Raw genomic sequence first — 144,179 nt, 5'->3', positions numbered from 1 at the left:
GATTTTATTAAATATTGTTCATTGTTTGAATTATTTTAATCCTTTTAGTCACAATTTAGGAGATAAAAATCTTAATCTAATTAAAAATGTTATTCTCACACAAATTAAAATACGGTAAAAATCTTAAATAAACTTATTAATTTTAATAAAATAAAATAAAGTTTTTGTACAGAATTCATAAATTTATCCATTCAATTTTAGAGTCTTGTTTGCATCTCCAACTATAATTCATTTTAAATTTTTTTAATAATTTCTTTAAAAAAAAATTATTTTATTAATCGCAAGCTATGTCCACCTTGAAGATCACATCGGTAGTGATTTTGAAACCTTAAATCTCAAATCTCACACAATTTACACAATTTGATAATTAAGATAGAGATTCAATTATATAATCATGTAATTTAAAGGAACTTTGTTGTAGGGGTCCAAGAGTTGAGTTATATGTTTTTAGGACTATTGAATGATGAATTAGTCTTGAAAGAAATTTAAGTGGATTTGGGGGGGACGAGTTCATTTTAACACTTTCTATGTATTTATTGCTACTTTGTATGTTTAAAGGGTGTCTAGGTGTAACTAGGACATGTTTGTAGCTTGGAGGGAAGGGCGTGTATATGTTCTAATTGGTTTTAGATTATCTTGAGGCTTAATTATGCACTTTAAAAGAACTTTATTATTGGTTTTGTAGGGGTCCGAGAATTGAGTTATTTGCTTTTAGGACTATTGAATAATGAGTTTAGTCTTGAAAGAAATTTAGGTGGATTTAGGGGGGAGGGGTTCAATTTGACGCTTTCTATGTATTTGTTGCTATTTTGAAGGTTTAAAGGGTGTTTAGGTGAAACTAGGATACGTCGTAGCTTGGGGGAAGGGGGGTTACCTGTGCACTCTTTAGAAACTATGAGTTATATGCTTTTAGGACTATTAAATTACTTATTTAGCCTCAAAAGGTGTTTAATGGATTTATGACACATTCATAGAGTGGGGGAGGGGTTCACATCTTAATTATAACCATTTTAATCACTTTTTAGATAGTAAAATGGTTGTTTGTGGTGTTCATGTTTTAATTATAAACATTGACGACATGTTCGTAGCTTGGGAGTGGGGTGATTCCTCATAACTATTTTAAACATTTTGTTTAAGTCTTCGTACGATTGTTAAGATCTTTTTCTGCATTTTTCTTTTTTGATTTTTAGGTTTTATTTGAGGTTGTTGTAGCTTTTAATATAATTACTGCAACCTTTGTTTTTTGAAAAATCAATTGTGGAATGAAGTAACATAGTGTTTGGTAAATTTTATTTTTAAATTAGAAAAACTAGTTACAATGTTAGGTAAATTAATACAAAATTGGTAATTTAATTATATGGATAGAAATGGATTTATTATTTTAATTATTTCACATTAATAGTTAATTTATAATTTATTATAATATATTTTTTAAAAAATGTATATGATTCGAATTTCAACTAATTTTGTTTCAAAATTATTTGATAAAAGTTTTAAAAAAATAATTGTTATAAAAAAGAACCAATTAAAATTTGAAAATGTTGCCAATAGCTCAACTGAGTTTGTACTACCGACCTCGAGATCAGATGTTCGATTCCTCCACCTCACACTTTAATTACAATACCTTTGCAAAAAAAGAATGAAAATGTATATGTAAAAAGAAAATTAATATGGAAGAATATTATTATAATATATTTATTCAAATGGTTGAGAAATTAGCAGATCTTTAGAAATGTTGAATTTAAAAGCTACTACTATCCGCTTTCAAGGCGGTTAAGATTTTCTTAAATCACTTCTTACAATTCCAGACCCAATTCAAATGGAGCCTAAGAGGTTTTTCCTATTTTAGGTTGTACGTGTAAATTTTCAAAGATCGTTTTTTGAAGATTGCTAGAAGATTTTGAGATGATTACTTGGTTTGGTTTAGCATGTCACTTATTTGGACTTTGGGTATTTTGGTTTAGGGAATGCTAAACTTTTTTTTGTGCATGGGATTTGTAAGAAGCTAGAAGTGCTCAAATTTAATTGTATAATTTTTTTTTTGTTTGTAGAATCTTTTGCTTGTGTAACAACCCAAATTTTAAGACAATTTTTAATTCGATTATATTAAATTATTTCGGTGTTATTTTGAATTTTAAGGATAAAATTGAATTGTTGGGTTAAGACGATTCAATTTAATATAAGGGATAAGTAGCTAAAAATTTTGGATTGAATACAATTTTTAGTTCAAGTTGTGAAATTGAATTAAAGTTGAGAGATTTAGAAGTTTTTTTTTATAATTTGTTAATTTTACAAAATAATTGTTTTAAATTTGAAAAGGAGAACGGAAAGGAATTTAAATTTCATATATATATATATATATGCGCATTGGAATTAAAGAAAGAAAGAAAAAAAGAAAATTAAAAAGAGAAATTCTTTCCTTTCCTTTTCCTTTTCAAGTTTAAAACAATTATCTTGTAAAATTAATTTAGATTAGTTTTTCTTCTCCAAATTGTAAACAACTTCTAAATCTCTCAAATTTAACTCAATTTCACAAACTGAACTAAAAATTGAATTAAATCCAAAATTTTCAAATACTTATCCCTTATATTAAATTGAATCGTCTTAACCCAACAATTCAATTTTATACTTAAAACTCAAAATAACACCCAAATAATTTAAGATAATTAAATTAAAAATTGTATCAAAATTTGGGTTATTACAATTGTTGAATGAGAAATTTTGGACCAATCACAAATCGTTACGTCATTCACTAAATTAATGACGAAATTCCAAATCATCAAGTTTGGACACAATTTGGGACCAATGAGGAGTTGACATGTGGCTCAAATTGAAGTTGAAGACAAATTTTGATGGCATCTAAGAAGATCATCAAGCCCAAAGGTCGATCATTCAAGAAGATCAACAAGCTCAAAGACCGATCATCCAAGAAGATTAGCAAGCCCAAAAGTCGATCATCCAAAAGGTCAACAAGCCCAAAGGCCGATCATCCAAGAGGTCAACAAGCTCAAAGGCCGATCATCCAAGAAGATCAACAAACCCAAAGGCCGATCATCCAAGAAGATCAACAAACCCAAAGGCCGATCATCCAAGAAGATCAATAAGCCCAAAAGTCGATTATCTAAGAAGGTCAACAAGCCCAAAGGTCGATCATCCAAGAAGATCAATAAGCCCAAAGGTCGATCATCCAAGAGGATCAACAAGTCCAAAGGCCGATCCTTAAAGAAGGTCATCAAACTCAAAGGTCGATCATCCAAGAAGATCAACAAGCCCAAAGGACCGATCATCCAAGAAAATCAACTAGCTCAAAGATTATAGTTTATTTTGAAAGCTTCAAAGGATTATATATTTAAGATTGTACTTGTTATACTGAAATTGATACAAATGTGAAGTTCAAATCTACGAAACAAGTTTCTCTGGAAACCTCGTGCGAACAAATTGGCACGTCCAGTGGGACATCTCTACCTCTCATCTCTCTTGTCATCCAAGTCAACAAATTAACAAATGGCACCAAGTAAAGTTACATCCAAAGCTACTGCTGCAAGCGACTTCTACATGGGCCTATCACCCGCAATCACTCAAAGAAGAATTTGCATGAGCAAAAACAAGACTTTGAATTTGGGAACAACTGATGGAATTTCCTAAAGGTGAGATCGCCATTAAAGAAAATCTCTTGTTTGACAACTCTTTTGTTGCTTCTGATAGATCAGAGAAAGAATCACACTTTGATATAGTGTCTGTCATGATGGCTGATGTAACGGCTGAGTCAGCCGAGATGGAGAGGAAGATAAATTTCCTAATGAAAGTTGTAGAGGAGCATGATCATGAAATCACAGCCTTAAGAAAACAAATGCAGGCTCGTGAAGTTGTTAAGTTGAGTCAAACTCCTGCTATTAAAGCCAATAACAAAGGGAAGACCGTGTTACAGGAAAACCAATCACAACAATCAACTTCTGTTACCTCCTTATCGGTCCAATAACTGTAGGATATGATCACCAGTTCCATCAAAGCTCAGTATGTAGGCCCATCTCAGACTTCTTTTATGTACTTCAAGCCGTACACTAAGAGAATCGACAACCTACGAATGTCTGCTGAGTACCAACCTCCAAAGTTCCAGCAGTTTAATGAAAGGACAATTCGAAACAACATATTGAAGAAAATCTAAACATAGAGATCCAGTGAGTGGAAGCGAATCATTCCAAATCTCATTGAGAAAGAACACAACAATTACAGTCTAAACGGAAACGATTATGCATATACTATAAATTACAACATGCTTCTTATAAATGATGAACAAGGGATAGAGTATATAAACCTTTGAAGAACACTTTCTTCAAGTATCACTCGATCAACCTCCAACGCGTCCACAGAAGTACTTAAACACACCGATCAGTACAGCCAACAGGACGAACTGAAGAATCCTCGATCACTATCGAGTTCAACTCGATCCTCAAACCTCGAATGGAACTAGAACACCACCACAAGAGTTACCTTGGTATTCTCGATGTGAGAATCCAGGAGTTGTGGGTTCTATGTGACTTTGGATAGAGGAATGAAGGAGGTAGACGATCAAGTAAATGAGAGATGTATGAATTCTATCGCATAGACTAGATATTCGATTGTTTAGTAAGAAGAATACTATTGTATAGACTTTCCTACTCGATCGTGTAGCAACGAGTAAGCGAGTAACTATCGTATAGCAAACTCGGTACTCGATCCTGTATACTTTCTATGCTATCGTTTAGTAAAACGCTTCTACTCGATAGGCTTTTTGTGAGATCTATCTAAATGAATTATCATCTGATTTTTAGAAAACCATTTTCCTTTTATCTCACAGTTACTATAACCGTTTTAAAAACCTCCCACTCAATTCGATTTTTAAAGAAAAAGGATCATTATCATATAACTAATGTATTATAAATAAATATGATAACCAACTTATCATATTATATCTATAACATATAGTTTTAATATTTCATCATATGAAACATATAAACCACAGTTATTTTTCTATGTTATGATATTTAATATAAATCATATTTATATTAATTCCTCCATTTAATGTATCTAATATATCATATCAATTATATCACATATAATTGAATTAATTTAGTTATATCACATATAATCAAATTTTCTCTTATTACTTTGAACACTTCAAACTAACCCAAAGTCTTATTCTCAACTTGAATCCATTGAGCTACCAAGGAGATCTTATGAACCTGTAGCTTGAAGCTCCAATGGTACGTGAATAACTGACTAAACTCTTTAATCACGAGATCCACCATCCATTAACTGTTGGTTGCTCTACTAAAGACCGATAGTTGCAGTCTTCGCACTACAGATATATTTTTGTGTCCATTGGATATAACCAATCAACAGTGCGATGACCCTTCACAAATCGCTCGTAAGTATAGTTGGACCAATTTACCGTTTTGCCCCTATAGTTACATCTAACTCCTTAAGTACCACTGATTCCTCTAATGAACAATACGTCATAGTTCTACTATGACTGAGTCATCTCTTCCCAAGAAAGGGTGTGACCATTATGTTCATGACCTGGAATTAGCCCTTAAGGGAGCAATTTATCTACTTACCCCTACTTCGGAGAATGAGTGAATTTCGTCTTGTGTAGCTGAGTTCCCAGCTCCCTAATCAGATGAATCCCCAAAATGGTAGGCTTCTTGAGTTGGCAATCTGGCCACTTTCACCCATACAAATCAAAGGACCGCCCTCATGAGCAGGAGTTTCTAACTCACTTAGGATTAAGGTCATGTCGCCTATGGTCATCCTAGTGAAATGTAAGTCTCAATTATCAATGGCGTTATATAAAGAGACTAATCATTTTGTAGTTTGGTCTTATACAAACTCTTTGTATAGGATACCCCTGTTCGCATGTCTCCACATGAATGGTCAGGATCAGACCATTTGTAGCATTTTACAACACTTGTAACATCTACAAAGTGGGCCGTATCCATAGTGTCACCAGGATAAGGTATCCTTCCTTTATCCTTATACTACAGACCATTTAGGTTATTACTTAAGGCATGATCCACTTGTATGTCTCCATATACATACTTAAGTTACATAAAATAATCTCGGATCTTAGTTTATTAGATTGAGTAAATGCTTAAAAAATAATACTTATTTTATTAATAACAATATGTTTACAAAGTGTTTACAAACTACGAGACTACCAGGAGAATTAGGACACCAATCCCAATATATATTGCTCAATTCATCAAAACCTGTGAAAATGTAGGAACCAAAGGAGACCTGTTAGTCAAGCAGTTCATTCGTACCTTGAAAGGAAATACTTTCGATTAGTATACTAATCTAGAGTCGGAAGCGATTGACAGTTAGGAACAGATGGAAAGAGACTTCCTCAACCGTTTTTATGACACTAGGCATATCGTCAACATGATGGAGCTGACAAGTACCAAGCAACAAAAGGAAGAGCTGGTCATCGGCTACATCAAATGATGGAGAGCTCCAAATTTGGATTGCAAAGATAAGCTCACAGAGTTTTTTGCAGTGGAGATGTACACCCTGCACTGGGAGCTTCTTTATATCCTACAAGGGATAAAACCTCGTACGTTTGATGAGTTGGGTACACGCGCTCATGACATGGAGCTGAGCATCGCCAACAAGAGAACTAAAGATTTTCTAGCCCCTGAAGGGAGAAAGCACGAGAATGAAACCTAGGGCACTGAAAAGATCGTGGATAGTGCCACTAAAGAATTTATGGTCATTCATGCAACCCCAATGAAATTTTCCTCTAAAGGAAAACAAATAAAATTTGAAAGAAACCATAATGAGGGTGAGAAGCATCACCCAACTCTTAAAAAAAGACAGAAGAAGCTTTATCCATTTCCTGACTCTGATGTTGCAAACAAGTTGGAGCAACTGCTAGAGAAGAAACTTATTCAGCTGCCGGAATGCAAGCGACCAGAACAAGCAGAAAAAGTAGATGATCCTAACTACTGCAAGTATCATCGGGTTGTTAGCCACCTAATGGAAAAGTGCTTCATGTTGAAGGAGCTAATTCATGAAAAGAAGATTGAGCTAGATTTGAATGAAGTAGCTCAAACAAATTACGCTACAGTAATGACGACTTCAAGTATTCCAACATCATCTGCGTCTTATAATCATAGAGAAAGCATGATCAAGTTTGGAACCTTTGAGTCTATAATTGTTCGGTTCCAACAAGAGATTCAAATGATAGACTCCCAGAAGAAAGATGAGCCTGTTGAAGATAACGACAAATGGTGGATCCTCGTGACTCATCGAAAGAGAAGAAAACCAAATTCCACCCAAAAAGAATTGCGCTCCTATCAAAGCTATAAAAGAAGGAACAAGACTCATAAAAAAAAAGGCAAAAAAAAAAAAAAAAAAGGCATGGAAGCCTAATCCTGGTAAGGAAGAAGACGAAGACCTCAACTTCAACTGTGACTTCGACAGAATTCTTCTTAAGGAACTTCCTCGATAATCGTCCAGAGAAAGTATCAGAAGTTATTGCATGTCACACTATTAGCATAACGGAAGTAAAAAACAATCATATAACTACTGAAGAAGTTGACGATTCAAGAAAAATAAAGCGAAGAATTTCTATCTTCGATTGTATCAAGTTTTCATATATTCGATCTTCGGTCTTCCAAATATTGAGTATGGCCACGATAGAAGAAGGAAACTAATGTCCAATGTCTACCTTCACTCGAACATTCGCCTTCTAAAGGTTAAGTATCTCCACATTAAAGAAAGATCGACCTTAAACATTTGCTTTTGATTATTTCAAGATGCCACGCGATCAACATAAAAGGAAGATGAAAACCTTGAAGGCAAGACCATTTTGTGAAGAAAACAACGATGAGAAGATTCACAGTCATGTCTCTTCGTGCATGAAGAGGAAGTTATTTGTTGATATAAGTGTAGAAGGTTCCTTGATGGTAAAGCCAAACTTATCATATTGACGAATCCTTCAAATGAAGAGGATGATCAAAGCCATGATGAAATAAGAGCTTCTGAAATTTAAATGTAGAAGCTCCTCATTGCAATAGCCTAAAGAGCATGTTGCTTCTAGCCCGCATGAGATTAAAAGGTGAATAGTTAAAAAAAAATTGAACTACGTTGTGACTTTATCCTTGTCATTGTAAAGGGTACGTAGGTAACTTGAAGGAAACTTTAAATTCAGTCCAGACAAAAAGAAAACAAGGTATATATATATATATATATATATATATATATATATATCCCTCCTCAACTTCATAACTTGATCCCTTTCTTTAATGGTACGTAGGCAACTTAAAGAAATTTAAGTTCAATCCATCAAGAAGTGGCACAATCACCCTATATGTGACGATACAAAAAATAAATGATGTTTTTCATCTCTACTGAGTAGCAACACAACAAATGGAAGATGTTCATCTCTATTGAAAGCATCACAACATATTGAAGATGTTCATCCCTATTGAGGGTAATACATCAAATTGAAGATGTTCATCCCTACTAGGGGTAACACAACAAATTGAAGATGCATGTTGTCTACATGATACTACACATATTGGATGTGTACAATAAGGTTATGCTAGAAAATTCAATCATCTTTTCGCTCACTTAAACAAAGAAGTAATGTTGGGCGTTGCTTATTTCAAGTTTGAAGCATCACTCATCTATAGTTCGACTCTTTATCTTCAGTTGTAGATGTTCTTCAAAACCAAGTTCAAAAGTTTTGCCGATGCTTCTTTAAATTTTGGTTCGGAGGCTTTACCGATGCTTCTTAAAAGTCAAGTTTGAAGGATTTGTCAATGCTTCATCAAATTTAAAGCTCAGAGGCTTTGCCGGTGCCCCTCAATCTTCAAGCTCGGACACTTCGTCAATGCTTCCCCATCTTAAAGTTTAGAGGTTTTGTCGATTTTTCTCCATATTCAAGTTCAGAGGCTTCATCGATGACCCTCCATCTTCAAGTTTAGAGGCTTTATTGATGCTTCTTCATCTTCAAGTTTAGAGGCTTCGTCGGTGCTTCTCTATCTTCAAGTTCAGAGGCTTTTCGATACTCCTCCATCTTCAATTCAAAGACTTTGTTGATGCTCCCCCATCTTTAAGTTTAGAGGCTCCATCAATGCTTCTCCATCTTCAAGTTTAGAGGCTTCGTCGATGCTCTTCCATCTTCAAGTTCAGATATTTCATTGATGCTCTATCTTCATGCTCAAGTTTGGAGGTTTTGCAATGTCATCTTCATGCTTGAAGTCGCAAATTCAAGCTTAATGCGGAAGATTCCTCGATGCTTCATCAAACTAAAATATAGAGGATTTACTGATGCTTCATCAAACTCAAGTACGGAGGATTCGTTGATACTTCAAGCTCAAGTGCAGAGGATTTGTCAATACTTCGTAAGCTCAGATGTCGAAGATTCATCGATGCTTTGTCAAAACTCAAATGTGAAGGATTCACTGATGCTTTGTCAAACTCAACTGCGGAGGATTTGTCGATGCTTTGTCAAGCTCAAGTGCGAATGTTAGTCGATGTTTCTCCATATTCAAGTTCAAAGGCTCCATCGATGTTCCTCCATTTTCAAGTTTAAAGGTTTCATCGATGCTCCTCCATCTTCAAGTTTAGAGGTTTCATCGATGCTCCTCCATCTATAACTTCAGAGGCTTCGTTGATGCTCTTCCATCTTCAAGTTTGGAGGTTTCACCATTTCCTCTTCAAAGTCAGGTTTGGATGCTTCGCTCATTCTTCAAAATATTGGTTCAACTTTCTTCCTTCTCCAAATTTTTGGTGCAACTTTGCTTCCTCCCCAAAAAATGTTGGTGAGGTTTCGTTCCTTCTCCAAAATGTTGTGTAGCTTTCTTCCCTCCCCAAAATATGGGTGTAGCTTCGTTCCCTCTAAAAAAATGTTGGTATGGCTCTGCCTCATATGCGAAATAAAGTTTGGTCCGCTTGGCTTTGCCTCATACGTGAGAAGAACTCTAGTCCATCTGGCTTTGCCTTATATGCGATCTGGTACACCCGACTCCACTCAAAAGCTTGATGGCATATTCTCCCCATCTTCAAAGCTTGATGGCATATCCATCTCATCTTCAAAACTTGATAGTATATTTGCCTTATCTTCAAATTCGGATTAAGAAATGATGTAATATAGTTTTTTAGACCTTTCCGAGGTCATCCCTATCTTGATCAAATAGGGATTATTATACCTTTCTGGGTTCATCCCTATGTTGATCAAGAAGTGATGTAATAAGGTTGTTTAGACCTTTCTGGGGTCATCACTATGTTGATCAAATAGGGTTGTTAGACCTTTCTGAGGTCATCCCTATATTGATTAAGAAGTGACGATGTAATAGGGTTGTTTAGATCTTTTCGGGGTCATCCCTATGTTGATCAAATAGGATTGTTAGACCTTTTTGGGGTCATCCCTATGTTGATCAAGAAGTGATGTAATAGGGTTATTTAGACCTTTTTGGGGTCATCCTTATGTTGATCAAATAGGGTTGTTAGACCTTTATGAGGTCATCCTTATATTGATTAAGAAGTGACGATGTAATAGGGTTGTTTAGACCTTTTCGGGGTCATCCCTAGACATTTTTAGGGTCATCCCTATGTTGATCAAGAAGTGATGTAATAGGGTTGTTTAGACCTTTTTGGGGTCATCCCTATGTTGATCAAATAGGATTGTTAGACCTTTCTGAGGTCATCCCTATATTGATTAAGAAGTGACGATGTAATAGGTTTTTTAGACATTTTCGGGGTTATTCCTATGTTGATCAAATAGGATTGTTAGACCTTTTTGGGGTCATCCCTATGTTGATCAAGAAGTGATGTAATAGTGTTGTTTGGACCTTTCCAGGGTCATCCCTATGTTGATCAAATAGGGTTGCTAGACCTTTCTGGGGTCATCTCTATGTTGATCAAGAGGTGGCGATATAATAGGATAGACCTTTCCGGGGCTATCCCCATGTTGAACAAATGAGGGTTGTTAGACCTTTCCGGGGTCATCTCCATGTTGATTGAGAAACAACGATATAATAGGGTAGATCTTTCCAGAGTCATCCCTATGTGGATAAAATGAGGTTAGACTTTTCTGGGATCATCCCATGTTGACCGAGATATGATAGGGCAGACCTTTCCAGGGTCATCCCTTTGTTGATCAAATAGAGATTGTTAGACCTTTCTGGGGTTATCCCCATGTTGATCGAGATAAAATAGGGCAGACCTTTCCGAGGTCATCCTTATGTTGATCAAATGAGGGTTGTTAGACCTTTCCAAGGTCATCCCCATGTTAATCAGAAGTGGAGATATAATGAGGTAGACCTTTTCGGGGTCATCCATATATGGATCAAATGGGGATTGTTAGACCTTTCCGGGGTTATACCCATGTTGACCGAGATATGATAGGGCAGACCTTTTTGGGATCATCCCTATGTTGATCAAATGGAGATTATTAGATCTTTCTGGGGTCATCCCTATGTTGATTGATGATGGGTAGAAATGGACGTCATTATAGGCCTTTTATTTAGAATTATGAGGACTGTTAAGTAGAATATGTGGCAATTATGTTAGGAATTCATGAGAAAACAAGTTTGCGTTGATCGACATTAAGAATCTCGACGAACCCACTATTATGCATTATTATGCGTTCAATTGTTTATTTTGTAGCAACCGCAGAAAGCGATCGCATGCACGGAAGCCATGCTATCGCAAAGACGACCGCATACGAGGATCTCTCCATCGCGGAGGCGAATGCATACATTTGATGCATGGATGTTGCGGCCAGTAACCGTATGCGTCCATCACATAGAAGTTGCGGCCATCAAGCGAATGTGGTCACACAGAAGTTGCGACTACAGAGAATAACCATAACAGAAGGGCGATCGCAAGGTTGGTGGAATGCAAACATGAATGAATATCTCAGAAGTATCAAAAGGTGATGTTGACATTTCACCTACCACGTCGTTAGTAGCAGAGATTTAGAAAAGGACCATTGCGCCGCGAGTGTCAGATTCAGAGCAGGTCCATAAATGCTGTCGGTGATCAAGCTCTATAAATTGAAGTCGTTGAGCACAATTTCAAATGATCTAAGGTTTTCCGCCTAAGGTTCTCTACCTTAGGGCTGATCCTTGTGATTTAGACCAAAGCGTGAGAAGATAGCTTAAGAGTTTTTCATCCCCTTCAATCATTCCGAGTGACGACCGAAGCCTTCGCCAGAGTTAAAGCTCGAGAGAGTCTACTCTACCACCCATCCATGGCACCACTGGTAGCCTTGACACACATCTGCTGGAAGCAAGACATTGTTTCCAGCTGGCTACATTGTTTCCAGCTGGCCTTCCATTTCTCTTCTTTCCTTGTATTGTATTATATTTTGGCTTAAGGAATTAATACATTTTGTGATCAATGCATTTCTATATTTTCCTTCAATTCCATCTCCATTTTCATTTACTTAGTATCCTTTACTTTCCTTGCATCACTAAGTGAGATTGCTGGAGTATCGCATATTTAATCATGTGGCATCGGGATATGAAGCATATAGCAAACCATCGGGAGGTGTGCGTTGCATGAGTGTTGTGAGAAAACCTTATTTGTTTAATGTGAAGCTGTAGCAACACTTGTCTATAAGCGGACGCAATGCTTGTCTATGAGTAAAATCAGCAACAACCAACTGCCCGGGAGGGTAAGTAGTTGGTCACATTAAGCAATGTAAGTAAGTGTTCACTAGAGATAGGAATAATCTTACGTCAGTCAGGTTTATGCGATTTCCTTGTCTTATGAGCGCATCATTCATCATTTAGGCATACTTGGGAGAGTAGTCTAAAAACCAAATCTAAGTCCCAGGAGAGCGGATTGGATCGCATAAGCAAGAATGAGGAACTTAAGAATAAGCTTCGTTTGCTACTACACAACGTATGCACCCTTTATGTAGGATATGGTGGTATGCGGTCATCTCCCTTATGTGTGAGAGCATGTGAGCGGGCATATGGAGGCTTAGAAATAGCTTCTCGACACTATCGCATATACATCGCATGCGTCTACGTCGAGTGTGTATAGCATGATCGCATGGCTTGCGTTGGCTGGGGTTACCCTTGCGGTCACGCTTAGTGTTACAGTGAAGACATCCTCATTTTTTCATCTATTTTTCCATGCATTTTACTACGCGTTAACAGTTTCCGCGTCTCTACCTCTCAGTCATACTTCCACCGCTTAATCTGTTAGTTAGGAGTAGAAGTAGTGCTTAGCTCTTCAACCTCAAATTCTTTTATTTCTTCATCACATACATATCTCCGCATACCATTTAGCTACAAGTCCCTGAGTTCGACCTTGGATCACCCGAGAAACTTGCGTTCTCGTTATACTTGGTGAGAGTGCAAGAAACCTTGTGACAGGAACGCATGGTCATTGCATAAGAGATTTAACGCATACATTCTATTCCAACGTATTACCACCGACACATGAGAACAAACGCATAACCTAAGACATGCATCGCGCATAATTGTGTGCCAAATTTACGTCACCATTGATCAAATAGGGATTGTTAGACCTTTTTAGGGTCATCCCCATGTTTATCGAGATATAATAAGGTAGACCTTTCTGAGGTCTTCCCCATATTGATCAACTTGTTGGGTTTTATGTCCTAAAACTCGTGGTTTGTAAACAATAAACTTATTCTGTTATCAATAAAAAATGTTATTGAGGCTTTTTCAATAAAGTTGTTATTGAATGTATGAATTCCCATTTCGTTTTAGAAAGAACCTAAATCCAATATACTAAGATTCATGGCTATTACATGAATACTTGGACTTTAGGTAGTGATATAAAAGTGGATCAAGTTCGAGTAAATAATCTAAACGGTCTATAGTATATGGATAAGGTTGGGTACCTTATTCTGGGGACACTATCGGATACGACCCACTTTGTATTTAGTACAAATAGTGTGATCCTGAATCGTTCATGTGGAGACATGCAATTGGAGGTTTCATGTTCAAAGAGATTGTATAAGACTGGACCAAGAAATAAATCACTGTTACTTTATAACATTATTTATTGTTTAAGATTGACTATTTCAAAGCGATGACCTAGATAACTTGACCTTAATCCTGACCTAACTATGAACTCCTGTTTATTCAGGATTATCCTTAGATTTGCATGGGTGAGGATTGACTCAATAAGCCTCCCATTTCAAGAGTAAGACTAGATAGATAGTTGGAGACATAGGGTACAAGATGGAATTCACTCTTACCCACTTTTAAGGATAGTAGAGAGGTTGTTCCCTTAAGTGTTGACTCTGGGTCTTAAACAAAGGGGCTCACCCTCTCATTGGCCCGAGAGGGACTCAGTTTAGTGATCCAATCACAAACCAATTATTCATTAGAGGATCAGTGGGACTTAAGGAGCAAGATATAATCTTGGGGGTAAAATAGCTTTTTACCCAACCGTTATTACGAACAACCTGTGAAGGGTTGACTTACTAATTATGGTTATATCGAGTGGAAAGAAATATATCTACAATGAGGGGAATACAACTATTAGGTTTTAATGGAGTGACCCAATAATTAACGAATGTTGGTTAAATGGGTTAAAGAGTTTAGCTGGTTAATCTCGAATCATTGGAGCCCATGATTTATAGGTCAATGAGGCCCCCCTATTAGTTCATATCGTACTAAACCTTAGAACAATGTGACGAACGAATTTGAAGTGTTCGAATTTGGTTTTTGGAGCAAAGCGTTAAATATATACGATATCTTTAACCTAATGTTTAAATTATGAATTAAACATAAAAGAGAGAAAATAGAAGATATTTAAATAAAATTTAAATATCAAGATTATAAATAGGGATTCATATTGATTGGGAGTAGTGTTGGATTTAATATTAAATTAAATTAATTAAAATTTTTAATTAATTATTTAGTATTAATTTAATTTTAAAATTAATTATTAAAATTAATTTTGAAATTAAATGGTATTAGTTAAAATTGCATCAAAAGTCAACACTGTTGACTAGATAAAAAATGCAATGGTCAAAATATTGACTTTTGACTATGAAAGTCAAAGTAAAAAAAATTTGACTTTGGACTTTGAAAGTTAAACTTTGACCTTTGACCAAGTTAGTGGAAAGATCCAATAATTTTGAGTGAAAAATTCCAACATTTGCATTGCTAAGTGTTGTTTTCAATTGAAGACACTTGCCCCACTAATCCCACCTTGTGTTAATGGATATTTTAATGTCAAATTCTCACCAAACTCAAAGTTGCATGTTTTGCATGATATAACCTATAAAAAGAAGAGTTTTATGAATATTAGCTCTCTTAGCCAAGTGGACTTTTATGAGATTATTTGATAATCATAACCTATTTCCTCTCAAATCCTTAACCTTTTCACATTACAAGAAAAAAGAAGCTCCCCCGACACGTAAATTCGTCGTCAAGAGTTTGGTCGTCGGGAGATAGGGTCTCTCCTAACGACGTAAGGGACCATCGGGAGATAGGACCTATCTCCCGACGCGGTAAGGGACCGTCGAGAGATAAGTCTTATCTCCCGACGACTGTCGATAGCCGTCAGGAGATCAGATCTGGTATATACCCAGATCAGGAAACCTCTCTTCTTCCCCCATTAACCCCAATATGAAAAACAAACCCTAGCCAATGACACTCCCTCTTGATCCGCTCGTGTGCCGTTTGCGTGCCGTCCGCCGTTCACGTGCCTTTGCAAGCTCCCGCTTCCTTTGCCGTTCGCCGTTTGGTTCAGATCTTCAGTGTCTTTTTTATCGCTGTTCGTCATTTGCTTCGATTCAGATCTTCGTTCGCCTTCCGATGTCCTTTCGATCGACTTTCAGTTCAAATCTCCGTTTGTTGTTCGATTTAGATCGCCATTCGCCATTCGCTCTGATCTGTTCACCGCTCCGGTGTCCTTCACAAGCTTTCAATAGGTTCGCCCACATCCCTTTTATTTCCTTTCTCTTATTTTGCGAATTCAAGTCATTGTTTCATTTCCCATCACTTTGAAATCTGATTACTCTTGCTTTGATTTATTGTCATTAAGCATCTATCTCTCTTGTTTTTATTTAAATTAAATCTAATGTTTCTAGCATAGGATTTTTTTCCTTTCTTATTGCCCTAATTGAGATTGACCCATTTCATTACATTACAATTTTTGCAATTTGGTGGATTGAGATGTTATTGTGAATTGTAGATTGTGGATGTTACAATTTCTGCAATTTGGTGGATTGAATTTTTTTTTTCCTTTTAATTCTTAAGATTAGGGATTTAGTGACTTTTTTGATTAAAACTAATTAAAAATATATTTCAAATTTACCATGATGTTTGTGTATATGACTAAAACTTCTATTGAAAATTCTATGAACATTAATTATCACTCTTCTTAAAAGTTTTCTCATGGTCTCTAATGATGAGCATGGATAGGAAATTGGTTTTAGAAGTTGATGATTTTCTTGAGTTTTCTTTCTGAAGCCTAAAATTTTCTTGAGTTCTAATAATTATATAAAGCAATTCAGTCTGGCTAACTTGATCAACTATTCAAGGCAGTACTTGTGAAAGACTTTTTTATTCTTTCTTATAGGATATGACAATAGTTTGTTCATTTGTTAAGAGAGTTTAAAGGGATTCTTCTTAAAGGATAAACATGAAGAGGTGGATATTCAAACTGATAACGAGAGGAGTAACTGACGTATATTATTTAGTTTGTGAGATGTTCGACACGTGTATAGGCAAAACGATACATCACATAGTGTTCATCTCTGTTAATTCAACTAATTTAACAAAGAAAAATTCAACTCTATACCCCTAAAAACACTTTGGTTTTCAAACCAAATCAATAACATTAGGGGCAAAAAAAAAGGGCTCCTTTTACTTATTACTTAATTTTGGGCTTAGTTTAGTCTTTAGTCCTTTACAACTAGTACATCACAAAAATTCAAAATTGAAAAGGTTAAGTCCCGTTTAATAACAATTGTACTTAAGAAAGATGTAAATCATGGTAAGAAATATGGAAGAAATATGCTTTTGAAAAATGAAAATATACAATCACATTCCTAAATGCTCATTATTTTTTTAATACAAATTATACTCCACGGATGTTGTGTATACACAAGTCAAATCACCTATTAGAGATTATTTAAAATTTTAAATTCTCCAAACAAACTTGGAATTATTTATTAAATTAATCAAAATTCATGCTTAATAAAGACTTTGTACTTTGTCCTCTAATACAGATTATTGTTTTGAATTATAAGTTGGTCAGAAAAATGAAAAACAAAGGAATAAGTTATCAATGGAGTATAGAGAGGAGTATCAAAGGAATAAGTTATCAATGGAGTATAGAGAGGAGTATCCCAGTTTTTGGATATGGCGAAGTTTCATGTTAATGATTCCGAACAAATAAGATGTCCATGCAAGAATTGTATGAATTCAATTTGGGAAAAATTAGATATCGTGGAACGACATCTATTAATATATGGAATATCCTCCTCATACTGTGAATGGATATATCATGGAGAGGTTGAAGTAGATATATAGAGGGTAATGTTGTCGAAGAAAATGAGATGTTAAATTTTATAAACGATCTACAAGTTCCAATTGAAAACGAAGATGCAAATGAAGAAGGGATTGAGAATGAAATGTCCTCTAATGGTCAAGAAAGAGATACCACAAATTTATTCGAGGATTTAATGACCGAAGACATAATGAACTATACCCTGGTTGTTCGCAATTTTCGTCCTTGAACTTTTTAGTGAAGTTGATGAATATTAAAGTTCTCAACGGCTAGAGTAACAAATCGTTTGACATATGGTTGGAATTATTAAAAGCAGCATTTCCAACTGGCACCGCTATATCTACTTCCTTTTATGAAGCTAAGCGAAAATTGCATGATTTAGACATAGGTTATGAGTGATTGTGTATTGTATTAGAAAGAATTTGCAGATTTGCAATAATGCCCCATTTATGGTGAATCTCGGTACAAAGTTAATGATAGCAAGGGTAAAAAAAATACCACATAAGATATTGCATCATAACGATTGTTTACATCAAAAGAAGGTACTTTTGACGTGAGATGACATAAAGATAAGTAAGTTGAAACGGAGGATGTATTGGGGCATCCAACTGATGCGGGTGGAAACATTTTGATCGTGAATTTTCTCATTTCCCTTTAAATCCCCAAAATGTTCGTTTGGGATTAGCTTCAGATGGGTTCAATCCTTTTGGAAATACGAGTACTTCTTATAGTATGTGACCTGTGGTGATAATCCATTATAACTTGCTCCCTTGAAAATGCATGAAGGAAATAAACTTCATCATGTCTTTGCTCATACCTGGTCCAAAATCTCCTGGAAAGGAAATTGGTGTTTACTTGCGGTCGTTGATTGAAGAGTTGAAAGAGTTATGGACAATTGGTACTGATGAGTTTTTTCAACTATATGCCACCTTATTATGGACTATTAATGACTTACGGTGACCTATCAAGGAGAACAAATTAACAAAATTAAAATCAAAACCAAAATGTAAAGAAGAAGAAAATAAAGAAAAGATACATGTTGCATACTTGATGCAAATAGAATGCTTATTTAGTTATTTATAGAACAAATTTAGACTTGAAATCTTAATTTGATTTGATTTGATTTTTATTTTTAATTTTTAGATAACCTAATTTTTTTTCTTTTAAATTTAGAAACAAAACGTGAAAACCCAAATTTGCTAGATTTTTTTATAAAAAAGATCAAATAAAACCAAAATTTGAAACCAAATCCACGTGAAGAATTCATTTAGCTATTTATAGAACAAATTTAGATTTGTTTTTAAAATTTTTTTAATTTTTATATAACATGATTTCTTCCATTAAATTTAGAAAAAATGTAAAAACCCAAATTTGATTAAAAAAAAGACCAAATAAAACCCAACTTTGAAACTAAATCTACAAAGGAAGGTTTAATTTAGCTATTTATACAACAAATTTAGATTTCAAATCTTAACTTGATTGGATTTTTAAAAATTTTTAATTCTTAAATTAAATCAAATAAAACCCAAAATTGAAATCAAATGATAAAATAAAATATTTAAAATAAGATTTAATTGTTAAATTACCCAAGATAACTTTATAACCATCATCTAAAAGGGCAAAAGGGAAAAACGAATGTTTCTCCCCCATATCCCATTTTAGATAGTATAGATGATTATCTCAAGATACATTTGAAGAGTGATGACATATGCATATATAAAAAGTCTAAAATTATGTATTATCAACTTTGTAATAGTTATAAATTCATATTTATGCATCATATTTAATAAAGTCGCATTTTAATTTTTTTTATTGAAATTATATTTTTAAATTTGTAAAACGCGTACAATGCACGTAATTTCAAAATTAAAATGAGGCTAATATGAAACTCCTAATCTTGGTAATAAAATGGTGTTAAAAAAAACATAGGTGAAAATGTCCAAGTAGACTTTAAGAAATGGTAAATGTGGTTATATACTATTTCCACAATTAAAATGGCTCTTGGATGTAAATACTTTCAACTTTACCATTGTCTATCTAATATCAAATCACAATCACCTCTTATTCCATTTGTATCATATTTTTATCATTGAATATTATTTTCTAAACTATGGAACCATTGAAATTTATTTTCTAAAGCAACTACTTTGAAAGGCTAAATTCGAGACAACCGTATTTTGTAATAAAGAAAGAAACACACTTAGACCACCCTCTTAGCCTAGGAAAGGGCGTGATTGCAACAGTTATCAACCTTTTTGTTGACACTTACTGCCTAATAATTGTTGTGGAATAACTCTGATACCAATATATATAACTCATATACAGCGGAATGTCTTTATGCCAAACATTTATTAATTCAGAAGCATAACATGTTTAGAGTCATTACAACATTAGATTCATAAGTCCCAAAGCCCAAAACCCTAGTCCCTATATGAACAACTATAACTTATGTACAATATTTACAATAACCACCTAACAGCCGGGTTACAATATCTTTATCCTTTTTAGTGGCAGAGCAGATGCAGAGCTTATATTCTGAGGATTTGACCGCTACCTGGGGGAGGGGGGAAGGAAAACATTTGAAAACGGGGTGAGCTTGCTAACCCAGTGAGTGACTTAAAAAAGATAATTGATTCTCATGCAAAAATCTCAATAAAGAGTTTAACTGAAACATAAGCTTCTACAGTACCTTGTACTATAGTATAAACATTTTCCAAGCATAAAGCATATAAAGATGTTTTAATCATCTGTGGGTAAAAACAATCCCAACACCAACTGCTAGTCAAGAGAGAACCCTTTTGCTCAATCTCTAACTCTAACTACCTACGTGCACGTGGCCATACTAAGTACCATCATACCTTAGGTACTTTTGCTCAGATACTTTCTCAAATGTCCTTCAGTATCGAGCTATTAAGATACCTTTTCAAACGTACTTCAGTATCCGGTTGGTTTGATACCTTCACAAACGTCCTTCAGTACCAATAAATACCTTCTCAAATGTCCTTCAGTATTTAGTTGGGCGGATACATTCTCAAATGTCCTTCGGTATCACGTTTTAAGTAAAACTAATCATAAATGACTTTCTCTTTAAAGCATGTAAAGTATAACACATATAAAAACTTGTCTTTAAAGACACTAATGCATGTTGGGTATATTTAACACATATAAATAGCTTTTCAACAAACTTCTCACACATGCATGCGTTTAAAATATAACTCATGGTTGCTTGGAAATCACTTTGCAAAACTAGCTGGCATGAGAATAATATTCTTTAAAACATGATTTCTATAAAACATTATAATTCAAATATTTTAGTCAAAATTTTTTAGTCACTCACCTCGATCGCTTAGAAACTTTTCACTCTAGTAGTTCCTTTTCTACCTCGGGCTTCCTTTTTCACCCCTAGAATTCAGATTCAATTTACAGCTCAGATTACTCATATTTCTAGACCTTATTTTGCGATGCTTTCTTCTACAAACATATTCAAAATTGAATTCGAGCTTAGAAATCCTTGTGGTTTGGCCGGAATCTCAAAATCTCCAAGACTGGCCCAAGCTTATTCGACAACCTGAACCTTTTTTCTTCTTTCCAGTTTCCAGCCCGATCCCTTCGAGATTTTTCTTCGGCAGCCCTACCCTGAAAACTAGACTTCTAGAGCTTTCAGGTGGCTTTGGAATCACTCCAAATGTACGAGTAAATTGAGAGAAATTTTCGTCCTAAGTTGATAATGCTTTCCAGACTTCACTTTCCGATGCGTCCTCTTTGAAATTCTATGACCAACGCATGGATTTGGCTTCAATGTAAGGTTTGCTCAACTCTCCCACTCTTTTTATTGTATTTTGAATTGTGATCTGAAAATGAAGTCTTCTGGCCCTAGTTATAGGCATCCAAACTTTCTCCAAAGTCGACACCACTTACTTGGCTGCATGTCCAAGTGTTTCTCCCTCACACTACCAACACATCTTTTTTATCAGCGCAATCTAAGTGTCTTTCTCCCATGTAGCCAACGCATGAGCTTCCAATCTGATGAAACCACCTCAAATTCTTAAGGCTTGAGGCTTTCTCCTAAAAAGACACGTGGTTTGATGACATTTTCTAGGTGATCTCATCCTTTATATGCGTCCAACTCTTAGATGTTCAACGCATAGTCCATACTCAATGTATAGCCTATAATCAACGCATAGCAAGCCAATTCACTACCATCGCAATCCAACTTAGCCATTGCAATCCAACTTAGCCATCGCAAGAGCTAGCCATCACCAACGCATAGGGTGACCGCCCATCCTCGACGCATGGCTCACTAGGTAGCATCGCACGACTTGCTTGGCATGGGCGCATGGTGCTGGCCACCGACGCATGGGCATGCTGCATAGGCTGGCCAGTCGACGCATGGGCGTGCTGCATAGGCTGGCTATCGCTCGCTTGCTCGACCGCATGGGTGTGCTTGGCCGCATAGCAGGGGCGCTGGCCGAGGCTGCTCGACGCATTGGGCAGGGGCGTCTGGTCGAGGTTGTTCGACGCATTGGGCAGGGGCGTCTGGCCGAGGCTGCTCGACGCATGGGCTGCCTTCCAACGCATCACCTCCATCTTTCTTCCTTCAGCCGCATGCCATCACCAACAACCCTTCCAATGCATTAACACACCCTTCCAATGCATTGGTCCCTTCCAACGCATCTCACACAAAATTCTATACTTACCCAAATTTCCAAATTTTTCCCCCAAAAGTCAAACTTCCAAATTTCTTCATTTCTTCTAATTTTTCACCCTTTTCTCTACCATTCCACACTAGTTTCCACATTAACCTACTCACCTCACTGGTCTCAGTAGGGAACATACTCAAGTAAAGAAATTAGGATTCGGGGTTCACAGACATAAGGCTCATCAACGTTTTGGTCAAAGTCATAAGATGTGATCGCAGTATCAAACCTAATGTTCGAAGATCGAGATGTCTGTTTTAACCCATAAATGGACCGATTCAATTTGCAAACTTTTTGCTCTACCTTGGGCTACAAATCCCTCGGGACGATCGCATAGTTTTGCTAGATGATTGCTTGCCCAAAGTAAACGATCGTGTAGAGTCTGTAGACAAAAAATGGAGCTAAGCGATCGCATAGGCAAGAGGCAAGAGGGTCGGACTTGATCTCACATATAAGGTGGTGCTAGACATACCAAACTTGATCTTGCATATGAGGCAGAGCCAGCGAACCAGGCTTGAAGCAAAGCAAAGTTGCACCAACAATTTGGAGGCGGAAGGAAGCTGCACCAATATTTTGAAGCGGGTATGAATCGCGTAACTGATCGTTGATACGATGTGATCAACCCTTAATCGCATACCCCATCGTCTAACCGATGCTATCAACAACGATCGCATACTCATCGTCTGCACGATGCGATTAACACTTGATCGTCTCCTTCCTTGAAGAACCACAACGCTTGCTCTGATCTTCTTCACGAATGACTCAAAACTCAAATAGACTTGTCAGATTGTGCTATAACCCTCCCACTGCGTCGAGGAACTCTCAGCGATTAAGAAGGACGAGACTGACTTGAAGTGCTAGTCCCTTCATTAACTCTTAATGAAGGACTAGCATCATCATTAACAACTCTTGTTGATTCTTCAGTAGCTTCATTTAATACTAATTTGTTTCGTGGTTTATGATTTCTCATGTGGTTTTCATCTAAGAATGTAGTGTTTTTCAATACAAACACTTTGCTTTCTTGTGGATTGAAGAATAGACCACCTCACATTTCCTTAGGGTAAGCAACAAATTGGCATAATCTTGAACGAGGTTCCAATTTCTTAGGATTTGTCACTAGCACATATGTTGGACAACCCCAAATCCTAAAATAGTATCTACTAGGTTTACACTCCTTTCATAAATCGACCCGATGGACTTACAGATCATGGGCTCCAACGATCTAAGACTAACCGGTCTTTAACCTAGTTAATCAACATTTGTTAACTAACAGGACTGCCCATTATAGCCTGTAGTTGTACTCCTCTCATTATAGATATATTTTGTGTCCATTTCATATAACCGTCATCAGTAAGTTGATCCTTCATAGGTTGTTCGTAACCTCAACTAGGTCAATTATCGTTTTACCCTTGAGTTACATCTTTTCTCCTTAAGTACCACTGTCCTTTTAATGAACAATTGATTTACGATCTTAATCACTAAATCCATCCCTTTTAAGCCAGAAAGAGGATGGGCCCTCTTGTTCAAGATCTGGGAGTGGAGACTGCAAGCATATGAGAACGCCAAAATCTACAAGGAGCGAACAAAGCATTGACATGATCAACGCATTCATCTTGTACCTGATCAACATTTGATCGATGTATAATGCCTGAGACAAGGCTAACCTCTTGTTCTTACGATCGCAAATGATCTGGATCCCTAGAACATACTACCCTCACCCAAATCTTTAATTTTGAACTGGGTGGCTAGCCACTTCTTAATGTTAATAAGAAACCTTACATCATTTCCAATGAGTAGGATATCATCTACATACAGTACCAGGAAAGCTACTGAGTTACTGATGTTCTTCTTGTAAACACAAGGTTCATTAACGTTCTGATCAAAGCCAAACGAATCATCCATTCTTTCCCAATGGTTCTCTTCAGGGGGAGAATACGAGTGAAGAAACCAATTGGGGTCCGAGTTTTTCTGTCTTGCCTGAACCCGAACCCATCATTGACATCAGTACCAATGAATCTATTCTATCAACCAAACAAGTCTCATGGATCACATACTATAGAAGGAATCTTAGGAAGGAAATGGCGCCACCTGTTATTTCTCCGGCTCTAGTCCATGAGTTATAACGGAGAACAATTCCAGGTATTAATAGTTCTATCCTTGATTATTAACAATTGATGGTAGCTCCAATACAGTCCAAGTAATTAGTTCAAAGTTCTCCAAGCATAAGTGGACTAGAGGATTTTCTTCATCTTTATCTTCTATTACTGCCATCACTTCAAAAATTTTGACTTCCTGGATGGTTCGTGCCAGCAAACTTGAAGGATTCAAAAGATGGGGAAGATTCATTTGGCTTCGAGGCTCACAACGCTCAAAATTTGCCATTCAACCTTTCTTTCCCCGTTTTCGTATTCTGATCATTTCCTCCAAATGAGTGGTTAACTTACGTGAGCATGTAGCTTTTCTTTGTTATGAATTTTAAACGTCTAACGTAATTTTATAACAACTTACAAAATTTTTAGACATGCTAAATATTCATAACACACATCAAAGGCATTCAATATTTAATATAACAATTATATCTAAAAAAAATAAATAAATAAAAAAAACCCTAACATGCATACTGTATGTTATAATATTTTATAACATACTTTCAATGCATGTAACATGCTTCCTATGGTGGGATTTTAAATCTACATGGCACCTGTTGACAGACTAAACATTTGTTGACATAGTCAGCTATCTCCCTTTTCATATTGGGTCACTAGTAATACCGCTTCACATCTTGGTACATTTTGGTACTACCTGGGTGCATCGAGAATGGAGAGTTGTGAGCTTATGTAAATGAAAGATTTAAACAAAGGCAATCATCCCGTAACATCCATCATCAACTCCACAAACACACATAACATTTAAACGCATTGCAGAATTCATAAAACCCAACAAGACTGTAAATGAAATTCAATGTAGCAATTGAATTTGGAAAATCAAAACAACCTGGCTCTGATACCAATTAGCGGAACTCTAAAACTAGAGGACCTGTGCGGATCGTTCCAAACCGGATATTGCATTTTCAGTAAATTTATTAGCTAGATATAGTTCTTCTCCTACAAAAAGACATTGGAATAGAATTAAGTGTATACTCCTTTATCTCCGAGGAACAATCGATATGGGTTTATTTTATTCAAATAAATCTACTGACTGCAGTTAAGAACTGGCTAACAATCCAATTCCAAATGAAAGATTTGGGAGAGGCTCAGTTTGTTCTAGGTATACAAAACTTTCGGGATCGTAAAAACAAAGTGCTAGTGCTGTCTCAGGCAGCAACCTCGAACGCTCGATCTACACGACTACAACATAGTAATGAACACAGCAGGAACACTTCGCGCTCATTCGCAATGATCGCCTCGGCCACGAACTCCTCATCAACAGCACGAACGACCTCCACAGAACCTCGACAGTGTCGAGTTGAATATGACACCACCAACAAGGCTACCTTGGTATTCTTGGTGTGAGAATTCAAAGGGTTGGCTCTGTTCGGACTTGGTATGAGGCAGATGAAGGAGGAAACACTGATGTCAAAATTAAGGAATTAACCCAATTATAGAACTCTTCTGTAAAAAAAAAAAAAAAAAAAAAAAAAAAACGTGGGTTGAGAGAAGAAGAAGGAAGAAAATCTCCCAACCACGTACACAATACGTGGGTTGAGAGAGAATAGGGGAAGGAAATTATTTCCACATATACATTCAAACATACTAATATGCATTCATAATGCTAAATTATTGACATGCTCAAAAGAACAGTAAATAAGAGATCGAGAGATCATACTAGTTGAAGACTTCTTCTTCACAGCAAATCTCGCTTTTGCTGAGACGATAAGCTATTGCTTAGTAAAACCTAATCGTCTACCTCGAACAGTCTCTGTTGGCTTTTTGGCCCTTAATCTCAAATTAATTAATTTTAATTAATTAATTAATCAATAATTTGATGATAACAAACTCAATTTTTAATTACTGAAAATCTTAGTGTTTTAATATGTCCATAGCGTAGAGATCGGAACAATGATTCCACACCTCTTGAATCACTCAAATCAGAGCTAAAATGAAGATGATATGACCGAAACAAGTCTATAGAGAAAATATCGTGGTGGATGACGTGGCATAACCAGACCATTTACATGTAGACATGTGGCAGCATATTGATTGAATGGTGGATCATTAAGAGATTAACATATGATGGACTTTTGCTTTTTGATTTATTTAAAATAAAAAAATTGAAATTAAAAAGAAATTTAAAAGGAAAATAAATTTAATATTATTTTATGTTTGTGTCTAACGGCTAGTTTTTGATACATGGTATTTATTTTTTGGATTAATTTTAAAAAGAAAATGAATTTCAAAAGAAAAGGAATTTAATATTATATTTTGTTTGTATCTAACGACTAGTTTAGTTTAAAATTTCCACCATTGATTTTTTTTTTTTCAAAATCCAATGGTCCAAATTAATTGTGGTTTCTAAAAATTTTTCCATCTCTATATAAACCATCTTCCTCTCCAAATTTTAAACTAACAAATTTTACATTTCATAATCCTTCAAAACTCAAAAGTTCCATTGTTGCTCTCTCTAAGTTCCCAATTTTTTTTTCTTTTCATCTTATTCTTGAGAGAGTGTTATTGTATTGTGAGGATAAACTTGTTGAGTGTTTAAACTTGTAAATCCACTCTAGTGAGAGTTGTATTGTGTTCTTCAAAAATTCCAACATTTGTAACGGTTTGATCCTAAACCGTGAAAATGATCAGGTTTGCTCTTGAACCCGTAAAACGAGCAGTAGTGTAACGGTTGGGCTCTAATCCATGGAAAGAGTCGGAAAGATTTTATTCAAATTCCCAAGAGGCGCTTGGGGAGTGAAGTAGGTCAAGTTTGACCGAACCACTATAATTACGATGTCTTCTTCTCTAACTCTTTCCTTTTTATTTTTGCAATTAATTTAAGCAATTTATTGTATGTTTTAGTTTGTTCTTATTTATTTGCTAAAATTTGATAGAATTAAATTATCATATTTTTTGTCATCTTATTTATTGCATAATTTGAATTTTTCTTATTATTTATAAAAAGTGTATTAATTAGTTTAATTGGGTTAATTTAAAAAAAAAGTTTAATTAAACCCTATTCACCCCTTCTAGGGTTGCCATATCGATCCAACAATTGGTATCAGAGCGGGTTGCTCTTCTTGAAATATTTATTTCTTGATAAACTTAATTGTTTTTTAGCTATGACAACTTTAGGTTTTATCCCTTTTACCGATAATCAATCTATTACAAAGCCTCATTTCTTTAATAGTACTAATTATAGTTATTGGAAAAATAGAATGAGATTTTTTTTGCTTTCTATTGATTATGATTTATGGGATATTGTTGAGGAAGGTTTTAAAATTCCAACAAAAGATGTTGATAGTGTTAGCACTATAAAACCTAAGGAAGAATGGTCAATAAATGAAAAGAAAGCATGCTCTTTAAATGTCAAAGCTATTAATTGCTTATTTTGTGCTTTGAATGAAGTTGAGTATAATAGAGTGTCTATTTGCAAAACCGCTAAAGAGATATGAGATAAATTAGAAATTACTCATGAAGGAACTAGTCAAGTAAAAGAAACAAAGATTGACATGTTAGTTCATCAATATGAAATGTTTAAAATTGATGAAAATGAAGCTATTTCCGATATGTTCATTAGATTTACTAACATTATCAATGCGTTAGAAGGACTTGGGAAAAAGTACTCAAATCTTGAGAAGATAAAGAAGCTATTGTGGTCTTTGCCTAAACAATGGGAGCCTAAAGTCACTGCCATTCAAGAGGCAAAGGATCTCAAATCTCTCTCCATTGATGAACTCATGGGTTCGTTGTTGACGCATGAGATAAAGATCAAGAAAAACATAGAGGATGAGAAGAAAAAGAAAGAAAAGAGTATAGCTTTAAAGACCATCTCTTTAGAAGTTGACTCTCAAGATGAAGATGACCTTGATGAAGATGGTGTTGTCTATCTTTCACGTAAGTATAAGAACTTCATCAAGAGAAAGAAGAAATTCAATAAGCATCTCTTCAACCAAAAAGAGTCAAAAGGTGAAAAGAGCAAAAAGGATGAGGTAATATGCTATGGATGCAAGAAGTCAGGTCATATTAGAACCGATTGTCCTTTTCTCAAATCATCCAAGAAATCCAAGAAGAAAGCAATGAAAGCTACTTGGGATGATAGCGATGAAAGCGAAAGTGGGAGTGATAATGAAGAAGTGGCAAATTTTTGCTTCATGGCTCATAGTGACAAAGAGGATGAATAAAATGATGAGGTAACTCTAGAACCTCTTTCTTATAATGAATTGTTCGAAGCTTTTGAAAATATGCAAAATGATTTAGAAAAACTTAGTTCTAAGGATGTTGTGCTTAAAAATAAATACAATGTTTTATCTAGTAAAAATAAGTCTTTACTTGAAGAAATTGCTTGCTTAAAAGAGAATGAGCATGATGCTATGCATATTGATGGAATGAATATCTCTTGTGACAAGCTTGCTTTTGATTGTGATGAGAAAAATGTCTTGCTTGACAAAGTTAAATTTCTTGAGCATGATAGTTGTGAAAAAGATAATTTGATTAAATTACTCAAAGAAAAGGAATTTAGTGCTTTGCAAGAACTTGATAAGGCTAAAGAATCTATTAAAAAGTTGACAATAGGTGCTCAAAGATTAGACAAGATAATTGAAGTAGGCAAGTCTTTTGGTGATAAAAGAGGTTTAGGCTATATTGATGAATGTTCTACTCCTTCAAGTTCTAAAACTATCTTTGTTAAAGCATCTCATAACATGCCTAAGCTTAATATGCCTAAGGTTGTGTCTAAGCATGTTAAATCTAACTTTGTGCTTACATGTCATTATTGTGGTGTTGAAGGCCATTTAGACCTAAGTGTTTTAAATTGAAATATGCTCATACTACTTCTTCAAGAAGAAATTTTTCTCAAAGGGCAAAGGTTCACAATGCTCTAAGGAATAATTTCTCCAAGAAAAGTAGAGTGCATAAATTTGTTGTAAGAGATAAATCTTTGCATAATGTTGTTTGTTTCTCATGTGGCAAGTTTGGACATACAACTTATTCTTGTTACTTGTCTAAATCCAATGCCTTAAATGTCTATGCAAAAATGAAATGGATTCCCAAGTTTGTCAATGCTAACCATCTAGAACCCAAACAAGTTTGGGTACCAAAGAATCAAACTTGAACATTTGTGTTTGTGGTTTGTTTGAAAGCCTCTAAGAAAAACAAGTGGTACTTGGATAGTGGTTACTCGAGGCACATGACGAGAGACTCATCCAAGTTTGTCTCTCTCTCCAAAAAGGATGGAGGTCTTGTAACCTTTGGTGACAACATGAAAGGTAAAATAATTGGTAAAGGTAGTATAGGTAATGAATCTTCTATTTTAATTGAAAATGTCCTTTGATGGTTTGAAGCATGATTTACTTAGTATTGGTCAATTATGTGATAAAGGCTTTAGAGTTGTGTTTGATAAAATAAATTGCATCATTGAAAATGCCAGTGATAGAAAAGTTATATTTGTTGGAAATAGAGATGAAAATGTTTATACTATTGATTTGAATGATTGTCCTATTAAAGATAAATGTTTATCGGCTTTGCATAATGATTCTTGGTTATGGCATAGAAGACTAGGACATGCTAGCATGCACTTAATTTCAAATATTTCCAAGAATTCTTTGGTTAGAGGTCTTCCCAAATTTAAATTTGAAAAAGACAAAGTTTGTGATGCTTGTCAAATAGGTAAGCAAACTAAGTCCTCTTTCAAATCTAAAAATGTAATCTCTACAACTAGACCCCTTCAACTATTACACATGGACTTATTTGGCCCTTCTAGAATTACTAGTTTTGGAGGGAACTATTATGCCTTTGTGATAGTTGATGATTTTTCAAGATTTACTTGGGTTTTGATGCTAAAACATAAGGATGGTGCTTTGAAAAGCTTTTCTAGTTTTGCAAAAAGAGTTCAAAATGAAAAAGTTTTTTTGATTTCTAAAAATAGGAGTGATCATGGAGGAGAATTTGATAGCAATGCTTTTGAAATTTTTTGTGAAGAAAATTGTTTTTCTCATAATTTCTCCGCTCCAAGAACTCCTCAACAAAATGGTGTAGTTGAAAGGAAAAATCGTATTTTGCAAGAATTTGCTAGATCAATGTTGCACGAGTATGGTTTACCTACATACTTTTGGGCAGAAGCCATTAACACCGCTTGTTATGTTTTAAATAGAGTTTTAATTAGATCTTCTTTGGATAAAATTCCTTATGAACTTTGGCATAACAAAATTCCAAATATTAGATATTTCAAAGTTTTTGGTTGCAAATGTTTTATTTTGAATAATAAAGAAAAACTTGGAAAATTTGATTCTAAGACGGATGTTGGTATTTTCCTTGGCTATTCCTCTACTAGTAAAGCTTATAGAGTTTTCAATAAAAGAATTTTAGTAATTGAGGAATCTATGCATGTAGTATTTGATGAATCTTGCAATGTTATTTCTAATGAGCCTATTTATAGTGATGTTTTAGAAGGAAATTTCGGAGATTTACTTGTTAGTGACAAAGACAAGGAAATTGTTTCAAGTAAGCAAGAGGTGAGCTTAATCGAAAATAACGAAGTTGGTTCTTCATCCATGCCTAAAGAGTGGAGGTATGCTCCTTCCCATCCCAAAGAATTAATTCTTGATGATCCCGAACAAGGTGTGAAAACTCGTTCCTCTCTTAATATATTTAATAATCTTGCTTTTGTTTCTCAAATTGAACTAAAAAGTTTTAAAGATGCCGAAAATGATGAATTTTGGATTTTAGCTATGCAAGAAGAATTAAATCAATTTGAAAGGAATAAAGTTTAGGAGTTAGTGCCTAGGCCCTCTCATGCTTCTATAATTGGAACTAAATGGGTCTTTAGAAATAAAATAGATGAAAATGGAAATATCATTAGAAATAAAGCTAGACTTGTAGCTCAAGGTTATTGCCAAGAGGAAGGAATAGATTATGAAGAAACTTTTGCACCCGTTGCTAGATTAGAAGCTATTAGAATGTTGCTTGCTTTTGCTTCTTATAAGAATTTCATTTTGTATCAAATGGATGTGAAAAATGCATTTTTAAATGGTTATATCATGGAGGAAGTTTATGTAGAACAACCTCCGGGGTTTGAAAGTTTTGATTTTCCTAATCATGTCTATAAATAGAAAAAGGCTCTTTATGGCTTAAAACAAGCTCCAAGAGCTTGGTATGATAGACTTAGTAATTTCTTACTTGAGAATGGATTTAAAATGGGTAAAATTGGTACTAGTCTTTTTATTAAGACTAAAGAAAATGATATGCTTTTAGTACAAATATATGTGGATGATATTATTTTTGGTTCTACTAATCCATTTTTGTGTAAAGAATTTTCCAAGTGTATGCATAGTGAATTTGAGATGAGTATGATGGGAGAACTTAGCTTCTTCCTTGGACTCCAAATCAAACAACTCAAGGATCGTATTTTCATAAGTCAAGAAAAATACACAAGGGATTCGCTCAAAAGGTTCAAATTCAATGAAGGTAAAATTGTAAAAACTCCTATGAGCATATCCACTAAGCTTGACAAGGATGAAAAAGGTAAGTGTGTGGATATAAAAACTTATAGAGGTATGATTGGATCTTTACTTTATTTATGATTGGATCTTTACTTTATTTAACCTCTAGTAGACCCGATATTATGTTTAGTGTATGTCTTTGTGCTAGATTTCAATCTTGTCCTAAGGAATCACATTTACATGCTGTTAAAATAATTTTTAAATATTTGCTTGGTACCATTGATTTAGGCTTATGGTATCCTAGAAATGTTGAATTTAATTTGGTAGGATATTCCGATGCGGATTTTGCGGGTAGTTTACTTGACCGTAAGAGTACTAGTGGGACTTGTCAATTTCTTGGTAGTTACTTAGTTTCTTGGTTTAGTAAAAAGCAAAATTCGGTTGCCTTATCCACTACCGAAGTGGAATATATTGCAGTTGCTAGTTGTTGTGCTAAAATTCTTTGGATGAAACAAACTCTTTGTGATTTTGGATTAAAGTTTGATAATGTGCCTATATTTTGTGATAATACTAGTGCTATTAATTTGACTAAAAATCCTATACATCATTCTAGGACTAAGCATATTGATAATAGGCATCACTTTATTAGAGAGTATGTGCAAAATGATAATATTACTCTTGAATTTATAGGCTCTAATAATCAATTAGCGGATATTTTTACCAAGCCTTTGAATGAAGAAAACTTTTGCAAAAATAGGCTTGAGCTCAGTATTATTCGTTGTGACGCCTCTTGATTTTATAATTTTACTTGTTAAATCTTTTAGAAGGCATTTTGATAGGGGGAGATATGGAAAGCATGTGTTAATATTCTTAGGGGGAGTTGTGCTAAATTTATGTTCATGTTTTTAAGGGAAACATTTATGTAGTTCTAAATTTTTCTTAATTATTCTTTTTGATGATTCCAAAGAAAAATATGCTATAAATTTGTTATGATTTTGATTGTATTAATTAGGGGGAGAATTTTTTTTTTTTTTTTTTAGTGAATTTCAAGAATGATCTTTATGGTCATATGTTAAATTTTATTATGTGCTACATATGGTTTACATATATTTCAAGCTATTTTTCTTGAATGGTTTGTCATCATCAAAAAGGGGGAGATTATTGGCTTTTTGGTTCTTAATCTCAAATTAATTAATTTTAATTAATTAATTAATCAATGTTTTGATGATAACAAACTCAATTTTTAATTACTGAAAATCTTAGTGTTTTAATATATCCATAGCGTAGAGCTCGGAACAACGATTCCAACACCTCTTGAATCACTCAAATCGGAGCTAAAACGAAGACGATATGACCGAAACAAGTCTATAGAGAAAATATCGTGGTGGATGACGTGGCATAACCAGACCATTTGCATGTAGACATGTCATATTGGTTGAATGGTGGATCATTAAGAGATTAACATATGATGGACTTTTGATTTTTGGATTGATTTAAAATAAAAAAAAATGGAATTAAAAAGAAATTTAAAAGGAAAATAAATTTAATATTATTTTATGTTTGTGTCTAACGGCTAGTTTTTTACACAAGGTATGTTTTTTTATTTTTTGCATTAATTTAAAAAAAAAGTAATTTAATATTATATTTTGTTTGTATTTAACAACTAGTTTAGTTTAAAATTTCCACCATTGATTTTTCTTTTCCAAAATCCAATGGTCCAAATTAATCGTGGTTTCTAAAAAATTTTCCATCTCTATATAAACCATCTTCCTCTCCAAATTTTAAACTAACAAATTTTACATTTCATAATCTTCCAAAACTCAAAAGTTCCATTGTTGCTCTCTCTAAGTTCCCAATTTTTTTTTCTTTTCATCTTATTCTTGAGAGAGTGTTATTGTATTGTGAGGATAAACTTGTTGAGTGCTTAAACTTGTAAATCCACTCTAGTGAGAGTTGTATTGTGTTCTTCAAAAATTCCAATATTTGTAACGGTTTGATCCTAAACCGTGGAAATGATCGGGTTTACTCTTGAACCCGTAAAAGGAGCGGTGGTGTAACGGTTGGGCTTTAATCCTTGGAAAGAGTCAGAAAGATTTTATTCAAATTTCTAAGAGGCGCTTGGGGAGTGGAATAGGTCGAGTTTGACCGAACCACTATAAAAATTACGGTATCTTTTTCTCTAACTCTTTCCTTTTTTATTTTTGCAATTAATTTAAGTAATTTATTGTATGTTTTAGTTTGTTCTTATTTATTTGCTAAAATTTGATAGAATTAAATTATCATATTTTTTGTCATCTTATTTATTGCATAATTTGAATTTTTCTTATTATTTATAAAAAGTGTATTAATTAGTTTAATTGGGTTAATTTAAAAAAAAATGTAATTAAACCCTATTCACCCCCCTCTAGGGTTGCCATATCGATCCAACAGTCTCCACACGAACAGAAGGGAACGGAGATGACACCACTACTCAGAGCCTTCAGTATTCTTGGAGTGAGAATCTAAAGGATGGGCTTTGTTCGGATTTGGTAGAGGGAAGGAGGAAGAGAGATCGTATACAACGATCAAGCAAGTGGGAGAGTGCATGAATGTTTTTCAAAAATATTTTTATCTAAGACTCTAAATTGATTCATTTATGAAAGTTCAAGAGTTTAATTGATATAATTATAAGTTTCACACCATGTTTTTTCAATCAAAACATAATGAAGGTGTAAATTGATACACAAACAAAGAATTAGAGTTTAAATTAGTACAATTATGAGTTCGGAATTTATATTGTTATGACACCTAAAGTTTTGGGGGAAATGCGGCACGCTATACAATCGTTTAGGAAAGATAAGCGACTGTTTAGGGACGGGTGTGCGATCATTTAGGTGCTGGTGTGCAATCATTTAGATGATGAGCAACCATCATATAGGCTCTCAAACTAGGTGATCGTTACGTTTTTACACCAATTACGAATTTTCAAACTTTTTACAAAATGAAACAAATTTTCATTTTAGTCAAGTCGTTCATGATGAAGTTTCGAAGCATGGAGATGCGGTTCTCAATGAAGAAGAAGACCAAATATTGGTCGTATCATGTAGCCTAAGGTAAGCGATCGTTAGGTTGTATTTAACTCCTTAAATGTCATTGACCTCTAATGAACAAACAATTTATAGTCAAACTATAAACTAACTCCTCTTGGGCCAATGAAAGGGCGAGGTCTCATTACTCAAGACCCAAATCAACTATTAGGGGGGCAATTTATCTACTTTCCCTTTCTAATGGTATGAGTGAATTTTATCTTGTGTGGCTGTATTCTCAGCTCCCTTCTCAAACAAATTCCTAAAATAGTGGCATATTGAGTCGGTGTAATATACCACTCTCACCTATACAGATAAAAGGATTGCCCTCGTATCGTATACCGCATGATCGTGTAGTCAGTAGCTATGTGATGAGGCATGTTAACTACATGACTGTTTAGCATCATATGCTCCCACTACGATCGTCTACCTCCAGCGTCTACGCGATCGGGCAACCAATGCTACGTGATAGAGTAAATGATTTACCCCATCGTTTAGCATTAACTAAACGAAATGCAACCGATCAAATTTTTCTGGTAAATTCGAGAGAAGAAAGGTGTTCTTCATTTGGGTTGCTGCCATATTGGGGTTTTAGCATAAATGTGAATAGTGAGCTTGTTTTTGAACAATTTGTTGAAATGGTAGGAATGACACTTTTCAGTAAGAAATAGTATATAGACATCCTAAGGAAAATGCCCATCTTTGACACTTAATTAATGAATTGCATGAGAATGAATTGATTTTAATTCATCAACTGCCTTTTATAAAGTACCAAAAAAATTGGATAAGATTTTGCCTATGCAGGTTTCAAACCTACAACCTTTGTATTATTAGTAACTCCTCTTGGGCCAATGAAAGGGCGAGGTCTCATTACTCAAGACCCAAATCAACTATTAGGGGGGCAATTTATCTACTTTCCCTTTCTAATGGTATGAGTGAATTTTATCTTGTGTGGCTATATTCTCAGCTCCCTTCTCAAACAAATTCCTAAAATAGTGGCATATTGAGTCGGTGTAATATACCACTCTCACCTATACAGATAAAAGGATTGCCCTCGTATCGTATACCGCATGATCGTGTAGTCAGTAGCTATGTGATGAGGCATGTTAACTACATGACTGTTTAGCATCATATGCTCCCACTACGATCGTCTACCTCCAGCGTCTACGCGATCGGGCAACCAATGCTACGTGATAGAGTAAATGATTTACCCCATCGTTTAGCATTAACTAAACGAAATGCAACCGATCAAATTTTTCTGGTAAATTTGAGAGAAGAAAGGTGTTCTTCATTTGGGTTGCTGCCATATTGGGGTTTTAGCATAAATGTGAATAGTGAGCTTGTTTTTGAACAATTTGTTGAAATGGTAGGAATGACACTTTTCAGTAAGAAATAGTATATAGACATCCTAAGGAAAATGCCCATCTTTGGCACTTAATTAATGAATTGCATGAGAATGAATTGATTTTAATTCATCAACTGCCTTTTATAAAGTACCAAAAAAATTGGATAAGATTTTGCCTATGCAGGTTTCAAACCTACAACCTTTGTATTATTAGCACAACACTCTAACCAACTAAGCTAATAGGCCATTTTTGAAACAACATTGACGTTGTCTATAATAATACACAAAAGACATTAGTTTTTGGGTCGTTTTGTGAAATTTTCCAGGGACGAAGGTAAGCCCATTGAGGGTCAGAACGAAAGAGATGAAATTTTTAGAACGAAGGAGATGAAATTTTTCCTTTACTGGCATGCTTCTCGAGACACCAATATATATATATATATATAATTTTAAAACTAAAGCCCTAACTTATTCTCCCAATACAAATTATTTTTTTCCTTTTTCCTTTTCCAAACCCCTATGGGTGTGTGTGTATATATATATGATTTACTAGTTCTTGAAATTTGTTTAGTGGAGAATGATGATTCAGCATGGATAATTGATTCGAGTGCCACTAACCACGTTTGTTCTTCTTTTCAGATGATTAGATCTTGGCGACAGCTAGAGGCTGATGAGATGACGATGCGAGTAGGCACCGGGCACGTCGTCTCAGTTGTGGTAGTGGTAGGGCTCCAATTAGCTTTACAAAATTGTAAGTGTGACCCTTCATTTTAAATCCTTGAGTTCTGCCCCAATGAGCAACCGAAGGAAAAAAATCGATTGGGGCAAAAACTAAAGTGATCCTATCCATTTCTGGAGTTCGCCTTGATATTAACCAACTGCACAAACCATCCGAAGGGGGACGCTCCCAGGGCGCCTCGAAGAAATCTATTCTATAAAGATAACTGGATTCCTCCAACTTTCACAGTTGAGACGACGTGTCCAGTGCCTACTCGCATCGTCATCTCACCAACCTTCAGCTGTCGCCAGGATCTAATCCCCTAAAAAGAAGAAAAAACATGATTAGTGGCGCCCGAATCAATAATCCAGGAAGAATCATCATTCTCCACTAAAAAAGTTTCTAATGTTAAGCAAATTTACCTGGAACGCTTATGGAAATCCACACAAAGAGTACTTCACGACGTAATTTTTATTTCCTTTCACCTTCGTCTTGTATAGACTATTCTTATCATTCAATGCAGTCTTTAGGGCATCCGGTGTCCTCTCCCAAATAATGGTACTCCGAGGCTCTCGAGAATTAGCCACAACACCACTATTATCACAATAAAATGTGATGGGCTTTGACATGTCTGGAACAAACTTCTAGATCAGTCAAAAACTTCCTTAGCCAAACAGCTTCCTTAGTAGCTTTATAAGGCGCTACGTACTCAGCCTCCATGGTGGAGTTAGAAACGCAAATTTAAATGAGAAATTAAAGAGAATTAAACAGCCAAAACTCAAAAAACCATATCAGTGCATCAGTTTCATATTTCTCATATGAAACACCCACCAAACCAAAATAAAACCGAATTGAATGCTTATTTGATGCTCTAATACCATTTATAGGATTACAAACTACAGAACCCATGAGATTTAGGGCATCAACCCCAACATGATCTACATAGGTGAGAGGACTAGTTTCGTCGACTTAATATGTCTACCATTTTGGGGATTTGTCTGATTGGGGAGCTAGGAATGCAGCTACACAAAAAGGAAAAGGAAGTCAAGCACGACTTTAGAGATAAAGCGAAGCCGCGCCAACATTTTGGAGAGGAAACAAAATCGCACCACGACTTTGGAGATGAAGCGAAGTCGCGCCATCAGTTTGGAGATGAAGCGAAGCCTCACCACAACTTTGTGTGGATTCATCTTTTTCATAGTGTATGGCACTACATTTAATTTATATGGCCAAATTAAACATAGTTAAGCTTCTACTAAAACCTATCGACCGACATCGATTCACTAATTAACTTGTACTATCACCTATTCATCGTCATCTATTTCTTGGTTAAACTTGTACTGTCACTATTCGTCGTCATCTATTAACTGTCGGTCTGGAAGATGTTTGAAGTTGTTTCTTGCTGTTTTTGTAAATATTAGGCCTTTGTTTGCTTGTTTGTGCCAAAACTAAAACCATATCAGTATGTGTTTAAATCAGACAACCAAACGATGACAATGATTTGAAGTAACGACCCTAACATACGAATACAACCATTAAATTTCGATCTAACAATAATTGTGAAACCTTGGACCCAAATCCAAAATACCCAAAAGCTTACCCAATGAAACCTGATCAACAATCACTCCCAAGATTCTAATCCCCTGAAAAGAAGAACAAACATGGTTAGTGGTGCCTAAATCAATTATCCAGGTTGAATCATCATTCTCCAGTAAACAAGTTTCAAGAACAAGTAAATCATATTTACCTTTATCGACCTTGGACTTAGCCTTGGTTGCTTTCTTCTTTTTCAGATACCGAGGATAGTTCCTCTTCCAATGTCTATCCTGGTTGCAATGGAAACACTTTTCCTTAGCAACCTGTGGATGCCTCCTTTGGACAACAGGCGGTGGGTTAGGTTACTAAACTCTTTAGAACCACTTGAATATAGGTCTATCTCAATCCAATTTTAAACCTTTTTTAAAAAACTTGAGTTCACCCTAAGTCCGCATGCAACTCTTTCTTATCGATTTTAGGTCTAATTTCCTATATAACATTTATAAACGGAAACCATAACCAATTCTGAACATGAATCCCCATTCACATGTACAATATTTAAATCATGTTTAAATATTTACAACTCTCCAATTTGGTTTAATTCATCAATTAAACAATATATTTACATTAACTATATCACATATAATTAACTATAATTCCTTAAATCCAATTTGAAATTTTGTAACTCATTGGAGTTTTAGTCCAAGTGGGAGATTGTTGGGAATGTCCTAAAACTCGCAGGTCGTAATTCTTAAACATATTCACTTTTGTAATAGAATTCTTATTGAGACTTCATTCAATAAAAGTGTGATTGAAATTGCTAAAATTAATGAATTAGAGTGCTTATTGATCCTTGTTACTTCTGCTGCTTGCTGAGATACTCGAACATTTAGAAGAAAACTACTTGCCAGTATGTTAATCATGCCTTGAAGGCAAGATGACCAAACGACCTTTTACTGGAAAAGGTTATAGAGCTAAGGAAACCTTGGAGCTTATACATTCAGATCTTTGTGGTCTGATGAGTGTTAGAGCTCGAGGTGGGTCGAAATAGCCTTAGTTGAAATGATTTTTTTTTTTTGTTAGAAGAGCTCTCCTTCGACGATTTCATTATAGGTGTTCTTAGGAGAATGAGATGCACTCTATCTCTTCAACCTTTGACCTTTTTAGTTTTAGACTACAAGATTGTAATGTTGGAGCCTCAGAACCACAAACAAGGAAAGCACATCGAGCGCAAGTATCGTCTCATTAGGAAAATTGTGCAACGGGGAGATGTGGTCATCATAAAGATAGCTTCGGAGCATAACATTGCTAATCCTTTTATAAAGGCTCTCACAGCTAAGGTTTTTAATGTCACCTGGAGAGTCTAGGTCTATGAGATTTGCCTCATCTTGTCTACGGAAAGTGGGAGAAACATACACAAAGATATGCATTCAAGGTTAAATTACAGCATGCTTTTAGATAAAAAATAGGTTTCAAGAAACCTTACCTTTGAAGAACTTTTCTTCAAGTAATCCCTCGTACGAGTCATGAACAAAAACCCTTCTTCATGTATCTTCTTTATATGCACGGACAACTCATCCAACTCTTGAAATCCTAGAGAATAACAAGGTTATTCTTGTGGTAGTGTCGGTGTTCGTTGAGAAGAAGTTCCTGTGAAGAACTTTGAAATCATTTTGTGATTTTAAAATAAAAATGAAAACCGATTTTTTCATGCCAAGCACAGAATGGAGAATGCAGATTTTTCATTACCTTCATCTCCTTGCTCACACAAAAGCCATTATCTTCTCTTCATTAATTCTTCAAGCATGAGCTGCAAGCCATGCACTTTACTTCTTTTCATGTTCATCTACAATATATAAAGAAGTCGAGGTTGTGCCTCTTTGTAGGCTACCCCAAAGGTACACGAGGGGGTTACTTTTATGATCCGTATGAAAATAAGGTGTTTGATACCACGAATGCTACTTTCCTAGAGGAGGATCATATCAGGGAGTACAGTCCACATAGTAAAGTCATGTTACGTAAGCTTTCCAACGAAACTACTGAATGATTGTTTAGGAAATGGTATACGATCGTTTAGCAAACTCGGCACACACTACGATCGTTTAGGGAAGCTATCCGATCGTGTAGAAACTAGTGTGCGATCTTTAGGTACGAGGTGGACGATTGCTTAGGCAGAGAGTGATTATCGTATAGGCTCTCGAAATGCTTAAGCAATCGATTACTTTTCACCAGCGCGATCTCTCTTTTTCTTTTGAACGGACGATTCAAAATGAAAACTATTTTCAATTTAATTCATCGGTTACGATAACCGATGTTGCCCGCCTATCCCACATCCGAACATGAAAAAATTGGCTTAATTATCATATAATTAACCAAATTAATATATCGTATATTTTATTTTCTAGTGAATAACCCCTCATTCACAATGATCAATTCACGCAAACACTTTCCAAATCACTTAAGAACTTCCTGAGTCAAACTGCTTCATAAGCAGCTATATATTCAGCCTTCATAGTGGAGTTTGCAATGCATTCTTACTTGATGCTACGCCATACTACAGCTCCCCTGTTCAATGTAAACACTAATCCAGACGTGGATTTCCTAAAATCTTTGTTAGTTTAGAAATCAGAGTCGATATATCTTGTAAGGATCAAATAAAATATAATTTTAAAATCAATTTTACATTTTGGAAATAGAAAATTGCACAAAAAGGAAAAAAGTTTTTTTCCATGTTCATCTTCAATAGTAGCTCACAAAGAAACTCACCTCTTCCTTGATTTACTCCAAGCATGAGTTGTATCCCATGCAGCACATCACTTTGCATAAACTATTTAATTAAATTGTTCACCATCTGTTATGTTGGAGAGGTACCAGCACGCAGCGGAAGACATCAGGTCCATAAGCACTCTAATTCATTAATTTTGGCATAAATAGAAGCATGCTTAAACAGAGTTTAATGGGTTTCAAGAACATACATTTGAAGAACTGTTGAAATCTATATTTTTAACTGCTAAATCCTCCAAATCTTTGTGCAGACCACCACAAGATCTTTCCTACTATTCTCTTGGTGCTCTAAATTGAGTTGTGGGGCTCAAGATAAGCTGAAATCAAAGGGAATTTGGAGAAAGTTCACTGCAACAACCCAAAATGAAGAACATCTTCTTCATCCGAATTTTTCAAAAAAATTCATTTGGTTGTTCAACTTCAACTTCACTCCAATCTCTTCAATATATCACAGACTATCATGCAAAGAGATTTGCTATATAGGATCTTCGTACTTTGTAAACTTCAAAACAAGATTTTGAAAAAGGAGAAAAGGGCATTATCCACAACAATACAAACATCATTTTTTCCCAATTGGCCAATACCTATAGCAACACAAATGGAAATACATGATGATCTGAATCCCAAACACAGAAAATTGGAAGAACAAGTGATTGGTCGTTTAGAAAATGAACTTTGCATTGATAGGGTTAATTTTGAAAATTTTGTGAATCAATTAATATTTAAGATTTAAATATTAAATTTATGAATAGGGATTCATGATGGTGGAATTACTGTTAAATTAATTTAATATTTGATATTGAATTAATTAGAATTAATTAAACTTTTTAATTAACTATTTATTATTAAGTTTATTAGAAAATTAAATATTGAATTAATTTTGTAAAATTAATAAAGATTTCATTTTTGAAAATTAAAGATTAAATAAATACAATTTGAGAAATTCCCTAAACTTATAATTTAGTTAACACAAAATTTAAATATAAATATGCATATATCAACAACATTTCATTTGTTTATGGGCAAATAATCAAATTTAATTTTAATTTTTCTTGGATAAGGAAAAATCGTTTTCAATAAGACAATAACCAACCTACAAGATTTGAAGATAAGAAAGGACTTAGACTTGATACAGGTCGATACCAGATTTGTAAAACCACATACAGCTTACACATTAACTAATAGTGAACAGATTTCGTTTTGTAAGTATTTGAAATAAGTGAAATTTTCTAATGGGTTCGTGTCTAATATATCACGATATGTGAATGACAAAGATGAGGAGAAAGGTTGTTCTCTCAAGTACTAAATCCAGATCTTGAACAAGGAGTCTCACCCTCTCACTGGGTTGAAAGAGTTTGGTTTAGTGATTGGATCACAAACAAGTTGTTCATTAGAGGATCAGTATGGACTTGAGAAATAAGACATAATCTCGGTGGTAAAATAGATATTTGACCTAGCCGTTACAACCTGTGAAGGTCGACTTGCTGACCAAGGCATTGTCGAAACTAATAGGTTGAACATGTCCTTCATTCACCATCACTTTTTTTTTTAACTTCTTTCAAAGGGGAACGCAGGACTTCCTTAGAAGTTGTTTGCAGCTGGCACTCAAGCCTATCTACTTAAGAGGGAACGAAAACCCCTGGACCCCTCTAAATATTTGATTTCAGTGTCTCTACTGATTTTAGTGCGGTTCTATTGAGACAATAAATCACATTCGCTCAAGCAGGGGTAAGTAGATAGATTGCTCCCTTAAGGGCTGATTCCGGGGCTTGAACAATGTGGCGCCACACACATTCTCATGGCCCAAGAGGTGTCCACACATAGTAGGACTATGTTGTATTATTCATTAAAGGGATCAGTGATACTTAAGGAGTTAGATGTAACTACAGGGGCAAAATGGCAAATTGGCCCAACTGTACTTACGACTCGATTGCATGTTAATTACGCTAAAAAACACAGAGGCCCTTACAAATTAACACTTTGTAATTGTAGAAAGCTTTAAACAAAGGCACTTAAACCCGTAAACATTCATCAACTCCATCCACAAAAGCATTTAACAATTAAACACAAATGAAAAAAACCCTTCAAGCAACGACCAAGCTTGCTTTGAGGAACTGCCTTGGTCAACATATCAGCCGCATTGTCTAAGGTATGTATCTTTACTACCTCAACTTCTCCTTTCTCAGTACAAGGATAAAATAATTGCATATATAGATCAAAAATGGTAAAAGACTAAAAAACCCATGCCTAGCCACCATTTTGTTCGCTTTTTCCCGGTTTTCTCAAATTAAAAGCTATCACTAATAGCAGCTATCAGTATCAACTGCTATTGGTTTGACCATTGAATTTTGAATTTTGTTTTAATTTGGTCTTTATGTTTTAAAATTTAAACTCTTAATCTAATTTTTTTCTAAATACTCATACGTATTTTAAAAGACTCATAATTAGTTAAGTTTTTCTGTTTTTTTTTTTTTTTGTCACCGTAAAAATAAAATTTAAAATTTCTCTTTGGAATAGAATCGTTGAATCGCTTAATTCGAGTACACTGCCTATCGTTTAGCTCATGAGAGACTAGATGACAGCTTCAAGTATTTGTCTAAACGATCGTGTACACACGCTTTTATCTAAATGATCGTATAACTTTTTACTAAATGATCGCGTGCCTTAGCGAGATTCTCTAAACAATCATGTAAAGACATATAGGTGGATCATGTTTAATTGATAACCTAAATGGTTTGTAGTATATGGATAAGGTTGGGTACCTTATCCTGGTGACACTATAAGTATTGCCTGCTTTGTAGGTGTTACTTTACAAATGTTGCAAAATGTTACAAATGATGTAAAAAACTAGAAACCTTCTCTTCGTACTCCCTTAATCCAAGCTTATTTTAAGTCCCACAACTCAATCTAAAACACCAAGAGGATAGTAGGGAAGGCCTTGTGGTTGTTCACAAGCAGAAATCAAGGAGATTGCAGCTGAAGATCGTGAATCAAAGGTACTTCAAAGGTTAGTGTTGAAACTCTATTTTTAGTTTATGAGCATGCTTAATTGGAAGCCAAAATTAATGAATTAAAATACTTAATGATCTTTTTTTTGCTTCCGGTGCTTGCTTCGCCATACTATAGTCCCTCCATTCAGAGTGAACATTGACCCCGATGTCGATTTGCGAGAATCTCTATCAGTCTCAAAGTCAGAGTATGTGTATTCTGTAAGGATTAGATCCTTATCTCCATACACGAGCATGTAGTCTCTCATTCTCCGAAGATACCTCTTGCTACAATAAATACTATTTTGTATTCTCCAATTAGCTACAATCAACACTATTTCAAAATCCTTATCTGCTACAGTATTTACTATTTGCTACAGTTTTTACTATTTTATATTCATCATTTTTTTTATTCATTGCTACAATGTTTACTATTTCATTCTCAAACCAAAATAGTTTACATCTCAAACACATACTATTATAACCCAAACTAAAATAATTTATACCCCAAACACACACTATTTAACCCAACTATAATAACCTAGGACTATTTGTTTTTGAAAATTAAGCATATTTTTTCTCAAATGCTCCTCATGCTTTACATTTTTCTTAAGTAAAAGGGTATGTATTAGCCTAATTCCAAAAACAAAAACTACTTTTTAAAAACTATAGCTTCGTTTGGTAACCATTTTGTTTTTTGTTTCTCAATAGTGGGATAAGTGGCATTGTGGAATCAACACTTTGCCAAATGGATTACCCACTAATTCACTAGAAGTTGGAGTTTTCTACTAAAAATCATTCCTGGATCTTTCCACTGAGTGAAGTCAACATTCTTTTGACTATTTTGAAATCAACACTTGACTTTAGTAGTTTGTAGACACATATATGAACAAACGCTTTGTGATTTATAATATGAGCTATTTTATTCACTTTAGTCTATGAAATATGAGATATTTTAGTTGCATTAACTACAAACCAATAAACTAAGATCCCAGTTATCATTGTAACATACAAGTGAATCGTGCTTTAAGTGATAACCTAAATGGTTTGTAGTATATGGATAAAGGAAGGATACCTTATCCTTGTGACATTACGAGTATGACCCGCTTTGTAGGTGTTAAAAATATTGTAAAGTGTTACACATAATTTGCTTATTAGCCCTCATAATTCTAAGTAAAAGGCTACAATAGCTTGTATTTCTACAAGCGATCATCCATGCATCATACTTTATTATAAATGTTATATTTGTATGATGTATAATATAAGTGTTATATTATGTAATAGATGTGTTATTTATTTTCATTATTTGATTATATAATTTAAAAAATAGGCTTTTATTTCTTGTAGATGATTGTAGGTCATAATTGTTTTAAAGAAAAATTAAAATAATTTATAAAATATCAATAAACATAATAATATGACAATTTTCGTGTTAGATTTATCCCAAATTTCATTTTTTTTTTCTTTCCTCTTTTTGAGTTATTATATATTGTTGAGGGATGAATTTTGACTTGGCAGGATAAAACCAAAAATCAAGATAAAATGAGATAAAGATAAGATTCAATCTAGCTTGCTAAGAATTAAGAAAAATTGATATCCTAATCCTAGAAGTTTTAAATTAAACCTTAGGTCACAATATCATCCACATATACGACTAACAAGATGACACCACCCTTAGATCTCTTAAAAAAGACCAAATGATCTGACGTGCTCTTCCGCATTCCAAGGCTTTCAATCACCTGACTAAATTTACCAAAAAAAAGCTCGTGCGCTCTACTTTAATCCATACAAGGATTTACAAAGGCGACACACCATTCCATTCTCCCCCTGAGCAATAAACCTTGGTGGTTGCTCCATATACACCTCTTAAGGCGTCTAACATGTCCTTAGACAAAGTGACTCCATGCCTGAATGACAATAGGCCCCTCTTGAAGTCCTGCATTGAGTACTTGAGCAACATCTTGTCAATGTACGATGCCTGAAACAGTGCTAGCATGTTGTTCTTACGATCCCAAAAGATATGTATACCCAGAATAAACTGAGCCTCTCCCAAATCTTTCATTTGGAATTTGGTTGCTAGCCAGTTCTTAAATACAGCCAGTAGACCTATATCATTCCCAATGAGTAGTATATCGTCTATATACAACACTAAGAATACTATTGAAGAGTTGATGATCTTCTTGTAGACACAAGGTTCATCAACGTTTTGGTCAAAGCCATACGACTTGGAGCTACAAATCAAAGCACACCGAAGCTTGCAAATCTAAATCAAAGAACAAATCAGAGAACATTGGTCCCCACTTTGACGACTGTTGTAAACGTACTCAATGGCATCAAGCCTCAGAGTGAAGGACGGTTGTCCAAACATCCCTCGCAGAGATTCCATAATCTCTTTGGTAGTACTCATATCCTCATGCTCCTTCGCCAAAACATTAGATAAGCTGGCAAGGATATAAACTCGCAGTTTGTAAAATGATAAACATTTTCTATTATCAATATACTTATTATTGATTTCATAAATTGTACGAAAGTCTAAATCCAATAAACTAAGACCTATGACTATTGTATGAGTATTTGAACTTTATTTGGAGACATAAGAGTGGATCGGGTTTGAGTAAATAGTCAAAATGATAGCTGGGATTTCAGTATAATATGGCTAGGATTGTCTGCATGCCCGAATATGACTAGCAAAAATTTTCGATATGTAAACATTCGATGGGTTGTATTGAGTACTGGAATTGTTTCCCCGAATTTGTGTTTGGTTGAAATGATGCATCTTGAAGAAACATATGATTATTTGAGGTCATTCATACTCTGCTATGGTTGCTATGTACTTAGCTTGATAAGAACACTAACAATCAGCATTAGTCTAATCATGCAACATTCGACATTCAGATCTCGCACCAACCATAAACACGATATCCTAACCTCAGTAACATGGCCAAAGGTTTTCAGAACACTATCAACAATCCATCTATTGGTCAAATCATAGCAAATCATTCCATCAAAATAGAAGCATGCATTTAATGGTAGCGGCGCCTCATTGCTCAAGCTTTGGAATCAACCCTTAAGGGAGCAATTTATCTTCTTACCCTAATTATAGGGAATGAGCGAATTCCTTCTTGTGTAGCTGTGTTCCTAGCTCCTTGATCATAAGAATCCCCAAAATAGTAGGGTTATTGAGTCGGCGAATCTAGCCACTCTCACCCATACATGACTTGTCACAGATGGTCTGATCCTGATCATTTGTGTAGAGGACATGCGAGCGAGGGCGTCCTATACAAAGAGTTTGTATAAGACCTGACCACGAAGTATTAACGTCTCTTCATATAACCTCGTTCATGACATAGACTTGACTTCACTAGGATGACCATAGGTAACACCAATTTTAGTTTTAGCAAAATATTTTCCAAGTACCCTAAGTGAAAAGACTTCTATTTCGCAATGATGCCCCAACGAGGCAGGACAAACGTCATCGGTAGTGTGATCAGATGCTAACCAACTCTTGGAACTGTACCTAACTGTCACCATTCGTTCGGTCCAGAACTGTTAACCTTTAACAATTCCATGGGATTTTTCTATATGTGCATACCATATGACATATAAAATAAACCATACATCTCATGTATAAAACCACATATTAATGGACCGGGATGAACCAACTCAAAACTGGAATGAAAAAAATCTATCTATTACATTTTTCCACCGAGCAAACTGGTTCACAGGCGAATCGAGTCTTGAACCGTCGAGCGAAGCTCCATCGTGCAGTGGATGTGCCCAACTAGATGAACCGACATCAACAACTCTTGTTGATGTACCAGTTTCTTCAACAACTCTCGTTTAAGTTTCAGTAGTTTTGTTGGAAAGCTCACTTAATATAATCTTATTGATAACTTGTAGAACTATAAGTTATTACTGATAACTTATAGAACTACAAGTTATTTTATCTCTCTCATCTAAAAGAATAAGAAAAAGCTCTGAAAGTACGACATTTTCCTAAAGAATTCACATAAATAATCAAAGTATGCGATCATACATCTTCAACGCCTAATCTATCTGAATTTTGAACTAATGTTGTTGTTTTAATGCAGAACGCCCATAGATGCAGTCAATTAATTTAATATCTAATATCAAATTAATCACACATTAAATTTAAACATGAATCTAATTCATGTAATAGCCCAACCTCATTTAATTTCAATAAATTAAACGTTAAATAATTATATTAAATATAATTTATACAAACCCTAATTTGAATTTGAAGTTATCCAAATTCATACCCTAATTTCAATTTGAACATTTGAAAACATTGCGTAACTTAACCCTTTAGTTAAGAAAGAACCTTTTTGCTCAATCTCTCTACGTCATACCTTAGTTGGTGTGGAATGTTCTCAACACAACCAACACCGATTCTACATACGTGCACGTGGTAATAATTAAGTATCTTCATACCTTAGGTACTAAGCCCAGATACCTTCTCCTAGTCCTTTAGTATCGACTTTAACATATTCATCATAAAACTTATTATGTTCGTGGGTAGACGATTTGATGGCGATTGCTTGGACATTCCCAGCGAGAGCGAGAGGAGCAGTCCTTGGACGAGAACGAGATTTGAGGCGAAGAAGGGTTCTTCAACTGGTATGTATTTCATTCTCTTGTTGTTTAAAGTTTCAAAGCATGCCTGTAATTTGTTGTCAAAATGCATATCTAGTTTGTTTGATTATGAATGCGGTAATTTCTCTCTTCCTCAGGTAATGGTTAATTCCCTAGAAGATAGTTGTGTTGTCGCTCTACCACTCAAGTACAAGTTGAAGTTCTAAAGAAGAATTAGGTGTTTATCTTGGTTATGTTTGTATTGATGTCACATACATGTGTAGGGACTAGTAAGAAAATGTTGGGCACACCAAATAATGTATCTCATACATTTAGTCAATTATATCATATATAATTAACCAGTCCAATCATATCATATATAATCGAACTCCCTCTTGTCAATTTGAATATTTCAAACTGACCCAAACACTGATTCTCGACTTTATCCAAGCTACCCAGGGGACCTAATAGACCTGTGGCTCGAAGCTTCAATGGTTCATGAATAGCTGACTAAACTCTTTAGCTAAGAGATCCACCATCTATTAACTGTTAACCTATAGTTTTAATATGAATCTCATTTATATTATTAACCTATAGTATTTGAATCTAATTCAAATATACTACTCTCATGTATTATAGTATTAATTATAAATATCATTTAGTAGCATTAACTCACAAAACCAACAAAGTAACATCCAATATTATCATCTGTAGCTTAAACATGTATGTAGAGTCATACAGGTGGATCATGTTTAAGTGATAACATAAATGATCTATAGTGGATGGATAAGGTTGAATACCTTATCCAAAATTCTCTTCAATTGTCGACAAATTGTCGGCAATTTCTGCATCTTTACATGGATGCCAAAAATTTCTTAATCTAACAATTCCAATTTCTCTTCAAATCTCTTATGAGCCATCTTGCCGATTCTTCCCAGATTGATGCTCTGATACTAACTCTACCAATAAAGATTTTGAAGGAAATCGGAACTGAGATTTTCATGAGCAGTAGAACAAGACTATTCCAAATTACAATCAAGAAAGAACAATACAAATTACAGTCGCCTTCAAACAAGCGGTTATACAAATAATTCCAGAAATTACAGCATGAATAACTACAAATGCAGTAAGGGAAAACTCTACACATATTTGCAGAAGTGTCTCCACGCTCCGTTGCGCACGAATGCTCGAACAACAGCAACCTCGAATGCCCAATCTACATGACCTCAACACAGCACGAAACCGCACGAACACTTCATACTCGTCCTCAACGATCTCTTTGGTCACGAACTCCTCCGCAACAGCGAACGACCTCCATAGCACCACGAACAGCCTTCAAAAAACCTCAATGGTGTCGAGTTGAGTCTAACACCACCAACAAGGCAACCTTGGTATTCTCGGTGTGAGAATCCAGAGGGTGGGCTCTGTTCGAACTTCGTATGAGGCAGACGAAGGAGGAAACAACGATCGCGTACACGACTGGGCAAATGGGAGATGACAGAGATCTATCGTATAGGTCGATGCCCAATCATTTAGATAAAGTTAAGCGATCGTCTAGCAAAATCTATGCGATCGTTTAGCTCATCATTTAGCTCTGTCTGTCGCCTACAGACTCTACACGATCGTTTACCTTGGACCAGTAATCGTCTAACAATACTATGCAATCGTTTAGTAAATACTACACGATCGTTTAGCTCGCACCTGCACGATCGTTTAGCTCGCCCAGCCATCGTTTAGTAAATCCGAATTTACTTGACGACTTCGTGAGTTTCTTTTTCGCGAGAGAAAACTCAAAAAACCTTTTCAAATGTTTGTAAAAAAAAAAACTTCTTTTTAAAATAGGAAACCACTTTCCTTTTAAACTCACGGCTACCATGATCCAATAACCACCCACTACTTTGGTTATTTCAAAGAAAAAGAATTAATTATCCAATAATTAATATTATTATAAATATAAATGATAATCAACTTATCATGCTATATTTATAACCTATAGTTTTAATATTTCATCTCATGAAACATATAAACCATAGTTCTTTTTCTATTCCATGGTAGTTAATTTAAATCTCATTTACATCAATCCTCCACTAGATGTATCTTATACATCATACCGATTATATCATATATAATAAAAATACCTTTTGTCAATTTGAACATTTCAAATCAACACCAAGAACTGATCCTCAACTAAATCCAAGCTACCAAAGGGACCTCATGGACCTGTAGCTCGAAGCTCCAACGATACGTGAATAACTGACTAAACTCTTTAGTCATGGGATCTACCATCCGTTAACTGTCGGGCACTCTACTAAAGACCGACAGTTGAACTCTCCTTACTACAGATATATTATGTGTCCATCTTAACCAATGAGCAGTGTGACAACCCTTCACAGATCGCTCGTAAGTACAACTGGGCCAATAACCGTTATGCCCCTATAGTTACATCTGTCTCCTTAAGTACCACTGATCCCTCTAATGAACATAAGTCATAGTCCTACTATGACTGAGTCTTCTCTTCCAAAGAGAAGCTATGGCCACTATGTTCAAGCCCCGGAATCTGCCCTTAAGGGAGCAATCTCTCTACTTATCCCTTCTTCAGGAAAGAAGTGAATTCCATCTTGTGGATTGAGTTTCCAGCTCCCAGATCAGACAAGTTCCCAAAAAGGTAGGCATGTTGAGTTGTCAATCTAGCCACTCTCACCCATACTAATCAAAGGACCGTCCTCAAAGGCAAAAGTTCCCAAAACACTCAGGAGTGAGGTTGTGTGACCGATGGTCATTTAGGTGAGATGCAAGTCTCTAGTATCAACGACGTTATATACAGACTCTAGTCATCTCGTGGTCCAGGTCTTATACAAACTCTTCGTATAGGAAATCTTTGCTCCACGTCTCCACACGAATGGTCAGGATCTACCATCTGTAGTAGTTTACAACACTTGCAAACCTCTACAAAGTGGGTTGTATCCATAGTGTCACCAGGATCAGGTATCCCACCTTAATCCTTATACTACAGACCTATTTAGGTTATCACTTAAAGCATGATCCACTTGTATATCACATATACATGCTTAAGTTCACATAAGATAACCAAGGAGCTTTGTTTATTGGATATGAGTAAATGCCAGAATTAAATAACACTTATTTGAATAATGTATATCATTACAAAACAACGAGACTCCGGGAGAATTAGGACACCAATCCCAACAATCTCCCACTTGTCCTAATGACTCAGGAGACTAATGTACAATACGACATAAAAAATGTACAATATACAATAAACTAGGGGATACCCCAGTATCAACTCCCACTTGCCCTAAACAAGATGTCGTATGTCCTGTATACCCAGACTATCTAGGTGACCCTCGAACACTTTAACCGAGAGGGCCTTTGTAAAGGGATCAACAACGTTGTATCTCATAAGGATCAGATCCTTAGCTCTATACACAATCATGTAGACCCTCGTTCTCCGAAGATACTTAAGGATCGTCTTGACCATCGGCCAATGATCAATTCCTCCATTGCTTTCTTAAAAGACAACGGATCCTCAACCCCATCATTCGTAATGACGTTTTGGGCTTCAGTCAAACCCATGTAGCAATTTGGTTGGTTCATAACCCTCCCACTACGTCGAGGCAGTCTCAAATCTTGAGCTAGTTGACTAGAGTTCCGACCTCAACAACTCTTGTTGATCTGTCAGGCTATTCAACAACTCTTGTTGAACCCTTAGCAGTCTCAGTCTCACTAGAGATCTCACGTAAAACGAGCTTACTTCGTGGCTTATGATCCCTCATGTGATCTTCTTCCAAGAAGATAGCATTAGTGGAAACAAACACTTTGTTCTCACTCGGATCATAGAAGTACCCTCCTCTCGTTTCCTTGGGGTAACCTACAAAGAGGCAAACCTTCGAACGCAGTTCCAACTTCTTTGGGTTAGTCACTAGCACATGTGCCGGACAGCCCCAAATCCTGAAGTGGCATAAACTACCTTTACGGCCTCTCCGTAACTCAAAAGGTGTTTCAGAAACACTTTTCGAGGGAACGTTGTTTAGGATATAACATGTAGTCTGCACTGCATAACCTCAAAACGAATCTGAAAGATGAGCATAACTCATCATAGACCGAACCATGTCCAACAAGGTCCTGTTTCTTCTTTCTGATACACCATTCTGCTGAGGTGTACCAGGGGCCGAAAGTTGAGATGCAATCCCATATTCTATCATATAGTTCTAGAATTGGAGGTCCATATACTCTCCACCACGATCAGATCATAGTGTTTTTATCTTCTTACCTAACAAGTTTTCAACTCAGCCTTATACTCCTTGAACTTGTCAAAGGCTTCAGACTTACGTTGCATTAGGAAGAAATACCCAAACCTTGAATAATCATCTACAAAATAGATGAAATATTCATACCCACCTCAAGCTCTAACATTTATCGAACCACAAAGGTCTGAATGTATAAACTCCAAGGCTTCCCTGGCTCTGTAACCTTTTTCAGTAAAAGGTCGTTTGGTCATCTTGCTTTCAAGGCATGATTCACATACTGGCAAGGAGTTTTCTTCTAAATTCTTTATAAGTCCACTTTTCACCAACTTCTCAATTCTATTGAGGTTGATGTAACCTAATTTTAGATGCCAAAGATGGGTGTTTTCCTTTGGAGAAACCTTTGGTCTTTTAGCTATTGTTGCCGTACTGAACATTTCAGTGTTAAACAAGGCTTTTATGACTAATGACCTTAGTACATATAAGTTATTTTCCATTGAACCATAACCAATCTCCATTCCATTCTTGAAAATAAACACTTTATTCTCAGAAAAGGAGACGGTATAACCTTGTTCAATGAGACAAGAAACTGAGATTAAGTTCCTCTTAATATGAGGAACTACAAAAACATTATCCAGTAACAGATAACGTTTCTTGTCAACAAATAACTATAGCCTACCAACAGCAACAGCTGAAACAACCTCACCAGTACCAACTCGAAGAGTCACCTCTCCCTGTGGCAACGTTTGCCAGGAACTGAATCCTTGGTTAGGGGAACTGACATGATTGGTAGCACCTGAATTGAGGATCCAGGTAGAATCATCATTCTCTACCAGACATGTCTTCAAGACCAATAAATCATATTTCCTGTCTTATCTCCTCTTCTAGAGAGTAGTGGGATGGAGGTTGTTTGCCACGAAATTTGTTTCAGACGATTCTTTCCACTGTAAATGATCGGTCATTTTTAAAAGCTTTAAATGATAATACTAACGAGTTGCTGAAAAGAAAAAACATTGACCTACGTTAGGTTTTAAGAAAATACCCGTTGTAAAACAAAACAACATCCAATAAGGTTTTAGCAAAACTAACAAGAACCCTGTATGACATCTAGTTTCGCAATGACGCTTCAAAGATTCAGGACAAAAGCCGCCGAAGGGAGATCAGTTATCCCTATTCTGAATTGAGAAGTTCTCAACCAGTCATTAATACCAGAACAACTCTTGTTCCTATAACGACAAGCCATCATTGATTTGGCCAAGAGATCATTAACTTTCTTAACAATCTCCCGTAACAGGGACCCACCATTTTAAGCCCTAGAGGTCGCCTCAAAAGGCCAATCCGAAGGGAAAAAATCTAATTGCAACAAAACCTAAAGTGACCCTATCCATTTCTGGAGTTCACCTTGATATTGACTAACTGCCCAAAACCCATCCGAAGGGGGATGCTCTGAAGGTGACACGAGGGCGTACAGAATGATCTCACAGTGTGAACCAATGACAGAGACCATAGGACGTGTTGACACACACCCTTCACCCAGTTACTATAAATACTCTCTCTGTTCACCTTGATATTGACTCATGCAAACACTATCCGAAGGGGGATGCATCCTGGGCATCTCGAGGCCAAGCATGAATCTCACGGTGTGAACATATAGAGAGAAACGTGAGTGGAATCATAGAGATATCTGATATGTCTTCTCCTCTCACTGAGTATTTTATAACCTAGGGCTTAACTTACTTAGAAAAAACATGGCCAAGGATTTTAACTAAGTGGATTTTAGGTTTTTCCCAAGAGTAACTTTTACCTTAGATAGTTGAACAACTTTAGATCATCATCTATTAAACTCTTTAACGGAGTCTTTGACCAAATCGTCACATGCTTGTTGAAAATCTATCTAATTAACCTTTCCAGGTAGGTTCCCATGTATAGGACACTCCCGCTCCACGTCTCCACACGAATGGTCAGGATCTACCATCTGTAGTAGTTTACAACACTTGCAAACCTCTACAAAGCGGGCCGTATCCGTAGTGTCACAGGAATACTCATTCAAACCTGGCTCTAATGTCAATTGAAGGAAATCAGAACTGAGATTTTCATGAGCAGTGGACAAGACTATTCCAAATTACAATCATGAAAGAACAACACAAATTACAGTCGACTTCAAACAAGCGGTTATACAAATAATTCCAGAAATTACAGCATGAATAACTACAAATGCAGTAAGGGAAAACTCAACACACATTTACATAAGCGTCTCCACGCTCCATTGTGCACGAACGCTCGAACAATAACAACCTCGAACGCCCGATCTACATGATCGCAACACAGCACGAACATCGCACGAACACTTTGCGCTCGTCCTCAACGATCTCCTCGGTCACGAACTCCTCCACAACAGCGAACGGCCTCCAGAAAACCTCGACAGTGTCGAGTTAAGTCTGACACCACCAACAAGGTGACCTTGGTATTCTCAATGTGAGAATCCAGAGGGTGGGCTCTATTTGAACTTGGTATGAGGCAAACGAAGGAGGAAACAACGATCACGTACACGATTAGGCAAGTGGGAGATGGCGGAGACCTATCGTATAGGTCGATGCTCAATCGTTTAGATAAAGCTAAGCGATCGTCTAGAAAAAGCTATGCGATCGTTTAGCTCATCGTTTAGCTTGGTCTGTCGTTTACAGACTCTACACGATCGTTTACCTTGGGCCAGCGATCGTCTACCAATACTATGCGATCGTTTAGTAAATATTACACGATTGTTTCACTTGCACCTACACGATCGTTTAGCTCGCCTAGCCGTCGTTTAGTAAATCCGAATTTACTTGACGACTTCGTGAGTTTCTTTTTCATGAGAGAAAACTCAAAAACCTTTTCAAATGTTTGTAAAAAAATATTCTTTTCAAAATAGGAAACCACTTTGCAAACTCACGGTTACCATGATCCAATAACCACCCACTACTTTGGTTATTTAAGAGAAAAAGAACTAATTGTCCAATAATTAATATTATTATAAATATAAATGATAACCAACTTATCATACTATATTTATAACCTATAGTTTTAATATTTCATCTCATGAAACATATAAACCATAGTTCTTTTTCTAGTCCATGGTAGTTAATGTAAATCTCATTTACATCAATCCTCCACTAGATGTATCTTATACATCATACCGATTATATCATATATAATCAAAATACCTCTTGTCAATTTGAACATTTTAAATCAACATCAAGAACTAATCCTCAACTAAATCCAAGCTATCAAGGGGACCTCATGGACCTGTAGCTCGAAGCTCCAACAGTACGTGAATAACTGACCAAACTCTTTAGTCACGGGATCCACCATCCGTTAACTGCCAGGTACTCCACAAAAGACCGACAGTTGAACTCTCCTTACTATAGATATATTATGTGTCCATCTTAACCAATGAGCAGTGCGACAACCCTTCACAGATCGCTCGTAAGTACAGCTGGGCCAATAACCATTATGCCCTTATAGTTACATCTATCTCCTTAAGTATCACTAATCCCTCTAATGAACATAAGTCATAGTCCTACTATGACTGAGTCTTCTCTTCCAAGGAAAAGTGTGGCCACTATGTTCAAGCCCCGGAATCAACCCTTAAGGGAGTAATCTCTCTACTTATCCCTACTTCGGGAAAGAAGTGAATTCCATTTTGTGGATTGAGTTCCCAGCTCCCAGATCAGACAAGTCCCCAAAAAGGTAGGCATGTTGAGTTGTCAATCTAGCCACTCTCACCCATACTAATCAAAGGACCGCCCTCAAAGGCAAGAGTTCCCAAAACACTCAGGAGTGAGGTTGTGTCACCGATGGTCGTTTAGGTGAGATGCAAGTCTCTAGTATCAACGACGTATATACAGACTCTAGTCATCTCGTGGTCCAGGTCTTATACAAACTCTTCGTATAGGACATCCTTGTTTCACGTCTCCAAACGAATGGTCAGGATCTACCATCTGTAGTAGTTTACAACACTTGCAAACCTCTACAAAGCGGGTCGTATCCGTAGTGTCACCAGGATCAGGTATCCCACCTTAATCCTTATACTACAGACCTATTTAGGTTATCACTTAAGGCGTGATCCACTTGTATATCACATATACATGCTTAAGTTCATATAAGATAACCAAGGAGCTTTGTTTATTGGATATGAGTAAATGCCAGAATTAAATAATACTTATTTTATTCATTGAACAATGTGTATCTTTACAAGACAACTAGACTCCGGGAGAATTAGGACACCAATCCCAACAGATTTTGTGTATCTTTACAAGACAACTAGACTCCGGGAGAATTAGGACACCAATCCCAACAGATTTAACTTCTGTTAGACACAATTCTGTGTAACCTGCAGGGGTGGTCGCCAGCTCCACCAACAATGATCTGACTCCTGTTAGACACAACCCCTATGGTGACTGTGTATGAGATACATTAATTGGACGAAAATGATGTAAATATGATTTATATCAAGTAAAGGAGAAAAAGACTATGGTTTAAATGTTGCATATGATGTGCTGTTAAAACTATAAGTTATAAATATAATATGATAAGCTAATTATTATATTTATTTATAATTAAAACAATTATGAGATCATTATTGGTGGTTTCTCCTTAACCGTGCTTGAAAGTGGGAGGTTTTATTCAATTTTCATAACTGAAGGATAAAATGAAAAATGTTTTCATTTTGGAAGAGAATGGTTGTATCGCTTCATTAGAGTACACTGCCTATCATTTAGCTCACGAGAGACACGGAATGAAAAATTCTATCTATTACATTTTTCCATCGAGCAAACCGAATCACAGGCGAATCGGGTCTTGAACTACCAGGCGAAGCTCCACCGTTTAGTAAGTGCCTCCAAGTAAAAGATCTCTTAGCGCACACTAGACGATAGCACGAAAAGCTAAACAATCGCTTAGATGACAACGAGGCTGCGAAGCCTGATCGTTCAACACGCGGAAAGGTAAATGATTTACCCCACCTTTACTCCACGATCGTATAGTCAGTAATTAAGCGATGGGGCTTGCTGAGCTATACGATCGTCTAGTGCACGCTCGTTAAATGACACCCGAGCATCCAGTACTCAACGATCTCCTACCCTATCGTCTACACGGCCCGACCAACACTTGGTTGTCTTCTTCCTTGAAGAACAACAACCCTTACTCCGAACTCCTCGATCGTTTAGACGATCATGATTCATCGCATAATTTTCGTCTACTCGATTGTTTAGGCATGTGTTACACGATGTGCATTGCACGATTGCGTGGCCTTCATGCTTCATCGCATAGTCAAAGGCACTCGATCCATGCTACACGATCATTCATACTCAATCAGCGTTACTTGATGATCACAAGAAGCTACTATACGATCAAGGAACGAGACATCCTCACTCACATGTCTCCATAAGAATGGTCAGGATCTACCATCTGTAGTAGTTTACAACACTTGCAAACCTCTGTAAAGTAGACTGTATCCGTAGTATCATCAGGATCAGGTATCCCACCTTAATCCTTATACTAAGCGATTGTTCAGCTAACTATTACGTGATCGTTTAGATATCCATTATACGATCGTGTACTAATTTATAAAGTGATCGTTTGGCTAATACTAAGCGATCGCTTAGGTTTTGTTATTCGATCGTTTAGATAATAACTAAGCGATCATTTAGGTTTTGTTAAGCAATCGTTTAGATAATACTAAGGTGGATTATAATAGCTCATCCATCCAATTGAGTTTGGAGCCCAAACGGCTCGTAAAAAGTTTCATTTTAAAGCTTACATTTTAAAATTGTTAGAGAAAAAATTGAAGGCTACGAGCTAATGCATACAAATGACAAAGATAATTAAGATTATAGTTACTATTTATTTTCATGATTAATTGATATTGTTGTGTGGAATTCTAAAAAGTTTATAAGAAAACTTCTTGTCGGTATGTGAATCATGCCTCGAAGGCAAGATGACCAAACGACCTTTTACTGGAACCAAGGAAGCCTTGAACCTTGTACATTCAGACCTCTATGGTCCGATGACACTACCTTAGGTTAATTTATAATTGTTATAAATAACTTATGTATGTCTAGCTCGCAATGGTAGTTGGTTTTAATTGTTTCATTTCTTATAAGAGTTATAATTAATGAAATTAGAATTAAAATCAATAACAAAGAGTTGCATGCAAACCTTAGACTTTAATTATTTTTTAAAAGTGTTTTAAAATTTGATTGAGATAGACCAAAGATCATTTAAATTGTTTAAATAATTATTTATTTTATTAGAAAATTAATTTATGAAACTAATTTGTAAAATCAATAAATTTTGATTTTAGAAATAAAATTGGATTTTGGAAATTGAAAATTACACAAAAATGAAAAATGGGTTTTTCATGTTCATCTTCAAAGTAGACTCGATAGCGATTAATTGTGCCCAAAAACACAGAGGCTTTACAATTAACTTGAGAATTAAATAAATCAAGGTTACATCCCAGAAAACTCTAATAATCCACACATCCACAAACGAATTAATAATTAAAACAGAGAGTAGACATGTTGCACCCACCAAGAATTCATTAAACCTCCGGTGATCATCAGACGGTGCAACAGGGTATGAAAATTAATGTTGCCCATCCACGCAATCATTAGTGAGATGAAGAATTGTTTTGTTTGGAAGTCTATAAATACTATTCAATGCTACCACACGAGGATATTCAAAGGAGGAATTCTGAGGAGGGAATTAATGTTCGGAGAAGTCGAGAGACTACCGAAACAACACATTGTCAATATATGATGCTTGAGATAAGGCCAACCTTTTGTTCTTACGATCCTTTATAATTTGGATCCCTAAAAACTACACATCTTCCAAATCTTTCATTTGGAATTGGGCAGTTAACCATTCTTTTTCATCAGTCAGAAGACCTACGTCATTCCCAATGAGTAGGATATCATCCACATACAACACGAGGAAAGCTATTGAGCTGTTGATGATTTTCTTGTAAACACAAGACTCATCAACATTCTGATCAAAGCCATAAGATTTGATCGCAGTATCAAATCTTATATTCCAAGATCAAGATGCTTGTTTCAGTCCATAAATTGACCGATTAAGCTTGCAAACTTTTTGCTCTTGATCTTGTTCATTGCTAATGATCAAGTATACTCTAAAAAATAATTAATCAATAAATAAATTATTTAATTATAAATTATATCTCCTATAAAATACAATTTTTCCTAAAACCAAAATTTGAACATTTTAAATTCTTACTTCACCCAGTTCTTCAATTTTGTCCATATTAAACTAGCAAGAAGACCCGATGGACCTTCAGATCATGGGCTCCAACAATCCGAGACTAACCGATCAAACTCTTTAACCTAGTTAATCAACATTCGTTAACATATAAGCATCAATAATTTTCTCTCTGCATAATAACGATTTTGAACTGATTTTAAATAATGTGGAGTTGTAATCACTTACTGATTTGAAATCTTGTAGCCTCAAGTGCATCCACTCATAACGAGCTTTAGGAAGAATAATTGTTTTTTTTTAATGATCATACCTCTCTTTCAATTTTTTCCACAAGATATGGGGATCTACCGCAAGGTGTTTTATAAGCGATCGTCTAGAATTACTCAGCGATCGTGTAGAGACTGTAAGCGATCGTATAGAGTTTTGTAAACCATCGTTTAGAGTTTGATAAGCGATCGTCTGGTCTCTGTTTACCAGATTTCATAGTCATCTAGAAAGGCAGTCTTGACATCCATTTACCAGATTTCATAGTCATAATATGAGGCAATGGACAGAGAATCCGAATAGACTTTAACATGGCAACAGGTGAGAAAGTTTTCTCATAGTTGACTCCCTCAACTTGGGTGTAACTACAAAGGTAAAACAGTAAATTTGACCCAGCCGTAGTTACGAGCATTTTATGAAGTGTCGACTTACTGTTCATTGGTTATATCCAATGGACACATAAATATATCCGCAGTGCAAAGAGTGCTACTATCAACTTTTAGTGGAGTGACCGACAATAAATGACATTCAGATCTTTAAAGATCGAAAGAACAAAACACTAGCCCTGTCTCGGGCATCGTACATTGACAAGATGCTCGTCAAATTTTCGATGCAGAACTCCAAGAGAGGTTTACTCCCTTTCGGGCATGAAGTTATTTTATCTAAGGAACAGTGTCCTAGGACACCTCAAGAAGTTGAGAAAATGAGACGGATCCCTTATGCAACAGCTATCTTATAGAAACTCTCCACGATTGTCTAGTCTCTCCAAGTTGTAGTTTAGTAAATCCAATTTACTTGACAGTCACCGTGAGTAATTTTCGAGAATGGAAATCTCAATCTAACATTACTAAATTTAGGAAAACATTTTTCTTTTTATCTCACGGTTACCATGAAACCACCAATAACCTCTCACTCAATTGGTTATTAGAGAAAAAGATATAGTTATCCAATAATTAATATTATTATAAAAATATATGATAACCAACTTACCATATCACTTATATCGTGGTTATTGATGATAGCTTCTATCACTGATAACATACTAACAGAGATAACTTGTGTCATTGATAGCTCTAAAAAAGAGCTATAATTCCTAGCTTAATTTAGGCTCATTGATGAATTTTTTATGTTAATTATGCTATTTTGTAGGTATTGAGCACCAAAAAGGTAGAACCGAGTAGTCTCTAATTGAACATTAGTTATATAAATAACATTCAAATCGCTCTTTTAATCTCTCAATAACAAAATTTTAACTTTAAATATATATATATATATATATATATATATATACAAGAATCTACCTAACGAGCTTAACTAAAAAGATCAAAATCAAGCTAAGAAGAGATTTTCTCAACAAAAACAACAAATCGTCGTATATGTTATATTATATAATATAAACTATAGGTTATTCTCTCAATTAACATATAATTTTTAATATGAATCAAATTCAAATTAAATTTAACCTATAGTATTTATATGAATCACATTCATATAATTAATATTTGAGCTCCATTGTCTAGTGATCTCTCATTGTCGCTTATCACCTAACGATCTCGCTATCGCTCATTGTGTATCTTTCGCTGTCGCTCATCTGTAGTATTGACCCCATCGTCTTAACGCATCACGCCCATCATCTAGCGCGTCTGCTTATCGATAGGCTTACGCTTATCGTGTAGCACTTCGCCTATCACCTAGCCAATGCCCATCGTCTAGTCTTTCACCCATCATCTAGTGCTCACGCTTATCGTGTAGCGCCATCGCCTAATGTTTGTGTCTATCGCCTAGCGCTCGCGCCTAACGCATCGTCTAGCGCCCAAGCTCATCGTTTAGCGCTATCATCTAGTGCTATTGTCTAGCACATCGTTTAGCATCACATGTAGCTACATGATCGTCCGCACGTGCAACACTTTAATGCAGAGAGTGGGTTGATGGAGTTACAATAACTCCCTCCCTAATTATTTGAATTTCAAAAAAAAAAAGAAAAAGAAAAAGAAATTTCAAATTTTCAAAATTCAAATTTTTTTTAATTTTAATTAATAATATATATGTGTGTGTGTATATATTACTAATTTAATGAAAATAATCATAAATAACTTTTATCTCTCCTTTAAAACATAGTTGTTGGAATAGCTTAGTTGGTCAGAGTGTGTGACTATTAACCACAAGGACAAAGTTTCAAGCCCTCCTTCTTTTAGTGTGTTTTCTATTATTCTTTTCGTTTGTATTATTTCCATAAATTTATTATAAGAAATGTGTAGACCCTACTCCGCTTCCATAAAATTTTGGTTAATAAATAACACTCACCCTTGTTATTGGGTTGGCCCGGTCGTGTTCATACCTTTTTACTGAAAACCCACCAAAACTAAAAACTCTTAATTCAAATTTCCCAAGGCTAACGGCTTTGTATCGCTCATAAACTAAAAACTCTTTAGAATCCATCATTTTGGCTTGCAAACGATTTCACTGTCACCGATAAATCAAATCTGATCAGTAAATCTTTCAATCTGTGCCTGAAAATGTCTTACACTAATTGGTAATAGTGCTTTGAAAAACTATCATATAATACTGAAAATAAAGAAGGAATGGAAGAAAATAGGGCCTCTCCTCGGCCTCCATCGTAATTTAGCATGTCCCCATTAATTTTCGCCATCCCCTCTGACCTAAATCGGAAGAATTACATTTATAGAAAAAGGGACAGCATCGCAACGCTATGCGGTAACTCTGATGTGGCTAGTCTCGAGCATAAGGAACAGTGGATAAAAGTCATGGACATTGAAATGGAGTCTATGTACTTCAACTCTGTTTGAGAACTTGTAGATCAACCATATGGGGTTAAACCTATAGATTGCAAATGGATCTACAAAATAGAATGAGACCAACTGGCAAGGTGCAAACCTATAAAGCCAGATTCGTGGAAAAAGGTTTTACCCAAAGAGAAGAGGTTGATTATGAAGAAACTTTTTCTCCTATTGCCATGATAAAATCAATTAGAATACTTTTATCCATTGCCACATATTATGACTATGAAATATGACAAATGGAAATTTTGTGGGCTATTTATGTCTAAAAGGAAGTCTTCTGAATCTCTCACTAATGATTATGCTGATACCATGCATTAAATTCCATGTCCTATCGCAGTGTCTGGTTCGTGTCAAAAGTCCATTGGCTTTGTCGCAAACCTTACACTTCAGCTACCAACTTGATCTTTTTTATTTGACCTCCATCGCTCATGCGTCAATTGCATTTAATATCATGTATCGTCTTATCGCATAGGCTACGTGACTCCAAGTTGGAGGCCGAGAGTTGGGACGCAATCCCATGTTCTATCATATAGTTCTGAAATTTGAGGTCCATATACTCTCCACCACAATCAAATCGTAGTGTATTTATCTTCTTACCTAACAAGTTTTCAACTTCAACCTAAGTGTTTTGAGAACTCCTGCCTTTAAGGGCAGTCCTTTGATTAGTATGGGTGAGAGTGACCAGATTGCCAACTCAACATGCTTATCTTTTTGGGGACTTGTCTAATTTGGGAACTGGAAACTCAGTTACATAAGATGGAATTTACTTATTCCCCATATTGGGATTCCAGATTGTGTTCTTATGGAAACTTTCTATAATGGCCTAAACAGAGTGACGCAAGCAGTCGTAGAAGCCTCAGCAGTGGGAGGTTTTATAGATAAGGTTAGACCGAGAGCAGCCAATTCGACCGGTTTTCTCAAGGCCCAATCCGGTTCAGCCTCAAAGTGTATTTGGCTTATCCGGTTCAGACTTTGATGGTCCGGTTCAAGACGTTTGGGTTCGGTTTATAAAATAAATGTTAATGCAACCTAATTTTTTAAAAAATATAATCAACGATGAACTAACAACGTGGAGTAAATTTAAGATATATTGAAAGTACATAAACTAAAACATCAATAGAATAATATTTTTATTATTTGAATGCCGACAATAATAAAACGTAACCAATAATTAAAAAAAAAAAAAAACCCTCTTTCTCTCACTTCTCTCTCCTCTATCTCATTTTCAATCTTATCCTCGCCCCTTCTTCAGCACCGCATCCAACATCATTGCAGATTTGATGACAGTCTGTTAAAGTATTTAATAAGACTTGAATCAAACTTGTTTAATCATCAAAAGCAAATGTTATTTTTTAGCAAATTAAACAAACCACTTAGTTAAAATCAGTAGCCGATTTTCTAAGTTAATGAATCCCTAGGTAGAACATTAAATGGGATGGGGTGTATGATATTTCACTTTACGTCTACACGTTTCTCCCTAAAAGTTCACTCTTCTTCTTCTTCTTCTCTTCATTGCTTTTATTCCTTCTCGTGCCCTCAACATTGGCGTCCAAGTTCTCGATGCCTCCATAACTATGGTTATTCTAATTCCCACTCTCTTCTTCTTCTCTTTCATTTCTTTAATTTGATATTTTCTTAATTGGTTTCTTCATTTGTAGAGTGAAGATTGCAGTAGAAAATGCAAATCGGAATTTTTATATTTAAGTTTAGTAAGTTGTACTTTGTTAGTTCAATTATATGTGGAGGTGGAAGATTCCAATTACCTCCAACCATTGAATCAATGTGCATGTAGATTATATATATATGGAAATTAAGGAAATTAAAATAACCACATTTGTAGGTATTACTTGTTTTACTATCAACTGAGAATCACTTAATATTAAAAGATTGTAAACACATATTTCCTTTGTAATCCTTAATCCTATGAGAAGAGCCTCATTCTCAACTTCATTATTGGAATTTTGAAAATTAAGTGCATACTCAAAAGTTCTCCTTAAGGGGATTGATACCAGAACACAAGCGTACGTATCGAAATAATAAAATCCCAATTAACATCGGGTTTCATTTTGGGAAGGAAAGGAATTTAATAAAATAAAGTAGAATAAGGAAAAGAATAAAATAAAAGTATATTCTATTTCCTTTTAAGTTTATTATTATTATTATTATTATTATTATTATTATTATTATTATTATTATTATTATTATTATTATATAAAACAAAATCCCTTTTCTTCTTCTTCCTCACCCATGCCCCCCCCCCCCCATGTTTTCTTTTTCCCCTTACCGTTCACATGCCCTAGCAGCCGCCTCAACTCCTGCCATTCAGACCAAGCCACACGTTTTCATCGACTCAGTAGCTTCTTGGAATACGAATTTTTTTGGTAGTTTATGATCCCTCATGTGGTCTTCCTCTAAGAATGTAGCGTTTGTCGATACAAATACCTTGGATTTTTAGGGTCGTAGAACAAACCACCTCTCGTTTCCTTAGGGTAACCAACAAATTGGCATAACCTTGAACGAGGTTTCAATTTCTTAGGATTTGTCACTAGCACATGTGCAGGACAACCTTAGATTTTGAAGAAACGCAAACTAGGTTTACGCCCCTCCATAACTCGCAAGAAAATGCTACCAAGTGAACGAGGATTGAGCAACGAGTCATCAAGCATCGAGTAACGAGTTTCTGGCAGTGGGCGTGGGGTTGATGCCCTAAAGTCTCGTGTCCTGTAGTTTGTAAACAGTTTGTACGAACGCTTGTGATGTATAATATATGATATTTACTTCACTTCTTGATTTTTCTCAGTTGAATATTTTATTTTCTTTACTACAACCGATTGAATTTTTCTGAAAAATTCGGGTAGAAGAAGGTGTTCTTCATTTGGGTTACTACAGTGAGCATTCTCCAAGTTCCCTTTGATTCCAGCTTATTTTGAGTCCCACACTCAATCTAAAGTATTTAGATTTTATAGCAGCTTTCCAAATAGGGATGAGAAAGCATCGGTCGTATTTGTTGGTCCAACTCAATTTAGAGTGTTTAGACAGGGCTAACCGTTTGTTCTTACGATCCCTGAACCTTCCGGCACGAAAATGTGCGAAAACAGACACAGAGTTTAAGAACTATGAAAAAATCCGTGTGCCAGACGGTTTTTGCAACGGAGCTCGTTTAGTGCCCCAAACGGCCCCTGGGCCTCGCGGGCTGCCCTAGCGAAAAAGTGCGAAAATGGACCCAGGGGTTAAGAATGATGAAAAAAGTCGTGTGCCAGACGGTTTTGCGAACGAAGCTCATTTGGGGGGCCCCACGGGCCCGTCACGACCCCTCAATGTCGTTAGCATCGGAGCTCGTCGAGCGCCACCGTTCTTCAACCGCGACTCCCCAGTCAAGCCGCTCGTTTAGATCTTCTCCGCCGCCCAAGCCCAGTCGCTGATCTCCGTCGACCATTGCCTTCCTTCGCCACCGTTTGTCAGATTTTGCCTTGTGGTGAAGTTTTGGGTAAGATATGAGACTTTTAGAATTTTCTTGAACACGTCAAAACTAAACGATCGCTCAGTGCTATCGTATAGCAAATTGAACGCGTCGTTTAGCTACTGCAGGTACACGATCGTCTAGTACAGGATACCTCACGATCAATGCCCAAAGCTACACGATCACTTAGCTTTTCTTCACATCGTCTCGAAAAACACATGTTGCCTTATAGCTTCGCACTTGTCGAGTTATGCTCAAACAACATCGTTGAATACCAAGCCTTGATAATTGGTCTTCAAATGGCCTTAGAGATTGGAGTAGCTTGTATAGAGATCTTCGATGACTCAAAATTGATAATTAATCAACTCTTATGCCAGTATGAGGTGAAGCATGATGACTTGAACAAATATCTGATAAGCATCTTGTCAATATACGATTGAGATAAGGCCAACATTTTGTTCTTATGATCCCTAATGATCTGAATACCTAGAACAAACTGCACCTCTCCCAAATCTTTCATTTGGAATTGGGTGGCCAGCCATTTCTTTACATCAGTCAGAAAACGTACATCATTCCTAATGAGTAGGATATAAACCATATATAGTACAAGGAAAGCTACTGAGCTGTTGATGATTTTCTTGTAAACACTGTTGGGTTTTATGTCCTAAAACTTGTGGTATGTAAACATTGGAACTAATTTTAATAATTCAATAAAGGTGTTATTGAATAGATCTATTGTTTGAATCGAAATCCAATAAACCTAAAAGTCTCTTGACTATTGGATGAGAGATTGGTGAAGAATGGACTTCTAAGTGAGTTAGAAGAAAATTCTTTACCAGTGTACGAGTCTTGCCTTGAAGGCAAGATGACTAAACGACTTTTTACTGGAAAAGGTTATAGAGCCAAGGAGCCTCTTGAGTTAGTACATCCTGACCTTTGTGGTCCTATGAATGTGCGAGCCCAAGGTGGCTATGAATATTTTATCAGTTTTAGAAGAGTTTTAACATACTTTTGACGTATGACCTGTTGTGGTTGATACCCTAAATCTCGTAGGGTCCTATAGTTTGTAATTATAATGTAAAAACTTTTTATTTATGTAATAAATATTTGATGTTTTATTTCAAAATTAATTGCATTAACCACAAACCAATAAACTAACATCTAAGGTTATTGTGTAGCTTAAACATGCATGTAAAGACATACGGATGGATCATGATTAAGTAATAATCTAAATGGTCTATAGTAGATTGATAAGAAGGGCTGGATGAGTCTGAATCGGACCAACAAATCCTAAACCAGACCAACCAAAACCATTTGAGGCTGAACTGGATTGAACCTTGTGTAAACCGGTCGAACTAGCTGCTCTTCACCAAATAATTAATTCTACCTCTTGATTGCTCAATACCTACAAAATAGGAAAATAAACACGTAAAATTCAATAACAAGTCTGAATTAAGTTAGGAATAATAGCTCTTTTTTAGAGTTAACACTCGGATTGGGGTTATCTTTGAAAGTCATTAAGATTGTTAAAGCTAATATTGTGCAAAGTACAAACCTTGTAACTATTCAAAAAAATTAATTAAGTTCTCTCAAAAGGGATTAGGATTATGGTTGTTGGCTTTCGGATTGTTATACTTTTGCTTTAAAAAAATATTAGCATAATGTTTTGGGAAATTATTTTAAATGATAAACTACTGAAAATATTTTTAAATAATAGGAAAATATCACGATAGATTACGATAGATCGCGATAGACTACTATTTATGTTTATCTGTATAGGTACAAAGCAATTCGTAATGTAAGTGGGTGGTTGTGGTTTTTGGTAGTGCGAAGAGTGCAGTTGTTGGTCTTTAGTGGAGTGACCAACAATTAATGGATGTTGGGTAATTTAATTAAAGAGTTTAATTATTTATCTGAGTACTGTTGGAGCTTTAATCTACAAGTCCATAAGGTCTCCACTGTAGCTCAATAAGGATTTAATCTTTAGATTAATTTGAAGTGTTCAAATTAATTGAGGGAATGTCACCTTTATGTAAGGTCTTTATGCAATCGCTTTTGAGGTACTTCTTGCGATCGCAAACTCAAGTGCGCCATCGCATTGTATCCTTGGATCACAATTTCATATGCGCCATCACATTGTACCTACACAGAAAAAAGTATGCGGCAGCCAATGTCTTGAGAGGTTAGCAAAGCATGCGACAGCTCCCAAGTGTGCACGGACATGGGCGCTGGGCGTTGGAGTTGCACACGCTAGACTATCGTGTAGTAGTGAGCGACAAACACTTTGGCATATAAGTACCATACATCACATGTATAAACAATCAAAGTTGATGAACCAGGTAAAATTGTCTTAAAAACACAAAAGGAAAGCTAACTATTACAAAGACATGGAGTCTCCAGTTCAAACAGGTGAACCGAGTCTTGAACCACCCGGGTAAAGCATCGCTTCTCTAACCATCGTGTACAAAGCAACCCGCGATCGTCTACACGATAAAACAAAAACTTTTATCTATGTTTAATTAGTTATTTAATATTCATTTAATTTTAAAATTGATTATTAGAATTAATTTTAAAATTAAATGGATTTGGTCAAAATTACATCATGACGAGATACCCAATCTCATCCACTGTAAAAAATTTTAATAATAAAGGAGTAATACCAATCCTCTCGAGGATTCCAACTCAGTACCTTTTGAGATTTTGAGAAGAGATAGACTTTTTTGGCTATATATTATCACTTGATCCACTTTTATGTTTCTATATAAAGTTAAAGTATTCGTATTATAGTCATGGATTCGTTTATTGGATTTCAAAAATTTAATATTATTATCTTTTTTCTCTTATCTATCGTAATTATTTCCAAAGCTATCAATGGATTTCTCTTATTGTATTTTCTTTTCTTTAAATTTTCTTAAATGATTTTCAATTTGCCTTACATTTTAGGATTTCATAAATTGATTTTGGGGTTTATGTTTTGGTTTTTAAATAAACCCCAAACCAAATTCAAGTGCAAATTTCTAGGTAGAAGATCATTTTAGAAATTATCTAAAAAAATTTAATAATATTTTAATTGATGGTAGGTTCCTACCTTAGTGTCACTTAATATTATTCCATTGGTTTTCAACTACAATTTCAAAATTCAGAAAACTTATCAAATCACAAGAATGCTCGATCCAAGAACTAAACAAAAGAATTACCTCATCGATTCATAGACAGACCAATGAAATACGTCCAACACACATACATAATTCGAAAATAGAATAAAAACTAACCTAAGGATACTGATAACATAAAATAAAAGGAAGAAGTCAAGGTCTCCCCTATTAATGGCCATATGAGAGATGTGAGGGAGTTATCAAATAACTCACTTCACATCGTGAGATAACTCTCAAGGGCATTATTTTCATAATATAACTTTACTTATATTAACTAAAATAATAATTAAATTAAACTATATATTTGAAGATTAATTTAACAGATTGTTTGGTTTAACAGAAATGATCAGGAAAAACGCATGACGATGGTCGTCAATGCTAAACGATCAGCCTTAGTGAGATAGTGAGCGAGAGCAAGAGCAGCCGGTTTGACCAGTTCTCTTGAGGTCTAGTCCGGTTCGGCTTCAAATGGTTTGTGGCTGGTCCGGTTCAGACTCTACTGGTCTGGTTCTGACGGTTTTGAGTTTTGGCTTTTAATTTCTCTTTAATTTTTCATTTAAATTTGTAATTGGCTCTGCTTGATGAGTTTATATATCTTCCCAAGAGTCTATAATTTAATTGAGTCAGACCAGTAAAGTTGGAGCACGTTCGTCGGTGGCCGAAAGGAGATCGCTGTGAGCGATTCTTGACTAATGAATTGCAGATCCAGCCAGGCAACGAGTGGACAAATCAACCATCCGGATCAATGGCTAGTCGATGGCGCTAGGCGAAACACGACACTAGACAACAGGGACGAGCGATCGACAGTGAGGAGGAAACCCACGAGTGGCCAGATTGCCAATTCAACAAGCCTACCTTTTTAAGGATTCGTCTAATTATGGTGTTGGAACTCAGCTACACAAAACAGAATTCATTCCTTCCCCGAAGCAAGAGTAAGTAGATAAATTGCTCCCTTAAGGGCTGATTCCAAGTCTTGAACATAATAGCCACACTCTCTCTTTGGAAGAAATGACTCAGTCATAGTAGGACTATGACTTATTGTTCACTAGAGGAATCGGTGGCAATTAAGGAGTTAGATATAACTATAGGGGCAAAACACCTATTTAGACATTTTTTCCTTCATTGTTGATTATTTCATATCAGACTATAAATAATAGGCATGCATCAGTTTATTAATAACATACGTAAAAATGATTTATTGAAATATCTACTCTATGCTATTATTGACAGACCAAAAAATGGTTTGTCAATATAATAACCTTTGTTGATGTTACCATCAATGGATATGTAGCATACAATTAAAAATGGTTAATCAATTATAAAATCGAAAAAAACATAGTATTAAATTTCCATTAAAATGTAGACACTCTTACATTTTTATAGGTTCATGAAGGGTGAACTAACACAATCCACAGCAACCACGAACACAGCGAACGACCTCCAAATAACCTCGACTTAGTTAAGTTGAGTATGATACCACTACAATGGCTACCTTGGTATTCTCGGTGTGAGAAATCCAGAAATGTGGGCTCTCCCACTTGTCCTAATGCCTCGGGAGACTAATGTACAATACAATATAAAAAATGTACAATATACAATAAACTAAGGCATACCCCAGTATCATATTGTAAGGGCCCCTGTGTTTTTGGGCGTAATTAACATGTTAACGAGTCTATAATTCAAAGAGTTTGAGTTAGTCGAGTCGTTCGTGATGAAGTTTCGAAGCATGGAGATGTGGTTCTCAACAAAGAAGAAGACGAAGAGTTGGTCGATCGTGTAGCTTTTCTGGTCCCGTCAACCCTCTCTGACCTGTTCAACCTCATTTGGAGCATTGAAGGCCGGTTCGAGTAGTTCGAGTCATCAACCCTAACAATAACCCTGTCTTCACCTTCTACCATTTTTAACAATTCTGAAGATATTTTCATGGTGTCTTTTGAAGGGAATTGAATCCCTATGGAAGCACGTGATCGCGTTCCTTGATTTTTGAAATAATTAAAAATAAAAATAATCAAGAAAATGGTTAAGTAATATACCTTTGTCGATCAACAATTGCAGCAAAATCTCCTCTTGAAACTGGATGTCTTATTCTTGAATTCTTCCAATTCCACGAGATATTCCTTGCTACAAGTGGTCGTCAGAGTTGGGTCATCAGAGTTGTCATCGAAGGTGGTTGCCGGAACCTAAATCGGTCGTTGTAGTTAGCATTGAAGATGGTTGCTGGAGCCCAGAATTGGTCGCCATAGTTGTCATCAATGGTGGTTGTTGGAGTTCGAAGTTGGTTCTCGGAGTATGGCAAACAATAGTTGTCGATAGTGACCCTCGGTGGAGCCATTGAAAATATTGAAAAGAGAGAGAGTTAGAGTGAGTTGGGGTGAGTTGGTAAAATATACCAACTCAACTTTACCCTCACTCAGGATTAAGGTCATGTTACCTATGGTCATCCTAGTGAAATGAAAGTCTCTATCATGAACGGCGTTATATAACAAGACTAAGCACTTCGTGGTCTGGTCTTGTACAAACTTGTTTTTTTAGGACACCCCCACTCGCATGTCTCCACATGAATGATCAGGATTAACATTCTATGTGTATCAGTAGTATATCACATATCAATCAACTTTTAAGTGTATCAGCAAGTATATATACATATGAAACAACTTTCAAGAATATAATGTTAATAGTATATCAGTAGTATATCACTTTAACAATAATGATTCTTGTTTATTAAACATTTTAATAAACATTAATCTTTCATTGCATGTTTATAATATAATTGTCTAATTCACATTCTAGGTTGGTTTTCAGATAGGGATGTTCTATTTTCCTCGGCTTAAATACCCCAACCAAGACAGAACTTTCCTTAGACAAAGGTACCTTATAAACATTTATGTTATAAATTTAATCTTTTATTTAATCCAAGTTCATCCTAAGGTTAATTAAAATATTAAACCTATTTCTAATCTCATTAGAAATATTATTACATAGGTCTAGGTGTAACCAATTTTAAACCATTTAAAATTAATTTAACCTATGTTTGCATGCAACTGTGATTATAGATTTTAATTCCAATTTCATTAACTTATAACACTTATAAAAATTAATGAAATAATTAAAATCTATACATGCATCGCCCTCACTTATCATGTCAATACATGAATGAATCTGGATCACTTCGTTTTAAGTATCTTTACAACAACTTGTAACAGCTACAAAGTAGGCCGCATCCAATAGTGTTACCAGAATAAGGTACCCAACCTTAATCATGTACTATAGACCATTTTGGTTGTTTACTTAAACTTGATAAAGCCAAGCGATCGTCTAGCAAAAGCTATACGATCATTTAGCTCATCGTTTAGCCCGGTCTATCACCTACAGACACTACACGATCGTTTACTTCGGGCAAGCGATCGTCTAGCAAAACTATGCGATCATTTAGTAGATGTTGCACGATCGTTTAGCTCGCTACTGCACGATCGTTTACTCATAATTGATCCCTGAAGTTAGTTTTTACAATAAAACCTTCTTGATTCATAAGTCCTAGCTTGGATTACTCATACTCTCTAAACCTAGTTAACTCATTGCCCATGCAAGAGAAAACATACTATCTTGTAATGCTCCAAACCCACTTTTAGCAACTTCTTGTTATCAACTCAACTTTATTACCAAGTCTATCCCTTATGCCAGTAGTTATATTGGAGGATCCAGCTTACTTACTCTGAACGGAGGAGCTATAGTGTGGAGGAGTATCAAATAAAGTTGTATTACTGATTCCACCATGGAAGCTGAGTATGTAGCTGCCAGTAAAGCAGCTAAAAAAGTGGTATGGATCATAAAGTTCTTGACCGATTTGGAAGTTGTTCCAAATATGTATCTTCCTATCACTCTTTATTGTAACCTAGAACTTTCGAGTGCAAGTAACCTAGAAGCCATAAGCACGAAAAACACATCGAGTGCAAGTAACTGACTTACAATGTGAACAGCATATGCAATGTCAGGATGAGTCACTGACAGATAAATAAGGCTGCCAACAAGTTAATGGTAAAGAGTGGCATCTTCGAGAGGAATGTCATCAAATGGAGTCAGGCGAACATTAAGGTTGAGTAATGTCAGAGTTGTAGCCGAGTCGATGATCCTGGAATCAATCCTTAAGGGAGCAGTCTATCTACTTACCCCTACTTCGGGGAAGGAGTGAATTCCATCTTGTGTAACTGAGTTTCCAGCTCACAAATCAGACAAATCCCCAAAAAGATAGGCTTGTTGAGTTAGCAATTTGGCCACTCTCACCCATACTAATCAAATAACCATCGCAATCTCTGCTCGATCCAGATCCTTACACAACTGAACCTGTTTAGTGATCAAGGCAGCTGAATGAACGACCTTCTAACTGAGGGCATCGGCTACCACATTCGCCTTGCCTGGGTGGTAAAGAATCTCGCTGTCGTAATCCTTTAAACTCTCGAGCCACTTGCGTTGCATCATGTTTAACTCTTTTTGGGTGAAGAAGTATTTCAGACTCTTGTGGTCGGTGAAAACCTAGATCTTTTCCCCATACAAGTAGTGCCTCTAGATCTTCAGGGCAAACACCACCGCTGCCAATTCCAAGTCATGAGTTGGGTAGTTTCGTTCATGGTTTTTCAACTGGCGGGATGCATCCCGGCTCTATACATTACGGAAACAGGCACATGAATGCAAGCAAGGAACTATGGACGTAACATCCTATTTCAATAAAATGACTCTTTTATGGCAAGAGATAGATCTTTGTAGGGAGATAAATTATTTAATTGATTATTTATTATTAATTTTATCAGAAAATTAATCAATGAATTAATTTTGTAAAGTTAATAAATATTTCATTTTTTAAAACAAAAAAAAATTGATTTTAGAAATTAATTTGTAAATCAAAATTGAAGAAAAAGGGAATTATTTCCTTGAAATCTATTTGATGCTAGATTTGCACTTAGGTTAGAGAGTTCAACGGGCTTGGGAATTATGTTGAGGTTCTCGAGTCGACTTTCGAATGATGCTAGATTTGACACACTTTCACGTGCAATATTCATTTGGGTTGCACTATGTTTCATTTAAGCCAAGAATTCATACATTTCCTTTATGCCCTTCTTTTTGTGTTGCATCTGTTTAAAGCTTTCTTTAAGTTTACAAAGTATTAATTTGTAAGGGCCCCTGCGTTTTTTAGGCATAATTAACAAGCAATCAAGTCTGTATTCAAAGTGTTTGAAGTTTTTTGAGTCATTCGTGATGAAGTTTTGAAGCATGGAGATGCAGTTCTCATCGAGGAAGAAGACCAAAGGTTGGTCGTATCGTATAGCCTAGGCTAAACGATCGTGTAGTATTTACTAACTCTCAATATCGGGTATACCTCAGCAGAATGGTGTAGCGGAGAGGAGAAACAGAACCTTGTTGGACATGGTTCAGTCGATGCCCTAGCTTGATGCATTCAAAAATTAAGTATTCTCTCGAGTGACTAATTGCGTTTTCGCTTCATTGAAGAAAGAAGTGAAGAAGGTCGCGCAGCAAGAACTGGATTTTCAGCCACTGCCCAATACTCGATGCGCGATGCCATACTTGATGAGCAACTCGATGATATTTTGTGAAATACTCGATACACGATGCCATACTCTATGGTATTCAGAGTCATTTGATAGTACATGGAATGCAGTCTCAACTCACAGCCCCTGGCACACCTCAACAAAATGGTGTGGCAGAAAGAAGAAACAGAACCTTGTTGGACATGGTTTGTTCCATGATGAGTTATGCTCAGTTACCAAATTCTTTTTAGGGACACGCAGTTGAAACTGCAGTGTATATTTTGAACATGGTTCCCTCAAAAAGTGTTTCTGAAACACCTTACGAGCCTTGGAGAGGACATAAAGGAAGTTTACATCGTGAGAGCTCATACTTTATACTTAGAATATTTTCTACCTTTAAAATGCTCGAGGCCATCCTTTAACACTTGGAAATTTTCTTCTCCCTTAACATCTCATACATGCTCTTACCTTTTATATCATTACAAACATTACAATTATCATAAACATAGACTTACAATGATATTAAACACATAATTAAGAGGACTTAAGCATAATTAACTAGTAAATCGAGTTTAGGGGTTTATAATTTACCTTCCCTTTAGAGAAATTCCGTCCTTGAAATTTTGCCTCAAGTTCGATTAACTGAATAAGTGTGAATACTTACTTCTCATATGTTCCAAGGAGCTTTGTTTATTGGATATGAGTAAATGCCAGAATTAAATAACACTTATTTTATTCATTAAACAATGTGTATCTTTACAAAACAACGAGACTCCAGGAGTATAACGATAAATTCAACCTATCAAAATAAATAGAAGAAAATTTAAAGTATAGAATGAAAAATGAAAGGGAATGGATATAATAACTGAATCACCACCGAGTTTGAAAAAAAAAAATCCATAAGATTAAATCTCTCTTCTTCTTCTCTCTATTTTTTTCATGCATTCATTATGATTCAATTTATTCCCTATCTTGGAGTTGTAAAGAGAGCAAATTTGAGGAGCAACCACAAATATATGTAATTCCTATAAAAGAAAAAATATATATAAATTGATGATGTTTTTATAAAGAACTAATTTTTCCAAAAGTTCCAAAATGGAGGGATATAAGGAAAAATAGGAATCATTAAAAATTTTCACATAAAAAATGAATGTAAAATTAAACTAAAAAAGAAAAATGTTATATATACTATTTACCTAAATTTTGAAATTGCATCTCCCTCCCCTTCACGTTAATTAATTTTATACGGCTGTGGTAATTAGACCAGATCAACGACGACACGACAATGGAAGTGAGGAAACTAGTGTGGCGGCGCTAAAAGACCTGTGATGCGCCTGTGCACCTGAACCAGAAAACAAAGAGAAGAAAAAAATATTGGGGGAAAAGAAATAAGAAAAAAACTAGAAAAGATTTGTGAAACTACCTCGCCAAATAGGGTATATTTCATAGATACATGACCCATATATTTAGTAAAATATATTTCTTCTAACAATTTATATATATAAACATCATATCAAAATGGCCAACGAAATCACAAAGATATGAAGAAGGATCAAGACCACCTTGAAATGGAGAACGAAAACATCAATCTAAAAATTTCGATAACATTCTAAAAATGAAGAGATGTGGCCAAAGAACATTCTAAAAATCAATCTAAAATTTCGATAACATTCTAAAAATGAAAATTTGTATTTATGATTTGAAGTTTGAGTAGTTATAATATGAAGAAATGTGTCTATGTAGTGATGCAATTTTGTAAAGGGATGTATCTTATGAAATGATGTGTCAAGAGTATTTCAAATGTGTGATATTGTACGTTTAAGTGTGGTGGCAAAATAGAAAATATTAAATGAGGGCAAAGTGGAAAATTTTAAAAGATTCAAGGGCAAAAAGGTGAAAATTCTCCCCATATTGCTCCTTTTAATATATTATAGATATAAATATCGATGATATAGATTTTGCTTTTTAATATTTTGTGGAATTTGAAAGTTTTCAATGATAATGAATGCATTGACCATTAATTTCTTTATTTTTATAGTTACATCATACATTCATGCCCTTACAATGGAAGAGATGTGTCTTATCCTCATCAAACCTAAATAGTCATGTTCTTTCAATATCAATGGACATATGAACTACTATGTAAGTTGAAGAGTCATCTAAACAGTTTGAGGAGTTATGAGGGCAAGAAAGGAATTATTAAAATACGTAAGGACAAAAAGGGAATGAGAAAATTCTCCCCTTGTAATCCCTTTTAATATAGTATATGTATATGTATATAAATATGTAACTTTCAATAGGACCAAGACTATTGATTGATTTACTTAGCCTACACCTGTATTCTAAATCCCTGTTAGACTACATCAAATTTAACCATCTTTTTTCCATAGAGCTTTCTTGCCCCTATTTACATGAAAATACAATAGATGAATAGTCATTCGATAAAAAATAAATCATTTGAATATCTCATTTCCTATCAGAATAGAATCTAAATTCAATCACTAGGATTATTAACTACTGACGAGTTGGTCTTGAAAAAAAGGGTTCGGTTATATGTTATATATAGTGAAGTGATACTTAAGGTTCTCGCAAAAGAGAATTTTATTTTTTCAATTAAATCAATTAAATTATTAGTTTTTAAATAGTTGTTTCTCACCTATTATGTTAAATTCACATTAAAAAATATAGTTGTTCTCCCTATGAATATGAAGAACTTTTTCGTAAAATCTCGTCTACTAAAAATTTTGTATTCCAAGCCCAAAAAAAAAAGGACAATATACAGAATGGGTAGAAGAAGTTGTGATACTTGGCTCGATCCCAGATCTAAAACGACGCTATGGGATATAATACATATTTATGTATGTATATATGTATGTATGTGTGTATTTATATATGTATATCTATATGTGTATACGTAACGACCCGAGTTTAGAAGGGGTACATGAATGAACCAATATCACATCCGAATCAAAGGGATCCTGAGGACATGAAAGTATGGTTAAGAAAGGCTCAAAAGAATTGAAAATTACTACCTATACCAACAAGATGCATCTTCCTTTTCGGTGGCTCAATCATAAGAACATCAAAATTAAGCATGCTTAGCTTGGAGCAATCTTCTATGTTGGGCGACTTCCTGGAAATTTTTCTAGGATACATGTGAGTGAGGACAAAACATGCTGAAAGAACTCGTCTCGGTTTAGGAGACAACTTTCACTTTTAGAAGCATTCAAGGCAAGTGAGGATGATGTGTATATGTATATATACCAACATATTATTTTTTTTATCTTAATATTAATAACATTAGTTTGTTGCTTCTTCTTATCTCTTATCAATTTTTCTAACGTTATAATCGAGATATCGATTCATTCCTTCTATCAGTGTCAAACTCCATAACTATGTGAAAATGTTGATATGTCAACATTAATTGAAATACCTTATTTTATACCTCCAAAGTGAATACTTTGTTTTGGGATATACTTATGAATTTCTATTCTTTCAAACTTTTTTTTTTTTGTGAGATTTAAGATCCAGTTGATGTTGAAAAAATTCTAGTACTATCGGAGTATCACTCCCTTTACTCACATTGTAGATTTGTCTTTCGTAAATATTGATTTACCCCACATTAATATCAGAAGATCCCACTTAATTTTTTAAAGCATAATGACGTGGTGCATAATAGATGGAGTGAGTATAGAAAATTCCAAATTCTTCTAATACTAGAAATTTTATAAATATCCAATTAAATTTAGTAGAGTGGAAGGTATGAGAATTTATTAGGACAATTTTTAGTATTATGGAAAAATATCCACTAGACTAGTATTATAGTTGTCCATTTACATACTACCTTCATTCGTTATTATTCTAAGGCTCCGTTTGGGATTGCTTTTGTAATCTTAAAAGCTATTTAGGAGAATGTTAACAGCTTTTTGGTAAAACAACTTATTTATTCATCTATCTAGTATTGTTTTTAAATTTGTTCTAATGTGTAAAATGTATTTAATGGAGCTTTTAGATTATAGTTTTATTAAAAATTTGGTATCTTTCTTTATTCATCTCAAATTTTCATTTCATTAATTTATTTTCTCACATTGATTCCAAATTTTAATAGGTTCAATTTCTTATAATAATTTTAAAAATATGTATATAAAAAAGTTAACTAAACAAAATTGGTTTCAATCCAAATAATACATATTTTCAAATAAATATATTATAATAAATCATAAATTAAATATAAATATAAAAAATAATTAAAATAATAATCTAATTTTATTCATATAACTAAAATACACAAATTTAATATTAATTTACTACACACCGTAACCAATTTTTTATAATTCAAAATTAAACTTTACCAAACACTATTTTAGTTCTTACCGTTGACTTTTTGAAAAATATAACTACTAACAATTATTTTAAAACCTACAACAATCCCAAACTAAGTCTTAACATTATGATCTATATAGATTAAAATATTATATTATCTAATAACAAGTCAAAAGACTCAAAATTGAGTTAAAGCAGTACTTACTACTAGGTAGTACTATAAATTTTATCCAATAATGCATCTCTCTTCAATTTAGCATTTGGTATAATAATATATCATTATATATGTTTAAAAAATACATATTATTTTATCTTATGAGTCACACAATTCTTAAATAATGGAGATAGTATGGAATACTTTTCCAAATTTATTAGAAAAATATGATTGCTTCTGGAAGGCTTTCATTTTCCCTATTCCAGGTAACTTCCTTCCAAGATTCGGATTAGAAAGTGATAGCATTGGATTATGACTCTAATCAATATAATTCAAGTTTTATACTAGTTTAATCGGAAGGGCTGAACTTGATCGGAAATAATGATACATCCAAGCAGTAAACAACATAAAGATCTGTCGAAATGAAACAACCACCTTTCATTTTCCTCAGTTCATAATTTTGATTTTATAATCTCAAGGGGCTTTTTTATATGTAATAATTTGTTTTCTTCTATAAAAAACACACACACACCTAAACTTTATGCGTAACAATCAAATCCTTCTTATTTAAGATTTGTATTAATTTAATTTCCAAGAACCTAGATTACAATGAAAGAACATTATAAAAAGAAAAGGAAAAAAACTTATTTAGGTGTGACACGAGTTTGACATGATATTAAACTCGATCTGGCTAAATTTGAACCATATAATAAATAGTTACAACGTGTAATAATTCAAGAACTTGACCTTCACAAAATATATGTTGAGCTAAATAAAGCTAGACTTTATTCTGTCTAAAAAATAATCTTATTCTTGTTGCAATTATAAAGTTTTCGTAAGCATGCGACTTTAACGATATGATAATAACTTAAAATAAGTGACAATCCAATTTTTGTTCTAGATCTTTATCACACCATTCTAAAATCTAAGATTTCTTTCATAACTCTAAAAGATTTTTACTCCCAAAACAAAAGAAAAGAAAAAAAAAAAAAGTATGAAACATGATTTTAATCATTCAAAATTAGATCTATATAAAAGTTGCATTTAGAAATATGAATTTAAATATTATTAAAAATCTGTTTTAGAATAATTTTAAACATGATAAAAGTGATTTTAATCCTTTCAAAATCATTCACAAACATAAACTTAATACATTTCAAAATTATGAATATGACAAAACTTGAAATTACCAAACAAACTTCAGCCATCTTACAAAGTCATCTTCAATATCTTCCCCCAATAACTTACTACTATATTCAAGAAGGCAAGATGCCGGCTAATTTTCCAAATCCAAAATTTTGGGTCAAAATTTAGACTCATAATTTTAGACTAATTTGAGTCTTTTATGATTTGATTTGTCGATTACACAAATCAATCAATATCACTTGCATTCTTGTCAACCTTCCATATCTTGAATAACAAAGCAATGAACAACTTTTTTCTAAAACCACAAAATATCTGATGCGAGTACTAAACACTTTGTTAAACTATGGTAAAATCGGAAACGTGTCATTACAAGTTAACAGATTCCTCATACACTCATCTACATATGACGATAAGTAGGCATAGAATTTGGTCATTCCAAGATCAGATCGAACCTTGGTCGCCTTCAGATGCATCCCCAGCTTTTTTTGAAATGGCAATGACATTGAATCTCAGTGAGTCGGGATTGCTCGAGATTATGCCTTTTATGACTTGAGCTGCATCCTGTGGTTTCATCAATCATTTCATTTAATGCAGATAAATGTAATATTTTGTTGTGTACGATTCATTAATGAAATAATTGGGCCAAAATATGACAAACATACAACGCGATTCAAACAGAACAACATATGCTTTTTTGCTTTCACGATTGATTCTTCTGGATGATCTTTCAGAGCAATTATTTACCTGTAATAGACTGCTGGGTGATGATGGACCATGTGATATTGGTTCTGATTTTACCCCGTCGAGCTCATAAAGTTTCCCTATATAAACCAGCAATTAGGATATTGTAGATTAGATCATTTCTTCAAAATCTGATCATGCAATTCAATGTAGACATGAAAAAGAAGCAATTTTTTCTCCTTATATATATATGGGGGGGGGGAGAGAGAGAGAGAGAGTTCCAATAAGTGTGTACCATCCACACATGTGAAGCAGATAAAGTGAGTATCAACGTTTTCTGGAGCCTGCCAGTAATCAGTTGAAGGAAAAATAAGCCAAAAATGGATATTGCATGAACACATAATGATATAAATTTACTTAAAAGATAGGAAGAAAATGAATAGAACTCGACAGAGTTAAATCAATAGAAAAGGTGTATACACTCGTATAAGCGCATTCATATACAGGGAGAAATAAAGAGCATTTGTTCCGGTGAATTAATTTTATGTTCATTGGATCTCTTATCTACTTGTTATCAGATAGTCCATTTTCACTGATCATCTACAATTTAATTATTAAAATTCAGCTCCCTTGGTAAAAAGCACCCCTCTTTCCCATGAAATTTATAGCTATAAAATGGGGAAAAAATTGTATATCCATCTATTTTTAACACACTCAAAGAAAACAAACAAAAAAATTATTCTATTCTTCTTCGCAACCATAATTCAGTTAACTTAAGAGAATCTTACTGCTGTATCACCAGCAGTTGCTGCTACTGAATGCGCAACTTCCATTTCGTTGTTTTTCTCAAGAAATGCTGCACGCTACCAAAGTGAACAACATACAGCTATTAGAAGAAAACACCAGCTGGAAAATGAAAGGATAGAGAAATATAATATTTTCTTCCTTGTGTTTCAAGTTATGTTTGTCCTTTTCTTGAAAGGAATATTTTTGGGTGGTAATGGGGGTGGGAAGGGAGGAGGGGAGTGGGGAGAGAAGCATGTGTTTGTAAATAGAACCTCCATCGGATCCATGCTTCTGGTAGACTTGAAGAACCTATCCAAGAATGATTCCTCGGCTTCACACACAAAAAAAAAAAAAGAAAGAAAGAAAAACAGGAGATAAGAACGAGTGTGCCAGAACTGAAAGAATATCATGACAGCAGCAAAGTAATCACTCAGGAAGTAGACACTGATGAAACTTCAACATGATTAAGTATAATGAGCGTGGCCAGCCACAGAACTGAAGATACTCAAACCTCCATGCTACCTGGACAAGGTCGCCAAATTAAACATATGAATGACCCGGCAGAATAACTCTTAGTTTCACTTTCATACTTAAATCATGTGCTGCTTTTTTTCAACGATAGATAGCTTTCTTCACTCCTTAAATGACCAATTCTCTATTGTACTCTGTAAGTGCAAACAAGAGGAGAACAGATACAAGACAGGCCTCTGGGTAGCATCACTCAGACTCAGATATATTTCACCTCGTTAAATTGGCTAGCATCACTCAGTACTTACAAAGCTTAATCTCCGAAGTAATGTTCCCTATGGCATGAAGAAGTCCAATAGTTCCACAGGCATTGTCAATAGTTTGTTTCATAAAGTATACTTGATCGCTATAATCCTAGAGTCACAACAGAAAGGAAAGAGCCTTATTATAGATAACACTTACAGTTATAAAACGTTTTAAATATAGTATTAAAAAGAAAAAGAAAAAAAGCCCAATAAAACGCACCAAAATTGGACTGTCCATACTACATTATGTAACCAGACAGACATTTTATTTTTGTGAATATTAGTGATACCATTTTTTATTGTCTAGCATCTCTCACCATTTCTTGAAACATTTTACGTGATTTGCAGATGGAAAATTTGAAACAAGTTATGACAGAACCTTTGATACAACGGACAAACATCAGGTAACATCCTAATTTAGGGAAAACGCATCTACATGGTTCAGCCTAGTGGTATGACATAATATATGAGAGGACTTAATACACTTGCTTAACTTGTCACTGCTCATACTCACCTTCTTTGCATCTTTTTCTTGTTGCAGTCTCTCTTCTTCACTCTGAAAACATTAGAACATTTAGAAAATGGAAAACTATTTCTTCATTACATGTCAATGGAATTCTTCAAATCCATAGGTTAAAACTGAACTTTATCCGCAAGCAAACCTTTTGGGTGACGGGATAAAGAAACAGCACCGCCAGTACAGGCTTAGGCACCATGTTCAAGAGTTCATCATCCAAGCCATAAACATCATTGCACTCTGCTTCATCTTTAGGAAGACCGAGACCCCAAAGGAACTTTGCAATAACAAAACAGAAGTTAGTCAAACATTAGAGGTAATATGGAAGTTCTTGCAACCAAAAAAAAGATGCCAGATAAACGAAGGAAGGAAACTTGATAATTCTATCATCTTCTAAAATCATGCAGCAATTGGTTTTGTATGTATATGTATATATGGTAGCAAAACATTATTTCAATGGAAGGAAAAGAAAACGATCACTTCAAAAGTAGCCCTGATTCCAATAACATACACCATCTTTATCAAGATAAACTAAGAATCATAAATTCATATCCAAAGGACCAAACGAAATTGACAAAAAAGAAAAATGTTCTATATCTTCTTCCATAATTCTTTCTCATTTCAACAACATGCAGCTCGCTACACAAAGCACCAATTACCTATGTTACATTTCCAGGAAAAAAAAAACAGCAATGCCAGTAAAAACAAGAAAAAAGAAAAAGACCAGAAACATTCTACGTAATTCCAAAACCAAGAAACAGACACGAAAACCGTATAGATATACATCAAGAAAACGCATTGACACTTAAAGAAACTATATCCTATCAAAGGAAACTTCAAAATCGAGATAGAAAACCGGAATCTTCTTCAATTCTCACCCTCCGAATTGTCTTTCCACTAACCAGAGCTCAAATCCATACCTGGTTCATAACATCAGGGTTAGCTTCAAGTGGAAGCCACCGTTTAGCTGAAGAGCTTTCGTTAATAGCAGCCATTATCGTCTTCTGAGCTTCTTCAAGTACACTCCGATTACAGCAATGGAATATGCAAACAGCAGTTACTTCAATGCTCGGTTTTAGGACTTCGGATCGGAATCAATCCTTTGCTTCGAAACGACGCAACCATTTTGCCGATTCGACTCGATCTATATATAAGTTTCGTAACGGTTCGTGGTTTAATGGGCCTGGAAACGAGCCCACTAAGAAACACAGAAATAAAGCCCAGGCCCAAATCGCTTTTTGTAAGCCCACGAGCAGAGGGTATTTTTTATAATAGGAAAATAGATATTTGTAATAGATGGTAAAATAAGAGAAAAAATCTAAAAATATATCACCTATTTAAAATATTTGTAAATATGAAAGTGTTGGCCAGTCAATTTTTGAGTTTTTTCTAATTTTTTATTTCACCCTCTATTGTCTTATCTTATTGCACACCTTCTTCTTCCTTTTCTTTTTCTTTTTTTAGTTTTTGTTTCTTTCTTTCTTTTTTTATTTTTCCCTGGTTTTTACTTCTTCCTTTTCTTTTTTTTTTTCTTTCCTTTCTTTGGGTTTTGCATTTTTTTTTAAATTTTATTTCCTTTATCTTGTTTTTTATTCTTCCATTTTTTTCATAAGAATTATGAGGCTGGGTTTCATACCCAAAACTTGAAAGTACTCAACTCATAAGTAACTTAATAGTTAATCATCAAGTTTGATTATTATAACAAAACATAAAATATAAATAGCGAATGAAAATAGATTTGGAAAAAAACTAATTTTTAGTCCACAATTTGCACCATTTTTAGAAATATTTCTTAAAAGTTTGAAATAAAAAACGAGAATAGTTATTAAATAAGTTTATTTCTCAAGAAAAAGAGAAACGTGATCGATATCAAATAGGCCAATAGTTTTTCTCTTTTTATAGGACTTTAAGAGTATGGTGTCTATCAGAAATAAACTTGAAAAGATGACATAGATGGCCCAAATGAATGACACAAATTTAAATATTTGTGTATTTGTGTACTGTAATATTTGTTTATGAAATCAAATGAAGAAGAAGGGTTTGGTCAGTTGTCCACTATTTTTACGAAAGTGCCCTTGAGAAGTATCGCAAAGAAAAGGGACCGCATAAATGTTTGGAAAGGAAAAGGACAATAAGGTGGTCAGTAGCTTTCAATGATAGAAGCTACCATTGATAGCCTGTTACGGTGATAGAAGCTAACACTGATAGCATGTTATCGATGATAGAAGCTACCACTAATAGCACGTTATCGATAATAGAAACTACTACTGATAGCATGTTATCAGTGATAGAATATGATATCAATGAGATCATTGTTATCATGATACCATTGAGATCATTGATAGCATATTATCAGTGAAATAAGCTATCACTGATAACCATGATATGAGTGATATTAATGATATTGATGATAGAAGTTAGGTGAAATCTATATATCGAGTGTTTTTAAAAGTTTATAACTAGTTATAGAAGTCTATCATTGTTAGCCTTAAGTGTTAATATTTCAAGGTTGATTCTAATTTATGAAAGTCTATCAGTGTCAGCGACTTATAGTTGCTATAAGTGATAGTCACGATAGAAGATTATTAGTGATAGTTATAGTGTTAATCTTTCAAAGTTGATAGTCATTTATTAAAGTCTATTAGTGATAGCCACTAATAGTTTTCCATCACTGGTATAGCTCAATCTTTCAAAGTTGTTGGTTTTCTTTCAATGTTGATAACTACTTATAAAAATCTATCATTAATAGCCACTGATAGAATATTTCAAAGTTGATTCCAATTGATGAAAGTGTATTAATGATAACTACTGATAACTGATAGAAAATTAAAAGCTAATATTTCAATATTATATTAATATTTCTCAAATTAAAAGATACCACTTATAGCAACTATCAGTGATAATAATTGATAGCAACTATAGCTATCAGTGGCTATCCGCGATAGCTGCTATCGGTGAGCTATCAGTGATTATGGGTGTTCAAATAACCCGAACAACCTAAACTACCCAACCCAAAATATAAGGGTTGGGTTGAGTTAAACTTTTTCTATTTTTATTGAATTGGGTTGGGTTGTAGGTTGACTAAAAAGAAATTTGGGTTAACCCAACCCAATTCGAATTTTATATATATGAATAAAACATAGGATATTTGTAATACATAGTAGAATATGAGAAAAAATCTAAAATATATTACATCTTTAAAATATTTACAAATATAGATGAGTTGACTAGTCAATCTTTGATTTTTTTTTTTAATTTCCAATTTCATCATCCCTTGTCTTATCTTGTTGTACACTTTTTTTTAGTTTTTTTATTTTTTTTCTCTTCTTCGATTTTTGCTTCTTCCCTCCTTTTTTTTTTCTTTTTTTTCATTTTATTATTTTTTTTAGTTTTTGCTTCTTCTCTTTTTTTTTTATTTTATTCTTTCCTTTATTCGATTTTTATTTCTTTCCTTTATTTTTTATTTTCTGTCATTTCCTTCTTTTTTTCTTTTTTTTTTTAATTTTTATTTCTTCGGTTCTTGCTTTATTTTTATTTTTATTTTCTTTCTTCGGTTCTTGCTTATTCCTTTTTTTTATTTTTATTTTCTTTCTTTGGTTCTTGCTTTTTTTTTTTTTTTTATCTTTTTCCCTTTCTCCAATTTTTACTTCTTCCCTTATCTTTTTTTCTAATTATTTTCTTTTCTTTTTTTCTCCGATTTTTTGTTTCTTCCCTTTCTTTTTCTTTTGTTTTTCTTTCATTTGTCTGGTTTTTTGCTTCCTTTTTTCTATTTAATTTTCTTTCATTTTTTCAATTTTTGCTTCTTCTCTTTCTCTTATTTTTTAATTTTTTTTTTCATTTATTTGAATTTTTTCTTCTTCCCTTTTTTTTTCACAAGAATTATAAAGCTGAGATTCGTACGCAGGACTTGAAAGTACTCAATTCATAAGTGATTTAACATCAACTAGTCAATCATCAAGTTTGATTATTATAACAAATAATAAATATAAATAGCAAATGAAAGTCTATCAGTGATAACCACTAATATTTTCTATCATTGATAGTTTAATCTTTGATTATATTTTCGTAGTTAATAGCCACTTATAGAAATCTATCATTGATAGCCAACTTGTGAATTTAATTAATAATGTTGAATCTCGAACGAAAATGTAAGTGAAATGCCTAAAAGTTATCACTAATAGCATGTTTATCAGTGATAGAAGCTATCATCGAAAAGAAAAGGGACTTATAAATGTTTGAGAAGGACAAGAAAGGGGCAAAAAGGTGTTCGGTGGCTATGATTGATAGGAGCTACTACTAATAGCATGTTATCAATTATAGAAGCTAATACTAATAGCATGTTATCGATGATAGAAGTTACCCGATAGCACGTTATCGGTGATAGAAGCTACCACTGATAGCCCGTTATAGGTGATAGAGAACTATCAGTGAGATCATTGATAGCATCTTATTAGTGATGTTATCAGTGAAATAAGCTATCACTGATAACCACAATATGAGTGATGTTAGTGATATCAGTAATAAAACTTAGGTGATATCTATATATCGAGTTTCTTTCAAAGGTGATAACAATTTATAGAAATCTATCATTGATAGCCTTAAGTTTTAATATTTCAAGATTGATTCTAATTGATGAAAGTCTATTAGTGATAACAACGGATAGTTATTATCAGTGATAGCCATGATAAAAGATTATTAGTGATAACTACTATGGTAATCAAAGTTGTTGGTCTTCCTTCAAATTTGATCCCTATTTATAAATCTATCATTAATAGCCACTGATAAGAAGTAGTAATATTTCAACGTTGATTCCAATTGATGAAAGTGAATCAATGATAGCTACTAATAATTGATAGCAAATTAAAAGCTAATATTTTAAGATTATATTAATTTTTCTCAAATTAAAAGCTATCGCTGATAGCAACTATCATCGATAGCAATTGATAGAAACTATCAGTGATAGCACCTATCTGTGGTTATCACTGATAGCTGCTATCTGTGATAGCTTTTAATTTGAGAAAATCGGAAAGAAGCGAACAAAATGGTGGCTAGGCATGGGTTTTTTAGTCTTTTACCATTTTTTGATCTATATATGCAATTATTTTATCCTTGTACTACATATTCTATTATTTTAAGCTTGAATTATGTTTATGCATCTAGTCCTAAAACATACATACATACATACATTTGTTTAAAGTTGGATTACTTTGGGTTGATTAATGTGTGAATTTTTAATATTTTTTCTTTTAAAATTGTTATCATATTTGTCTTTGTCTAAAATTTGCAATAAATATCATAAAGATTTGGTATTTTGCATTTGAATTTTATGAGATTTTAGTTATTAGTCAATTGTTGTATATAAATTTACATATTTTTAATTAAAAAATAATAATAAGTTATAAGCCGACAACCCAACCTAGGTTGGATTGGAGATTTTAGTTGGTTCTTTTGGGTTATCAACCCAACCAACCCGAATTTTGGGTTGGTCTAAAAAACATTCTTAGCCCAATCCAACTCAACTCATGTACCCCTATTTCAATTTGAGAAAATCGGGAAGAAGCAAGCAAAATGGTGGTTAAGCGTGGCTTCTTAGTTTTTTACCATTTTTTGTTCTATATATATAATTATTTTATCATTGTACTAAATATTCTATTATTTTGAGCATGAATTCCATCAATGCAACTAGCCCAGGGAAATTATGGTATACAGCTTAATTTGAAGATTCATTTGAGTTTTTGTCAAAACCGAATGAAATTTTGAAATATAGTAGAGAGTCATTTTTTTCATGTTTTCAGGCTTTTTCAAAATTCTAAATTGTCCATCAAAATATTTAAGCTTAGCGTAATTAAAATTTTTGGAAACTTTTTTTTCAAATTTTCACCTAAAATCCCGGGATGCGTGTGATAAACCCTCCTCCATTCTCATCTTCTTCTCCTTCTTCGCGTTAGTCCTCCAGTCGCCATTCTCATATTCTTCTGCTTTTTCGTTAGTTCTCCAGCCGCCTATCTCCTCCAATGTGTCGCCGTCCTGACTCGAAACTCAGCTGTCAACGCTGTTCACACCTGAATCCCAGTGGTGCTACCCAGTAGCTCATCTAGGCATTCAGTTGCTTGTCGTCGATTGTCCCCTTGCCATTTCTTGTACTCCACTATAGCTAGATACTGTTGTCCTCCTCTCCTTTCTCTCTCATAATTGCCCATTTTTCTTCTATCGTCTCTTTAGTTTAGTTAGCAAGTAGTCATTGTTTGCATGACAAAGAGAATCAGATTACGAATTTGCAATGGAAACTTGAAACCGTGGACAAAGCATGAGAATTATATAATTATAGTGTATGTAGGTCGATAGGTTGCTCAACTTACAGTATATGCTGGTTGGTACGTTACTTTTTTTCTTAATTAAACAATGTTTTCACTTAATAAATGTCTTTTTACATTAAAGATTTTGTTAGTTAAGATGTATCTTAAAAATGAATCAAATATATGTGCCAAAAAAATCGAATCAAATCTAATTTTGTTGCCATTAAAAATATGTGATTTTTTAAAATTCAAAATAAATTTAAAATAGAAATTGTAACTTCGAAATCGGAAGATGAGAATAAAAGAAATAATTATATTTTTATTCTCGGCAATTTTAGTCCTTTAATTTATGAGAATTATCAACTATCTAGTGAGTAGTCATTATTTTCCTTTTTCTTTTATTGTTAACCAATTTTTTTCAACAACTTATTAAAATTACGATTAACCAATGAACATCACACAACTTTATCATATCAATTACAACGTAATCAATTTTAATACATGTCTATTAAAGAAAAAGAAATTGGACAACATAACATCTTTTTATGTTCCATTTATGAATTTGGTAAAAAGAATTTAAATTTCTTTTCCCCTCTCATTTCTCCTCATAACCATCCCATTCTCCAACTTTTGGAGCAATATCACCTTTTCACCAACTTTTGTTGTGTTTGTAGCGCTCAATCTGGCATGGTTGAGGAAACACAAGTTTTACACTGTAATTATTTTTTTTTTCTACCAATTATTCTTTATTTTCAATGGAGGATTTCTTCAGTTTTGGAGTTTGTAGACATCATTTTTTGTCCGGCGTTCATTATTAGAGAAATTATTTCAAATGGTAAAACTGTTGAAAATATTTACAAGAAATAAAAATTTTAGAACTATCAATGATAGACACTGATAGACTTCTATTAGTATCTATCAATATCACTAATAGACATGTCTATTAGCATTTATCATTATAGTTCTAAAATTTTGCTATATTTTGTAAACATTTTAGTTTATTTTTTTATATTTAAAAACAACCCTTATTATTACTATTATTATGTTTTTTTTTCTCTTTTCCATGTTTTTTTAAATTTATTTTTAAGTTAATTTAATTTTTATTTTTAACTTAATTTAATTTTTTTTTAGGTGACTATTGTGTTTGTTTTTATTCAAATTTATTTTATTTTATTATTATTATTACTATTATTATTATTGACTACGTTTATTTTCTAACTTATTTTTATTATTATGCTTTTGTTTCTTACTATTATTATGATTGTGGTTGATGTTGTTGTTTTTTTCTTTTCTTTTAACCACTCTCCAACAACTCCCTCTTCTTCCTCCCAACGTTCTTCTTTCCCCTTTTCTCTCATTTTTAATTTACAAAAAAAAAAAAAAAAAAAAAAAAAAAATCTCAATTCTCCTACCTTGCTTCTTTTATAAATTGATCATAATGTTGGAGGGGAAGAAAAAAAGATATAGAAGGAAAAAGGGAAGAAAAAATAAAATAGGGGGAAAGAAAAGATTGAAGACAAAGGGACAAAGGAAATAAACATATTGAGACTAAGTGAGAATAGAGTGAAAAGTATAGAAGATGAGAGAAAAGAAAAAGAAGTGTTCCGACGAACACCAATCAAGCGAACAACGACTTTGGAGATGGGTGGACCTCCATTCCAACAGATTATTGTAACTTTCTGCAAAGACCCACATCGACTGTCATCGCCTACATAATAAAGGTAGAAAAGTGGAAGAATAGAAGGAGAAATTGGCGACGAAGAAAGAGGAGGGGGAGAGAAGATGATATTTAATAAAAGTGTGGACCCTTCTCATTATTTATTTGTTTTTTTATATTCAATAAATATAGTGGGGCTCACTACTTTTATATATTATTTTATTTAATAAATATAGTGGACCCTATTTCTTTCAATATTATTTTTTAAAAAAATGTGGTGGACTCACTTGGCTTTATGTAAATGTGTTTTTTTTCTTTTTCAATCTTCTCGATTTTCACACTTTTTTTATATTTATATTAATTTTATTATTTATTTCGCTCATTCTTTCCCCTTAATCTCACCCATTTTTTATTTTCTTTATTTATATGTTTATATTTATATTAATTTTATTATTTATTTTGCTCCTTCTTTTCCCTAATCTCACCCATTCTTTTTTCAGCTTCTCAGATTTTTCTTTAAGTTTCTAAAGGATATCTCCAATTTTTTAATTTTATCTTCTTTTTTTTCATTTTTATTGTCAATTTTACTAATCATTAGGTTCTTAATCTCTCAATCCATTGGATTCTTGATTTTGGATCTTCTACGAAATCTCTATTACATGATTTTAAGTTTGATAAATTTTAAACTAGTTTTAAACATGAAATTTAAATAAATTGTAGTTTAAAATTACTTTAAAATATCTAAACAAAACTTTTACTTTAAAGTTGAATATGGATTCTAAATTAACATTGTTAAATATGATTATATTAAATTTTTAGTTATGGAGATTCTTAACCGTATTCCAAATTGCTTGAATTTAAAACTTTAAATATGAACTTTAGATATGTTGTAATTCACATTTTTTCAAAATGAAAATTAATTTTACTTGAACTTATAATTTTATAACTATATCTTATTGGGATTTAATTTATGAATTGTCTTTGAATTTCAAACTTCATTATGTTTTGGATTCCTAGATAAGTTTTAAATTAGCATTGATTCAGTTTCCAAAATAAAACTTTAGCTAGTTTTAAATTTCAAATTTTCATATGAATTTCAAACGTTTCTTTTGAATGGCTTGTGCCACTCATAATATTCACATTTTTTTAAAGTGTGAATTAGTTTACATGAGACATTTTCACAATCCTATTATAGAGTTGATGTTACTAAATACTTAAACTCTAAAGGTCAATATTTGATAAGAGAATCCAAATATAAATTGACCGATATTGTTACTTTCGAAATTCGACTATACTTTATTCTTAAAATTACAATGAAACCTAGTGAGACATTTTTTTTTACCAAATACGTTTTAAATATGATTGACTAAGGTAATAATTATGTATAGGCCGAGGTACTTAAGTTGACGGTAAGGGAATACCTCTACCGGTTTAACTAGTCAATTCTCATAAGTTTTTGTTTTATTAATTTTCATTACAAATTTGGGTAATAGAATATAATGTTTTTTTTAAAAAAAAAATGAGTGTTGTAGGGTGCTAATACCTTCCTTATACTCAATAACCCCCGAACCTATCTTTGGAAAAGTAGATCATTTTATTTTTATTTTTTAATGGGTAACTAGTCACACCTTAAAATGATTGGTGGCGACTCCAAGTCTTTCCCCTTGAAAGAGGACTCTAGGAAGGACGTCGACTACTCCGCGTTGCGATGACTTTGCGACAGCTTGGCGACTCCACTAGGGACTTTAGAGGGTTAAAGCCTTTACGCTTTTATTTCTATTATCTTTTATTTGATTTGATTTTATCTAGCTATTTATTTAGTTTCTTTTCATATATTTTCTTGGCTAATTATTTTTAATCGATTATCATTATTTATTTACTTATTTATTTTCTGGGTAAAATTATTTTTTTTATGCTTTGTTTTTTTTTCCTTTTATTGTTTGTTAATTATTGATTGTTTTTATTTATTTTCCATAAATTCCCAATTTATGTAATCTTCTTTTATATTGTCATGCATTTCACACATCTTCACATCTGCCTACCCGGACTATACCTTTTAGGATTAGATTTGAAGGTTGAGTAATATGACCTTCGAGGAACCTAGTTCCCGTGCAGGCACATAATCTCCACTCAAGCCAACTATACTACGGAAGCAGAAGGCTTGGGGACTGTATTTCCCTTAGGTGTGATAGAATTTAACCTCACATTTATGCATACATTTAGGGATTTGTTTTGTTCATGAATTTAAACGAGATGTTATTTCAGTTATTTTAGGGTCGAGTTTCCTTTATATTTTGTTTATACTTTGCTTATATTTGTGGTCTTATTAGTTAAAATGCATTTATCCTCTCTAGTATTATCATGCATGCCCCACACACATTCACAAGCCTCCTACCCAGGCTATACCTTTTAGGATTAGATTTGGAGGCTAAGTAGTGTGACCTTCGCAAAACCTAGTTCCCGTGCAAGCGCATAAAAATCTCCACTCAAATCAGCCATGTTGTAAAAATAGTTGGAAGATTTGGGAACCAAATCTCCTTTAGGATTTGTTAGAATTCAACCTCACACTTGTTTGGAGTTAGATCTCGAAAGGGGTCTTTATTGTTCAAAATAAGTTACTTAACAACCCTTAATTTTAACCGTAGATTAAAGAATGAGTTTAATAAAAATGCCAATTACCAACTCTACAAGAATTTAGCATAGAAGATCATTCTATAGTACGTCAGTGGTCATAAAATCTACAGAGAGCTCGTGGGGATTGTTTATCATCTAGCGAGACAACAAAGGTTAGAGATGTTAGTTTCCCTGAAAATTAATTGGATGCTTTGAAGCTAGCATGGGAAGGTTTAACCGTAGCCAAGAAGGAAAGATTCATCAACAAATATGATCAGATAACCCAACTTCTTTATGTGCAAGTTAACATTTCCGTATTAAAATCTTTAATATAACATTGGAATCCAACCTATCGATGCTTCACATTTAAGTCGATAGACATGATTCCAACTATTGAAGAATACTAGTCCCTTCTAAGAATACCATCACGGGAGAAAGTAGAAGTATATTCCTACATTGGATCGCTTACTATGAAAAGGGCGTTGTCAACATTCTTAGGCAACATTTGTACAAATGAAATTGAAAAACATGTGAAGACGAAAGAGACGAGCATGTGCTTGCCTATGGAATACATACTTTCTCTTCAACAGAGATTTGTAGATAAGGACAAGGGATTAACATTGTTGGTCTTAGGTATCTTTAACGCAATCTTATTCCCGAAGGTAAAAGGATATGTCGAAGAATGGATGGTCAAATTTTTTTTGAAGATAAAGGAAGGTGTAAATCCTATCATATCGATATTGGCTAAGACATTCTAGTCCAACCCTTGCAGGATAGAAAAGGCTGAAAATTTTATCGGTTGCACTCCATTGTTGTAAGTTTGGATTCTAAGTCATGTGAAGTGCCTACCGGAATTTAAGTGTCCTCAATTTAGATTTTCAAAATCATGGAACAAACTCTAAAATCCTATTTTGGAGTTTGTACAATCAGGTTGGAGCCCAAAATTTTTGGAAGAAAATGTTTGGAAAACTTTTTTTGCTGAGTTGAAAATAGAGGATGTGGTATGGAAGGTTCCATAGATGTCCATCAGGCCAATGATGTACAAATGTGGTGAGTTCCAGAGTTTCCCTTTCTTAGGCCTATGAGGATGTATATCCTATGCTCCTTTGATGGTGTTACGTCAAATGTGGATACGCCAATTCATGCCTGCAACACATGAGCTCAATAATTCAAAATTTTCTTATAACAAAGAATTTATGAAGACAAGATTCAATAGATTGTAAAGGCTTGGAAGAAAATTAGTAAAATTCAAAGCGGTAAATTCCATGATGACACTACAAAAGATTACAAGACGTGGCATTTGAATAAAGTGAAGATTATGGATGCATCTCCATCTACCAGCATTAAAATACGTCCCCAAAAGGAAATAATGATTCCTAATCAAGTGACAGAATATGAATTGCGCAAGGAGAAATTAAAGAGGATGAATCCATCATTAGTTCAGGAAAACGAACGATTAAAGGTTGAAGTGAATCAATGCTTGTTGTGTAACACTACACTTGAAAAAGAACTATGCGAGTCAAAGGATAGTGTCAAAAAGAAGAGGAATTTAGAAAGAGAACTGTCAGCATTGGATATAGAAGCTCGTGATTTAAATAGAACATGCATCAATTAAGGAAGGTTAAAAAAGCCGCACAAACAACTCTAAAGTCTTAAGATAATCAAATCTTACGATTGCAGTCCAGTGTATCTCTGCTCCATGAGTTAGTAAAAGAATTGGAGAAAGGAGTTGATCTCAGAAACAAAGAAATTCTAGATTTAAAAGAAAAAAACAAGGCATTACATCAAACAGTTGATATAAGAGAAGGACAACTATGTGAAATTAACAAGGAAAACATGACCTTAAAGGAATTCATCCAGTCCCTCAATATTCGATTTACCAAATATCATGATGTTGCTAAAGGGTTAATGCGAGATCATACACATTTAAAAGGAAAATATGATGGATTAAGAGAAGATTACGAGCTTTTGAGACTTGATAATGCGACTTTGTGCAACAAGACGGAATATATGCTTATAGAAATCAGGAAAGTTACAAAGAAATCAATAAACTTGACAGAAGAAACACGTGTCATGATATTGATCATCGCACCCACACGACCAAATGACAAAGACATGTTCAAATTCTTGGGAAAGTTGCATACTATATTAGAATATTGGGGGCGATTTTATTTATTATCTTCTTTAATTGGATTTTTTTTCTTTTCTCTTTTTTTTATTTTGTAATTTATTTTTTTATTTAGTTAATCGAATGTTTTCCTACATTGCTTTCAATTGTCAGTCACGTCATTAAATTCTTTTTCTTTTTTCTTTTCTTTTCTTAATAAAAAAAAGAAAGATAAGATAGCTTGATCACCACGAATCGATCACACCCACATTACTAAGTATCGATTAAGAAAAATGGAGGAACAAAATGCATAAATGGAAAAAAAAAGAAAAAAAAAAAAAAAAAGCTACGACTGGGGCAAATCTGTCATTGCATCTACCAATTGAAGGATTTATCCCGAAGTACACTACATATAATCCTCTTTACAATGTTCCTGTTGAGTGATTACCTTTTTCCTTCTCAACCAAGAGTGAGCCAGCTCCTTTGGCTAGCCAAGCAGACTTCTGATCCATCAATGAGGATCCATCAAAAGTTACGATCACAATTCCTAACCTAGATGATCCTGAGGTGAGAAAAAATTTGACAAAGAAAGAGCTTAAAACTTCTTATAGTGGAAAGTATGAAAATCTAGAAGAAATATTGAGAGTCGTAAAAGGAACAGACATTTTCGGCAACACAGATGCTACTCAGTTGTGCTTGGTTCCAGATGTTGTTCTTCCAACGAAATTTAAAGTTCTAGAGTTTGAAAAGTTTGACGGATCCTCGTGTTCAAAAAGTCATATTATTATGTGTTGTAGGAAGATGGCAACATATGTCCATGATGACAAGTTACTCATATGTTGTTTCCAAGATAGCTTGACAAGGCCAGCTTCTCGGTGGTATATGCAACTAGATGGGGCTCATATTAGCACAAGGAAGAACTTGGCAGATTCTGTCCTAAAACAATACAAGCACAATATAGACATGGCTTCATATCGTCTAGATCTGCAAAGGATGGAGAAAAAGAGTACATAAAGTTTCAAAGAGTATGCACAAAGATGGAAAGACACTACTACACAAGTAGAACCTCCTCTAACAGACAATGAGTTGTCTGCTATGTTCACTAATACTCTAAAAACTCCCTTCTATGACCGAATGATTGGGAGGGCATCAAATAAGTTTTCTAAAATAATGACAATTGGGGAGAGGATTGAGTATAAGATTAAGCATGGCAAAATAACCTATGTGACGGGGACTTCGACTTCTAGTAAAAAGAAAGTTAATTTTTCAAAGAAAAAAGAAGGAGAGGTACAAATGGTAAATGGAGTTAATCATGGCATCGTGGGACAATCATCGTACCAAAATCCTTGAATTCCCTATTATCCCAATAGCTATTATGCACCACCTAACCCATACTATCAACCATATGTTAACCATGCAACAGTACAATGTTATCCTCCAACTGCTCAGAACCCATGCCTTATGTGAATCAGGGACACCAACCTCGAGGCCAACAAAATTCTTATGCTCGAGAACAGAAGAACAATAAAGGATGTCGGAAGTAAACTCAATTTGATTCTATGAAGCACAGATACTTCATGTGAAGCAGAGAATCTGTATCAGACATGTACCAGATACCGATACTTCCAAATACTTTTCAGATACATGTCCGACACGCGATTTGACGTATTTATTTCTACGTGTACATTTTTTTAAAGAAAAAAGACAAACAACTCATCTAATCTTTCCCAATCTAAAACTAGGCAACCTATCTAAAAATCTCATTACTCGAGTCCAAAACTAAAAGGAAAAAAAATAAATAAAAGACCAAACCCTAGAATCATCTAATCTTCATCTTCACATTTGAGTCCCCATAAAATCTACCTCCAAATATAAACCATTTGGATATCTTCAACAATTCAATGAAGAAATTCTTCTTTTATCTTCATACTTCTCCCTCTAATCTTCTTCTTCTTTGTAATATGAGTCACTTTTCTATTGCATTTTATTAACTATTGTACTTCAACATCTTAGATGATGCTTTTTTTTGTATTATATTTCAGTGTTTACATTATATTTTGTGATATTGTTATTAACTTGTGTACTAAATTTATCTATATCCTAGATTTTTTTAAGAAAAAGAAAAAATATATCTTCAATGTATCAGTATTCTCGTTTTTTTAGAAATATATATAAAAAAAATAGTGTATTCTTAGACATATCCATATCTTAGTTTTTTAGAAATTGATAAATTGTCGTATCCGATCCTATCCATATTGTGTAACCATATCTGTGTTTGTGCTTCATAGGTTTGATTCGATCCCAATAACTTACACTCAGCTTCTACCACAACTATATCAAAATAATCAACAAGCACTCGCACAAATAGATCTGTTGCAACCTCCTTACCTAAAGTGGTATGATCTAAATATTCGTTGTGATTATCATGCAGAGCAATTGAGCATTCAACTCATAATTGTACCGCACTTAAGTACAGGGTATAAGCATTGATCAAGGTAGGATGGTTGAATTTTAATAAAGACAACGTGCCTGACGTAAATAATAACCCTCTTCCAAACTACCAGAATTCGCAAGTAAATATTGTAGATGTGCAGGAGATAGGTTCATAGGAAGTCGAAAGCATGATTACATCCAAAGAAGATCTTTTTCAAATCTTGTTCAACAATGGATTGATCAAACAAGAGAATTTGCAAGTTGATATCTCTGATAACTAATATAATGACGGTTTGATATGTTTGTACCATGCTGGGGCAAAAGGCCACTCTATTGATCAATGCCCCCATTTTCGCCAAAAGGTGAAAGAGTTATAAGAATCTCGTTCCTTATCAGTATCCCAAAAGACAGTCAAACAACAAGAGGAAAAGTATGAAGTAGACGCCGCAGAAGAAATCTCAATAGGTGAATGCTCGAAGATTTCTTTGAAGCAAAAACCATTAACGATCTTCTACCGAGAGAAGCCTAATACCACCAATTCTAATCCAAAACCAATTACCATACAGGTTCCGTCTCCCTTCGAGTATAAAGGCTCAAAAGCAGTACCATGGAATTACGAGTACAAGGTAATTGTTGAATCTGGACCAGTCCCTAATGACAATGTTGATGAAATTGGAGGTATAACACGTAGTGGGAGGTGTTATACACCAAAAGAACTATTGACGCACAAGGATAAGAGAAAAACCAAAATCAACATGCTATTGATTACAAGGTAGAGAAACCCATGGTGGTAAGAAGTTTATAAGCAAAAGAGCCAACATCTGAAGATGATATCCAAGAGTTTTTAAGACTTGTAAAACATAACGATTATAAAGTGGTTGAATAGGCAAAACACCTGCTAAAATTTCTATCTTGGCCTTTTGAAACTTCAATTTCTTGATAAGGTAGAGTTCATTTTGATAAGGCTATTGTGGGGTCATTGAATTTTATTTTCTTAAGTAACTACTTTGAAGGTTAAATTATAAACAACCATAATTTATAATAAAGAAAGAAGCGCATTTATGAATATTTATATTAACTAAAATTTTGTTGATTAATGTTTGGTATAGAATATTACTGTAATTGAACTATATACATTTAGGGGTATTTGTTTCAAGGATAATAACACATAACACCTTAGGTCATGTATTTCAATTATGTCAATATATTATATTATTTTCACAAATGTATAAGTTGATTAGTTAATTACACAAAAATTAGGATCCAATGAACTTTTAAACCCCAACCTATGATTATACTTCTTATGGTAGGCAGTTGGAAAGAGAAAATACATTTATTATATTCTATTAATTATTTAAGATTTCTTCTCATTTTCAGTTGAAGAGAGAAAATGTATTTAATATGATTCTATTTTTCATTTAACACATTTAGACGTATCAAGTAACTGTTTTTTCTGACGGATTCATAGTTATTTTAAATACACCTTAGAATATTGTTTTCGATACTTGCAAATGTTCTAACTAATATATAAAATATATCACAATATATAAATTAGAAATTGACTCAATGTTCAACATAAATTCCAGTATATATCGTAAATTTCTTTTGTATCATAATATATATAATCCCAATAAATCAAAATTTAACCATGCCTCCCTAACAGAAGTGTAATTCAAAATTAAATCAACAATTTCAATATACCATAGTATATAAATCACTCAACATTCAACATAAATCATAGTATATATCATAAATTTCATTTAAGTAGTCAGAAATCCCAATAGATTCCATTTAAACTTTAAATGTATTTATTACATATTATTAATTAGTTGAGATTTTTTTCCATTTGATATTAATATAATTTTCTGTCCCCAAGTTTGACTTCAAACATAAAAATATATATATTATGATATATATGAAATGTATGATATATACTGTGATATAAATAGAATTTATGATATATTATGGTATATTGAAGTTAAATTAATTTTGAATTACACTTGTGTTAGGGAGTTGTTAGATTTTGATTTATTGGGATTATATATATATGATATAAAAGAAATTGATTAATGTTGAATATTGAGTCAATTTCTAATTTATATACTATGGTATTTCATATATTGGTAAAAATATTTGCAAACATCCAAAACAATATTCTAAAATATATTTAAAATAATCATGAATTTATCAGAATATTCAGTTGCTTGTATGTAAAATTTGCTAAATGAAAAATAAAATCATATTAAATGTATTTTCTCTCTCCAATTGAAAATGAAAAAAAAAATCTCAAATAATTAATGGAATATAGTAAATACATTTTCTCTCTCTAACATTAAAGTTGCTTGGTAAATATGAAAAAACATATAATAAATGCACTTTATCTCTCCAATTTTCTCTCTAACCCCACGAAGGGTATTTTTGTCCAAAAATAGCATTAAATTCTTTAGATGAAAATATCCAAATATTTAGATATTTATGAAAATAAGTTTTCAAAATAGATTAAATCTATAATAATCCCTTATTTCAAGGGTTGGGATTGGATGGGTTAAACATCCTAAGCCCAATGCTTGTTTAGAGCATAGATTTAAGAAGTCTTGTATCCTTAGGTTTAGGTATTTACTATTCGACCCACACAATATTCAAGCCCATGGGTTGAATAGTAAATACCTAAACCTCCCATCCTAATCCCCAAGTTTAAGATTCCACACATGCGCTCCAAACGACTCCTTATTGTATTATTTGCAAGATTTAAAATGTCCAACCCATGGAAATGTGAAAATATCAAGGAAAACATTGACATGTTGATGAAAATTTAATACCGTGGTAATTTGAATGGAAAAAAGTTATATCCATATCATTCACGACTCAATTTTAACTTTGGTTAAGAGTGCAAGTAAAACGAAAGAAACTCATTGATAAGTTGTGAAGAATTTAACCATAGATAATCTCTTGACCATCACATCAAATAAGTAGAAGATTCATTAAACTATAAAACATTATCTTGTCATAATGCAATCTGCTTCAAGTGCCAATAAAAAGTAACTCATCCAATGGAATTTAACATCCAAAAAACTGCCAAATAAAAGGCGTCCCCAGCCAAAACATCACAAGTACCACCTCGTTCTAGACTGTTGTATGGAAAATTATAACCAAAATCCTTTTTATCCAGCATTAATTTGAAACCATATGCATCTAAAATACCTTTTACTAAAATCAATGTAGTTGTATGTAAACCTAAAGCTATAGCATGACGAATCAAGAAATCTCTAGGCCCTATTGTAAAAAAACGATGAAGCCGAGCCAAACAGATAGCCAACCCAAACCAATTTTACACCCCTAATCACCCCACTGGCAAACTAAAAAGAACAAAAAACAATTATAAATTTCAGGACAAAGAGCAACACTAAGCCATTCAAGGCTGTTTATTATAGCATCACTGATAAATAAGATGAATTTGGTACAGTTTCTGAAGCCTTTTATTTCAGGTTACTATGCTACATAAAAACCTTGCATTTATTCTTATATTTCAGAAAGTTAAATGAACATTAGAGGTAACCACATTGTATTGAGGAAACAAACAACTGGTTACCAATCTATTCTCCTCCATACCTTGGCTTGCGCTTCTCGGCAAACGCTGCCAATCCTTCCAAGCGGTCTTTCGTATCTAAGAGTTCTGTGTAACATTCATCTTCTATTTCCATAGCTGACTCCAGGTCTCCCTTGAGCCCCTCATCGATCGCCTTCTTTGCCATCTTTATTGCTAGTGGACCCTGTTAATACAATACTCAACAATTACTTGGATATTAGATTCTAGGCAGTAGGCACACTGTGAAAGTTCAGAAAAATATATTTCTATCTTTGAAATTTCGAGAAATGGTTCATTTGGATGTATGAGTTACAGTAAGTGATATTATGACTCTGACATTTAAGAAATGATACAAATTGGTCCAAGAATCACTACTTCATTAGTGATAACAACATATATTTGGAGGAAATTAACTTTTGAACACAACTGTCTTATGGAAAAGGGTTATTGTGGATGTCACTTCACAGATTTGATCTTCGATTGTTTCTTTAAATTCTTTTAATAACTTAATCTTCCAATCAGCGCCTAAATTCTCAATCAAGAACCGGACTAAGACGATCATTGTGAAGATAGCGTGGATGATAATGAAGAGCGTGGTATAGTAACCAAATAAACTGTCCATTTAAATTACTATGAATAAAAAAGTATCTACATAGAAACTTTTGATTTCCATTAAGGACTATCAAACTCATTTAACGGGTGTCAGGACAGTGGACACCAATGTCAATATTAGAAGCCTGGAAATTCAAGGCGAAATCAAATAACTATTGGGGAAAGTATATAACTACTAAGAATCAGGTTCAACATGAGCATAGCTCAACTAATATGATATATGAACTATTGATCAAGAGATCAAAGGTTTGAATCCCCCATTCAGCATGTTATTGTCAGAAAAAAAAAATAAAACTACTAAGAATTCAATATTTAGAATGCAGGTATGAGGTTAGGAGCTTAGATGTGAAGGCCCTATTTAACTATTTGGTTTTTAAAATTAAGCTTATAAAAACTATTTCCACCTATGAGTTTTTTTATTTTATTATCTACTTTATACAAATGTTTTCGAAATTCAAGCCAAGTTCATAGAGGAAAAAAGTATTTCAAAAACTTTTTTTCTTTTGAAATTTGGCTTTAAAATTTAAATGTTTCTTTAGGAATGATGAAAATCATGGAAAAGAAATTATGAAAAAAAAAGCACAATTTTCAAAAATAGAAAACTAAAAATGAAATTAATATCGAACTGGACCGAAGTGTTTAGTAAGTGGGTTTAGGAATCGTTCTATAACACCGCTCATTTTAAGAATGGAACTAAGGCACAAAATATGATTCACTTAAAAAAACTCCACAAGGTCTGAGACAATGAATAGGATACTCTCAATCCATCAGATGGTCGGTCCTTGAATTAGTCGAATCATACCAATCAGATCATAAGTTTCATCAAATTGTCCGCATGATTAGCCAGAAAGATAAACTATATAAGATGTTCTAGTTACCTTCTGATTTATCTCTTGGGCAATTTCCAATGCCTTTGTATAAGCTTCACCAGCAGGGACGCAGTAATTGACAAGACCTAAAGCAGGAAACTTTATTTTCTTCTCCTTAGCTCAATAAGACATTGAACTAAATCTTTTTTTTTTCCCTAAATGCTGTTCATACCTATAGATAGAGCATCTCTACCACTGACCTTACGACCAGTGAATATAAGTTCCTTTGCTATTGATTTACCAACCAGCCTAGGAAGCCTTGCAGTCCCACCTGCCCTGTGAAAAAACACGTTTAGAAGCTATAATCTACTCGTGCATACTGGAGAACCTTCATGTTAATACCAATAGAAAAGAGGAAGAAGGGGGATTCAAAAAATATTCTTGAGACGAGTATCATCCAGCTTCCACCATCAACAGTTTAATGTTCATACTGAGTAGGAACTATCCAACATCAGTTTGGATGCAAGCTTCCTTCTATTGGTCTCAAGTGAGTTATCAAAACTTCATATGTGACCACATATATATATAAGAATTTACGGCATACCCAGGAATTATAGCCAGTCCGGTTTCTGGCAAACTGAGTTTGGCATCTTCCCCTGGATCATGGTTTAACAATGTGAGTTACAACAATAACTAAGCCATCCAATACAGCAAGAAGTTCTGGTAAGGAACTTAATGTAAAATAGTTGAATAAATTATTTACCACATATCCGAAGATCACATGCTAGAGCCATTTCAAGTCCACCACCCAATGCTGCTCCTTCAATAACTGAAATAGTAGGAATAGGAAGTGCCTGAATAAAATAAATTTAGATTACATCAGCGGACAAATACTTCAAATGGACCTGAAAAACCAAAGGAAATATATTTCAAAGAAGGTGAAAGCCGAAACAAGATTTGTGATCAAGAAAGAGAAGTACTGCATTCATAACATTGACAAATAATTATGTTAATCAGGTAAGTAAACAAAATAAAATAGAGCTGCTTAAACATGTGAGAGGTGGCCACCATGGCTTGAACTCCTCTAAGTCCTTTATTACTTACATAGCCCTTATTGACCACTCGGCCGAACTCAAGGTGATTAAACATGAAAGCATATTGTAGGCTTCGCCGCTAATTCACAAGTAAATAAAACTCTAAAGTATCATTTAAGTTCATCGAAAATATCGAGTATAATGCCTATTTTTATTTTTGGAATCATAATAAACCAAATCTCAAAGCCACAGAAGAATCGAATCACGTGCACTAAGCTTACTAGCATCAGCCACAAAAGATCATGGTGAGTATCTATGATATATCACTCATGTGCATCTCAACCGATGCATTATATACTTGACAAGACATCCTTGTTTAAAAATAATGTAAATAAATCAAAGAATGTAAAAGCAAGTAGGAATGTAGATAATAACAATCCACCTCTAAAAATGTGAATGCAGACCGCAGTGAGGTGACAAAGGAGTGAACTTCTGATGCTGTCATCTTCTTACGTTCCTGCACTTAAAAGGATGAATTGAGGGGGAAAAGAAGTTAAAGACCATACCATACTGAGAGAGCCGAATTGTTAGAGATTCTACCAAAATGCTCCAATATAAACCAGCAGGGTTAACAAGAATACCTTCAAATCTGCACCTGCACAGAACACCTTTGGGACAGAGCTGCAGATCATCATAACATTGACTGATGGATCACTATAAATGGATTCAAAGGCGTGACGCAATCCCCTCAGCATATCCTTGCTAATGGCATTTTTTGCCTCAGGCCTGTCTAAATGTACCTCGACAATTCCTGTCATCGATAAACCAAACTAGATTTCCATTCAAACATAACTGAAGCAGCCCAAGAACACCCCAGAAACTTGAAAGGAAGTAATCATAGATAGCATTACAAATGAAGAAAAAAGGAACCCATCAGAAGTTCAAGCCATCCTAGGACAAGCATAAAGAATATCTGAAAGAACCCAAGAACCAAAAAGAAAAAAATAAGAAGAAGAACAGAAAAGGAGAAGCCGCAGTTGGTTATGCACTCTCCATGCATGAACTATACGAATCCTCAGTACACTTTTGTCAGAGAAGTGGCTGTTGATCAAGTCGTGTGTCACATATGGAAGTTCTCAATGCATAAAAATTACTAGGGCTCATGACATACCTTCTCATTTAAACACTTTTAGAAGAACATATTTTCTTAGAAGACTTTTTACAAAAATAGTTTTAGTTATCATTAGTCCGATTTCACAAATGTCAATTATCATAAAGTGGTTCCTCATCTTTCCAAAAGAAAAATTACAATAAAGTAATTTTAAAGTGATCTTCGATTTCGATCAATCACATTTCGGATTATCAACTTTAAATTGTCTCTTCAAAATATAACTTTGAACCACACCAAACACTCTAATCTTATTAAAAAGGATGATAAAAGAATCTTGGCCCTCCAATCTCCATTATCTGCAGACAGACAAATCATCAAGAAAGTAGCCATTGAAACAAGAATAGCGAATCATATATTCCAAAAGCAAAATCAAGCCTTAAACATTAAGTAAATATCACATAATCACCTAAACATAAATTAACAAAATCGGGACCTAATTTGAGACGTCACAACAAAATCCTTAAACATCAGCAATCTAAATAACCCAAGCATATAACCACTGAGGTAAGAATATCAAAATTGAAGAAGATTTTTCATATATTCAGCTAAGAAATTACCAGAATCGGAGTCAGAAAGTCGGTGAAGCCGGACAGGCTCAGAAGAAAGTGACTCCAAAATGAGAGTTCTGCAATGAGTGTATCGCCATGGATGTGAGAACGAATTGAAGCCATCGGAAGAGCTGGAGGTCGGCAATGCCTGACGGAGAATTCCGGCCGGAATTGGAAGGTTCTGAGGTGAATGATGGAGCTGAATATGTAGGTTGATGAGATTTCTGCTCAGAATTTTGAAAGCTCCCATTCGTTGTACAGAGGAAGATGGCAAAGCAGAGAGAGAAGAGGGAAGGGAAGAATGAGAGCGAATTGGATTAGATCAAAAGATTTTGTTTTTATTTTTGTTTTTAAATATAAAACCATTTTGGATTTATAATAAAGTTTAAAGGCATCGTTTTCTAAGAAATTAGCTGCTCAAATCTTTATAAACTAAACAAAAATTAAAATCAATTTTAATATTTCCTCTATTTTAGGTCCCATTTACTCGTCATTTTATTTTTAACTTTTTGTTTTTTTTAAAAAAAAAATTATACCTATAAACACTACTTCTACTTCTAAATTTCTTCATTTATTATCTATATTTTTATAGATGGTTTAAAAAATAAGCCAAATTTTAAAAAGTAAAAAAAAAAAAAAAGAAAGTAACTTTTAAAAACTTAATTTTCAAAAATAAAAAACAAAAAACGAAATGATTACCAAACAGGACCTAGTTATTTAAACTTCAAAGTTTCAATACGTGGGATAAATAGTCTTATTTAGTTTAATACTTTGTGATATTCCTTATTTTGAATGGTGTACGTTCTTTTGTGTCTAGTGATGTTTTCTTGTAATTTGTGTAATTTCTTTTTTGCTCTTTCAATCTTTATCCTCTAAAAAAGGAGTCTTGTTTTGTTTATTACATTTTGAAATTTTGTCTATTTCTAATCAAACTGAATGTAACTTAATAACTTGATTTATTGAGATATTACTATACTCATCAAAAGTTAAAGGTTTAATTTTCGATGAAGTAAATTGTTAAACGAAAGGAAGAGAAAAAACATTGCATCTATTTTGGTCCTCAAATTTTTCAAAGCTCAATGATTAACTTTTATAGTCATGGCTCTTAGATCTTTACTTACATTTGGATTTTAAAGAACTTGTGAAAACATCTCTTTAACTTTGGAGAAAGTTTTAGGGAGATTTTCAAAAATAGAAAAACAAGATAAATTATTTACACAAAATAGAAAATTTTAATCTTCTTCGATAAAAGCTAATGGAAGTATATCAATGTCATTAGTGACAGAAGCTGGTAGTATCAGTGATAGAAACTGATACAAGTTATCATTGATAGATGCTGATAAAATTTTATTAGTGAAAGAAACGGATAGAAATCTATCATTAATAGAGGCTGATAAAAGTTTATTGGTGTCTATAGGGATAAAAACTTGTAAAAGTCTATCATTGATATTATAGTGATAGAAACTGATACAAGTCTATCACTTATAGACACTGTAGAAATCTATCGGTGTCTATCGATATTTTTGTTTTTACTATTTCCATAAATAGTTTGACATTTTTTCTATCTATAAAAATTTTCCAAAGTTTTAACTATTCTCCTAAAATTTAAATATTTTAATTTTAACTTTTGAACTTTGAAATTATTTTTTTTTTAAAAAAAAACGTTTTTTTTTTTCAGATGGTTGATCAGGTAACTCATATGAAAAAAATGGATAGACATATATGACATCATCTATAATGTATTTTTAATTAATGTGAGAGCTAATGTATAAAATTTGATTATGTGAATGATGTCATAAAGAATATTGCGATACCTTCTAAGTTGTTATAACGATGATAAAGAAAAACTCTTCAATGGTATTCAATATATCTGTATATTTGGAAGCAATTTCAAACTTCAAGAGTTGAAATATTTTTTTTTTAATTTTATAAGCATAATTGAAACTTACTCCAAATTTTTTAGGCTTTATATAATTTAACTTGCTTTAAGAACCAAACATGAGCTTAGTTCAACAACATAAATTATATACTCTCGACCTCTTGTCATATGTTGTTTCATGGACATGGATATTAAATATCTTGAATTTAAATTTATATTTGAATATACATAATAATTAATATTTGAGAGTTAAAAGTGTGTTTAGGTATACAAAATAATTAGTAACTGGGAATTAAATACTTGTGTTTATTTTGTAAGTTTTATTATTAGAATTTAAATAATATATATGTTTATCAACTAAGAAATTTTTAAATTATTGATGCTACTATTGGTGCGGGCTCATAGCAGTATTCTTGGGTCTGGTCTTATGGCTAATCAAGAGGTGAAGAGGATGTCTATGTTGCCTAAAGGTATTGCAGATTCTTTACTTCCTTTGGTGTTATTCTCTCGAAATGATGTCTTCTTTGGTGGTTGATTGTCACTTTGTGGCTAATGAGTCTAAACTTTTGGTGAACATTTATCTTTTGACTTGTCAAAGGATTAAGGGTAATTTTTTTTTTTTTTTCTTTTTTTGTAATTTCAATAGTTTTTTCCAATTCAAGATGTGAGCTTATCATTTGTTTTGCTTTGTATTTTGATTATGAGCTCTAGCTCTTTAGACATTGATTTTGTGTTGTCTGTGTCTTGACCTCAAATTAAGAAGTTACATTTTTGTAATATATTATACCATTTTGCAAAATAAATAAATAAATGACTAGAAAATTTGTCGAAAATCTTATTTGAATGAAAGTTTGTTTTTTCTTTGTTTAGTATATATGACAAGTGGATGAGATAGGATTAACGATGTTCTCATCTCCAATTTTGTTCTAAATTTCTAATATGGTATTTTCTATTCTTTTTAAAAGTACGACCATTGCGATCTAATCTTTTTTTTTTTTTCATTTTTCATTCTTAATGTTTTTTTAGTTCATAATTATGAGGTGAGATCAAACTTTTAACTTTAAAAATATCATAAATCTATTCTCAATAAAATTAAAATTTTAAAATAATTGCAAACTAGAAAATCCATACAATTATTAGAGATGAAACCATATCTTTAGATAGGTAAGCTAGCGACCAAAAATTGCTCAACAATGTATATGATATTATTAAATTCTAATGAATTGATTTTTTATGTCCTTTTTTATTAAAGCATATTAATAGAAGTATGTTGCTATATTAAAATATAATTTAGGATAAATTATATATATATATATAACAATCAACTATGAAGTTGGTTTTAATTATACCAAAGTTTAATTTTAACCATTGAAAGCTTTTGCTGTTAAATTCATGGACAAGAAAAATTTACATATGCTTATATGTTGCTTAAGTGAACAGATTTATACAAAAGAACAATATAATGGGAGAATAGGTTTGGAAGGAAGAAGATGACAATATGTATGGTTCACATATTCACCATGTGTCTTTATTTCTTCTTTTATATATATATGTTTAAATTTTTTCCACATAAGTAGATATAAACATTTTAAGATTGTTTTAAAACGAACTTCCAACTTTAAAGATTGGAGCAAACTTCTACAAGTTCGAGAATATAATTAAAATGAACCTCATAGTTCAAAGACATTTTTTATACTTTAACCTACAAGTTAATTAGTTGGAGTATTTATAGACAATATGAATATAAGTTAATTGATTGAGATAATATAACTTTCATGATGGGTCAAAGGTTCAAATTTTTATCCTTACATTTTTTTTTTGTGTGTGCGCAAAGATATTGTAATTAAAGTGTGAGGTGAGAGAATTGAACCTCAGACAACAAGGTTAATAGTATGAACACAATGTCAATTGAGCTAAGCTCTTGTGTGTGAACACGTATTCATTAACTTGAAAGTTAATCTACATCTAATAATTAATAAATAATCGAATTTATATAAAAAATTTGTCCACATACAATAATTAATAAATAACATGTCAATTTGAATATAACATAACTAACTAAGAGGTTATATCTTCATTCGAAAGATTAGAAGTCTAAACCCTCAACTCACGTATCATTGGAGGAAGAAAGGAAGAGGAAGAGAGAAGAAAAAAAAAACACTAGGCACCCACCTACGTGAACTTACTCATCTTCTATCTTCTCATTAACCTAAATAAAGCAATATATATATAAAAATTAGGAGGTCGAGATTTAAAAGATAAAAAATGAACCATATTGTTACAAAACCGACAATTAAAAATACAAAAGAAACGTAAAGAAAGATCAACACAGATATACATGGTTCACTAACCGTTTGTTAGCTACATCCACGAGACAGAGAGAATAATATTATTAGAGATGATATTTTTTTAATACAAAACGGCACCACTAAGAGTTAGAGAGATTATATGGTGTATTCTCTAAACTCTAAAGTCATAATCGTAAATAACCATAAATAATTAAATGTTCTAAATATGAGTTCTGAAATGAGACCATGTACTTAGTTGTTATAAGTGTCAGCTAACAAATTTGAGACATTCTAACACATATAAACATAATTCAACTGGTTAAAGTATATACCATCAATCATGAGGTAAAAAAAAGTTTGAATCTCCTCATGCCACTTGTTAAACTAAAAATTGAAAGAGAACAAAAATTTACAAGCTAGTAACCATTTACAATAGAAGAAACCCAAAGGTTGGAAGTGCAAAGTTGGACTTACCATTTGAAGCTATTATACAGATATCATCCTTTTGTCTTGAGTTTGAAACTCTCTGCTTGATATGATTGAATTTCATGGAAATGAAACATCAGTGAGAAACCTTTTCTGCAAAAGCCTCCATCACTTTCTTGCCAGTGTTTCTTTTTCTACTTATAGCTTACAACAAAAGTATATACAGAAGATATGCTATCACAATGAGAAGATTTGCATACCATAATCATATTGGGAGCACTCCCATTAATATCAAGTCGTGTCACGAGTAGATATATCATTTTGTTTATATATAATTGGAAAATTTTCCATCTTTATCATTGAGCCAAGGACAAGTTCTATTTCTTGTGAACCCATCGCTCAAGTCGAAGCTGCTTCAATGGCGGTCCAAGATTTGGCTTACTCTTCTGAGGACAACTCCATTTCCCAATTATCTCTATAATATTAGATTGCTCAGAATTGGTTTTGTCTGACAACGCCTTTCTTCTTAAACAAGCAAAAGCACTTCCTGCCTCTTTATCATTGTAGTTTTCTTGCATTTTCACTGATTTCTTGCAACTTGCTTCAGAAAAGCCACGCTTGTTTGCTGTAATAAAACCAACATATGAAATTCCTTTCTCTTTGTTTGCTTTGTTTTCTTTGTTTTCTTTGTTGTGGCTTAGATCAATTGGTTCTCTTACTGACTGTTCATTGGTAAAGACGGAAGGCACATCATTTCCAGCTGATGAGCCATTAAGTTGGGGTTGGACCTCACTTTTATTTTCAGAACTTTCCAGCATGAGATCAATCTTATGTATCAAATTTGTATGAGTTGCAGGCTTCTTATTATCATCATTAAAACTTCCATTTATATGCAGTGGCACAAAACCATTATCTTGCAAAACTTTCTTTTGTAACTTATATTGAGGATCTTCAGTAGTTAGGCTTGAGATCGGAACTTCTTTGGTTGGACTGATTTCGTTGGTTCCCACAGTTTTCTCTTTTGGGTTTTGTTCCGAAGTTCTTTCAGAAAACAAATTCTGCTGAGAACATGGTAAAATACTTTACTTCCTATGAACAGTTGAGTTTCACTCAAACTAATAGAACATGGAAATGACTTGAGAAAGAAAACACTCAGATTTGACAAGGGGATGATCTTTAGCTAGAATGAGACAAATTATCAGTTCCATTACCAAGTTACTGTTAGAATAAAATATAAACATTTAGAGCCCATTTCATAACCATTTGGTTTGTAGTTTTTGGTTTCCGAAAGTTAGGCATATAAATACTACTTACACCTATAAGTTTCTTTGTGTTGTTATCAACTTTCAATCAATATTTTCAAACACCAAGCTAAGTTTCGAAAACAAAACAAAACAAAATTCAAAAACTTATTTTTGTTTTTAGAACATAATTAAGAATTCAAGTGTTTTATTAAGAAATGAGAAAAACATAGAAAGAAATTTGGGAGGAAACAAACATAAATTTTAAAATCAAAAAATTAGAAACAAAATCTTCAAATACGTCATTTTTCTAGAAGCTTCTTGGAGATTCCATATGAATATCTTAAATTTATAATTTATTTCTTTCTAGAAATATCTTCAAAAGTATATATGAATATGAATATCTAAAAGTATTCTAACATTAAATAATAGTTACTGGGTTCCAATGAATTTCCTTTTAGACATGGTTGGATGTCCAAAGAAATATCTAAGGTCTATAGAATACAGGTATGACATAGAAAAATGTATCTTTGGCCAGGGATCTCTTGCCTATAAATATAAGGATTGTCCCCACGTACTAGACAAGTGAGTTATATCTACAAGATGGAAATATTTTCATTTTCTTATACTAAACTTAAACTTAGGATTCAGAAAAACTCTCTCCTAAACTTTCTATGAGCCCTCACCACCTAAGCTGGGTTCAGGGGCTATTTGGGGAAGTGTGCTGAAGTCAAAATTAGAAGATAATTGCTTGCACATCTTATAAAGTGCTACTTGTAGGTATTAATGTTTATATTAATTAGCCTTCGATAAAAAGTTCTATTTCCATTCAAGGAAGTGTTAATATCAGCCTATTAAAAAAAAAAAGGGCAAAAACTGTACCTCGCTTGGGAGCTGATTATCCTGCCTGTTGCCCGTGGAATTGCCATTGCATTTCTCGAATAGGTTCAACTGTACTCCTGCACCTCCATTTTCGGTCTTTCTAACCTTCTCCAAAGTCTCTTCTATTTCATGGCCGAGTCCAGTTTTCTTACTCTCACAATACCCAAATTCCTGGCTTAAATTCAATGTAGGGGATTCGTACACATAACTTGAAAACCAGTTCCCAACATCAGGAGGCTCTGATGAAAAAGGAAAGAAAAAAATCTGTAATTGTCCTTGTGTTGTAACAAGTTCAAATCTTATAACTGAATGCTAAATAAACTAGATGATGAGGATAGAATATTGATTTTTATTGGCAAATTGAATTCCAGAGTGAATGGTACAAACCTGACAGAAGCGACTGGGAGCACCAAGAATCTTGATTCTAACATAAAAATATAAAAAGGAGAAATTAACTGTTAGACGTTAGCAATTTTGAGCTTTCACTATAGCAGCTTGCCTACAGTTCATATAACATAAAAATATCAAATCCAGAAGAACCCAGAAGTATTTTGTGGTTTATTCAATAATAATGTTGTTTTTGGTTTTCGAGTTTGAGAACTAAACTTGTTTACTAATAGTTTTACTGTCAATAACCTAATTTCTAAAAATGTGTTCTTCAAAAAATTCCTTTTTAAAAAAAAAAGAAAGGGAAAAACTTGTTTGTTTTTTAAATTTAATGAAGATTTCATTAGTAAGAAAGTAGAAAATGTTAGGTACAAAGTCCTACATTGGTCGAGAGAGGAAGTGATCCATGGTATATGACTTAGGATAATTATCTCCATTAATATGAGCCCCTTTGAGTGGTTCCAAAAGTAAAGACGTGAATAAATGTAATGAGTCTTGTGACAAAAAGTGAATAAAATCAGAAAATAGAACATAAATTATTTGTAAATAATCTTACTTGTTTAGAACAAACAAAAAACCAAGCAGAAAATCATTATCCAACAAAGTCTAAGTTTCTCCATTATTTGATACATTAAACTATTTCTATAGCCAATTAAGATCTTTAAGTTTTGGTTAATTAACAAATTTTTCTGTAGTCTCATCATTTCTTGTGTTGATGGAATAATCCAATAAGAAAAGTGACGGAAGTTCAAGCATTTGGTGGGAGATCTAGCCACTGAATTCTTAAACAAATACTTATTTTGCAATTAATTAAAGGAAAAAAAAAAAAAAAAAGGACCGTTGAGAGGAATAGCAGTTTCAATACCATGCCTAAAGGCTGGCTTTCACGATGATCTTCCCTTGAAGTGCATTTCAAAGGAATCCAAGTTCCGGGAAGCTTCTCAGAAGCTTCTTCTTCTCCAATCTTAGTAACATCCCTAAACTCTCCCGCAGTCTGCTCATCTTCCTTGACCTCAAATTCTCTCTCTCTCGAAATTGAATCTCCAAAATTGTCATTTGAATCAAGTTCGGGAGATTCATATTCATAGCTCGAGAACCAGTTCCTGATATCAGGCGGCTCTGATGGAAATTAACAAACGAATAAAAGTGAGTCCAACTATGACCTAACTCAAAAACACACAAAAACATAGTCAAAAACCTAATTAAGATCACTATCATACTATGTCATAATTTTCTTTTCTACATTTTCTCAACATCCAAACAGATATCAAGGTGGTGAAACAGGGAGAATTATACGAACCTGAAGACGGCAAATGCAAGAACGAAGAATGCATAACCTACAAAAAACGAAGCAAATGAAAGAATTAGAAATATAAATTTCGGGGCAAAGATTGCTCTATGAAGCTGCTGCAAATTCGCTAAGCCGAATTAAACAAGTCATTGGAATAAGCATATCAGTAACACAAAATTTCCCGGCAAAAGACGCTTGTAATTCCTCGTATTTTCGCAGGAACCAAACAGAAAATGGAAATCGATAACCAGAGCGTATGCGTATAGAATAAAACTATACCTGAGAATTAGTGAAGCTCGAATTCTCCATGGCTCCGATTTCGCTCTAATCAAAAGATTCAAAACACAACCAACATTTGGTTCATGGAGAAATTCTTTTCTCTTACTTCTTAAAGATTTTGTTGGTTTTATTTTGAAGTTCGCGGGATCAGTTGGCGCCAAATTTTTTTTTGTCTTCCATAGAAGCTTTTCAAGAGCGCGTGTTTCATATTCTAATGCTATAAAAAGATTTATTAAATTATTTTGTGAAAAATTCAGTTTTTACCAATTATTAATTTTCACCCAAACTTTAATTTCGTCAAATTCTAGAATCATCTAGATTAAGTTAAATATTGCAATTTTTATCATCAATCTAACATTTGATAATTCACTCATTAATTTTAATAATAAAAAAATAGTTTTTATTTTACGAATGACCTCTTCTTATGCACATTTATATTTTTTAATCTACCCTATGATAGTATGATATGTAATCATTTGTTGATGTCGTAGGGCAATTTCCGCCTCCAAAGGCCCATCGCGGTTCAACCCGATAGTGGATGGTCCCTAATCCGATGACACGCCCCAACCGAAACTTCACCTTTTAACGGTTGTTAGTAGGAATCGCCACTCGCAACAGGGACAATTGACCCAACCCAACACATTTAGTAAAGTCATGTCCCGATTTAACAACTAGAGCCCGATGTTTAAATTTGTTCATTGTCAAGACACCTTTCACTCGCAAGAGGGATACCCACCCAACCCAATCAAACCTGCAAGCCTTACCCAATTTTAAAAAGAAAGCTCGAGTGCCACCTGTTTATGATATGGATGCCCCACCTCACCTAGCCCGAGTGCCACATGCAAAGCCTTACCTCGATTAAAAAAAATAATTAAAAAATAATAATTTTAAAAGTTGAACTTACTGTGGGTACGTTTATTATCTTTATCTCTGTTTTTCATTATTTGGAGTATAAGTTAAAGGTTGGCTACACGTTGAGCTATTGTGTCCTGGTTGCCCACACCTACGATACTTTTGGGTTGAATGTGTTGGGATTGATGTCCTAATTCTCCTAGTGGTCTCGTAGTTTGTAAACATTTTGTACACATTGTTATTAATAAAATAAATGTTATTTTATTTGCATTTACTCATATCCAATAAACTAAGATCCGTGGTTATTTCATGTAACTTAAGCATGTATGTGAGACATACAAGTGGATCATGTCTTAAGTAATAACCTAAATGGTCTGTAGTATAAGGATAAAGGAAGGATACCTTATCCTGATAACACTACAGATACGGTCAGCTTTGTAGATATTTACAAGTGTTGTAAAGTGCTACAAATGGTCTGATCCTGATCATTCATGTGGAGACATGCCAGCGGGGATCTTATACAAAGAGTTTGTATACGACCGGACCACGAGATGATTAGTTTATTTATATAATGTTGTTGATAATTAAGACTTACATTTCACTAAAATGACCATAGGTGACATGACCTTAATCCTGAGTTATTTGGAAACTCCTATCTATGAGGCCGATCCTTTGATTAGTATGGGTGAGAGTGGTCAGATTACTAACTTAACAAGCCTACCTTTTTGGGGATTTGTCTGATTGAAGAGCTGAAAACTCAGCTACACAAAACAGAATTCACTCTTTCCCCAAAGCAGGGGTAAATAGATAAATTGCTCCCTTACGGGCTGATTATGGATCTTGAACATAGTGGTGACACCCTCTCTTTGGAAGAGATGACTCAGTCATAGTAGGACTATGACTTATTGTTCATTGAAAGAATCAGTAGTACTTAAGGAGTTAGATGTAACTATAGTAAAAAAAATAGTAAATTGGCTCAACTGTACTTACGAGCGATTTGTGAAGGGTTATCACACTTTGATTGGTTATATGGACACATGAATATATCTGTAGTGAGAAGAGTGCAGATGTCGGTCTTTAGTGGAGTGATCAATAGTTAGTAGATGATGGATCTCGTGACTAAAGGGTTTAGTCAGTTATTCACGTATCATTAGAACTTCAAGCTACAGGTCTATGAGGTCCCCTTGGTAGCTCAATGGGTTCAAGTTGAAAATCAGATTTTGGGTTGATTTAAAGTGTTCAAATTAACAAGAGGAAATTCAATTATATGTGATATAATTGATATGATGTATTAGATACATTAATTGGAGAAATTAATATAAATATGATTTATATTAAGTACCATAAAATAGAAAAAAGAAACTATGGTTTATATGTTTCATATGACGAAATATTAAAACTATTGGTTATAAATATAATACGAAATATTTATCTATAATATATTAATTATATGATAATTAATTCTTTTTCTCTAATAACCGAATTGAGTGGGAGGTTATTAGAAGTTTTTATGGTATCTGTGAGATAAAAAGAAAATTGTTTTCCAAAATTAGTAGTTGATTTGTTCGGAAAAATCTCACGAAAAAGGCTATCAAGTAAAAGTGTTTTTCCTAAGTGATAGCCGTTGAGAGCATACACGATCGAGCTAAGAGTTGACTATACGATAGGTACTCATTGATCGTTGCTATACGATCGAGTAGCAAATTCTATACAATAGGATTCCGTCTTCTAAACGATCGAGTACATTGTCTATACGATAGACAGTCTTCATCTCCCACTTACTCGATCGTATACCTCTTGTCTTCCTCAATCCAAGATCATACAGAGCCCACAACTCCTGGATTCTCACACCGAGAATACCAAGGTAAGACTTGTGATGGTGTTCTAACTCAGTTCGTGGATCGAGTTGAACTCGATTGGGATCGAGGCTCATTCAGACATTCATGGAGGTCGTGTTATATTCTTTGCATTCGAGTGTTGCTTTAGACGCATAGGAAATCGGTCAAGGGATACTTGAAGAAGATTTCTTCAAAGGTACGCATACTTTATCCCTTGTATCATCTTGTAGCATGCCGTAATTTATATTTATGCATAATTTGTTCGTTTCCGTTTAAGACTGTAATTGTTGTGTTAATTCTGAATGGGATTTGGAACGATCCACTTTCGCTACTCATGGAGATTTCTATTTTAGATTTCCTTCAGGATGATGTTCTTCGATTGATGGAATCCTATTCGCGCATGGCCTACCAACACATATTGCTATGGTGGTAGGATAACACATTCCATGTACCCCGATGATTTCTTCCATTCAGAGATATGTCCCATCAAGAATATTGGTTCTACGTAGGATGTGATGGGGCATGGGTGTTCAAATGACCTGACAACCTGAACAACCCGAACTACTCAACCCAAATTAGAAAGGTTGGGTTGGGTTAGTTTAAATTTTGAGTTGGGTTGGGTTATTATTATTATTATTATTATTATTATTGAATTTTTTAGGTTAGGTTAGGTCTCAGGTTGGGATTTTGAAAATTTCGGGTTGACCCAACCCAACCCGAATTTCTAATATTAATATTAAATATATATATATATATATATTAACTCTTAGGGTTTCTTCTTCTCCACTTCTCTTCTACTTCACGTCCAAGACCTTCAAACTTCAATCTCTTCTTTAATCCTCAACAGTCAGCCCCTCAACGACTCAACCTCCATCATTGTCGTATCGTTCTTGTCGTACCAATTCAACCGTTCTTACCATCTCTGTCGTACCAATTCGACCGTTTTTCTTTGTCTTTGTGACCGTCGCTATCATACATTCTTTTCGTCGTACTCGTACCGTCGCTGCTGTACCGTTCATCTTCGTTGCCGTTGTACCATTCATCTCCGTTATCTCCACTTTTTTTTTCTCTGATTCATCTCTAAGCTTTGCCATTTTGTTTTTAAATTTCACATTTCGACTTCTTGCTTCCTAAATTTCAGATTTCCAAGGTTTCAAGATTTGTAAAAATGTATTTGTGTGCTTTGTTTATTTTTTTGTTGGACTGCTGGTGGATTTTTTTAGTACTTGTGTTGGTGGTTGTTTTAGATTTGTCTGCTTGCTTTGTTTATTGAATGTATACACTGAATAATTACAAATGGTCTTAGATTTTTTTTTTTTTTTATTATTTTTTTTTTGCTTGATGATTGTTCTGTTTTGAGTCTTTGACTATAGTTTCTCGATTTTTATAGATTATGGACAACAGTAGTGGACATCTTAGCCAAACTAGTCCTAGTCCTAGCTCTAGTCCTGCTCTTCCTCATGTCGTAACACAATTGAAATTGGGAATTCAAGTAAACCACCACTACCTACTAAGAAGAGACCTAGATCTACTAAGATAACCTTCACTGTATGGGATCACTTCACAAAGTTGGAAAAAAAATAGTACTAGGTGCACGTACAATTATTATGGTAAAGAGTATTGTTGCATTACTACTTATTGTGGGACTAGCACATTATGGAACACTTTAAAAAATCAGTATAAGAAGTATCCATAAAAGGAGGAAGAAAAAGGACAAAGTTTTTTACCATTCAACCTTCTAATGATGGAAAATGTGGTAGTAATTTTGTGACTACATTTTTTAGTCAACAAGCATGTAGAAAAGTGTGTGCTAAGATATTAATTGTTGATGAATTACCATTCAAATTTATAGAGAATGAGGGTTTTAAACATTTTTGCATTGTGTCTTTTCCTAAGTTTGACTCTCCTTCAAGAGTAACAATTGCTAGAGACATCTATCAACTTTATCTTGAGGAAAAAAAGAAGTTGAAATCATTTTTATTTAGTAATTCTCAAATAGTCTGTCTTACAATTGACACATGGACTTCATTGCAAAATGTTAACTACATGGTATTCATTGCACACTTCATTGATTTAGAATGGGTTTTGCATAAAAAAATTTGAACTTTTGTCAAGTTGCTAACCATAAGGGTGAGACAATTGGCAAGGTCATTGAGTGTTGTTTGTTAGAATTGGGGGTTGATAAAGTCTTTTCCATAACTGTTGATAATGCAAATTAAAACGATGGGGCTATTTTGTATGTTAATAAAAGGCTTAGAAGTTGGAAAACCCTAGCTTGGAAGGTGAATCGTTACACATGAGATGTTGTGCTTACATAATTAACTTGGTTGTGAATGATGGATTGAAAGAAATGCATGATTCCATCGCTAGTGTTTGTAATGCTGTAAGATATGTAAGATCCTCTCCTAAGAGATTGATAAAGTTTAAAGCTTGTGTGGAGCAAGAGAAAATAGAATGCAAAGCTCTTGTTTGTTTGAATGTGGCAACAAGATGGAACTCTACTTATCTTGCTTGAGCATGCACTCAAATTCGAGAAAGCTTTTCAAATATTAGAGGAAGAGGAGCTGGATTATCAGGACTATTTTGTTGAAGATAATCATGGAAAGAAGAGGGTAGGGCCACCAAGTAATTCCGATTGGAAAAATATTGACGTGTTTGTCATATTTTTTAAGGTATTATATGATGTCTCTATGAAGATAAGTGGTTCTTTATATGTGACTGCAGATTCTTACTTTCATGAGATGTGGGGTATTAATGAGCTTTTAATTTGTTGGAGCAAAGAATATAACTCTATTTTACGTACTATGGTTGTAAATATGAAGGCAAAGTATGACAAACATTGGGGTTCATTTGAAAAAATTAATAAGCTTGTATTTCTAGTTGTGGTGCTTGATCCTCGCTACAAATTGGATTATATATGCTTTTGCTTTGAAAGTGTTTATGATGATGCTATGATTAAAGCTCTTGCAGATGGGATTGAAGCTTATTTGACGTGTTTGTATAATTTTTACAAATCACAAGTTGATGGCTTTGGTGATGATTTGAGTGTCTAAAATTGTGTTTATGAACAAGTTGAATCAAGTGATAGTTCAAGACTATTGAGTTCGAGAATTATTGTTGAGACTGACCTGAGGGGTCTTGTATTATCACGATACAAGAGAAGAAAAGAAGAAAAACATACTTTAGAATTGAGGAATGATGTGGATTGATATTTGCCTTTGTGAAGAGCTTAGTGATCATTTTAATGATTTGAGTTGGTGGAAACTAAATGGCTATAAATACTGAGTTTTATCAAAAATTGTTCAAGATGTTTTTGTCGTTCCAATGTCTCATGGCTTCTGAATCAACATTTAGTACAGGAGGAGGATTCTTGATTCTTTAGAAGTTCATTATCACCTAAAACAGTGGAAACTTTGATTTGTACACAAAATTGGATCCATGGCAAAACATTTTTATTAGATCTTCCTCCACAACTTGAAGAAATGGAGATTTGTGAACAAATTGAGAGTGGTAAATGGTACCTCCAACTTAATTGTTATTCACTTGTTGCAATTTATATGGCATTATATACCTCTATATTATTTTTCTAGATAATATCCAACCCTCCATCACAACACAAAAATGAAACTCTATGGATAGATAAGTTTCATCGTAAGTTGAATACTTATATGATATATCTGTTTTATTCTTTATTGTTGGTTTATTTTATTTGAACTAACTTAGAATGTTTTTAAATTTTAAGGACTGAGTCGAATGCTCGGGATGCTACTAATTGTGGATTTAGAAGTTTGGTTCATAGTTTAGTCGTTGGTTGTCATTATGTAATTCTATGGAGAACTTATGTGGTTATGTATTGTATTCTATTAATTTTGTACTTTATATTTGTGGCTAACTATGGATTCATGGATATGTGGTTTCACAAATATGGATATATTGTACTTTATGTTTTAGAAATTTGATTCACGGATATGTTTGTGACTATGGATTATGGATATGCCAATTAATGTTTAAAGACTATTTTGCATTTATATTTATCTTGAATTAATATTTTTATAATGATTGGGTAGTTGTAAGGTTTCTTAATCTACCAAAAACAAGGAGGAAAAAAAACACAACCCGACAACCCAACCCAAATTTTAAGGGTTGGGTTGGGTACCCTATTTGGGTTACTTGGGTAGCCAATCTGACCAATCCGAAATTTCGGGTTGGTCTAAAACCTAACCCAACCTGTATACACCCCTAGACTCCACGTTATATGCTTTATTGCAAAGCGTATATGGGTTAATATTTCTTAATCTTGAGCGACTATCGCATGAGAGCATGGAATTTCGAAATAGTCGGACTCTTTGCATGTGCGCTTACGGAGGTGTATGTCGACAATCCCATCCTAGTGACCATCCTTCACGATGAATATAAGACAGTTGATTAGGCTTACGTGGTACCATATACCTTTCTCGAACTCCTCAACCACACGAGTTTTCGCATAATTCGGATATAGATATGTACAGGTGAACCATTCGCTTCTCTGTTTGAAGAACCAATGCTATAATTTCTCTCGTTTAAGCAATGATATAATTGGCATCTTTCACGCTTCAGATGTGATGGAATTGAAGCACTCCGCACCCTTTCTTGTCATGTTGTCGTATCATTTCGTATGCTGATGAACCCGACTCCAAGCTTCAAACCAACGTTCTCAAGATAGCGTGTAAAAGCCCCATCCTTGAGTTCATGTAATTCTTCCCAATATATATGGAATTCTGATCCTCTGAACGCTCTTGTCGCATCATAGAAAATCGTGAGGATCACACTGTCCTTGAAGTGTGTCGTTAGATTGTTCTTCAAGTGATATGTACATTGTACGGATAAAAACCCTAACGCAGTAGAAAAAATCAAGACCCAACTCGTAATTATTTTAGATTTCAAAATGTCAGTACACTGGAAAAAGGTATAGAATAACACAAAAACCTAAAAATCTTAACCTACTATAAAATTTAGGTTAAACATACTTTAAAAGTTAAAAATTTAATCCTATAGAGAAAAGAAAAAAAAAAATACTTACTTTTGTCGATGACTCGAATGAAAAACACTAATTCCCCTTTATGATGAATTTATGAACACCACCAATTGAGAAACTCCCTATTCTCTGAGAATTTACAACATTTGGTTTATGGGAACCAATCTCAAAATTGGAAAAAACAGAGAGAATTTTTTAAAGAGCTTTTCTTTTTCCATAACCCTTTAGTGTTAAAAAAAAATCGTGTTTTTTTTTTCTTTTTGCAGGTTTTATCAACCAATGGAGAGAGAGGAAAACATTGGAGCTATCTCACATTTCTAATAACCCCCTACGTAGGAGTTATTTATTTGATTAAATAAAATCAAATAATTAATTTAGTTGATTAATTTAAAATAATTAATAATTAATTAAATATAATTTAATTAATAATTTCATTTAAATCATATTTAAATGAGCATCTCTCACATAACCTATAGTTTTAATTCAATTAATTAAATTAAATTAAATAATCAATGAAAAAGGAAATGCTCTCATGTTCATTTTCTTTTGGGTCAGGTGGAACTCCTTAAGATGTCTATGTGGGTCCTCACCTACAACGCTAGAGAAAGAAGGAAGTAAGTGAATCAACCTAGATTTTTATTCAAACGTACTTGTCGCCTCGGGGTATGTGATGCATAACGATTGTTGCATAGTGTCAGGAGCAGCAAGCTCTCTAGGCGTCTTCTCTTGTTCAACCATTGGTGGTTTTTCTTCTTTGGACTTTTTGTTTGACGTGTCTTCTACATGAAAATGATTTTTCTGCCCAACTTATTCTCTTCTAATTCTCATCTCCTCTTGATATATCTCTACAAAGTATAACAATTTGGATCCCTCAGGAGAGTCAGTCATGCACCAATAGAGGAAAAAAGATTAGCAAGTAAGAAACTATATGCCTTTAATAAAGAAATCTATTGGCTCCCCAACAACGATGCCAGTTTGATTGTCGCGAAATGGGTATTGTAAATCCTTCCTATTGGAATAAAATAAAATTTCGTGCCTTACTCTAAAATGGGCAGTAAAGTGAAGTTCGGAGTCGAATCTGCAGGAAGTCACAACGATTTCTTAATAAAAAAGCTTATAGTACATAGTAACCGAAAAGGAGGTTTTTTGTTTGGAATTGTTGCAGTTGAAAGTAAATTTTCATGGAAATAAAATGAGAATAATAAAGAGAGAGATATATTTTGTGGAATTCAATATTGGATAGATCTAGCTCAGGTTCGATCTCATGATGTTTTCCCAATTAGATTAATTGCTCATTGAACTCCAGATCAAACATGATTTGCTTAAGCCTAGCCAAATTAATTAGAATCCTAATTAACCGTCTTAATTACCTAATTAATCAAAATACATAGAAAACAAATCAGCTCTAGACAAATTGACTAATCACATTAAGTTTTAGGGGAATTGTTAGGATGAATGAATTAATTTCCATCGTTTAATTAACCCATTCGATATGAATTCTATCTCAATATTGATTAAAGCAATACTTAGAGTGGTCGACTTCACAATTAAGCAAGTTAATTTAATCTTTTGCTTCCTATGATTGATTACCTTAATCAAGGATAAATCTAAGCATGGAATAACATCAACAAGCATTAGTTGTCAATCAATACATGAAAATATCATTCATAATCAGAAGATTCAGAGTAGAAGTCCTTATACAAGAGAGTTTGAACAATGCAAATGAAGAACAAGTCTCACAAATAATGTAAAAAAGGGAAAAACTATTAAACCCAAGCTAGAAGAGATACTTAGCCTCTAATCATCCTCAAAATACAAGAATCAAGCTTTAAGATGATAAAAATGGCTAAAAACTAGTGTTCACGGTGGAGAAAAAAAGAAAATAGGTCTATAAGATGAAAAACGATGTGATCCCTAATAGCACAAAAAATGTGTTATCTCTCTCCTCTTAATCCCGAGTCGTTAGTCTATTTAATGAGCTTAATTGTTGATATTCTAGGTCTCGGGTGCATAAGAGGTAGAGTGAGACGTTCGGTGGGAAAAGATGATAAAACGACCAAGTTTGGAGCTAAAATGCACTTAGGGAGGAAGAAGGCTAAGAGTTTATGAAACTGCCCCTAAAAGAAGTGTAGCTACATTCTATAGAGCATAGCGTTATGCTCAGTAGCCTCACTTTTGGGAGAAGCAGGGGAGCATAGCTACGCTAGGTGAAATGTAGCATTTCACTCAAAGGAAATAGCCTCGCTTTTGGGATAGGCACTGGAGCGTAGCGACGCTCGAGTGTAGTTACGCTCCAAACTTTGACGGAGATGCACGACATGCGCATGAGAGCATAAGGCCTCAACATTGCTACACTGAAGTCCTATGTTGCGACAACTAGAAGACCAATATAGTTATGCACGATTGAGCGTAGCTACACCACGAGCCTACTATAAAACCTTTTATTTGCCCAATTTAAAAAGGATCACGCCGTTTTTCTACTTTCTGCACTTATATTCTTCTCCTCTCCACTGTAAACATTAGTTTTATTCAAATTTTGTCAACATTAACCCCAATAACTTAATTTTGAGGATGATTAAGGGCTAAGAGGTAAGAACTTAGCTTGGATCTTTTAGTTCATTTCCATTCCTTTAGCATTCTTGAGACCTTGGTTTGTAATTTTGCTAAGATTTACTGATATTATAAAGATTTCATCTTGCATCTATTTTTCAATCTTTCTTTCATGGAAATATTTGACAAATTAGTCGTGTTGGTTTGATTGATTGTTTTCATTTAGCCTAATTTGTAATTGTTAGGTAGTTAATCACCAAGAAGCAAAGATTAAGTAAGGTTGTGAAGTTAATTAGAGGTTTCAATTAATAAGCATTCTCTTTCTAATCTAGATGAATCTCACCTCGAGCAATCAATTAAACGGTGGAAATTGATTATTCGACTTAGCATGCCCTTAAGCTTAATGCTAATTATTTTACTATTTACGAGAGGATTATCGCTTAAACTTTAAAATAATTTGATCTTACGGACTGGCATTAGGATTCTAGGTGAGTTGGCTAAGTTTTAGTTGGAAATTTTCATGCCCGTCTTATGATTAAGTCTGTGATAGAATTATAAGGAATGGGAAAAACTTGACCGACTCAAACTAAGTGTTTGTTTAATTGATTAATTCACATTCATTTCACTCAACTCACACTTTGTGCATTCAATTTACTCCATACCATTTTATTTCGTGCAATTTACGTTTATTTAGCATCACTAATCACAACCCTCCCTCGGTTACTTCCTATAAGCTTTGAGGTTTAGAAATCTTAACAGCTCTCTGTGGATCGACTCCATACTTCTCTTTGCTATATTTAGTAAAGTAAGACATAGATCACTATCTGGCTAGGATCGTAGGGTTTTATGATGGCCTATTAGCAACAATCAAATTGGTGCCATTGTCGGGGAGCCAAAAGATTTATTTATTAAGAAGTTTGTAGTATCTTGCTTGCTAATTGCTTTTCTCTTTTGATGCATGACCAAAGCTCACAAAAAGTCTACACTGTTATATTTTGTAGACGTATCTCGAGAAAAAATTAAGAATTAGAAGAGAAAGAAGAAAGCAAGTTGGATAAGAAGATAACATCTGTGTAGCAGACACCTTATAAAAAAAGTCTGAAGATGAGAGTGTTCCTAAAAAAGAAGAAACAACATCACTCATGGCTAAGCAAGAGAAGAAGTTGAGAGAGCTTGCTGCTCTTGACATCATTCAACAACTATTGTGTATCACATACCCCGATGCGATCGGTACGTTTGAATTAAAGTCCAGGTTAATTCACTTACTTTCATATTTTTCTGCCCTTGCAGTAAGAACCCGCATAAACACCTCAAAGAGTTCCATCTCGTGTGCGATAGGATGATGCCAAATGGAGTAACTCAGAAGCAGTTAAACATGAGGGTATTTCCCTTTTCCTTTAAGAGGGATGCAAGGATTGGCTATATATTCTGCCACTTGAGAGTATCTCATCCTGGGAAGAGATGCAAAAGAATTTTTGGAGAAATTCTTTTCAGCTTCGCGTGTTACGAGTATCCAAAAATAAACTTATAACATCTTGCAATTTGAAGGGGAAACACTACATGAGTATTGGGAGCGCTTCAAGCGGATATGTGAGAGATTTCCCCATCACTAGATCTTGGATCAACTATTGGTATAATACTTCTACGAGGAGTTGCTGCAAAGTGATATGAGGAACATAGATGTCGCTACGAGATGAGCCTTGTGTTGGGTTATATATCCTAAAATTCGCAGTTTGTAATCTTTAAACTTATTCTATTTGCAATAAAGTTGGTATTGAGATTTATTCAATAAAGTTGTTATTAAACATGTAAATTGCACTTGTAATAGCCTAAATCCAATAAACTAATGAATCTCTGGCTATAGCATGAATACTTCAACTTTATGTAGAGATATAAAAGAGGACCAAGTTTGAGTATATAACCAAATCAGCCTATAAGTATAAGGATAAGGTTGGGTACCTTATCTTGAGAACACTATAAATGCAGCCCACTTTGTATATGATACAAATGATGTGTTCCCAAAATCGTTCATGTAGAGACATGTGAGTAAGAGCATTCTATGCAAAAGATGTTTGCATAAGATTGGACCACGAAATAATCACTTTTCTTTATAATGTCGTTTACTATTATAACTGACTATTTCAACTTGATGACCTAAGGTAACTCTATCTCAATCTTGAGCTAACTATAAACTATTGTTTATTTGGGATTATCCTTTAATCTGTATGGGTGAGAGTGGCTCAACATCGCTGATCAATAAGCCTCTTATCTTAGGGGTAAGACCGAATAGATAGTTGGGGACATAGTCTTGCAAGATAGAATTTTCTCCTATCCACTTAGGGGCCACACCCTCTCTATGATTGAGAGGGACTCAGTTTATTGATAGGACTATAAATCAATTGTTCATTAGTGGATTGGTTGAGACTTAAGGAGCAAGATGTATCACAGGGGTAAAACGGTAACTTTGACGCAATTGTGAATATAAACAACCTGTAAATGATTGACTTACTGATCATGGTTAAATTAGATGGATAGAAATATATCATTCTTGTTTCTGTTAGGTTTGTTGGTGGAGAAGAGTTTGATTCGAGTGAGCCAAATCCTCCATTCATCCTGTTATTTAGGGAAATTTTCTGATCCCTTGTACTTTATCTTCTATCACATTGGAAACATGCGAGTTTCAAAAGTTGGGGGTGGGGTGTCGATATTTGGCATTTATTTTTGTGATATTATAGTTTGGGTTCCTTAAACGCTGTGCTCGGACTATGTTTGATGCTTGCTTTTTGTTTGCCTTGTTGCTCTGTTCCTTTCTATGATTAATCTATGGCACACTTCTATGAATTATGTGTGCATGAGGATAGGTTGGAAGAAAGGATTTACGATTTTCTAGACATTTTTTAAAATGTTGCTTCACCTTTTTCGTGCATCTTTATGCTTTTAGCGTATCTATTTTGCCTCTTACTTACTTAGAATTGAATTATTGGGCCATAAGGTTGGTGTCACTCATAAAGGCCTTAATGACGGGCATTAGTTTTTCTACCGTTCAATTTAGTAATGCATGCTTTGAGATGTAGTCAATTGAAGTTATCATTTACAAAAAAAAAAAATAATAATAATAATAAAATAAGGCAAAAGAAGTGTGAATAAGAAGAGGTCTAATCCTCTTTCTCAAATGTATGACTAACTTAGGGCAACTACAACACCCATAGTTTCCCTTTGAACTAAAGTATCATAGAGGAACGAGTAAGCTTAGGCACTCTTGAAGGAAAGTTGAAATGTCTTCTTCTCCCACTTACTATGAACACTTTCTCTATTCACCTCGGTATTGACCCATGCAAACACTTTCCGAAGGGAGGCTGCGCCCAGGTGACATAAGCCGAGCATGGATCTCACGATGTGAACTCTTAAGGACGTGAGAGCTAAAAAATTGATATATCCCATATATCATTTTCTCTCACTAAAATGTTATACCATTTTAGGGTTTTATTATACTTGGTTAAATTCCGGCTAATGAATCTATCTAAGTCTATGCCTATTATAACTCTTATAATAAAGTCTTTACTTTGATGTTCTAGGTGAATTAAACCATTTAATTAACCTAGTAATATTGCATACTACCATAACTAAAGTTAATTAAACTCAAGTTTCGGGTCAATTTTCAGGTTGGAGGTGTTCTATAAATCGTCATCTTGAGTACCCCCAACCTAGACAGAACTTCACTGGTAGAGTTCGCTTATAACCTAAAGTCTTGTATGTCCTACTTAGTCATATTTTAAATCTATTAAAAATTAGGATTTAATTTTAATCTTATTAGAATTAATGTGATTTAAGGTCTAAATTAATTTTGAACATTTTAAAATTAATTTCAATTCCCTAAGATCCTAAGTTTTCATGCAACTCTTTATTATAGGTTGACGGTTACTAAATATTAGTTTTATAACTATTACAAAATTAATTATTAGCCCTATAGTCATGTTTTCTATGTTTTATTAATTAACAATCAAATTTTAATTAATAAGAAAACCATATTACATGCATTTCATGACTTTAATATAATAATTATATTAATTTATGGATGTCATATATTGGTATTGGTGTCCTAATTCTCCCAGAGTCTCGTTGTTTTATAAAGATACACGTTGTTCAATGAATAAAGTAAGTGTTATTTAATTTTGACATTTACTCATATCCAATAAACAAAGCTCATTGGTTATTTTATGTGAATTTAAGCATGTATATGTGATATACAAGTGGATTATGTCTTAAGTGATAACCTAAATAGGTCTGTAGTATAAGGATTAAGGTGGGATACCTGATCCTGGTGACACTATGGATACGACCCACTTTGTAGAAGTTTGCAAGTGTTGTAAACTACTATAGATGGTAGATCTTGACCATTCATGTGGAGATGTGTGAGCGGATGTGTCCTATACAAAGAGTTTGTATAAGACCTAGACTACGAGATGATTAGACTCTGTATATAATGCGGTTAATACTAGAGACTTATATCTCACCTAAACGACCATAGGTGATACGACCTCAATCCTGAGTGTTTTGGGAACTTCTACCTTTGAGGGCAGTCCTTTGATTAGTATGGGTGAGAGTGGCCAGATTGCCAACTCAACATGCCTACTTTTTGGGGACTTGTCTGATCTGGGAGCTAGGAACTTAATTCACAATATGGAATTCACTCTTTTCCCAAAGTAAGGATAAGTAGAGAGATTGCTCCCTTAAGGGCTGATTTTGGGGCTTGAACATAGTGGTCATGGAAGAGAATACTCAGTCATAGTAGGACTATGACTTATATTCATTAGAGGGATCAGTAGTACTTAAGGAGACAAATGTAACTATAGGGACATAACGGTTATTGGCCTAGCTATACTTATGAGTAATCTAGGAAGGGTTGTCGCACTGCTGATTGGTTAAGATGGACACATAATATATTTGTGGTAAGGAGAGTTCAACTGTCGGTCTTTAGTGAAGTGGCTGACAGTCAATGGATGGTGGATCCCGTGACTAAAGAGTTTAGTCAGTTATTCACGTACCGTTGGAGCTTCGAGCTACAGGTCCATAAGGTCCCCTTGGTAGCTCAATGGATTCAGTTGAGGATCAGGTCTTGGTGTTGATTTGAAATGTTCAAATTGACAAGAGGTATTTTGATTATATATGATATAATTAGTATAATGTATGAGATACATCTAGTGAAGGATTGATGTAAATGAGATTTACATTAAGTAGCATGGAATAGAAAAAGAACTACGGTTTATATGTTTCATGAGATGAAATATTAAAACTATAGGTTATAAATATAGTATGATAAGTTGGTTATCATTTATATTTATAATAATATTAATTATTGGATAATTAATTCTTTTTCTTTAATAACTAATTGAGTTGGTGGTTATTGAATTCATGGTAACCGTGAGTTTAAAAGAAAAATAGTTTTCCTTATTTTAGTAAGATTTACAAAATATTTTTCATAAAAAGTTTTGAGATTTCTCTCTCGACGAAAAAGGGATCTCATGGTAGTCGTCGAGTAAATACGGATTTACTATATGACGGTTGGGCGAGCCAAACGATCATGCAGTGGCGAGCTAAACGATCGTGGTATTTACTAAACGATTGTGCAGTATTTATTAAACGATCGCATAGTTTTGCTAGACGATCGCTTGCCCAAAGTAAACGATCGTGTAGAGTCTGTAGACGGCAGACCGAGCTAAATAATGAGCTAAACGATCGCATAGCTTTTGCTAGATGATCACTTAGCTTTATCTAAACGATTGGGCATCGACCTATACGATAGGTGATGACGGGAAATTAGAAGTCAATTTTATTCGACAACCAACTTCCCTTGGATGCGGTATGCGATGCATGTTCCTAAGATATGCGTTGATAATCATGCGTCGATGATCGTACATTGGAATGAAAAATGCGTTAATGAATGTATGCAATGACCATGCGTCCTGCCACAAGTTTTCTTGCGTTCATGTCAAGTATAACATGGACGCAAGTTTCTCGGGTAATCCGAGGTCGAACACAGGGTCTTGTAGCTATATATTTGCGGTGATTATGCATACGGCGATTGAATAAAAGAATGGAGGGGATATTGCTATGTTAATCTTACTCCTACTCTTATCTAACAGACAACGCAATGAGAATATGCCTGAAAGGTAGAGATACGATAACCTTAACATGAAATAAAGCGGGAAAATAGATAAAATGCGGAGATGTTTTCTTTGAAACCTTTAAGAGTGACCGCAAGGGCAACCCTAGTCAACGCAAACTAATGCGATCATGCAACACTCATACAATAGTAAACCACCTCCCGGTATGCATGTTACGGCTTCTAATGCTAGAACGCATGCGATGTATGTGCAGAGGTGTCTATAGGGCCTACACATAAGCCTCTAATTCTTGTCTATGCGATGATACACAAACAAGGCGACCACATACCCTCATTTTTATTCCTAGGGTGCATATGATGCAGTGTTGACAAACAGAGCTTATCTCTAAGTCTCTATCTTTTGCTTATGCCAATCTAATCTCGCTCTCTCGAGTCTAGATTCTAACCTAGCTCTCTCGAGTCATTAGGTTCTTTCTTTAGACTCTCTCTCGAGTAGCTCTAAAGAGGTGTTGGGCACAACATAAGATAAGACAAACATATGAACTTGGTTGACGCAAGATTGTTACTATCCCTAGTGAACAACGCATACCTTGCTTAATGCGTCCAACCACTAACCCTCCCGGGCAGTTGATTATTGCTGACTTCACTCATAGACAAGCAATGCGTTAGCCTATAGACAGCCATTGCAGTAGCTTCACACTAAGCAAATAAGGTTACTCACACACTCGTGCAATGCACACCTCTCGGTGGGTTGCTACATGCTTCATATTCCTAATCCACATGATTAAGTATGTAAAACCCAAGTAATCCCATTAAGTGTTGCAATGAAAGTAATGATGCTAAGCAGAGAAGATGGAAATGAAGTCGAAGGAACAGAGAAATGCATTGAAAATAGATCGTATTAATTCCTTAATTCCAAAATGTCATACAATACAATATAGAAAAAGAAAGGAAAAGAAATGACTGGCTGGAAGCAAAGCTTTGCTTCCAGCAGATGTGCGTCAAGGTTGCCGGTGGTGCCATGGATGGGTGGAAGAGCTGACTCTCTCGAGATCTAACTCCGATTGTCACTCGGAATGGATGAAGGAGATGAAGAACTCTCAGGCATCTTCTCACGCATTTTGTCTGGATCACGGGGAAAATCCCCGGTTGAGGGATAATCTTCGAATGATTGAATTTCAGCTCTTCGACCTCTATTTATAGAGTTTGGGTCGTCGATAACATTAATTGGACTGCTCTGAGTCTGACATTCGGTGCGTTTGCTCTTTCTGAACCTCTGCCACTAACGGCATGGTATGTGAAATGTCAACATCATCTTTGGATTTTCTCAAGGTAGATGCATTGATGCATTCATTCCACTACCTTGCGTTGATCCTATTAGTTACGTTATCGCGCAGCCGCAATCATTCAATGACCACATTCGCTTAATACCGCAACTCTATATGATGATCGCATTCGTTTGACGAGTGCAACTCCCATGCAATGGACGCTTACGGCTGATTACCGCAACATCTATGCATTGATCGATGCGTTTGCCTTTGCGATGGAGTGTTTCTCCGCATGGTGTCGTCTATGCGATGGTCTGGTTTCCGTGTTTGCGTTCATTTCCTGTATTGGCTACAAAAATATAACATTGAACGCATATTTAACACAAAATAATGGGTTAGCTAAGATTCGATATGCTGATCGACACAAGTTCTTGTGAATTCCTATCATGATCGACGCATATTCTGCCTAACAACCTTCATAATTCTAAGTAAAAGACCTAAGATGACATACATTTCTGCATGTCATTAATAGATCTCCGCCATCTCCCACTTGCCCAGTCATGTACGCGATCGGTGTTTCCTCCTTCGTCTGCCTCATACCAAGTCCGAACAGAGCCCACCCTTTGTATTCTTACACCAAAAATACGAAGGTAGCCTTGTTGTCAGACTCAACTCGACACCATCGAGGTTTTGTGGAGACCGTTCGTGTTGCTGAGGAGTTTGTTGCTAAGGCGATCATTGAGGACGAGTGCGAAGAGGTCGTGCTATGTTGCGTTCATGTAGATTGAGCATTCGAGGTTGCTGTTGTTCGAGCGGTCATGCGCAATGGAGTGTGGAGACGCATCTTTAAATGTTAGTAGAGTTTATCTCTTTGTTCATTTGAGTTTTCATGTTGTAATTTTTGTATGAATTTTATAACCGTTTGTTTGAAGTCGGCTGTAAATGTTATGTTCATTCATTATTGTGATTTGGAATAATCTTACTTCCGCTGCTCATAGAAATCTCATATCTGATTTCCTTCAACATGCTCAATGCAAATTGATTTTCAATTTTATTAATATAACACTTATATTAAACAATTCATGAAAATCATACACAAAACATTAATAAATATAATCCTTTGTATTTACCTAAGTAATGTTATGCATCCTGCTTATTTCATATATTTAACATATAAAAAAATATTAAATAACACATGAAATTATATATATAATACATTAATGTCATACATTATTGAAGGAACTCTTATACTAGAATACCTATGAGCGGAAGCGGATCTTTCCTATTCATTGTGACAAACTTTCCACATATACATTCAAACATACAAATATGTATTGAAAACACTAATTACTGGCATGTTTTAAAAGATAACATACAAGAGATCGAGGACTTACCAGTTCAAGACTTTCTTTAGAAATCTCGGTCTCACCGTGAACGAACTTCTTTCGCTCTTTCTTGTCGAACAATCGCCCAGCAACACCACGGTCGTCTACACGAACAATAACACACAAACAACAAGCAACGGGGATGACACCACCACTCGAAGCCCTCAGTATTCTTAGAGTGAGAATCCAAAGGTGGACTTTGATGGAATTGGTGGGGGGGAGGGGGGGAGGAGGTTATCATGTACTACGAACAAGCAATTAGGAGAAAGGGAAGACTATCGTATAGTCAGGTGCTTGATCGTCTAGGTCGGGGTACACGATCGTGTAGTAATTACTGTGCGATCATTTAGTTATGCTCATGCATTAAGCGATCGTCTAGTAAAGGTAAGCGGTCGTTTAGGAAATGCGGGTGTGCGATCGTTTAGTAGGCGGGCATTATCGTATAGGCTCTCAACACTAAGCGATACAAGACTTTCACACCGTGAGCAATTTAGTGTGTCTTTTGAAAAATGAAAACGATTTTCATTTTATTCTTAAGTTACTATAACTGAAATGGACCTCTCACTATCGCACGAATTCGGAGAAAACTTCGGTCAATTATCTCATAACTGCCCAATTAATAAAATAATGAATACAATCATATTATATTCTTAACCTAAAATTTGATATCATATATCAACTATAGTTTTTTCTCCTCAACTTGATATAAATCATATTTATATCCAATTTTCTCCAAATAATGTATCTCATACATTTAGTCAATCATATCATATAGAATCAACCAGTTCAATTATATCATATATAATCGAACTCCCTCTTATCAATTTGAACATTTCAAACTGACCCAAAAACTGATTCTCAACTTGTATCCAAGCTACCAAGGGGACCTTATGGACCTATGGCTCAAAGCACCAACGACATGTGAATAGCTTTCTAAACTCTTTAGACACAAGATCCACCATCCGTTAATTGTCAGACATTCCACTAAAGACCGACAACTGAACTCGTCTTATCACATATATATTTCTATATCCATCGAATATAACCAATCATGAGTACGATAACCCTTCACAGATGCTCGTAAGTACAGTTGGGCTAATTTACCCTTTTTTCCCTATAGTTACATCTCACTCCTTAGTACCACTGATCCCTCTAATGAACAATACAACATATTCCAACTATGTGTGAACACCTCTCGAGTCATTAGAAGGTGTGTGGCGCCATATCATTCAAGCCCTGGAATCAGCCCTTAAGAGAGCTATTTATCTACTTACCTCTACTTCTGGGAAGGAGTGAATTCCATCTTGTGTAGCTGAGTTCTTAGCTCCCAAATCAAACAAATCCCCAAAGTGGTAGGTTTGAGTCGGCGGCCTGGCCACTCGCACCCATGCAAATCAAAGGACCGCCCTTAATGGCAGGAGTTCCCAACTCACTCAGGATTGAGGTCATGTTACTGGCCATCCAGTGAAGTGAAGTCTTTGTCATGAACGGTCCTATATAACAAGACATTAACACTTCGTAGTCAGGTCTTATACAAACTCTTTGTATAGGATGCTCCCGCTCGCATATCCCTTACACGAATATTAGGATCAAACCATCCGTGACAAGTCACAATACTTGTAACTATTCCACAAAGCGGGCTGCATCCGTAGCGTTACCAGGATAAGGTTTCCCTCCTATATCCATATACTACAGTTCATTATTTAGTTATCACTTAAGACACGATCCACTTGTATGTCACCACATACATGCTTAAGTTACATAAAGACAACTAGAGATTTTAGTTTATTAGTTTGTGGTAAAGCAAATAAAACATTCATATGAGCAAAATCAAGAAGTGGAGTAAAAATCATATATTATACATCACAAGCGTTCGTACAAACTGTTTACAAGCTACAGGACACAAGACTTTAGGGCTTCAACCCCAACATTAACCCTTATAATATATCAATATGCATGAATATGTTTAACCTATGGTGGAATTTATCTAAATGACATCTATAAAGCATTTAAATAGAAAATGAACCAGTAATTTGACCCATAGGATAAAATAAAACAATAAATACAATAATTTTGCAAATTTTATCTTAAAAACAGCTTATGCCAGCTCCAAAACTTGACCAGACCAACCCGAACCAGACCCCAAAACCACGAACCAAGCCAATCTAGCATAAAACCGGACCAAACCACCTTGAACCAGCCGAACCGGATTGGACCACCCTGAATCACAGCTGAACTGCGCACAAGGCAAACCCTAACCCTCACAAAAAATGCAACAGCGTCTAGAAGCAGATTTTGGGTATTTCTGCGATCTGTTCATCCATTTTTGCCTAAATTGGTCTCGATCTTCACTGTAAATAGTTTTTATTCTAGACATAGACTTATAAAATATTCAATTTAATGATAATATGCCCAAAAATGCAAGGGCCTTTACAAAATGATCAAATTAAACATGTAAATTTAAGGCCAAAATTATCGTAAAAATTCATTTGCAAACCACATTCAGAATGCAATTCAAACCACCAAACCAGTACAAATTTTGAAATTTCTAAATTAATTATACGAGTTGGCTCTGATACCAATTGTAGGGATAAATGCAGTGGATAGATCAAGACCTACTCGAAATCAATTGAGAAATTTGAAATACCAATACACCGAGAAAATTATATAATAGAAAAGGGAAAATCTAGAATTTCAGCATACTGTAAAATTAGGTTAAACATGCACTAAAAAATAGGAGTTCAATCCTACAGAGAAAAGAAAAGAATCCTTACTTTTGTTGATGACTCGAATGGAAGAACGCCAATTCTCATTTGGGATGGATTTCACGAACACCGCCAATTGGGAAACCTCCCTAATCTATGAGAATTTTGGTATTGGTATGTGGGAACCAATCTCAAAATTAGGGAAAAGCAAAAGAGATTTTTTTATTTTTATTTTTTTTATCATAGAACTCTTCTATAAAGTTTCGTTCTTGAAAAACTTCTGTCCTTCATTCTTTTGCAGGTATTTCAACCAATGGAAAGAGATAGGGGAAACGTGGAGCTATCCCATGTTTTAGATAACTCCCCTACGTGAGAGTTATTTGATTTAATAAAACCAAAAATTTAATTTATTTAATTAATTATAAATAAATTAATAAGGAATTAAATCTAATTTAATTGATAATTTTATTTTAATCATATTTAAATGAACATTTCTCACATAACCTATAGTTTTAGTTTAATTGATAAAATAAAATAAAATAAAAATTAATTAATCTTCTAATTAATTAATTATCACATATTTAATTTAACCTACATGTGAATCACATTAAATTGTATTTCTCTCATAACCTATAGATTTAATGTGCATCTAATACACAATAATTTTAACCTATAGTTTTAGTATGAACCCAATTCATATTAAATTAATATTTAAACTCCTTCAAATATCTAATTCTCTCATAAATTAATTTTGAATCATGTCTAAAATTAAGTTTATATTATAAAGTTTAATTAAAATATAAACTTTATATTATAATGTATCATTATACATTATACTATTTTCCCAAGTGAATTTGAACATTTCAAACTCTATTCAAGATATAATTTTTGCATAGGTCAATACCAAGGTGAATGGAGAGAGTGTTTATAGTAAATGAGAGAGGGGCGTGTGCCAACACATCCTGCAGTCTCCTTCATTGGTTTGTTGTAAAGTTTCATGTTCGGCCTTGAGGTACCTTTATTTATGTCCCCCTACGAAAGACATTTGCATGAAATTTTACACAAACTCCAGAAATGGATAGGATTACTTTAGTTTTTGCTTCAATCGATTTTTACCTACGATTGGTTTATTGAGGCGAAACTCTAGAATATAAAATGAAAGGTTACACATACAAGAAACTGTTAAGAAAGTTAATGGTTTCTTGATCGAACAATGCTGATTAATTTTTATAGAAATAAAAGTTATTCTGATGTAATGATTAATTGAGATTGTCTCAATCCAGTGAAGAGGTAACTGATCACCATACCGTGGCTTTTATCCTGACTCATTGAAACATCATTGTAAAATTGGATATTACATGGGGTTCATTAAAATTTTGCTAAAATTTGATTGGATTCAATTGGGTAATGCCTCAATAGCTAATATAAATAATTTGTATGGTTTCAACAATCTTCGAAAATGACTAGCGCTACAATAAACCTTCTAAGTGCTAATAAATTAACTGGCGACAATTACACGAGTTGGAAAACACAATAAACACTGTGCTTATTATCGATGGCCTAAGATTTATCCTTGTTGATGAATGTCCCCAAATACCTAATGCGAGAGCATCTCAAAATGTTCAGGATGCATATGAAAGATGGGTCAAGGAAAACGAAAAGGCTCGAGTGTACATACTGGCCAGCTTATCTGAAGTATTGGTTAAAAATCATGAACCCATGGTCACTACATGCGAGATCATAGACTCACCAAAGAGATGTATGGATAACCATCCAAACAACATAGACATGACACTCTAAAGTTCATTTTCAATGCACACATGTAAGAGGGGTCCTTTGTGAAAGAACATGTTTTCAACATGATGGTTCATTTTAATGTTGCTAAAATAAACAGGTCTGTCATCGGTGAGGCCAGTCAAGATAGCTTTATTTTGGAAACTCTATTTGAGAGCTTCCTTCAATTTCGTAGTAACACTGTTATAGACAAGCTAGAATACAACCTGATCACCCTTCTTAATGAATTATAGACTCACCAATCCTTGATGAAAGTCAAGGAAAGGGAGAGGCAAATGTTGCCACTTCCTCAAAGAAGTTCCACAGAGGTTTGACCTTGGGAACGAAGTCTGTATCTTATTCTTTCAACACTAAAAAGTAGAAGAAGAAGAAAGGAGGTAAGGAGAATAAAACTAACCCTGCTGCAACTCAAAGGGGCAAAAAGGCCAAGGTTACCAAAAGTATTTGCTTTTATTGCAACCAGGAAGGACACTAGAAATGAAATTGTCCCAAGTATTTGGCAGAGAAGAAGACAACTAAACAAGGTAAACATGATTTATTAGTTATGAAAGCCTGCTTAGTGGAGAATGATGATTCTGCCTGGATAATTGATTCAGGTACCATTAATCATGTTTGTTCTTCTTTTCAGGGAATTAGTTCTTGGCAGCAGTTCAGGACTGGCGAGATGAGGATGTGGGTTGGAACAAGGCATGTCATCTCAGAAGTGGTAATGGAAGGCGTCAAACTTCTCTTTCAGAAATCATATTTATTATTAGATAATGTATGTGTGGTTTTAGATATTGAACAAAACTTTATTTCCGTTAAAGCTTTGCTATAACATAACTCTGTAAATTTTCTTGTAAATAAAGCGTTTGTTTATAGGAATGGTGTGGATATTTGTTCTACAAACCTAGAGAGTAGTTTGTATGTGATAAGACCATTAGAATCTAAAACATTGCTAAATACTGAAATGTTCATAATTGCGACAACTCAAAATAAAAAAACAAAATATTTCTCCTAAAGAAAATGCTCATCTTTGGCACCTAAGATTGGGTCACATAAATTTCAATAGGATTGAGAGATTAGTTAAGAGATGACTTCTAAGCAAGTTAGAAGAAGACTCTTTACCAGGAATTAAAGTCATGCTTTGAAGGCAAAATGACTAAAAAATCTTTTACTGGAAAAGGTCATAGAGCCAAAGAACCCTTAGATATTGTACATTTGGACCTTTGTGGTCCTATGAATATTAAGGCAAGAGGAAAGTTTGAATATTTCATCTCTTTTATAGATGATTATTTTAGATATAGGTATTTATACCTAATGTAATATAAGTCTGAAACCCTTGAAAAGTTCAAAAAGTACAAGGCTGAAGTTGAGAATTCATTAGGTAAAACCATTAAGACACTTTAAGCTGATCGAGGTAGAGAATATATAGATTTAAAATTCCAGGACTGTTTAATAGAACATGGAATTGTATCCCAATTCTCAGCACCTGGTACACCATAATAGAATGGTGTATCATAAAGTAGAAATAGAACCTTTTTGGACATGGTTTGATCTATGATGAGTTATGCTCATTTACCTGATTCGTTTTGGTATTATGCAGTATAGACTATAGTTTACATTTTGAACTGTGTTCCGTCCAAGAGTGTTTTTGAAACACCTTTGGAATTATGGAATGATCATAAAGGTAGTTTACGATACTTCAGGATCCGGGGTTGCCCAGCACATGTGCTTGAAGCAAATCATAAGAAATTAAAACCCCGCTCAAAATTATGCTTATTTGTAGGCTATCCCAAGGAAATGAGGGGTGGTTACTTCTACGATCCTAAAGATAACGAAGTATTTGTGTTGACAAATGCTACCTTTTTAGAAGAGGACCACTTTAGGGAGCATAAGCCCCACAGTAAAATTGTGTTAAGCAAGCTTTCCAACGAAACTACTAAAACTTCAACAAGAGTTGTTGAAGCTAGTACATCGACAAGAGTTGTTAATGTAAGTTCATTTAGTCGAACACATCCACCTCAATGGTTGAGGAAACCTCGCTATCGAGAGAGGGTTATGAACCCACTTATTCGTTATATAGGTTTAACAGAAACTCTAACCGTCATATAAGATGGTGACTTTGAGGATTCATTGTCCTATAAAAAGTCAATGGAAGATGTGGACAAAGATGAATAGATCAAAGCTATGAATATCGAAATGGAGTTGATGTACTTTAATTCAGTCTGGGATCTTGTAGATCAACCTGATGGGGTCAAACCTATAGGTTACAAGTGGATTTACAAGAGGAAAATGGGTGCAGATGATAAGGTGCAAAACTTTAAGGCTAGACGTGTGGCAAAGGGTTATACCTAGGTTGAGGAAGTGGACAATGAAGAAACTTTCTCATCTGCTACCATGTTAAAGTCTATCTGGATACTCCCATCCGTTATCGCATATTATGACTATGAGATTTGGTAAATGGACGTCAAGACTGACTTTCTGAATGGTAATCTTGAAGAGACCATCTTTATACAACAACTAGAGAAATTCATCTCCCAAGATCAAGAGCAAATGGTTTGCAAGCTTAACCGGTCCATTTATGGATTGAAGCAAGTATCTCGATCTTGGAATATAAGGTTTGATACTGCGATTAAATCTTATGATTTCATTATAATATTGATGAGCCTTGTATTTACAAGAAAATCAGTAACAGTTCAGTAGCTCTCCTAATGTTGTACGTGGATGATATCCTACTCATGAGAATGATGTAGGTCTATTGACTGATGTTAAACAATGGTTAGCCGTCTAATTCCTAATAAAATATTAGGGAGAAACGAAGTTTGTTCTAGGGATCTAGATCTTAAGGGATCGTAAGAACAAAATGTTAGCCTTGTCTCAGGCACCATACATTGAGAAGATGCTTGTTAAATATTCGTGCAGAATTCAAAGAGAGGTTTATTTACCTTTCATGCATGGAACTATTCTGTCTAAGGAACAGTGTCCTAAGACACTTCAAGAGCTTGAGAAAATAAGACGGATCCCCTATGCATCGACTGTGTGGCAGCCTAATGTATGCAATGTTATGTACTAGACCTGACATTTGCTATGCAATAGAAATAGTCAATAGGATTAGATCACTAAACAACTGTTAAAACCATCCTCAAGTATCATCAAAGAACGAAGGACTACATGCCTGTGTATGGGTCTAAGGAATTGATCCTTACATGATACACCGACTCTGATTTCCAGATTGATAGGGTTTTTAGGAAATCCATTCCATGATCAGTGTTCACTCTTAACATACGTGGTCTAGAGAAGCACTAAGCAAGGTTGTATAGTTGACTTTACCATGGAGACAAAGTACGTAGCTGCTTGTGAAGCTACCAAGGAAGTTGTATGACTTAGGAAGTTTTTTTTTTTTTAAAAAAAAAAAATTATTTATTGATCTGAAAGTTGTTCCAAACACATCAAAGCTCATCACTCTTTATTGTGATAATATGATGTTTTGGCGATTTCTAGGGAGCCTAGAAGTCACAAACGTGGGAAGCATATAAAGCATAAATAACATCTTATCCAGAAGATTGTGCATCCAGGGGACGTGATCATCACGAAGATCACTTTGGAGCACAATGTTATTGCCATTTACAAAGACTCTCACGACTAAAGTGTTTGAGGGTCACCTTGAGAGTCTGGGTTTACGAGGCATGTATCATCTAGTCTAGGACAAGTGGGAGGAATTATTAGGTGCATAATGTATGCCCTAGTTTTGTTTTGTGTAATGTACTTAGCTTCTTTACTTTGTATTTGTACACTCCACTAACTTTAGGACAAGTGGGAGATTTGTGGAGTTGATACCCTAAATGTCATGGTCTTGTAGTTTGTAAATTTTATTTGTACAAACAGATTATATATTAATAAAATAAGTATTATTTTATTTGATATTTAGTTGCATTAATCCAAAACCAATAAACTAAGATCCAAGATTATTCGATGTAGTTTAAACATGTATGTGGTGACATATAGGTGGATCCTGTTTAAATAATAACCTAAACGGTCTGTAGTAGATGGATAAGGTTGGGTACCTTATCTTGGTGATAATACGAATATAACTCACTTTGTAATTATTACAATTATTGTAATGTTTTACAAATGATCTGATTCTTATCATTCATATGGAGACATGTGAGCGAGAGTATCTTATACAAAGAGTTTGTATAAGATCGGACCGCGAAATATTGAGTCTCTCTTTATGACACGTTATTAGAAAAGACTTACATTTCATTAGGATGACTATATGTAGCTTGACCTTGATCTTGAGTAACTATAGGAGTCTATAAGGATGGTCCTTTGATCTACATGAGTGAGAGTGGTCAGATTCGCCAACTCAATATGCCTACCATTTTGGGGATTAATCTGATCGAGAAGCTAGGAACGCAGCTACACAAGAAGGACTTCGCTCACCCCTGTTGTTAGGGTGAGTAGATAAATTGCTCCCTTAAGAGATGATTCCAGATCTTCAACAATGTGGTGCCACACCCTCTCCTTGCCTGAGAGGATTATAGTTATAGTTGGATTATGACTAATTGTTCATTAGATGGATTAGTGGTACTTAATAAGTTAGATATAACTACAGGGGTAAAATGATAATTTTGACGTAATTGTACTTATGAGCAATTTGTGAAGGATCAATGCATTGTTGATTGGTCATATCTAATGGACACAAAAATATATCTAGAGTGTGAAGAGTGCAACTGTCAGTCTTTAGTGAAATAACTGGTAATTAACGATTGTGGATTAATTTAATTAAAAAGTTTAATTAATTATCTAAATACCATTGGAGTTTCAATCTGTAGATCCATAGATCCCCCTTTGTAGCTCAACAGGGATTATTAAGAGTCAATTTTGGATTAATTTGAATTGCTCAAATTAATTGAGGAAATAATTAATATAATTATTAATTAAACTAATTATATATGTGATATAATTAATATAATGTATTTGATACATAATAATATAAAGTTTATTTGAAAGGAAATAAATATTTGAATATGATAATTAATTATATGGATTGGATTCCTATAAGTAAATTTAGTATAAATGTGATTTATATTAAACACCACAAATTATTGAGAGAATTAAAAACTATAGGTTATATTGTATTTGATGCAATATAAAAACTATAGGTTATATGTTATATTTGATATAATATATAGTTAT

At 34.2% G+C, this 144,179-nt stretch overlaps 4 protein-coding genes across 9 annotated transcripts; 1 reads left to right on the top strand and 3 right to left on the bottom strand.

The window, feature by feature from the left end:
* Positions 1-81,348: 81,348 nt before the first annotated feature.
* Positions 81,349-85,052, bottom strand: LOC120089709 (ubiquitin carboxyl-terminal hydrolase 3-like). Of its 3 annotated transcripts, none has more exons than XM_039047076.2 (9): positions 84,850-85,052; positions 84,075-84,206; positions 83,927-83,968; positions 83,416-83,521; positions 82,912-82,970; positions 82,642-82,716; positions 82,149-82,197; positions 81,917-81,993; positions 81,349-81,733 (listed from the first exon to the last, which is right to left on the bottom strand). In XM_039047076.2, exons 1-9 carry the CDS (start codon positions 84,922-84,924, stop codon positions 81,614-81,616), a joined length of 735 nt encoding a protein of 244 aa, XP_038903004.1. In that variant the 5' UTR covers positions 84,925-85,052; the 3' UTR covers positions 81,349-81,613. The 3 variants fall into 3 exon arrangements, with proteins under 3 accessions (XP_038903004.1, XP_090162992.1, XP_090162993.1); XM_090306866.1 differs by having other exon boundaries at positions 84,808-85,048; XM_090306867.1 differs by lacking the exons at positions 82,912-82,970; positions 83,416-83,521.
* Positions 85,053-102,434: 17,382 nt separating this feature from the next.
* LOC120091565 (ATP-dependent caseinolytic (Clp) protease/crotonase family protein) lies at positions 102,435-107,146 on the bottom strand. Of its 2 annotated transcripts, none has more exons than XM_039049655.2 (8): positions 106,805-107,146; positions 105,718-105,887; positions 105,519-105,593; positions 104,806-104,896; positions 104,647-104,698; positions 104,275-104,378; positions 104,112-104,188; positions 102,435-102,805 (listed from the first exon to the last, which is right to left on the bottom strand). In XM_039049655.2, the coding sequence occupies exons 1-8, from the start codon at positions 107,043-107,045 to the stop codon at positions 102,629-102,631; spliced, it is 987 nt and encodes a 328-aa protein (XP_038905583.1). In that variant the 5' UTR covers positions 107,046-107,146; the 3' UTR covers positions 102,435-102,628. The 2 variants fall into 2 exon arrangements, with proteins under 2 accessions (XP_038905583.1, XP_038905585.1); XM_039049657.2 differs by having other exon boundaries at positions 105,718-105,906; positions 106,805-107,141.
* Positions 107,147-110,648: 3,502 nt separating this feature from the next.
* Positions 110,649-115,617, bottom strand: LOC120091478 (uncharacterized). 3 transcript variants are annotated; one of them, XR_016524370.1, is made up of 7 exons: positions 115,469-115,614; positions 115,199-115,235; positions 114,764-115,017; positions 113,899-113,935; positions 113,512-113,750; positions 111,437-112,446; positions 110,649-110,883 (listed from the first exon to the last, which is right to left on the bottom strand). XR_016524370.1 is itself a non-coding variant. In XM_039049526.2 (6 exons), the coding sequence occupies exons 1-6, from the start codon at positions 115,496-115,498 to the stop codon at positions 111,766-111,768; spliced, it is 1,278 nt and encodes a 425-aa protein (XP_038905454.1). In that variant the 5' UTR covers positions 115,499-115,614; the 3' UTR covers positions 111,157-111,765. The 3 variants fall into 3 exon arrangements, 2 of the variants coding, with proteins under 2 accessions (XP_038905454.1, XP_038905455.1); XM_039049526.2 differs by lacking the exon at positions 110,649-110,883 and having other exon boundaries at positions 111,157-112,446; XM_039049527.2 differs by lacking the exon at positions 110,649-110,883 and having other exon boundaries at positions 111,547-112,449; positions 115,469-115,617.
* Positions 115,618-120,635: 5,018 nt separating this feature from the next.
* LOC150032326 (zinc finger BED domain-containing protein RICESLEEPER 1-like) lies at positions 120,636-121,211 on the top strand. Its single transcript, XM_090306717.1, has one exon. The coding sequence runs from the start codon at positions 120,636-120,638 to the stop codon at positions 121,209-121,211; it is 576 nt and encodes a 191-aa protein (XP_090162843.1).
* Positions 121,212-144,179: the final 22,968 nt, after the last annotated feature.

Source organism: Benincasa hispida, chromosome 11, assembly GCF_027475165.1.
Source record: "Benincasa hispida cultivar pf3 chromosome 11, pf3_genome.v1.1, whole genome shotgun sequence".
In the NCBI taxonomy this organism is placed as follows: Eukaryota; Viridiplantae; Streptophyta; class Magnoliopsida; order Cucurbitales; family Cucurbitaceae; genus Benincasa; species Benincasa hispida.
The sequence above is the reverse complement of the archived record's forward strand: the minus strand, read 5'-3'. Positions and strand labels throughout refer to the sequence as shown.

Excerpts from the sequence above, each read along its gene's own strand:
- LOC120089709 (XM_039047076.2), bottom strand. The coding sequence starts at position 84,924 with ATGGCTGCTATTAACGAAAGCTCTTCAGCTAAACGGTGGCTTCCACTT. Across the intron at positions 84,207-84,849 it reads ACCCTGATGTTATGAACCAG|TTCCTTTGGGGTCTCGGTCT; the intron begins GTATGGATTTGA and ends GTTATTGCAAAG. Across the intron at positions 81,734-81,916 it reads CACCCAGCAGTCTATTACAG|GATGCAGCTCAAGTCATAAA; the intron begins GTAAATAATTGC and ends ATGAAACCACAG.
- LOC120091565 (XM_039049655.2), bottom strand. The coding sequence starts at position 107,045 with ATGGGAGCTTTCAAAATTCTGAGCAGAAATCTCATCAACCTACATATT. Across the intron at positions 105,594-105,717 it reads GTGCAGGTGCAGATTTGAAG|GAACGTAAGAAGATGACAGC; the intron begins GTATTCTTGTTA and ends TTTTAAGTGCAG. Across the intron at positions 102,806-104,111 it reads CCCAAGAGATAAATCAGAAG|GGTCCACTAGCAATAAAGAT; the intron begins GTAACTAGAACA and ends TTGTATTAACAG.
- LOC120091478 (XM_039049527.2), bottom strand. The coding sequence starts at position 115,498 with ATGGAGAATTCGAGCTTCACTAATTCTCAG. Across the intron at positions 115,018-115,198 it reads CTTGCATTTGCCGTCTTCAG|AGCCGCCTGATATCAGGAAC; the intron begins GTTCGTATAATT and ends AATTTCCATCAG. Across the intron at positions 112,450-113,511 it reads ATAATCAGCTCCCAAGCGAG|CAGAATTTGTTTTCTGAAAG; the intron begins GTACAGTTTTTG and ends CCATGTTCTCAG.
- LOC150032326 (XM_090306717.1), top strand. The coding sequence starts at position 120,636 with ATGTGGCAACAAGATGGAACTCTACTTATCTTGCTTGAGCATGCACTC.